This window comes from Pelophylax lessonae (genome assembly GCF_965119305.1).
Source record: "Pelophylax lessonae genome assembly, contig: HAP1_SCAFFOLD_258, whole genome shotgun sequence".
Classification (NCBI taxonomy): domain Eukaryota; kingdom Metazoa; phylum Chordata; class Amphibia; order Anura; family Ranidae; genus Pelophylax; species Pelophylax lessonae.
In genome coordinates, this window is record NW_028120082.1 from 1 (window position 1) to 110,697 (window position 110,697).

The 110,697-nt window shown below is 52.2% G+C and overlaps 1 protein-coding gene across 3 annotated transcripts; it reads left to right on the plus strand.

The window, feature by feature from the left end:
• Positions 1 to 463: 463 nt before the first annotated feature.
• Positions 464 to 92,602, plus strand: LOC309543587 (uncharacterized protein; the record flags this gene model as incomplete). 3 transcript variants are annotated; one of them, XM_082276050.1, is made up of 6 exons in its annotated part: positions 464 to 506; positions 25,861 to 26,002; positions 42,520 to 42,643; positions 73,690 to 74,091; positions 81,098 to 81,827; positions 91,991 to 92,153. In XM_082276050.1, the coding sequence occupies 5 exons, from the start codon at positions 25,913 to 25,915 to the stop codon at positions 92,010 to 92,012; spliced, it is 1,368 nt and encodes a 455-aa protein (XP_082132176.1). In that variant the 3' UTR covers positions 92,013 to 92,153. The 3 variants fall into 3 exon arrangements, with proteins under 3 accessions (XP_082132176.1, XP_082132174.1, XP_082132175.1); XM_082276048.1 differs by lacking the exon at positions 464 to 506 and adding an exon at positions 9,126 to 9,248 and having other exon boundaries at positions 25,877 to 26,002; XM_082276049.1 differs by lacking the exons at positions 464 to 506; positions 81,098 to 81,827 and adding an exon at positions 9,126 to 9,248 and having other exon boundaries at positions 25,877 to 26,002; positions 91,991 to 92,602.
• Between the last annotated feature and the right edge of the window lie 18,095 nt (positions 92,603 to 110,697).

Sequence of the window (110,697 nt, forward strand, 5' to 3'; positions counted from 1 at the left end):
TGCACGCATCAGACAATAGCTGGAGGCCACGTGACCGCATGGGGAAATGTACCCTGTAACGTGAGAATTACCTACCCTCGTCACTCCTCACCGCTCGGCTTATTCTTGGCTTAGGTCACTCCCACTCCATTCGCTGTCCACGCCCACCCCATCCACTGATCAGTGGGGTTTTTTCACGGAACACCTGTGTGCGCACGCAGCTCGGTCTCATGTGAGGTGTACTGGGCGGGGTTTACGCCACTGAGGGGGAAATGTGTAAACCCCAATTGGGTGTAGAATGCGGGGTTAGGGGGGAAGTGACATCATCTGTGGGCGGATCCAGGTGGGGGGGGTCACGGTGTTCTGAAAAAAACATACCCCCGTCACTTCCGGGGCAGTCAGTAAGCGCTCATGCCAATCAACCGGAACCGGAAATACGTACCTGAACGGAGTGACTCCACATCCGGCTGCCGAGACTTAGGAGACGGCCAGAGATCACCGAACACCGAGTGTACCGGAGACCGACAGTGTATGTATGAGGAGCGCCGATCACCACCCCAGCCGGACATTCACCCGACATTCACCAATCACTGGACATTCACCACCCCAACCGGACATTCACCACCCCAACCGGACATTCACCAATCACCCGACATTCACCACCCCAACCGGACATTCACCAATCACCCGACATTCACCACCCCAACCGGACATTCACCCGACATTCACCAATCACTGGACATTCACCACCCCAACCGGACATTCACCACCCCAACCGGACATTCACCAATCACTGGACATTCACCACCCCAACCAAACATTCACCAATCACTGGACATTCACCACCCCAACCGGACATTCACCACCCCAACCGGACATTCACCAATCACCCGACATTCACCACCCAAACCAAACATTCACCAATCACCCGACATTCACCACCCCAACCGGACATTCACCAATCACCCGACATTCACCACCCCAACCGGACATTCACCCGACATTCACCAATCACTGGACATTCACCACCCCAACCGGACATTCACCACCCCAACCGGACATTCACCAATCACCCGACATTCACCACCCCAACCGGACATTCACCCGACATTCACCAATCACTGGACATTCACCACCCCAACCGGACATTCACCACCCCAACCGGACATTCACCAATCACTGGACATTCACCACCCCAACCGGACATTCACCACCCCAACCGGACATTCACCACCCCAACCGGACATTCACCAATCACTGGACATTCACCACCCCAACCAAACATTCACCAATCACTGGACATTCACCACCCCAACCGGACATTCACCACCCCAACCGGACATTCACCAATCACCCGACATTCACCACCCAAACCAAACATTCACCAATCACCCGACATTCACCACCCCAACCGGACATTCACCAATCACCCGACATTCACCACCCCAACCGGACATTCACCCGACATTCACCAATCACTGGACATTCACCACCCCAACCGGACATTCACCACCCCAACCGGACATTCACCAATCACCCGACATTCACCACCCCAACCGGACATTCACCCGACATTCACCAATCACTGGACATTCACCACCCCAACCGGACATTCACCACCCCAACCGGACATTCACCAATCACTGGACATTCACCACCCCAACCAAACATTCACCAATCACTGGACATTCACCACCCCAACCGGACATTCACCACCCCAACCGGACATTCACCAATCACCCGACATTCACCACCCAAACCAAACATTCACCAATCACCCGACATTCACCACCCCAACCGGACATTCACCAATCACCCGACATTCACCACCCCAACCGGACATTCACCAATCACCCGACATTCACCACCCAAACCAAACATTCACCAATCACCCGACATTCACCACCCCAAACGGACATTCACCACCCCAACCGGACATTCTCCAATCACCCGACATTCACCACCCCAACCGGACATTCACCACCCCAACCGGACATTCACCAATCACCCGACATTCACCACCCCAACCGGACATTCACCAATCACCCGACATTCACCGCCCCAACCAAACATTCTCCAATCACTGGACATTCACCACCCCAACCGGACATTCACCACCCCAACCGGACATTCACCACCCCAACTGGACATTCACCAATCACCCGACATTCACCACCCCAGCCGCACATTCACCAATCACCCGACATTCACCACCCCAGCCGCACATTCACCACCCCAGCCGCACATTCATCACCCAAACCAAACATTCACCAATCACCCGACATTCACCACCCCAACCAAACATTCACCAATCACCCGACATTCACCACCCCAACCGGACATTTACCAATCACCCGACATTCACCACCCCAACCGGACATTCACCACCCCAACCGGACATTCACCAATCACCCGACATTCACCACCCCAGCCGGACATTCACCAATCACCCGACATTTACCACCCCAACCAGACATTTACCAATCACCCGACATTCACCACCCCAACCGGACATTCACCACCCCAACCGGACATTCACCAATCACCCGACATTCACCACCCCAGCCGGACATTCACCAATCACCCGACATTTACCACCCCAACCAGACATTTACCAATCACCCGACATTCACCACCCCAACCGGACATTCACCACCCCAACCGGACATTCACCAATCACCCGACATTCACCACCCCAGCCGGACATTCACCAATCACCCGACATTTACCACCCCAGCCGGACATTCACCAATCACCCGACATTTACCACCCCAACCAGACATTTACCAATCACCCGACATTCACCACCCCAGCCGGACATTCACCAATCACCCGACATTTACCACCCCAACCAGACATTTACCAATCACCCGACATTCACCACCCCAACCGGACATTCACCACCCCAACCAAACATTCACCAATCACCCGACATTCACCACCCCAACCAAACATTCACCACCCCAACCGGACATTCACCAATCACCGGACATTCACCACCCCCAACCGGACATTCACCACCCCCTCCACACACTGATCTCCTAATGTCCCCAATCAATGTTCCTCTTCATACTGACACTGAGACCCCCCCCCCCCCCTCCGACCGTCCATCACTGACCAATAGAGTAGGGGCCGTTGTCTGGTAGGCGGAGTCACTGACCAATAGACTAGGGGCCGTTGTCTGGTAGGCGGAGTCACTGACCAGTAGACTAGGGGCCGTTGTCTGGTAGGCGGAGTCACTGACCAATAGACTAGGGGCCGTTGTCTGGTAGGCGGAGTCACTGACCAATAGACTAGGGGCCGTTGTCTGGTAGGCGGAGTCACTGACCAGTAGACTAGGGGCCGTTGTCTGGTAGGCGGAGTCACTGACCAATAGACTGGGGGCCGTTGTCTGGTAGGCGGGGGGGGGGGTCACTGACCAATAGACTAGGGGCCGTTGTCTGGTAGGCGGAGTCACTGACCAATAGACTAGGGGCCGTTGTCTGGCAGGCGGGGGGGGGGGGGGGGTCACTGACCAATAGACTAGGGGCCGTTGTCTGGTAGGCGGAGTCACTGACCAATAGACTGGGGGCCGTTGTCTGGCAGGCGGGGGGGGGGGTCACTGACCAGTAGACTAGGGGCCGTTGTCTGGTAGGCGGAGTCACTGACCAATAGACTAGGGGCCGTTGTCTGGTAGGCGGAGTCACTGACCAATAGACTAGGGGCCGTTGTCTGGTAGGCGGAGTCACTGACCAATAGACTAGGGGCCGTTGTCTGGTAGGCGGAGTCACTGACCAATAGACTGGGGGCCGTTGTCTGGTAGGCGGAGTCACTGACCAATAGACTAGGGGCCGTTGTCTGGTAGGCGGGGGGGGGGGGTCACTGACCAATAGACTAGGGGCCGTTGTCTGGTAGGCGGAGTCACTGACCAGTAGACTAGGGGCCGTTGTCTGTATGAAAAGAGAAGGTGTTGTTGGATAAACTAGTAGAGTATTGGTGTGAACTGACTCCAATCCCAGGTAATGTATAGGAACAAATGTAAAAAGGGACAGTGGGACGCCAACCCATGAGGGGGAACCAGCCCCCACTGTACCTCTGGACAAAAAGAAAAAGGGATGGTAAGGAGACTGTCACAACCAACTAGTTTGGAGCATCAAAACTGCTGTAAACAGCAATAGAATAGACAATGTAAAAATTGTAAACTTTATTGTGGTGATTAACACTCATAAATATAAAAATGGAGCCAACTCCACACATAACATTTTAAAAAGAAAGGAACACACAGTACAATTGACATTATTTATAACCAGATAGGATCGGTCTGACGCGTTTCGCATAAAATGGCGCTTTATCGAAGACCGTTTGTTGATCCTTGGTTAACTATTATAAAAAGAAGAAATCATAAGTTACAAAAATTCACAGAAACAAGGTAATAAACACATATGAACATTTGAAAACGTGTTCACTACAAAATTATTTGATGCTCACCAAGATACTTGTGCTGTAAAGTGCTTGAACAAGAGACCAGAAATGCTGGCTGCGCTATCGACCATACAGGGCCACGTGCAGGAGGGATGCAACCGGGTGAGGGTATCAGGGTAAATCAACCCTAAAAACCTCTCACTCAAAGAGCCCAGGAAAGGTGCCGAGTCCCGTACCGACAGGGTACATTCAGAGAGGTAGCCTCCCTCACGGACAAGCAGACCCCGGGCGTACTAGTGGAAAACCATCTGAGAAAGAAAATATATGGAATGTAACCAAAGGAAGAAATAAAAAACAAGAAAAAAGAAAAAAACATGAAAAGAACTTGATGTACCATCCCAGTTGATGTGGGGGAGAGAGAGGGGGAGAGGGAGAAAGGGGGGGGGGGAAGAAGGAGGGGGGAAGGGGAAAAGACCAAAAGGGGAAAAGGGGAGGGAAAAAGAAAGGGAGGGGAAGAGGAATTGGGGAGGGGGGGGAGGGAAAGGGGAAGGGAGGGGCCCCCACAACACCTGGGAGACTGTGTATAGCCATCCGCATCACAGTACATCCATAGCACATCTTGCTGTAAAAAATAACCATAAAAAAGGCTTGCAAAATTATATCCATATATAATTGGACATGGTTAATCCAGATTGCCCTAGACAGTTCAACCCGATAAGAATAAATGCCCACCAGGGGTGAAGACGGGAGGGGAAAGGAAGGATATACCACCCCACTTACCCAGTGAGTAACACTGACTCCCCGCTGCTTCCGTCTTGAAAATCCCGTTTAGGGGTGTAAAACCGTGCCCAAATGAGTCTTGATGGAGGAAAAACAAAAACAAAGGTTCCCCTCCCTTATGGGACGAACGCACGGCCTGAGGGGGAGAGATAGCCGTGTCTAAGCACCGGCCGCTGTCTGGCCGTTGTCTGGTAGGCGGGGGGGGGTCACTGACCAATAGACTAGGGGCCGTTGTCTGGTAGGCGGAGTCACTGACCAATAGACTAGGGGCCGTTGTCTGGTAGGCGGAGTCACTGACCAGTAGACTAGGGGCCGTTGTCTGGTAGGCGGAGTCACTGACCAATAGACTAGGGGCCGTTGTCTGGTAGGCGGAGTCACTGACCAGTAGACTAGGGGCCGTTGTCTGGTAGGCGGAGTCACTGACCAATAGACTAGGGGCCGTTGTCTGGTAGGCGGAGTCACTGACCAGTAGACTAGGGGCCGTTGTCTGGTAGGCGGAGTCACTGACCAATAGACTGGGGGCCGTTGTCTGGTAGGCGGGGGGGGGGTCACTGACCAATAGACTAGGGGCCGTTGTCTGGTAGGCGGAGTCACTGACCAATAGACTAGGGGCCGTTGTCTGGTAGGCGGGGGGGGGGGGGTCACTGACCAGTAGACTAGGGGCCGTTGTCTGGTAGGCGGGGGGGGGGTCACTGACCAGTAGACTAGGGGCTGTTGTCTGGTAGGCGGAGTCACTGACCAATAGACTAGGGGCCGTTGTCTGGTAGGCGGAGTCACTGACCAATAGACTAGGGGCCGTTGTCTGGTAGGCGGGGGGGGGGGGGGTCACTGACCAATAGACTAGGGGCCGTTGTCTGGTAGGCGGGGGGGGGTCACTGACCAATAGACTAGGGGCCGTTGTCTGGTAGGCGGAGTCACTGACCAATAGACTAGGGGCCGTTGTCTGGTAGGCGGGGGGGGGGTCACTGACCAGTAGACTAGGGGCCGTTGTCTGGTAGGCGGGGGGGGGGTCACTGACCAATAGACTAGGGGCCGTTGTCTGGTAGGCGGAGTCACTGACCAATAGACTAGGGGCCGTTGTCTGGTAGGCGGGGGGGGGTCACTGACCAATAGACTAGGGGCCGTTGTCTGGTAGGCGGTGGGGGGGTCACTGACCAGTAGACTAGGGGCCGTTGTCTGGTAGGCGGAGTCACTGACCAGTAGACTAGGGGCCGTTGTCTGGTAGGCGGGGGGGGAGTCACTGACCAATAGACTAGGGGCCATTGTCTGGTAGGCGGAGTCACTGACCAGTAGACTAGGGGCCGTTGTCTGATAGGCGGGGGGGAGTCACTGACCAATAGACTAGGGGCCGTTGTCTGGTAGGCGGAGTCACTGACCAGTAGACTAGGGGCCGTTGTCTGGTAGGCGGGGGGGGAGTCACTGACCAATAGACTAGGGGCCGTTGTCTGGTAGGCGGGGGGGGGGGGGGTCACTGACCAATAGACTAGGGGCCGTTGTCTGGTAGGCGGGGGGGGGTCACTGACCAATAGACTAGGGGCCGTTGTCTGGTAGGCGGAGTCACTGACCAATAGACTAGGGGCCGTTGTCTGGTAGGCGGGGGGGGGGTCACTGACCAGTAGACTAGGGGCCGTTGTCTGGTAGGCGGGGGGGGGGTCACTGACCAATAGACTAGGGGCCGTTGTCTGGTAGGCGGAGTCACTGACCAATAGACTAGGGGCCGTTGTCTGGTAGGCGGGGGGGGGTCACTGACCAATAGACTAGGGGCCGTTGTCTGGTAGGCGGTGGGGGGGTCACTGACCAGTAGACTAGGGGCCGTTGTCTGGTAGGCGGAGTCACTGACCAGTAGACTAGGGGCCGTTGTCTGGTAGGCGGGGGGGGAGTCACTGACCAATAGACTAGGGGCCATTGTCTGGTAGGCGGAGTCACTGACCAGTAGACTAGGGGCCGTTGTCTGATAGGCGGGGGGGAGTCACTGACCAATAGACTAGGGGCCGTTGTCTGGTAGGCGGAGTCACTGACCAGTAGACTAGGGGCCGTTGTCTGGTAGGCGGGGGGGGAGTCACTGACCAGTAGACTAGGGGCTGTTGTCTGGTAGGCGGGGGGGGGAGTCACTGACCAGTAGACTAGGGGCCGTTGTCTGGTAGGCGGGGGGGGGGTCACTGACCAGTAGACTAGGGGCCGTTGTCTGGTAGGCGGGGGGGGGGAGTCACTGACCAGTAGACTAGGGGCCGTTGTCTGGTAGGCGGGGGGGGGGAGTCACTGACCAGTAGACTAGGGGCCGTTGTCTGGTAGGCGGGGGGGAGTCACTGACCAGTAGACTAGGGGCCGTTGTCTGGTAGGCGGGGGGGGGGGGAGTCACTGACCAATAGACTAGGGGCCGTTGTCTGGTAGGCGGGGGGGGGGTCACTGACCAGTAGACTAGGGGCCGTTGTCTGGTAGGCGGAGTCACTGACCAGTAGACTAGGGGCCGTTGTCTGGTAGGCGGAGTCACTGACCAGTAGACTAGGGGCCGTTGTCTGGTAGGTGGGGGGGGGTCACTGACCAGTAGACTAGGGGCCGTTGTCTGGTAGGTGGGGGGGGGGTCACTGACCAATAGACTGGGGGCCGTTGTCTGGTAGGTGGGGGGGTCACTGACCAGTAGACTAGGGGCCGTTGTCTGGTAGGTGGGGGGGGGGGGTCACTGACCAATAGACTAGGGGCCGTTGTCTGGTAGGCGGGGGGGGGGGGAGTCACTGACCAATAGACTAGGGGCTGTTGTCTGGTAGGCGGGGGTGGGGGGAGTCACTGACCAATAGACTAGGGGCCGTTGTCTGATAGGCGGAGTCACTGACCAGTAGACTAGGGGCTGTTGTCTGGTAGGCGGGGGTGGGGGGTCACTGACCAATAGACTAGGGGCCGTTGTCTGGTAGGCGGAGTCACTGACCAATAGACTAGGGGCCGTTGTCTGGTAGGCGGGGGGGGTCACTGACCAATAGACTAGGGGCCGTTGTCTGGTAGGCGGGGGGGGGGGGAGTCACTGACCAGTAGACTAGGGGCCGTTGTCTGGTAGGCGGGGGGGGGGGGGAGTCACTGACCAGTAGACTAGGGGGCGTTGTCTGGTAGGCGGGGGGGGGGGGAGTCACTGACCAATAGACTAGGGGCCGTTGTCTGATAGGCGGAGTCACTGACCAATAGACTAGGGGCCGTTGTCTGGTAGGTGGGGGTGGGGGGTCACTGACCAGTAGACTAGGGGCCGTTGTCTGGTAGGCGGAGTCACTGACCAGTAGACTAGGGGCCGTTGTCTGGTAGGCGGGGGGGGGGAGTCACTGACCAATAGACTAGGGGCCGTTGTCTGGTAGGCGGAGTCACTGACCAATAGACTAGGGGCCGTTGTCTGGTAGGCGGAGTCACTGACCAATAGACTAGGGGCTGTTGTCTGGTAGGCGGAGTCACTGACCAATAGACTAGGGGCCGTTGTCTGGTAGGCGGAGTCACTGACCAATAGACTAGGGGCCGTTGTCTGGTAGGCGGAGTCACTGACCAATAGACTAGGGGCCGTTGTCTGGTAGGCGGGGGGGGGGGGGGGTCACTGACCAATAGACTAGGGGCCGTTGTCTGGTAGGTGGGGGGGGTCACTGACCAATAGACTGGGGGCCGTTGTCTGGTAGGCGGAGTCACTGACCAATAGACGGGGCCGTTGTCTGGTAGGCGGGGGGGGGGTCACTGACCAATAGACTAGGGGCCGTTGTCTGGTAGGTGGGGGGGGGGTCACTGACCAATAGACTATGGGCCGTTGTCTGGTAGGCGGAGTCACTGACCAATAGACTAGGGGCTGTTGTCTGGTAGGCGGAGTCACTGACCAATAGACGGGGCCGTTGTCTGGTAGGCGGGGGGGATCACTGACCAGTAGGCAGGGCCTGTTGTCCAGTAGGCGGGATCTCTGGCATGCTGTGATATAACAATGATCTCTCTCCTCTGACAGTGTGATGGCAGCGCTCTCCCTTCACTCCAATCCCTTCCCGGAGTCGCTCATCCTGCCTGCGAGTTCATTCCCGTCACAGAGGCTGATCAGACATGCTCTGGCGATCCTTCATCTCCTAACTGTAGAGGTGAGTCAGCGGGAAATCCAACAGAGTCCCTCTCCTCCCGGGCCCTGACCTCCTCCTGGGTTCCAACCTCCCGTCCCTCTCCTCCCGGGCCCTGACCTCCTCCTGGGTTCCAACCTCCCGTCCCTCTCCTCCCGGGCCCTGACCTCCTCCTGGGTTCCAACCTCCCGTCCCTCTCCTCCCGGGCCCTGACTTCCTCCTGGGTTCCAACCTCCCGTCCCTCTCCTCCCGGGACCTGTCCTCCTCCTGGGTTCCAACCTCCCGTCCCTCTCCTCCCGGGACCTGTCCTCCTCCTGGGTTCCTATCTCCCGTCCCTCTCCTCCCGGGCCCTGACCTCCTCCTGGGTTCCAACCTCCCGTCCCTCTCCTCCCGGGACCTGTCCTCCTCCTGGGTTCCTATCTCCCGTCCCTCTCCTCCCGGGCCCTGACCTCCTCCTGGGTTCCAACCTCCCGTCCCTCTCCTCCCGGGCCCTGACCTCCTCCTGGGTTCCAACCTCCCGTCCCTCTCCTCCCGGGCCCTAACCTCCTCCTGGGTTCCAACCTCCCGTCCCTCTCCTCCCGGGCCCTAACCTCCTCCTGGGTTCCAACCTCCCGTCCCTCTCCTCCCGGGCCCTGACCTCCTCCTGGGTTCCAACCTCCCGTCCCTCTCCTCCCGGGCCCTGACCTCCTCCTGGGTTCCAACCTCCCGTCCCTCTCCTCCCGGGCCCTAACCTCCTCCTGGGTTCCAACCTCCCGTCCCTCTCCTCCCGGGCCCTGACCTCCTCCTGGGTTCCAACCTCCCGTCCCTCTCATCCTGGGTTCCAACCTCCCGTCCCTCTCCTCCCGGGCCCTGACCTCCTCCTGGGTTCCAACCTCCCGTCCCTCTCCTCCCGGGCCCTGACCTCCTCCTGGGTTCCAACCTCCCGTCCCTCTCCTCCCGGGCCCTGACCTCCTCCTGGGTTCCAACCTCCCGTCCCTCTCCTCCCGGGCCCTGACCTCCTCCTGGGTTCCAACCTCCCGTCCCTCTCCTCCCGGGCCCTGACCTCCTCCTGGGTTCCAACCTCCCTTCCCTTTCCTCCGGGACTGCGTCCCTCTCCTCCCGGGCCCTGACCTCCTCCTGGGTTCCAACCTCCCGTCCCTCTCCTCCCGGGCCCTGACCTCCTCCTGGGTTCCAACCTCCCGTCCCTCTCCTCCCGGGCCCTGACCTCCTCCTGGGTTCCAACCTCCCGTCCCTCTCCTGGGCCCTGACCTCCTCCTGGGTTCCAACCTCCCGTCCCTCTCCTCCCGGGCCCTGACCTCCTCCTGGGTTCCAACCTCCCTTCCCTTTCCTCCGGGACTGCGTCCCTCTCCTCCCGGGCCCTGACCTCCTCCTGGGTTCCAACCTCCCGTCCCTCTCCTCCCGGGCCCTGACCTCCTCCTGGGTTCCAACCTCCCGTCCCTCTCCTCCGGGCCCTGACTTCCTCCTGGGTTCCAACCTCCCGTCCCTCTCCTCCCGGGCCCTGACCTCCTCCTGGGTTCCAACCTCCCGTCCCTCTCCTCCCGGGCCCTGACTTCCTCCTGGGTTCCAACCTCCCGTCCCTCTCCTCCCGGGCCTTGACCTCCTCCTGGGTTCCAACCTCCCGTTCCTCTCCTCCTGGGTTCCAACCTCCCGTCCCTCTCCTCCCGGGCCCTGACCTCCTCCTGGGTTCCAACCTCCCGTCCCTCTCCTCCCGGGCCCTGACCTCCTCCTGGGTTCCAACCTCCCGTCCCTCTCCTCCTGGGCCCTGACCTCCTCCTGGGTTCCAACCTCCCTTCCCTTTCCTCCGGGACTGCGTCCCTCTCCTCCCGGGCCCTGACCTCCTCCTGGGTTCCAACCTCCCGTCCCTCTCCTCCCGGGCCCTGACCTCCTCCTGGGTTCCAACCTCCCGTCCCTCTCCTCCCGGGCCCTGACCTCCTCCTGGGTTCCAACCTCCCGTCCCTCTCCTCCCGGGCCCTGACTTCCTCCTGGGTTCCAACCTCCCGTCCCTCTCCTCCCGGGCCCTGACTTCCTCCTGGGTTCCAACCTCCCGTCCCTCTCCTCCCGGGCCCTGACTTCCTCCTGGGTTCCAACCTCCCGTCCCTCTCCTCCCGGGCCCTGACTTCCTCCTGGGTTCCAACCTCCCGTCCCTCTCCTCCCGGGCCCTGACTTCCTCCTGGGTTCCAACCTCCCGTCCCTCTCCTCCCGGGCCCTGACCTCCTCCTGGGTTCCAACCTCCCGTTCCTCTCCTCCTGGGTTCCAACCTCCCGTCCCTCTCCTCCCGGGCCCTGACTTCCTCCTGGGTTCCAACCTCCCGTCCCTCTCCTCCTGGGTTCCAACCTCCCGTCCCTCTCCTCCTGGGTTCCAACCTCCCGTCCCTCTCCTCCCGGGCCCTGACTTCCTCCTGGGTTCCAACCTCCCGTCCCTCTCCTCCCGGGCCCTGACTTCCTCCTGGGTTCCAACCTCCCGTCCCTCTCCTCCCGGGCCCTGACCTCCTCCTGGGTTCCAACCTCCCGTTCCTCTCCTCCTGGGTTCCAACCTCCCGTCCCTCTCCTCCCGGGCCCTGACTTCCTCCTGGGTTCCAACCTCCCGTCCCTCTCCTCCTGGGTTCCAACCTCCCGTCCCTCTCCTCTTGGGTTCCAACCTCCCCGTCCCTCTCCTCCCGGGCCCTGACCTCCTCCTGGGTTCCAACCTCCCGTCCCTCTCCTCCCGGGCCCTGACCTCCTCCTGGGTTCCAACCTCCCGTCCCTCTCCTCCCGGGCCCTGACCTCCTCCTGGGTTCCAACCTCCCGTCCCTCTCCTCCCGGGCCCTGACCTCCTCCTGGGTTCCAACCTCCCGTCCCTCTCCTCCCGGGCCCTGACTTCCTCCTGGGTTCCAACCTCCCGTCCCTCTCCTCCCGGGCCCTGACTTCCTCCTGGGTTCCAACCTCCCGTCCCTCTCCTCCCGGGCCCTGACTTCCTCCTGGGTTCCAACCTCCCGTCCCTCTCCTCCCGGGCCCTGACCTCCTCCTGGGTTCCAACCTCCCGTCCCTCTCCTCCCGGGCCCTGACCTCCTCCTGGGTTCCAACCTCCCGTCCCTCTCCTCCTGGGTTCCAACCTCCCGTCCCTCTCCTCCCGGGCCCTGACCTCCTCCTGGGTTCCAACCTCCCGTCCCTCTCCTCCCGGGCCCTGACTTCCTCCTGGGTTCCAACCTCCCGTCCCTCTCCTCCTGGGTTCCAACCTCCCGTCCCTCTCCTCCCGGGCCCTGACCTCCTCCTGGGTTCCAACCTCCCGTCCCTCTCCTCCCGGGCCCTGACTTCCTCCTGGGTTCCAACCTCCCGTCCCTCTCCTCCCGGCCCCTGACTTCCTCCTGGGTTCCAACCTCCCGTCCCTCTCCTCCCGGGCCCTGACCTCTTCCTGGGTTCCAACCTCCTGTCCCTTTCCTCCGGGACTGCGTCCCTTTCTTCCCGGGCCCTGACCTCCTCCTGGGTTCCAACCTCCCATCCCTTTCCTCCGGGGCCCTGACCTCCTCCTGGGTTCCAACCTCCCGTTCCTCTCCTCCCGGGCCCTGACCTCCTCCTGGGTTCCAACCTCCTGTCCCTCTCCTCCCGGGCCCTGACCTCCTCCTGGGTTCCAACCTCCCGTCCCTCTCCTCCCGGGTCCTGACTTCCTCCTGGGTTCCAACCTCCCGTCCCTCTCCTCCCGGGCCCTGACCTCCTCCTGGGTTCCAACCTCCCTTCCCTTTCCTCCGGGACTGCGTCCCTCTCCTCCCGGGCCCTGACTTCCTCCTAGGTTCCAACCTCCCGTCCCTCTCCTCCCGGGCCCTGACCTCCTCATGGGTTCCAACCTCCCGTCCCTCTCCTCCTGGGCCCTGACCTCCTCCTGGGTTCCAACCTCCCGTCCCTCTCCTCCTGGGCCCTGACCTCCTCCTAGGTTCCAACCTCCCGTCCCTCTCCTCCTCATGGGTTCCAACCTCCCGTCCCTCTCCTCCTGGGCCCTGACCTCCTCCTGGGTTCCAACCTCCCGTCCCTCTCCTCCTGGGTTCCAACCTCCCATCCCTTTCCTCCGGCACTGCGTCCCTCTCCTCCCATGCCCTGACCTCCTCCTGGGTTCCAACCTCCCATCCCTTTCCTCCGGGACTGCGTCCCTTTCCTCCCAGGCCCTGACCTCCTCCTGGGTTCCAACCTCCCGTCCCTCTCCTCCTGGGCCCTGACCTCCTCCTGGCTTCCAACCTCCCGTCCCTCTCCTCCTGGGTTCCAACCTCCCATCCCTTTCCTCCGGCACTGCGTCCCTCTCCTCCCATGCCCTGACCTCCTCCTGGGTTCCAACCTCCCGTCCCTTTCCTCCGGCACTGCGTCCCTCTCCTCCCATGCCCTGACCTCCTCCTGGTTTCCAACCTCCCGTCCCTTTCCTCCGGCACTGCGTCCCTCTCCTCCCATGCCCTGACCTCCTCCTGGGTTCCGAGCCGACCTCTTGTCCTTTTCCTCCCGGGCTCTGACCTCCTCCTGAGTTCCGACCTCCTCCCGTCCCTTTCATCCAGGCCCGCGTCCTTCTCCTCCCGGGCCCTGACCTCCTCCCGTCCCGGGCCCACGTACCTCTCCTCCCATGCCCTGACCGCCTCCTGGGTTCTGACCTCCTCCCATCCCTTTCCTCCGGGGCCGCGTCCCTCTCCCCCCATGCCCTGACCTCCTCCTGGGTTCTGACCTCCTCCCATCCCTTTCCTCCGGGGCCGCGTCCCTCTCCCCCCATGCCCTGACCTCCTCCTGGGTTCTGACCTCCTCCCATCCCTTTCCTCCGGGGCCGCGTCCCTCTCCTCCCATGCCCTGACCTCCTCCTGGGTTCTGACCTCCTCCCATCCCTTTCCTCCGGGGCCGCGTCCCTCTCCCCCCATGCCCTGACCTCCTCCTGGGTTCTGACCTCCTCCCATCCCTTTCCTCCGGGGCCGCGTCCCTCTCCCCCCATGCCCTGACCTCCTCCTGGGTTCTGACCTCCTCCCATCCCTTTCCTCCGGGGCCGCGTCCCTCTCCTCCCATGCCCTGACCTCCTCCTGGGTTCTGACCTCCTCCCATCCCTTTCCTCCGGGGCCGCGTCCCTCTCCTCCCATGCCCTGACCTCCTCCTGGGTTCTGACCTCCTCCCATCCCTTTCCTCCGGGGCCGCGTCCCTCTCCTCCCAGGCCCTGACCTCCTCTTTCCCCTCTCCTCCCGGGCCCTGAGCTCCTCCTGGGTTCCGACCTCCCCTTGTCCCTTTCCTCCGGGGCCGCGTCCCTTTCCTCCCATGCTTTGTCCTCCTCCCGGGCCCTGAGCTCCTCCTGGGTTCCGACCTCCCCTTGTCCCTTTCCTCCGGGACTGCGTCCCTCTCCTCCCATGCCCTGACCTCCTCTTGGGTTCCGACTTCCTCCCATCTCTTTCCTCCAGGACCGCGTCCCTCTCCCCCCGTCCCTTTCCTTCCCGGGGCCGCGTCCCTCTCCTCCTGTGTTCCGATCTCCTCCCCTTTACTCTGGGTCCGGGTGTCTCTCCTTTCGGGCCCCTGAACTCCAATCTCTTCTCCTATTTTTTATTTAGAATGGTTCGGAGACGTGGATGTAGGAGAGATTAGGGTGTTAGCGGCTGCAGAGACACAGCGGGAGTGTCTGTGTCCTGTGTGGTGGGTGTGGTTTGTCTCCAGTGTGGTGGCCGGGGTGTGTCCTGTGTGGCGGGTGTGTTTTCTATATCCGGTGTGGTGTCTGTGGCGGGTGTGTTTTCTATATCCGGTGTGGTGTGTGTGGCGGGTGTGTTTTCTATGTCCGGTGTGGTGTCTGTGGCGGGTGTGTTTTCTATGTCAGGTGTGGTGTCTGTGGCGGGTGTGTTTTCTATGTCAGGTGTGGTGTCTGTGGCGGGTGTGTTTTCTATATCCGGTGTGGTGTCTGTGGCGGATGTGTTTTCTATGTCAGGTGTGGTGTCTGTGGCGGGTGTGTTTTCTATATCCGGTGTGGTGTCTGTGGCGGATGTGTTTTCTATGTCAGGTGTGGTGTCTGTGGCGGGTGTGTTTTCTATGTCCGGTGTGGTGTCTGTGGCGGGTGTGTTTTCTATATCCGGTGTGGTGTCTGTGGCGGATGTGTTTTCTATGTCCGGTGTGGTGTCTGTGGCGGATGTGTTTTCTATGTCCGGTGTGGTGTCTGTGGCGGGTGTGTTTTCTATATCCGGTGTGGTGTCTGTGGTGGGTGTGTTTTCTATGTCCGGTGTGGTGTCTGTGGTGGGTGTGTTTTCTATGTCCGGTGTGGTGTCTGTGGCGGGTGTGTTTTCTATGTCAGGTGTGGTGTCTGTGGCGGGTGTGTTTTCTATGTCCGGTGTGGTGTCTGTGGCGGGTGTGTTTTCTATGTCCGGTGTGGTGTCTGTGGTGGGTGTGTTTTCTATATCCGGTGTGGTGTCTGTGGCGGGTGTGTTTTCTATGTCCGGTGTGGTGTCTGTGGCGGGTGTGTTTTCTATGTCAGGTGTGGTGTCTGTGGCGGGTGTGTTTTCTATGTCCGGTGTGGTGTCTGTGGCGGGTGTGTTTTCTATGTCCGGTGTGGTGTCTGTGGTGGGTGTGTTTTCTATGTCCGGTGTGGTGTCTGTGGCGGGTGTGTTTTCTATGTCCGGTGTGGTGTCTGTGGCGGATGTGTTTTCTATGTCCGGTGTGGTGTCTGTGGCGGGTGTGTTTTCTATGTCCGGTGTGGTGTCTGTGGCGGGTGTGTTTTCTATGTCCGGTGTGGTGTCTGTGGCAGGTGTGTTTTCTATGTCCGGTGTGGTGTCTGTGGTGGGTGTGTTTTCTATGTCCGGTGTGGTGTCTGTGGCGGGTGTGTTTTCTATATCCGGTGTGGTGTCTGTGGCGGGTGTGTTTTCTATATCCGGTGTGGTGTCTGTGGCGGATGTGTTTTCTATATCCGGTGTGGTTTCTGTGGCGGGTGTGTTTTCTATATGCGGTGTGGTGTCTGTGGCGGGTGTGTTTTCTATATCCGGTGTGGTGTCTGTGGCGGATGTGTTTTCTATATCCGGTGTGGTGTCTGTGGCGGGTGTGTTTTCTATATCCGGTGTGGTGTCTGTGGTGGGTGTGTTTTCTATATCCGGTGTGGTGTCTGTGGCGGGTGTGTTTTCTATGTCCGGTGTGGTGTCTGTGGCGGGTGTGTTTTCTATGTCCGGTGTGGTGTCTGTGGCGGGTGTGTTTTCTATGTCCGGTGTGGTGTCTGTGGCGGGTGTGTTTTCTATGTCCGGTGTGGTGTCTGTGGCGGGTGTGTTTTCTATGTCAGGTGTGGTGTCTGTGGCGGGTGTGTTTTCTATGTCCGGTGTGGTGTCTGTGGCGGGTGTGTTTTCTATGTCCGGTGTGGTGTCTGTGGCGGGTGTGTTTTCTATGTCCGGTGTGGTGTCTGTGGCGGGTGTGTTTTCTATATCCGGTGTGGTGCCTGTGGCGGGTGTGTTTTCTATGTCAGGTGTGGTGTCTGTGGCGGGTGTGTTTTCTATATCCGGTGTGGTGTCTGTGGCGGGTGTGTTTTCTATATCCGGTGTGGTGTCTGTGGCGGGTGTGTTTTCTATGTCCGGTGTGGTGTCTGTGGCGGGTGTGTTTTCTATGTCAGGTGTGGTGTCTGTGGTGGGTGTGTTTTCTATGTCCGGTGTGGTGTCTGTGGCGGGTGTGTTTTCTATGTCCGGTGTGGTGTCTGTGGCGGGTGTGTTTTCTATATCCGGTGTGGTGCCTGTGGCGGGTGTGTTTTCTATGTCCGGTGTGGTGTCTGTGGCGGGTGTGTTTTCTATATCCGGTGTGGTGTCTGTGGCGGGTGTGTTTTCTATGTCAGGTGTGGTGTCTGTGGTGGGTGTGTTTTCTATATCCGGTGTGGTGTCTGTGGTGGGTGTGTTTTCGGTGTGGTGTCTGTGGCGGGTGTGTTTTCTATGTCCGGTGTGGTGTCTGTGGCGGGTGTGTTTTCTATGTCCGGTGTGGTGTCTGTGGCGGGTGTGTTTCTATGTCAGGTGTGGTGTCTGTGGCGGGTGTGTTTTCTATGTCCGGTGTGGTGTCTGTGGCGGGTGTGTTTTCTATGTCAGGTGTGGTGTCTGTGGCGGGTGTGTTTTCTATATCCGGTGTGGTGCCTGTGGCGGGTGTGTTTTCTATGTCAGGTGTGGTGTCTGTGGCGGGTGTGTTTTCTATATCCGGTGTGGTGTCTGTGGCGGGTGTGTTTTCTATATCCGGTGTGGTGCCTGTGGCGGGTGTGTTTTCTATGTCCGGTGTGGTGTCTGTGGAGGGTGTGTTTTCTATATCCGGTGTGGTGGGTGTGTTTTCTATGTCAGGTGTGGTGTCTGTGGCGGGTGTGTTTTCTATGTCAGGTGTGGTGTCTGTGGCGGGTGTGTTTTCGGTGTGGTGTCTGTGGCGGGTGTGTTTTCTATATCCGGTGTGGTGGGTGTGTTTTCTATGTCAGGTGTGGTGTCTGTGGCGGGTGTGTTTTCTATGTCAGGTGTGGTGTCTGTGGCGGGTGTGTTTTCGGTGTGGTGTCTGTGGCGGGTGTGTTTTCTATATCCGGTGTGGTGTCTGTGGAGGGTGTGTTTTCTATGTCCGGTGTGGTGTCTGTGGCGGGTGTGTTTTCTATATCCGGTGTGGTGTCTGTGGAGGGTGTGTTTTCTATGTCCGGTGTGGTGTCTGTGGCGGGTGTGTTTTCTATGTCAGGTGTGGTGTCTGTGGCGGGTGTGTTTTCTATGTCCGGTGTGGTGTCTGTGGCGGGTGTGTTTTCGGTGTGGTGTCTGTGGCGGGTGTGTTTTCTATATCCGGTGTGGTGTCTGTGGAGGGTGTGTTTTCTATGTCCGGTGTGGTGTCTGTGGCGGGTGTGTTTTCGGTGTGGTGTCTGTGGCGGGTGTGTTTTCTATATCCGGTGTGGTGGGTGTGTTTTCTATGTCAGGTGTGGTGTCTGTGGCGGGTGTGTTTTCTATGTCAGGTGTGGTGTCTGTGGTGGGTGTGTTTTCTATATCCGGTGTGGTGGGTGTGTTTTCTATGTCAGGTGTGGTGTCTGTGGCGGGTGTGTTTTCTATGTCAGGTGTGGTGTCTGTGGCGGGTGTGTTTTCTATGTCCGGTGTGGTGTCTGTGGCGGGTGTGTTTTCGGTGTGGTGTCTGTGGCGGGTGTGTTTTCTATATCCGGTGTGGTGTCTGTGGAGGGTGTGTTTTCTATGTCCGGTGTGGTGTCTGTGGCGGGTGTGTTTTCGGTGTGGTGTCTGTGGCGGGTGTGTTTTCTATATCCGGTGTGGTGGGTGTGTTTTCTATGTCAGGTGTGGTGTCTGTGGCGGGTGTGTTTTCTATGTCAGGTGTGGTGTCTGTGGCGGGTGTGTTTTCGGTGTGGTGTCTGTGGCGGGTGTGTTTTCTATATCCGGTGTGGTGTCTGTGGAGGGTGTGTTTTCTATGTCCGGTGTGGTGTCTGTGGCGGGTGTGTTTTCTATATCCGGTGTGGTGTCTGTGGAGGGTGTGTTTTCTATGTCCGGTGTGGTGTCTGTGGCGGGTGTGTTTTCTATGTCCGGTGTGGTGTCTGTGGTGGGTGTGTTTTCTATGTCCGGTGTGGTGCCTGTGTCGGGTGTGTTTTCTATGTCAGGTGTGGTGTCTGTGGTGGGTGTGTTTTCTATGTCCGGTGTGGTGTCTGTGGCGGGTGTGTTTTCTATGTCTGGTGTGGTGGGTGTGGCGGGTGTGTTTTCTATGTCTGGTGTGGTGGGTGTGTTTTCGATGTTCGGTGTGCTGTGGCGGGTGTGTTTTCTCATACGTCCTCCGACAGTCGCCGCCATCTTCATATTCGTCACAATGGGGTATTAGACTTTGCTCCGTAGGAGTAGCTAGGCAACAGAATATGTCAATATTAAAGCTTTTAACATATCCCCACCCCCAGGGGGTGGTCCCCTCAGTCTATACCCTCCTGCTTCCTGTTTCATACTCCAGTTTCAATGTCTAGCTTGTCAGGAGTAGCTGGATGTCTCTATGCTGGGGCATTTTGTCTCAGCCTTTCTCTATTCTTTTTTGATTTTTTGTTTGAGTTTTTTCTCTCTCTTTATTCAGCGTTAGTTAGTTCTTCTGATGAAGAGGATCATGCGGGCTGGGTCTCGGGCTGATCCCCCTGGTCGCAGGTTGTGGGTCAGTGGCTTCCCAGCCTGCCATCGAGCGTTTAGCCAGGTAACGCTCCTGGCGCAATGAACGACCCATCCCTGTTCGGTGCAGGGATGCTATGGTGAGGTGGCTACCTCACTGGACGCTGTGCAGTTTCTCAACCCCATTTTTGCTGCGTCCTGGATGCGACTCTCCCTGTCACATGTGCAGTGGCTTGTTCACCTGTGCGGGTCCCCCACGCCATCTAGGAGGTAAGTGTATCTGTGTGGGGACCTGTCTGTCTGGGGGGTGTCAGTCTGGAACTGTGTTACCCTGCCTGTGTTCACACTGTTAAGTTCCCTATCTCTCTGGCTGCATGCTGTGGGCTGCGAGGAGGGGGGGATGTGCTGCACTATCTGTGTCAGACTGTGAATGTGTGAACGGCTGTGTGCTGTGGGGCATGTTTTTTCATCATGTTTGGGGCACATGACAGCGACCGCTGCGGCGATCCGCCATGTTTTAATACATGTGGTGTGTTTTCTCCACTTCACTGAGGTGGAGGAGCGGCGTTTTCGGCGCCAAACGGCGCCATTTTGGCAGAGCTCACTCCGGCCGCATGGTCTCACTGCGGGCGGCCATTTTCTTGTAGCCTTCCATAGGCTTTCATAGAGCGCCCTGTGTTGCATAGCTTCCTTTCCCTGGGCGCACCGATCGAGGCAGCAGCAGCAGCGATGGTCTCTACAGGTTTTTACCTCCCTGTCCCTATTTCCTTGCCTGAGTTGAGTTTTTTTTCTCCCTGTGGGGGTCAAACTTGTGCTAGTGTGTGTGTGCGGTGGGCAGCGCTCGCCGCGCTTGTTTAAGGGGCTGTTAACCCTTTATTCTCCGGCATGGTAGTGGGGCAATGGATTCTCAGGAAAGCAAATTTCCTACCACTTGGTGGGAGGCCAGGGGACTGCTGTTTCCCCCCCAGGGGGGGTTTTGGCTGCGGTTGTGGCTAACATTGCTGCTCAGGTGCAAATGCTTGTGGCTGCTCGATCCACAGAACGACCCAGAGTTTCAATCTCCTCTGATTCAGAGGGTGATGGTGATGGGGCTGCTATAGCTGGGGTCTCCTTATCGGGGTCCCGTTCCTCCCTGGATCTTGGGGGTCCGAGGTGGAGGCTGAGGTAGAAGGGGTGGATAATTCTCCCCCTGGCTCGCCTGAAGAGCTTGCACTCATGGATGAATTGATTGCTTTTATCAAGCAAACACTGCGTTTACAGGATGAACCATGTCCTCCTGCTGCCCTGGCAGCTTATGGGACGCAGAAAAGACGCATGACATCGCAGGTCTTTCCCTGCACTGATGATTTTCAGCGCGCTGTTAAGGAACAATGGCACAATATGCGCGAGCCCTTTGCTGTACCAAGTAGGTTCAGGCTGCGGTATCTTTCACGCCCGCTACTGATGAGCGGTGGTGTGTGCCACCTCCGGTGGATCACGCGATGGCGGTTTTGAATAAGTCCACTGCGATTCCTGCAGAGGACACCCCGGTGTTCCGGGACCCCACGGACAGGAGGCTGGAGTCTCTTGCCCGTCATACTTACTCTATTACGGGTTCTATGCTAAAGGCTCTATTTGCTTCGCTTATGACAGCCCAGGCTGTCGCGAATTGGACGCAGGTACTCAGGGTGTCATGTATTTGTGTGATGCGGACTTGGCTGCACGTGTTCACAGTGTGGCGGTATTGTCTCGCCGCCTGGTTTGGTTGCAGTGTTGGTCTGTGGACCAATCTTCGCGCAAGACCTTAGCCAATCTGTCCTATGATGGATCTCGCCTTTTTTGGAGAATCCTTGGATACAATGATAAAGGGGATCACGGGTGGTAAGAGCACGCTCTTGCCCCAATCCCGCAAGGCTAAGGTTGCTCATGGTAAGAAGCATGCTTCTTTTAGGCCCTCTCGGGGGTCCTTTCGTGCCTTTCGGTCGCACTATAAGGGCAAGCCGTTCAAAGGTCAAGGCTCCCAAACGAAGCCGTGGTCAGGTTACCAGAAGTCCAGCCAGTCCGGACCCGCTGCCCATAGCAGTGCGGCCTGCAGGGGCGCCCTCACCCAGTTCTGGGGTGGGGGGACGCTTGCTCGGTTTTTCTTCAACCCTGGTTGGCCCGTGTTCGGGACAGGTGGGTTCAGGAAATCGTTCGTTCTGGCTACAAGATCGAGTTTTCTCTCTCGGCCGGAGAGCAGGGTTTTTTTCCCTCAGGAGGTTCCGGTGCCTCATCGGGACAGATTTCGGGGGTTTTCTCTTCCAATCTGTTCACTGTGCCCAGGAAGGAGGGCAGGGTACGTCCAATTCTGGACTTACAGGCTCTGACCCGCTTTGTGCGGGTTCGCTAGTTCCGCATGGCATCCCTGCGGTCGGTGGTGGCTGCCCTGGTTCCGGGGGAAATTCATGGCTTCCATCGACTTGAAGGATGCGTGCCTTCACATCCCGTTTTTTCGAGGGTCACCAGAGGTACCTTCGATTCGCCATTGCGGAGGATCATTACCAATTCGTGGCGTTACCTTTTGGTCTCGCTTCGGCTCCACGGTTTTTTGCCAAGGTGCTTGCACTGGTTTCTGGTTTGTTGAGAGCCCAGGGCATCCCTGTCCTGGGGTATCTGGAAGATACTCTGGTTCGGTCTGCGACCAGCCAGGGTCTGGAGGAGGACCTGTCCATCACGATGCTGACTCTACAGGAGTTTGGTTGGACGATGGTTTTCCGAAGTCGACGCTGTGTCCGTCGATTCGTCTTCCCTACCTGGGAATGATTCTGGACTCGGTCCGGGCGAAGATCTTCCTACCAGACGACAAACTCAGGACTCTTCGGGAAGAAGTCAGGTCCCTTAGGGACGTTCCGTGATCGTCACTCCGGACGCGCTTGAGATGTCTGGGATTGATGGTCTCGGCTTTCGAGACGATTCCCTTCGCCCAGTTTCACACGCGGGGTCTCCAAGCGGAGAACCTGTCCAGGTGGGACGGGCGACCGCAGTCTCTGGATCTCCAGATTTCGTTGGGCCATCGCACCAGAAGGGATCTTCTGTGGTGGCTCCAGTCCCCGGCGGTGTCGGGGGGCAAGTCTTTTCGTCCTCTCTCATGGACGGTGGTCACCTCGGATGCCAGCCTCTCGGGCTGGGGTGGTGTTCTGGGCGTTCTGTCCGCCCAGGGAACTTGGTCGGAGGAGGTTTCCTCCCTTCCGATCAACATTCTGGAATTGCGTGCGGTGAATCTCTGCCTTCAACGTTGGCCGGACGGGCTGCAGGGCTGTCCGGTTCGGGTGCAGACGGACAATGCCACGGCGGTGGCTTGCGTCAATCGCCAAGGGGGCACCGAGAGAGCCCGAGCGGCTCGGGAAGTGGCCGACATTCTGTCTTGGGCCGAGACACACGTCCCGGCGATATCGGCGGTTCACATTCCGGGGGTGGAGAACTGGCAGGCAGATTATCTGAAGCCGACAGTCCCCGGACCAGGGGGAATGGTCCTTCCACCCGGATGTCTTCCAGATGTGGTGCGCGAAGTGGGGTCTTCCGGAGGTAGACCTGTTCGCGTCTCGTCTAAACAGCAAGGTGAAAAGGCTTCGTGGCAAGGCCGCGCGATCCTCGGGCAGACGCGTTGGTAGCTCCGTGGCATCGATACCGACTGATGTATGCGTTTTCACCGTTTCAATGGCTGTCCAGGTTCCTTCGCAGGTTGAACTCGGAACCAGAACACAGTGTTTTTTGTGGCACCGGACTGGCCTCGCCGGTCCTGGTACGCAGACCTCGTGCATTTGGCGGTCGACGCCCTGTGGCGTCTGCCTCTTTGAGAAGATCTCCGGTCTCAAGGGTGGATATTCCATCCTGCTTTACAGTCACTGGCTTTGACAAACTGGCTGTTGAGACCGAGGTCCTGAGGGATAGGGGTCTCTCCCCTGAGGTCATTCACACTTTGATCGACGCGAGGAAATTTTCCTCGGGGAAGGTCTATTACCGTACTTGGAAGGCCTATTTTGCCTGGTGTGAGTCCAGGGGGTTTTCACCTCGCCCGTACTCGGTGTCTAGGGTGTTGTCCTTCCTTCGAAAGGGTGTTGCCAGCGTTTGGTGCTGGCTACGATCGAGGCTCAGGTGTCTGCGATGGCCGTTATCTTTCAACGTCCTCTGGCATCTAACTCCTTGGTTGGCACTTTTGTTCAGGGGCATCTGGTCCCTCCTAGGAGGGTGCCTCTGCCTCCTTGGGACTGGAATCTTGTTCTGTCCGTGTTACTCCATGGTCCTTTTGAACGGATCAGGTAGATCTCGTTGTCTATGTTGTCCAAGAAGGTCAACTTTTTTGGTGGCGATCACTTCGGCTCGCAGTGTGTTGGAGCTGGCAGCTTGTCCTGCAAGTCTCTGTATCTGGTCATTCACTTAGATAAGGTGGTCTTGCGACCTAACCCTTCTTTTTTTCTGAAGAGGGTTTCGGAATTTCACCTCATTGAGGACATTGTCTTGCCTTCGCCTTGCGCGAAGTCTAAATATCCGAAGGAGGTGGAGTTGCACTCCTTGGATGTTGTTCGGGCGATTAGGGTTTACCTAAAATCGTCTGAATCGTTTCGCAAGTCGGATTCTTTGTTTGTCATTCCGGGGGTCCTCGGAAGGGCATAGCGGCGTCGGCTTCTGCCGTCGCCAATTGGTTCAGACAGACCAATGAACAGGCCTATGCTTTGCAGGGAAAAGTTTCCCCTATGCCTGTGAAGGCGCACTCTGCCAGATCTCTGAGTACGTCTTGGGCCTGTCGTCATGGGGCTTCTGTGGCCCAGGTGTGTAGGGCGACGATTTGGTCGACCGTGCACACCTTCACTCTATTCTACAGAGTGGAGTTTCAAGCATCGGCAGATGCTTCCCTTGGCCGCAAGGTTCTTAGTGTGGCGGTTCCTTAGGGTCCCTTGTTTTGGACCTTTGGGCGTTTTGGGATTTCTTTTTATCCCTGGGTTTTTGGTTTTTTCCTGGGTTATTGCTCCCGTTGAGCAAGTTTTTTCTCATGTTGCCCAGCTGGTTTCCTTCCTTTGGTAAGGTTACTTTCTTTGATGTGGAGACTGCGTTGCCTTAGGCGTGGCTGCGTTTCCCACCCCTCATGTTTGCACTGCTTTGGGACGTCCCCATTGTGACGAATATGAAGATGGCGGCGACTGTCGGAGGACGTAAGAGAAAACGGAATTTTTGTAAAATCTTACCTGTAAAAATTCCTTTCTCTGAGTCCTCCGACAGTCGCCGCCCGTCCCCTCTTTTGGGGTTTAGGTACTCTACTGCTATTCCACTGAAACTGAAGTATGAAACAGGAAGCAGGAGGGTATAGACTGAGGGGACCACCCCCTGGGGTGGGGATATGTTAAAAGCTTTAATATTGACATATTCTGTTGCCTAGCTACTCCTACGGAGCAAAGTCTAATACCCCATTGTGACGAATATGAAGATGGCGGCGACTGTCGGAGGACTCAGAGAAAGGAATTTTACAGGTAAGATTTTACAAAATCAGTTTCAGTTTTTCTATATCCGGTGTGGTGTCTGTGGCGGGTGTGTTTTCTATGTCCGGTGTGGTGTCTGTGGCGGGTGTGTTTTCTATGTCTGGTGTGGTGTCTGTGGCGGGTGTGTTTTCTATGTCTGGTGTGGTGTCTGTGGCGGGTGTGTTTTCTATGTCCGGTGTGGTGTGTGTGGCGGGTGTGTTTTCTATGTCCGGTGTGGTGTCTGTGGCGGGTGTGTTTTCTATGTCCGGTGTGGTGTCTGTGGCGGGTGTGTTTTCTATGTCAGTTGTGGTTTCTGTCTGATGTGGTGGGCATGGTTTCTGTGGTGGGCGTGGTTTCTGTTGTAGGTGTGGTTGGCGTGGTTTCGGTCTGATGTGATGGCCATGGTTTGTGTCGGTGTTGTGGGTGTGATTTCCGTTGGGTGTAGATTCTGTGGTGGGCGGGGTTTCTGTTGTGGATGTGATTGGCGTTGGTTTCGGTCTGATGTGGTGGGCATGGTTTGTGTCGGTGTGGTGGGTGTGATTTCTGTCGGGTGTAGTTTCTGTGGTGGGCCTGGTTTTTGTTGTGGGTGTGGTTAGGGTGGTTTCTGTATCGGGCTGGTGGGTGTTTTCTGTGGTTGGCGTGGTTTGTGGGGGACATGGTTTCTGTGTCTGGCTGGTGGGCATTTTCTATGGTGGGTGTTTTGAGAGGGCGTGGTTTCATTGTCGGGCGTTTTTTGGGGGAGGTGTGGTTTCTGTGTCGGGCGTTTTGTGGGGGAGGCGTGGTTTCTGTGGTGGGCGTGGTTTCTGTGTCGGGCGTTTTGTGGGGGAGGCGTGGTTTCTGTGTCGGGCGTTTTGTGGGGGAGGCGTGGTTTCTGTGTCGGGCGTTTTGTGGGGGAGGCGTGGTTTCTGTGTCGGGCGATTTGTGCGGAGCGTGGTTTTTGTGTCGGGCGGTTTGTGTGTGGGGAGGCGTGGATTCTGTGGTGGGCGTGGTTTGTGAGGGGCGTGGTTTTGGGGTGTGTGGTTTCTGTGTCGGGCGATTTGTGTGGGGGGGGGCTTGGTTTCTGTTTTGGTCGTGGTTTCTGTGTCCGGGCACAGGAGCAGGAGAATGGTTGGGTGGTGTCCAGTAAGTGACGGAGGTCCTCCTCTTTGCAGGGTGGCGCTGTGACGTCGGCGGACGATCCCCTCTCCATGTCACATGACAGAAGACTGGATGAGAAGAAGGTTGTGGTGGATCAGATTATGAAGCTGGTTCTGGGAATCCTCCATCTGCTGAATGATGTAAGAAATATTCCTTCCTACTGAATGACATCCCAGGAGGAGATCGCAGGGGCAGTGTGATGGCACCAGTGGGGGGGCAGTGTGATGGCACCAGTTGGGGGGGGCAGTGTGATGGCACCAGTGGGGAGGCAGTGTGATGGCACCAGTGGGGGGCACCAGTTGGGGGGCCAGTGTGATGGCACCAGTTGGGGGGGCCAGTGTGATGGCACCAGTTGGGGGGGCAGTGTGATGGCACCAGTTGGGGGGGCAGTGTAATGGCACCAGTTGGGGGGGGGGGCAGTGTGATGGCACCAGTGGGGGGCAGTGTGAGTGATGGAACGCTTTGTACTGATTGAGAGGGCGGAGTTATCTCCACCCACAGTCAAAGCAAAATCCCTGCTGGGGGGGGGGGGAGTGGCGCGGGAGCATGTAATGAGTATGTTTGCCAATGTGGGGGATGAGAGTTAACTATCACTGCTATGGCCACCAATGTTGGGGGAAGGGAGTAACAGTACTGACACCGATGCCCAATGTGTCGTTGATCTCACTAATGCTCAGGGTGGTGAGGATTTATTGGTCAGAGGTGGGAGTCGTGAGGCCGATAAGCAGAGTTGAGGTGTCTATGTGAGAGGCGGAGCCAGGGGTGATGTAAGCCAGGGATCCTCTATGGACTTTTCTCTTATTGGTGACTGGGAGGTCCAAAATAGACTCCATACATAGAGGGGGCAGAGTTTCAGAGTATAGGAGGGCGGAGACATCAATAGTAGAGTGGGTATATAGAGGATTGAAAAGTCTCTATTGGGGAGTGGGCGGGTATAGAGTGTAATGGAACCGCGACCCACAAATGCGCTTGTGTGGATCCGTCAGTATACGGCTTCCTTCCAGTCTGGACCATAGATATCAGATATTATAGCCGCCCCCCCATACACAACTAGCTGGAACTTCGCTTATATAAGATCTGGAACACACTTTCCCAAGTCATCCTCCAGGACGGTCACATGAGAGATTGGCTCCTCCTCCTACAGGAAACACAAGCACAGTTAAGTTTAAAATGGCCGCCCCCAAGGCTGCCCCTCAGTTTCTTGTGTTTCCTGTCCTGCTTACACGAGCATGGTATACTTTCATCTCCTGTCTTGTTATTTTCTTCCCCGGCCCTGGGCAGGCGTCCCAGGATACCTCCTCTCTCCACCTGTGCACAGCTGGTGAGACCACCATGCTCCAGGTACCTTTTTGGTGACAAGGGAGGAGGACTCCTTGGGTGGGGGGGGGGGGTTCCTTGGGGGACCCCCCCTTTTCTGTCTAGGACCTGGCGCTGGCTTCCCTTAAACTCTTTTTTGGAGGGCAAGCTGCGGAGCTGTGGTTCTGTCTGGCTTCCCTCAATAGAGGGATCCTTCCTGCCAGCTGGAGGCCGCGCTGAGCTGCACCCCGCTTCCCTCCTCATGGTTCCTGCATCCGGGGCTCCAGGGAGAGCTTCCAGCGTTCCGTACAGCGCCATTGTCAAGATGGCACCACCACCGGAAGTAGGGCAGGGGCCATCTTGGAATAGGGCACCGCTGTTCAGCTAATGGGATAACGAAACCAGCTTTTTGAAATATAAACGCCCTATCTCCACCAGACTCGGAGCACTTTCTCCACAGACGGCTGCTGTATCTCCCTTTCCCCCAGGCGGTCCTTTTGGCGGAGGACCTGACCCCCATTCCAGAGGCTGTTTAATCTGGCCCCAGCCTCTGTGCTGACTTTGCGTCCCCGTTTCTCTCTCTCTCTCTCTCCTTTCTAGCCCAAGTCCTCGGAGGTCATAGAGCCGGCAGGCAAGACCAAAAATAAATATTGCTGCACCTGCGGCGCTAAAATGGCTACGGATTCGGACAAATTGTTGTGCCATAAATGTATCAAGAAGATCATCAATGAGGAATCCAAACCCCTGGCCAAAGACTTTCTCGAGTTCACAAAGGAAGTCACTCTACATTAAAATCTCTACAATCATCTATCTCGGAGTTAAAAAATGCAGACCAACCCTCCACTTGTATCACAGGTGGCCCCCGTACAAAGGTAACCAGACCACTGACGGTCCCTACGGTTCGGGTTCAGATTCAGATTCCCAGGAAGAGGAAGGAGAGGTCCTATTCCAGGACAGCTCGGACTCCTAGGATCCAGTCAGAGCCTTACCGCCTAAAATAACGAATCACCCGTTTCCGGCTGAAGAAACGGAGGAACTCCTGAAACCCATCTATATCACAGAGATTCGGCAGGAAGTAGAGGTTCCGAAGTCTGTACAAGATCGTTTGTACCGGGGTTTACAAGTACCCAAAACCAGAACCTTTCCGGTCCACCAATCCCTGAAAGGGATCATCAGCAAAGAATGGAAATGCCCCGAGAACAAACTTTTTTTTTTTTTTTTTTTCCCCAAAGCACTTAAAAGGAGATTCCCCTTCGATGAGACAAAGGGTATCTCGCCCAAATGCCCCAAGCTCGACGCTTCTCTGGCCAAGGTTTTTAAGAAAATTGGACTTGTAGTTCGAGGACATGGGGCTGCTCAAAGACCCCATGAATAAAAAGACTGACGTGATGCTCAGAAGAGCATCCGAAACGGTGGCGGCGTCATTTCAACCAAACATGGCCAACACTTGCGTGGCCAGGAATGTATCCTTCTGGTTGGAACAACTTGGGGGCATTTGGAGAAAGTTCCGGGCACAGAGGAAGCTCAGGACTTCCTTCTCCTGATCGAAAAAGGGGTCGCCTACATGGCTGATGTGGCTACAGAGTCAGTCAGAATATCAGCCCACACCACAGGCCTGATAAACCTGCCAGAAGAACCCTCTGGCTCAAAACCTGGGATGGAGATTTCGCCTCCAGGAACAAACTATGCAGCATTCCTTTTGATGGAAGCCTCCTATTCGGCCAAGAACTGGATAAAGTCTTGGAGAGGTCGGCAGACAAATCTAAGGGGTTTCCTTCCAAAAGAAAGGAGAAACCCAGAAAATGTTTTAATTGGCCGAGGGGAGAAGCCCAATCCAAAAGCAAGAAACCAAACACACAAAGGAAGTGTGTCTTCAATAGGAAGAAAGGTAAATCGAATGTCCTTTTTCCCAACGCCGGCGGCAAGAGCAGCAAACCCCAGTGACGCCAGTCTTCCAGTGGGGGGAAAGCTGCGACATTTCTTTCCTCAAATGGGAAAAATTTTGTCCAAACCCCTTTTTCTCTTGTGTCCTCTGACAGTCGCCGCCAATCCATATAAGCCTTCACTATTGGGTAATGGCGCCCTCTGCAGGAGTAAGCTAGGCAGATAGAAATGTTAATATAAAAACTTTTCTATACTTAGACACACCTCTAGGGGGCCGTCCCAGCCATTATCCCTGATCCAGTCACAACTGGTCCTCAGTTTTATGCTGCCTAGCTTAGGGGTAGGCTAGCTTTTCTTTGTCTCTGCTTTTCTTTCTGTTTTTTTCTGACAATGTGTATTTTTTTCTTCTGAAAATAGGTTTTTATTTCTCTCACTCCCACTAGTCAGTCAGGGACTTTTTCCTGAAGACAAACAAAAAAGACAAAGGAGGAGAGGGGGATTATAGCCTTACCTACTCACCCTAAATACATTTTAGGAGTGTGGGATTCCCAGATAAAGTTAACCAGTAACAAAAGAAAGAATAGCCAATGGCTATGCAAAAAAGTAGAGAAGGACCCCAGGCGGTATAAGGGCTTAAAAAGTTAAATCCTTTATTAAAGAAGTAAAATTGACACGTGTCGGCAATGAGTCACAAGAAGGAACATACAAACAATTAAAGCGGAGTTCCGGGCACAGAAAACATTTTTCACTAAACATACCCCCGGGACAGTCAGGATTGGTACATTCCACAATGGCTAGCCTCTGATCTGTTCCGGTTCGCACTTACCTTTTAGAAGAAATACTTACTTATAAAATTTCTTCCACAGCGTTGCCATCTCTCTTGTGGGCAGCTGAAGCCGGCGCGATCCTCTTCGGCGTCTTCTTCCGCGTCTTCTTCTCCCAGAATGCGCCTGCACCGGCCCCTCTCGTCACTTCTGGCGCGGCGCCGGATTCCTCCACAGCTTCTGGGCATGCCCCGGAAGTGACGAGCGGGGCCAGTGCCGTCGCATTGATTCCTGGGAGTGATGATGTTCAGCTCCCAGGAATCATCGCGAAGGAGGAAGTGACGGCGGAGCCGCAGCTCAGAGGGAGGAAGTACATTGAGGCGAGTATTTTCGATCTTCAATTACAAGGAGGTTTTTTTTTTTTAAAACTCAAACTATCCAATTCCTTTTCAGGTGAAGATGAAGAAGCAGACGGGCACAAAAAAAAAAAATAGATTTTGTGCCCGGAACGCTTTAATAAAATTCCCCAGGCGGTGAGCCGGGTATATAAAGAGCAGCGGATTGAATTACTAACACTGTTAAGTATATGAACAGCCGTACAAAGTTAACGGTGCTGATCAGATTGTAATGCACTACAATATGTGTAACTATATTGAATCGGCCACTAGGTGGCATCACCTTCAGCTGTAAAGAAACGTTACATGTTAATACACACAACCAGCAACCGATCCGAACAACCCAATCAGGTGAATATACAGGTCGATGTGTGTCACCTGAGCCATTAATAAACCTTGGGAGAGATGCTAAAGTCCAGTAAACATCTTGGATATTATGATGAAATTGGGAAAGCCACCCGTAAGTGAAAATTGGTAACAATCAAGATGAATAATCAGGTGTGTGGTTGATCCCAGCCGATATAAAGATGTATTTAGGTAGTGGTGAGTAAATAAAGTTCCTTGAATCCCGAAAACGGCTGGATAGTTCTCACCAATGGATGTGGATACACACACCCTGAAAGGTATAAGGATTATCCTACAGACTTTTCCTGTAAGAGGAGAAATGCAATTCAAATCCAGAGAGCAAGGACCTGATTAATCAAAGTGTCTATCCCAAGGGAAAGGCTTGTTGTTATGATGGAATGTTGCTATAATTAACAATAGTGCTTACTTATGCCTGGATAGATATAATATTCAGATCTATCCGCTATACAGTGCAGTTCATAGAGTGTTCTTGAGCCACTGGTGAGTGAAAGCTTCTCGGCCTTTTGGCTAAGATCAAGTGTAGTATCTGTTCTTATCAGTTGGTATGGAACCTGATGGTTAGTATCGGTGGGGGCCGAAATGAACCGGGCGCTCTGGAACTACCGGAGGACCGGGAAGTAAGCCACACCAGAGAAAGCTGGATGGGTCCATTGCCTTCTGATTTGAATGGGTCCGCCCCTATCAGTTTGAAGGGAGCGAGAAAGCCGGGCGACCACAGTTAGTATTGCTCCTGGATGTAATTGGTAAGGAATTTGGGTGGCGGCAGGGGGGGCTTTTTCCTCCTGGGTTGAACCTGGCCTTTGGATAGAGGGCCTCGTCCCCAGTTGAAGGCAAGCTCTCCTTAATGCTGTTCACGTTCCAAGCCTCCTGGTAGGCAAGGGCTACACTGGGTCTGGCTGGGGGCCGAGACCGGAAAAGCCCGTGGTGTACGTGCCCCTGGGGTGGCAGCCCAGGGGTGCCTCAATTTCACTGGTGAGGGGCAGCTCACCTGAGTTTTTGTGGCACCTTGGTCGCTGCACCATCACACTTTTTCAGCACCTGCCTCTTGGGGCGGGCCTTTGGCCAGCACCAGAGGAATTTTTTATTCCTGGCCGGGGGGCCTGCCAAGGTCCTGCACTTTGGCACTACCCAGCACTTCTCCACTTCCCTTTTCCCCACTCTGTTTTTCTTTGTCATGTGTCACGTTTGTCCCTTTTGGTTGATCACTTGCACGATTAGTACGGTGTAGGTCCTCGGGCCTGCCCTGAAAGTCTTGGGAGGGGGTGGATATGGCCTTCTGGCTTAGTTCGCCCTCTCTCATGGGGTCTCCCTTCGGGGGAGCCCCACCTAGTACTTGGGGTGGGCTGTTTCGGCAGTCCCCCTGAAGAATGGGGTCTGCCCGGCTTCGGCTGGGCGGACCTAAGTGAGTACCTCAGTCCCTGTCAGGAGCTTCGCGCCCCGGGGATCAGGGTCAGGGCCCTTCCTCTTCGGAGGAGGACCATGTGTACGCCTTGTGCACTTTTTGTGTGTCTCACGTTTGCGTGTGTGCACTTTTTTATGCACCGGGTGTTAAGTCTTTTGAGTGTGTTTCACACACCACAGGCTTAACAAAAAAAAAAAAAACCTGGTGAGTGAAAGCTGGGGTGAAGGTGGTTTGCAGGAACCCAACCCAACAGGGTTCACCAAATTATATGGTTACAATTTGGGATTTTAATACTCACTGCTTGAAGATTGTTTCCATCACCCTCTCAGATTGGCAGATGGCATCCATTCACTCAATGGGTTGCACAGCAGAGAGCGGTTACCTGCATTGCGCACCTATGTGCGGTCTCTAGGTCTGATGGTTTCGGCTTTCGCAGCCGTCCAGGTGGCCAGGTCGCCTCGGTCATTGGACAAGTAGTTTCTCTGTACCACCGGCTGCGGTCGGATCCTTTGGGGTGGCTCCGGTCGCTGACCCTGACACAGGGCCATTCCTTTCGGCCTCTGTTGGGGACGGGGTTCACCACGGATGCCAGCCTGTCGGGCTGGGGAGAAGTCCTGGGCACGCCTTGTGCCCAGGGGTAGTGGTCGGCGGTGGGGGCCTCTTTGCTTTTACACATCTTGGAGCTCCGCGCGATCAAGCTTTCTGTTTCCGTTGGTTATCTGAACTTCAGGGGTGTCCGGTTCCAGTATGGACAGACGACACCACAGATGTGGCTTATATCAATCACCAAGAGGGCACCAAGAGTGCCAGGGCGGCCGAGCAAGTGGCCGTGCTTCTGTCTTGGGCCGAAATTGTGCATTCCTGCGCTTTCGGCTGTTCCCATTCCGGGTGTGGAAAATTGGCAGGCGGACTGTCTGAGTCGCCTGACCTATGACCAGGGAGTCTGGTCCCTGCATCCGGAGGTGTTTTGCCTCCTGTGTGCCCGGTGGAGGACTCTGGACATGGATCTGTTCACACCCCATCTCGACAATAGGGTTGGGAAGTTCGTGGCCGGACCTTGCGATCCTCTGGTGGATGCCACAGATGCATTAGGGGTGCCTTTGGCACCGGTATTGGCTGTTGTATGCCTTCCCTCCGGTTTGACTGTTATTCAGGCTCCTCCGCAGGTTCGCGTTGGAACAAATGTTGATCTTTCTGGTGGCCCCAGACTGGCCACGTTGGTCCTGGTACCCGGCCAGATTCCGCTGCGGGACGATTTTCTGTCTCAAGGGCCAATCTTCCTTCCTGCTTTGCAGTCTCTGGCTTTCATGGCGTGGCTGTTGGAAGCCAGGTCTTGAGGGGGTAGGGGTCTTCCACAGGCGGTTATCCCTACATTATTGAAGGCTTGTAAAGCTACCTCAAGGAAGATTTCTCATCGCACCTGGAAAGTGTATATGCCTGGTGCGGATCGCATGCGTTCTATCCTCACTCCTTCTCGGTGGCAAAAGTTTTTGGCCTTCCTGCAGAAAGGAGTGGATCAGCGTTTGGCGCTGAACGCGATCAAGGGTCAGTTGTCTGCTTTGGCCATCTTTTTCCACGTCCCTTGGCATCATATTCTTTGCTTCGTACTTTTCTCATAAGGGTGTGGCGCCTGGCTCCTCCGAGGAAGGCTCCCTTGCCTCCCCGGGGCCTGAATTTGGTGTTGTCTGTGTTACAACTACCTCCCTTTTGAGAACATCCGAGTTTTTCCTCTGCCTGTGTTGTCCCAGACAGTTGCTTTTCTGGTTTCTATCACGTCTGCTCGCAGAGTGTCTGCATTGGTGGCTTTGTCTTGCCGTTCTCCTTATCTGGTGTTTCATAGGGATGAAGTGGTTCTGCGACCCACTCAGTCTTTTATTCCCAAGGTGGTTTCTTCGTTCCACCTCCACGAGGATATCGTGCTGGCTTCGTGAGAAGCCCGAGCGTCTCCAGAAGATTGCTTTGCATTCCTTGGATGTGGTCCGGGCGGTCAGGGTTTTCTTTGCTGCCGCGGCATCTGTTCGGCAGTCTGATTCCCTGTTTGCTCTTCCTGAGGGACCTCGGAAGGGCTCTGCCACGTCCGCGGCCACCTTTTCTCCGTGGATCAGACTGACGTTTTTTGCTTCAGGCCTCTTCCATTGAGGGTCAGATTCCTCCTTTCCCTGTAAGGGCCTTTTCTACTGGAGCCGTCAGTGTCTCTTGGGTTTTTTGCCATCAGGCTGCTTTGGCTCAGGTGTGTAAAGCTGCGACCTGGTCGCCTGTGCACTCTTTCACACAATTCTACAGAATTGATGTTTTGGCATCCTCGGATGCTTGCCTTGGCCGCCAAATTTTGAGGTGCCGCGGTTGTTTGCTGAGACATTTTTTTTCTGTCTCTTCCTTGGGGTGTTTTTTCGTTACCTTTTCAGTTGGTTGCGTCTTCCCACCCCTCACACCTGCACTGCTTTAGGACATCCCAATAGTGAAGGCTTATATGGATCGGCGGCGACTGTCAGAGGACGTAAGAGAAAATAGAATTTTTGTAAGAACTTACCGTAAAATTATTTTCTGAGTCCTCTGACAGTCGCCGCCCCCGCCCCTCTGTTTTTTTGGATCTGGGGGTTATTGCCTTCCTGTACTGCTTGCTACAAACTGAGGACCAGTTGTGACTGGTTCAGGGATAATGGCTGGGACGGCCCCCTAGAGGTGTGTCTAAGTATAGTATAGATGCTTTGGGGTTCCCTTGGAGGTCCAACCTCGCCTAGGCCTTCCCACCTATCCAACTGATCCCCAGGACAATCAGGAAAATCCGACTGGAAAGAGCGAAGTTAACCCTGATAGCTCCATTTTTGCCGAAACGGCGAGGTTCACTCCATTAAGGAAGATGGCAGAGGAAGACCCCTGGATTCTTCCAATCCAGAGCAATTTCCTGACTCAGGCCGAAGCACATCACCCACAAATTCAGACTCTAAACTTAGCAGCCTGGATTCTGAACGGAGCCTTCTTCTAAGCAAAGGTTTCTCCACCAGAGTTATGAATACCCTGCTTCAAAGCAGGAAACTAGTAACTAGGAAGATCTACAGCAAAGTGTGGAAAATATACAGGTCCAAAATGGAACCAAACAACAGGAACCTGGGGGACATCAGCACCATTTTAGATTTCTTGCTAGACGGAGAGGACAAGGGGCTGGCGGTAGGTACTCTCAAAGTACAGGCAGCCACCCTGTCAGTTTTTTTGGAAAGGCCAGTCGGCGACGATCCACTGGTGAAACGGCCCACCAAAGACCTCCGTGTGGCCCCATGGGATCTGTCATTTTTTTATTAGAGGTACTCACCAAGACCCCGTTTGAGCCTCTAACAGACTGTTCCCTGAAGGATCTTACATTGAAAAGAGTGTTCCTTATCGCTATCACTTCCTCCAGACGGGTGAGTGATCTACAGGCCCTTTCAATTAAGGAGCCCTTCCTGACGGTCTTCCCAGACAATGTGATACTCAGGACAGACCCTCTTTCTCCCGAAAGTGTCCTCCGCATTCCATCATTCACAGAAAGTGGTCCTTCCATCATTTTCCCAAAATCTATCCTCCCGGGGGGGGAAGAAGCTTTCGCTACTTTGGACGTTAGGTGCATCCTACACTACCTAGATGGCACTAAATCAGTTAGGAAGACTTCCAAGCCTATTCATCCTTTTTGGAGGCACTCAGAGAGGTAAAGCCGCCTCTAAAGCCTCCATAGCCAGATGGATTAGGTTGGCCGTTTGTGCAGCATACACTGCTCAGGACCAAGAGATGCCAACGAACATTAAGGCACACTCCACTCTGGCCATATCAACATCTTGGGCAGAAAAGGCTGGGGCCTCGGCAGATCAAATCTGTAGAGTAGCCACCTGGTCCAGTGATTTGATGTTCTCAAAACACTACAGGGTCGATCTGGTCTCCGCCCAGGATCTATCCTTTGGACGCAAAGTTCTCCAAGCAGTAGTCCCACCCTAGGTATGCATCGTTGGGGTCTCATGTGACCGTCCTGGAGGATGATTTGGGAAAGTCTGAGTTATTTCCTGATAACTCCCTTTCCAGGAATCCTCCAGGGCGGTGGACCCCCGCCCTACTGGTTGGTTTAACTATTATGTTATGTCAGGCTTTCGCCTAAGCTTTCCAGTTCATCTTTTTACAACTGAGGGGCAGCCTTGGGGGCGGCCATTTTAAACTTGACTGTGCTTGCGTTTCCTGTAGGAGGAGGAGCCAATCTCTCATGTGATCGTCCTGGAGGATTCCTGAAATGGGAGTTATCAGGTAATAACTCAGACTTTATTGAACATGATTACAGGCTTTTTATACACTTGAAAAGTATGTCAGTGACCACCCAAATATTTACCCAAAACCTCACACAATGGTTAGATAACAAGGTAGGACTGACACAAGGCTAATCCCATCATAGAGGATGCTACAAGAATTAATCAAATTAGCCAGCAGACAGAAACCATATAAATGAATGGGAATCCACATCTAGACAATGCTTTGATTAATCAGGATCTCACTCCAGATCAGACTTCTCGAGCTCCCAAACTACAATACACATTTTCTCTATCGCTCATTGACAGACGTAGTCCTCGGTGATACAGCACCTTCGGGTTATGTTGCCTCCACAGGAGCAGGACTAGACAGGAAATTAAAATGCTCTGGCCACACCCTAGGGGCAGTCCCAGAGGGTATATCCTCTCTCTCTCTGCCTCAGCAAATCAGTTATTTTCTGTCTAGTTAGGAGTAAGGACCTAGATACCTTGCTGGGATCTTCGGTCCTGGCAAGATTTTTTTCTTAAAAGATTTTTTAGACAGCTTTTTTTCTCCAGTGTTCCTGTGAGATCTTCAAGCAAGAAAGCTGAACTGGGCGACGGGCTGTATGTTGAGATCCGGTGGTCACCCCAGTTCAGCCTACGAGCGCGTGCAGGCCATAGCTCCGCGCTGGGTCGGCCGCGACAAAGTCCCATTAAGGGACTGACCCCGCGAGTTAAACGTCTCGCTGAAACGCCAAAGACCACGAGTCACGGCGTCCGTATTGGTCGACAGCCCTCCCGCCCCGGTGGAGAGGGGTACTGTCAGGAGTTGGTGCCCGCCTGGTTCCGGTATGGTGAGTAGTATGTTCCCCCTTTTCCCCTGACGGGTCTTGTGGTGAACGCGCGCCCCTCTCTGTATGGTAAGATAGAGTCCCCCTCTATCCTATAACATGGCACAGATCCCCCTACTTTGAGTGTGATTTTATGTGCAAAAAGCCAGGAGGCTTGGTTTGGGAGCTAACAATCTAATTGTATACATGTTTAAAAGATTGTAATCAGTGGCATTCTGGGAATCTTACTGTGATAAGAATAAGGTACCTACCAGTCAGAAGCCACGGACATGTAGACTGCCTTCCTAATCAGATCTCCAGCTATAAGCAGGCCTTCCGAACGGCCATGCGGTCCGCCAGGGCCGGTACCGCCAACCACGCCAAATCCCCATGCAGAGAGAGTGTTGTGTGCCCTGCAGCACACCGCTATTCGGTACAGGCCGCCGCCATTTTTTTTTGCTGGATTGCACGAGCCGCCATTTTGGCGTAGCCTCGTGTCTCCAGCATTGGGGCGGCCATGTTTGAGGTGATCCAAACACCTCGTGGAGCTAGGGGAGGCGCCGGAAGGCGTGCAGAGGGGCGGAGCCGCCTCCTTTCTTCCTGGGCAGCCAGCCAAAAGACTTCCTGTTTGTCAAGACAGCGCTGTAACCTGTTGCAGTTAAACTCTGAGCATCAAGTGGTGAGCCTGGGGGTCTATCTCTCTCTCTCTCGATCGATAGGGATCCCTAGCAGGTAACACTAAGGGGCTTTTGTGGCGCTGGGGGTCTGAAAAAAAAAAAAAAGTTTTTTATTTTTGAATTATATTATCCAGGAAGTGACTGGAATTATCATGGACCCTGCCACACATATTCCCCCACCTGTTTCCCTCGAGGGGGCCACGGGACCCGCCGGTGCACAGAGTATAGAGTCATTTACAGCAATTTTGGAGTCTATGGTGGCTCGGGTGGAGGCGGCCTGTCAGGGACGAGGGTCAAGGAAGCGACCCCCGCCTACCCCTATACTATCTGACACCTCTGACTCAGATTCAGAGATGGTCACTGCAGTTGCAGGTCCCTCTGCAAGGGCTGTTATCCCAGGTAAAGCTCCCTCAGACAGTGAGGAGGACGTTTCTTCTCCTGCTATAATTCAGGAAGAAGCATTGGTGGACGCACTAGTTGTGGCAGTGCAGGAAACCTTAAAACTTGAGGCTTTACCGGCAGAGGCAACTGAAACAGAGATTCCTTTTGGTACTAATAAGCCCATCAAAACGGTGAAGGTTTTTCCTGTACCCAAATGTTTCGGTAATTAGATTAAAGGAGAATGGGAGCATTCTAAACGTACCTTTACTATTTCCAAGCGTATTGCTAGACGCTATCCGTTTGAGGAATCCATCATTAAGAAATGGACGGTACCACCAGTGGTGGATCCACCTATTTCCAGGCTGAATAAAGCCACGGTTATCCCAGTGGAGGACACTTCGTCCTTTAAGGATCCGGTGGATCGAAAGATGGAAGCAGAGTCCCGCACCATCTTCTCTCTGATAGGGTCAGCATTTAGACCAGTAATTGTTATTGGTCTAGTTTCCCAGACACTTACGGAATGGGCGAAAATGGTACGCCAAGATCTTAGGGGAAAAGATATTCCCCAGGAGACATCTGATTTGATGGAACAGATTATACAAGGGCTACAGTTTATCTGTGACGCAGCCTTGGACACTACTCCCTTATTAGGGCATGCATCTATGTCAGCGGTGATCCTCAGACGTGTGCTGTGGTTAAAATGCTGGTCAGCTGACCTAGGTTCCAAAAAGACCTTGACAAATCTCCCCTTTCAGGGGAATCGTCTATTTGGGGCCACCCTAGATGAAATCATTAAGGATGCCACTGGGTGCAAGAGCACTTTTTTGCCACAGGCTGCAAAAGCTAAGGGACCTCGCAACAAGCGAGGACCTTTCTTTACCGCCCATAAAGGGCGCCCGGCTGGTACTAGCGGGAAAGGCAAGACTCCTCCAGGAGGGTTTAAGAAGGGCTGGTCGGACAAACAAAGGACCAACTCAGCCAAACCCGAAGCAAAGGAGTACACAGCCTGAAGGTGCGCCCCCACCCGGTTTGAGGGTGGGGGGACGTTTTCACCGGTATTCAGGACATTAGATCGAGCTTCAACTACTACTACCGGTGCGATTCTTCCCTTCCAACATTTAAGTACTACAGGGAGCGGTAGTCACCGTTCCCTGAATAGATCTTTTCCTTTACCTTTTCCTAAGATTAGTCCCGATACCTCACAGGAATCGGATCTGGTTGACCAGACAGGCCCTGAGGTTCAACTAGAAAAGATCACCCTTCCTGATAACTATCAGGTATCTGATAAATGTGTGGGAACAGAAAACGACCAGACTTTCTCGGATGGTCGGGGCCAGATACCTCTAGGGACGCCTGGTTCAGATCCAATCAGCGCCAGTGGTCCTAGAAATTCTAGGCTGGCCTCGTCAAGCCGGCCTGGCCGACTTGGACATGCTAGTCGCAGACGTTCCGTGGGAACTTCGTCTCAGGGAGTGTCTGTGGTCTCAAGGACCAATTTACCATCATGCTTTACAGTCGCTGGTTTTAATGGCCTGGCCTGGCCATTGAGACCCAAGTACTGAAGGACAGAGGTTTGTCTGCTTCAGTCATTCCTACCCTTATTAAAGCAAGGAAAGCGACTTCCAGCAAAGTCTATTATCACACATGGAAGACTTATATTGCGTGGTGCGAATCTTTAGGATTTCCTCCACGTACCTATTCGGTGACTCGAATATTGGCTTTTTTGCAACAAGGGGTTGAGCAGAAGCTAGCCTTGAGCACCATCAAGGGTCAAGTTTCAGCATTAGCAATCTTCTTTCAGAAGCCTTTAGCTACCAAGTCCTTGGTGCGGAATTTCATCCAGGGGGTGTGGCACCTGGCTCCTCCAGTCCGCGCGCCCTTACCGCCCTGGGATCTTAATTTAGTTTTGTCGGTTCTACAGAAACCTCCCTTTGAAAACATCAGGGAGATTCCCTTGCTTACTTTATCCCAGAAGGTGGCCTTCTTGGTGGCTATTACTTCTGCTCGCAGGGTGTCAGAACTGGCTGCATTATCATGCCAGTCCCCATACCTAGTGATTCATAGGGATAAGGTAGTACTTCATCCTAAGCCATCTTTTCTTCCTAAGGTGGTTTCAGATTTTCATCTGAATGAAGATATTGTACTACCTTCCTTGTGTCCTCAGCCCAAGCATCATCGGGAACATGCGTTGCATTCCTTAGTTGTGGTTCGGGCAATCAGGGTATACCTGAAAGCTACGGAATCATTCCGTAAGACGGATTCACTTTTTGTGATCACGGATGGCCCCAGAAAGGGTTTGCCTGCATCTGCCGCGACCATTGCCAAATGGATTAGACAAACGGTGGTACAGGCTTATTCTATTAAGGGTCAGAGTCCTCCGTTCCCTGTTAGGGCGCACTCCACTCGAGCGCTCAGTACTTCCTGGGCCTTTCGCCATCAGGCGTCAGTGGTCCAGGTATGTAAGGCGGCCACCTGGTCGTCGGTACATACCTTTACAAAATTTTATAAAATTGATGTGACGGCATCGGCGGATGCCTCATTTGGCCGCAAGGTTTTGCAGGCCGCAATTTGAGGAGACCGGTGGTCTACCTCGAGGGTTTTTTTCTGTTTGAAAAAAAAAAATAAATGTTTTCTTTTTTGTTGAGTCTTATCATTAAGGATGAGCATTGTAAACTTCTAGTTGGCACCGGTTGGGCCTTCTAGATTGGGATTTGATTTCCATTTTCCCACCCCTCATTTGTGATACTGCTCTGGGACGTCCCGAAGGTGGTGTATCACCGAGGACTACGTCTGTCAATGAGCTAAGAGAAAAGGATTTTACGGTAAGATTTTACAAAAATCCATTTATTATAAGTGTAAACACACCCTCACAGTAGACAATAGGTGAGTTAATTAACAATGGGACAGACATGCTTAGCAGAAAACACATCACACCTCAATACACAGACAATAGGAAGAGACCACCAGTAACAGACTGTCCGTCTCCTACATTAAAGAACATGGAACAGAAGCCAATGGGACCAACTCTTTCATGTTCAGAATCAAACAAACCAGGAATAGTCTTCATATATTTCTTGGGAGATTATTCATAAATAATTCTGTCCCATTTGAAGTAATCCAAACCATATTCTCAGTTTCCATGAAGTAGCTGTCCATTTTCTTGGTTACTCTGTGCACCTAAAAGACACAGGGTGACTTACATATAAGAGGGTCCTAAGGTCCCAGTTTGTGTCTTGGGGAGATATGGACTTGAATACAAATTACCATTAATCCAAGGCCCCCCCCCCCCCAGCATCCACCCCACAGAGTAGTGTTCCCTTAAATGCCAAGGCCCGTAGGCAAGAGGCTAGCCTGCAGTCCCCTCCAAAAGCCTCTGTCCTGAGTGGGTTTGTCACTGAAAGGGGCAGAGAAGTCACTATTAGGGAGTGGGCGGGTATTGAGCAGGGCAGAGAAGTCACTATTGGGGAGTGGGCGGGTATTGAGCACGGCAGATAAGTCACTATTGGGGAGTGGTCGAGTATAGAGGGGGGTTGAGAAGTCACTATTTGGGGAGTGAGCGGGTATAGAGGGAGGCAGAGAAGTCATGATTGGGGAGTGGGTAGGTATAGAGGGGGGCAGAGAAGTCACGATTGGGGAGTGGGCGGGTATTGAGCGGGGCAGAGAAGTCACTATTTGGAAGTGGGCGGGTATTGAGCAGGGCAGATAAGTCACTATTGGGGAGATGAGTGGGTTTGGGGAGGGGCAGAGAAGTCAAATTTAGAGAGGGAGGCCAGAGAAGTCACTATTTGGGGAGTGAGCGGGTATGGGGAGGGGCAAAGAAGTCACGATTAAGGGGTGGGCGGGTAGAGAGGGGGGGCAGAGAAGTCACTATTGGGGAGTGGGCGGGTATTGAGCTGGGCAGATAAGTCACTATTTGGGAGAGGAGCGGGTTTGGGGAGGGGCAGAGAAGTCATGATTGGGGGTGGGCGGGTAGAGGGGGGGCAGAGAAGTCACTATTTGGGGAGTGAGCGGGTATAGAGGGGGGGCAGAGAAGTCACAATTGGGGAGTGGGCGGGTATAGAGAGGGGCAGAGAAGTCATGATTGGTGAGTGGGTGGGTATAGAAGGGGGCAGAGAAATCCCGATTAGGGAAGTGGGCGGGTATAGAGGGGGGCAGAGAAGTCACGATTAACGGAGTGGTCGAGTATAGAGGGGGGCAGAGAAATCCCTATCGGGGAGTGGGCGGGTATAGAGGGGGGCAGAGAAATCCCTATCGGGGAGTGGGCGGGTATAGAGGGGGGCAGAGAAGTCACGATTGGTGAGTGGGCGGGTCACGGTGTGTACTCCATCTTCTCTGTGATTTGATTGGTGTGTCTTGTATTTTTGGGGGTGAATGTTGGGTGAATATATTGGTAAATGGAGGAATGTGTTTTTCAGGGTCCCCACCCCCCCGAGCACAGTGACAACTTCTCGGAGGAAGAATGGCTGCGATTGGAGAAGGAGCAGCGGCAGTTGTACAGCGAGCTTGTGTCCGACAATGACCAGACTCTGCATGCTCTGGGTAATGACTGCAACCTATACCGTGTCCCTGTACACCCCACTGACAGTCCCTGTACACCCCACTGACAGTCCCTTTACACCCCACCGACGGTCCCTGTACACCCCACCGACAGTCCCTGTACACCCCACCGACAGTCCCTGTACACCCCACTGACAGTCCCTTTACACCCCACTGACAGTCCCTTTACACCCCACTGACAGTCCCTTTACACCCCACTGACAGTCCCTTTACACCCCACTGACTGTCCCTGTACACCCCACCGACAGTCCCTGTACACCCCACCGACAGTCCCTGTACACCCCACTGACAGTCCCTTTACACCCCACTGACAGTCCCTTTACACCCCACTGACTGTCCCTGTACACCCCACTGACAGTCCCTGTACACCCCACCGACAGTCCCTGTACACCCCACCGACAGTCCCTGTACATCCCGCTGACAGTCCCTGTACACCCCACTGACGGTTCCTGTACACCCCACTGACGGTCCCTGTACACCCCACCGACAGTCCCTGTACACCCCACTGACAGTCCCTGTACACCCCACTGACAGTCCCTGTACACCCCACTGACAGTCCCTGTACACCCCATTCACAGTCCCTGTACACCCCACTGACAGTCCCTGTCCATCCCGCTGACAGTCCCTGTCCATCCCGCTGACAGTCCCTGTCCATCCCGCTGACAGTCCCTGTCCATCCCGCTGACAGTCCCTGTCCACCCCGCCGACAGTCCCTGTCCACCCCACTGACAGTCCCTGTCCACCCCACCGACAGTCCTTGTCCACCCCACCGACTGTCCCTGTCCACCCCACTGACAGTCCTTGTACACCCCACTGACAGTCCCTGTACACCCCACCGACAGTCCCTGTACACCCCACCGACAGTCCCTGTCCACCCCACCGACAGTCCCTGTCCACCCCACCGACAGTCCCTGTCCACCCCACCGACAGTCCCTGTCCACCCCACCGACAGTCCTTGTACACCCCACCGACAGTCCCTGTCCACCCCACCGACAGTCCCTGTCCACCCCACCGACAGTCCCTGTCCACCCCACCGACAGTCCCTGTCCACCCCACTGACAGTCCTTGTACACCCCACTGACAGTCCTTGTACACCCCACCGACAGTCCCTGTCCACCCCACTGACAGTCCTTGTACACCCCACTGACAGTCCTTGTACACCCCACTGACAGTCCCTGTCCACCCCACTGACAGTCCTTGTACACCCCACTGACAGTCCTTGTACACCCCACCGACAGTCCCTGTCCACCCCACTGACAGTCCTTGTACACCCCACTGACAGTCCCTGTCCACCCCACCGACAGTCCCTGTCCACCCCACTGACAGTCCTTGTACACCCCACTGACAGTCCTTGTACACCCCACCGACAGTCCCTGTCCACCCCACTGACAGTCCTTGTACACTCCACTGACAGTCCTTGTACACCCCACTGACAGTCCCTGTCCACCCCACTGACAGTCCTTGTACACCCCACTGACAGTCCTTGTACACCCCACCGACAGTCCCTGTCCACCCCACTGACAGTCCTTGTACACCCCACTGACAGTCCCTGTCCACCCCACTGACAGTCCCTGTCCACCCCACTGACAGTCCCTGTCCACCCCACTGACAGTCCCTGTACACCCCACTGACAGTCCCTGTACACCCCACTGACAGTCCCTGTACACCCCACTGACAGTCCTTGTCATCCCCCCCCCCCCAGAGGTCCCATTGTGGTTGTATGACACACAATCCAGGAGGGTTCATATCACTGCTTTACTACTACGATGTGAATTGCACTTTGCTGGTGTTCAGACACTGAATGCTGCTCAGAAATGGGAGTCAGGAGGAGACGATTCCCGCACAGAAGGATGGGGCTGCCCTGGAGAATACCGATTTCCTGGTTGTTTCTGGCTGCAGTGCATTCAGCAAGGGTAGCTCCTCCCTCGTATTCTATCCCCATGACTGGAATGACAGGTTTCCTTTATTTAACATTAGTAAGTGAGCCCCGCCTCCTCCCCCCCCCCTCCCCATAACTGTGCTCCTCGGCCCCCCCTCCCCATAACTGTGCTCCGCGGCCCCCCTCCCCATAACTGTGCTCCTCGGCCCCCCTCCCCATAACTGTGCTCCTCGGCCCCCCCTCCCCATAACTGTGCTCCTCGGCCCCCCCTCCCCATAACTGTGCTCCTCGGCCCCCCCTCCCCATAACTGTGCTCCTCGGCCCCCCTCCCCATAACTGTGCTCCTCGGCCCCCCCTCCCCATAACTGTGCTCCTCTTCCCCCCTCCCCATAACTGTGCTCCTCTTCCCCCCTCCCCATAACTGTGCTTCTCTTCCCCCCTCCCCATAACTGTGCTCCTCTTCCCCCCTCCCCATAACTGTGCTTCTCTTCCCCCCCTCCCCATAACTGTGCTCCTCTTCCCCCCTCCCCATAACTGTGTTCCTCGGCCCCTCATAACTGTGCTCCTCGCCCCCCCCCTATTCATAACTGTGCTCCTCGTCCCCCCTCCCCATAACTGTGCTCCTCTTCCCCCCTCACCATAACTGTGCTCCTCGTCCCCCCTCCCCATAACTGTGCTCCGCGGCCCCCCTCCCCATAACTGTGCTCCGCGGCCCCCCTCCCCATAACTGTGCTCCGCGGCCCCCCTCCCCATAACTGTGCTCCGCGGCCCCCCTCCCCATAACTGTGCTCCTCGTCCCCCCTCCCCATAACTGTGCTCCTCGTCCCCTCATAACTGTGCTCCTCGTCCCCCCCTCCCCATAACTGTGCTCCTCGGCCCCCCCTCCCCATAACTGTGCTCCTCGGCCCCCCCTCCCCATAACTGTGCTCCTCTTCCCCCCTCCCCATAACTGTGTTCCTCGGCCCCTCATAACTGTGCTCCTCGCCCCCCCCCCTATTCATAACTGTGCTCCTCGTCCCCCCTCCCCATAACTGTGCTCCTCGGCCCCCCTCCCCATAACTGTGCTCCGCGGCCCCCCTTCCCATAACTGTGCTCCGCGGCCCCCCTCCCCATAACTGTGCTCCGCGGCCCCCCTCCCCATAACTGTGCTCCTCGTCCCCCCTCCCCATAACTGTGCTCCTCGTCCCCTCATAACTGTGCTCCTCGTCCCCCCCTCCCCATAACTGTGCTCCTCGGCCCCCCTCCCCATAACTGTGCTCCGCGGCCCCCCTCCCCATAACTGTGCTCCGCGGCCCCCCTCCCCATAACTGTGCTCCGCGGCCCCCCTCCCCATAACTGTGCTCCGCGGCCCCCCTCCCCATAACTGTGCTCCGCGGCCCCCCTCCCCATAACTGTGCTCCTCGTCCCCCCTCCCCATAACTGTGCTCCTCGTCCCCTCATAACTGTGCTCCTCGTCCCCCCCTCCCCATAACTGTGCTCCTCGTCCCCCCTCCCCATAACTGTGCTCCTCGTCCCCCCTCCCCATAACTGTGCTCCTCGGCCCCCCCTCCCCATAACTGTGCTCCTCGGCCCCCCCTCCCCATAACTGTGCTCCTCTGCCCCCCTCCCCATAACTGTGCTCCTCGTCCCCCCTCCCCATAACTGTGCTCCTCGGCCCCCCCTCCCCATAACTGTGCTCCTTGGCCCCCCTCCCCATAACTGTGCTCCTCGGCCCCCCTCCCCATAACTGTGCTCCGCGGCCCCCCCCCCCCCCCATAACTGTGCTCCTTGGCCCCCCTCCCCATAGTGAAGGAGAAAAATACTGCGCTACCCTGGGTATGTAGTATGAACAGCTCTAAACCACAAATAAATGAACAATATAAGTATGTGAAAATAAGTGAGTGTGGATCACTCCAATACCTCAAATATAAAATGGCACTGTATACTTGTATATATAGTGCAGAAATAATAAACAATAATATAATATATAACACTGGTGATGATGGTGACAGTCCATAAAATAACGTGACTATAGTGCAAAAAAGTGCTGCATTGAAAGTCTCTTTAGTGCAATAACATTCAGTGGTGACTCCTGTGACCTTCTGCTTCACCCTTCAGGGTAGCCCACTTACCAGATGTAGTTGATTCTTATGGCGTATGCCAAAAAGAATCAAAAATCGCTTGTGTGTTACTCCTGGTATCAGATGACCCGGTTCCGTATTGAGCCCATATGCACTCAGGATAAACAAGAAAAGAAAGAGCTCCTCATAGTGTGAAAAAGTAACGTCCTTTATTTTCACTCGAACACATGGTATACACACTCTTCATATTAAAAAACATCCAGTAAAAAAGTCCATAAAACACTGTGGTAAACTCCAAACGTGATATTAAAAACTTGTGCAAACTCGCAAGTAAAACGGTGAGGGATCACAGCAAAAAAGGGGGGTACCCACTGAGGGGTCACCATCACCATTGGCCCCCCTCCCCATAACTGTGCTCCTCGGCCCCCCTCCCCATAACTGTGCTCCTCGGCCCCCCTCCCCATAACTGTGCTCCTCAGCCCCACCTCCCGATAACTGTGCTCCTCGGCCCCCCTCCCCATAACTGTGCTCCTCGGCCCCCCTCCCCATAACTGTGCTCCTCGGCCCCCCTCCCCATAACTGTGCTCCTCAGCCCCACCTCCCGATAACTGTGCTCCTCGGCCCCCCTCCCCATAACTGTGCTCCTCGGCCCCCCTCCCCATAACTGTGCTCCTCGGCCCCCCTCCCCATAACTGTGCTCCTCGGCCCCCCTCCCCATAACTGTGCTCCTCGGCCCCCCTCCCCATAACTGTGCTCCTCGGCCCCCCCTCCCCATAACTGTGCTCCTCGGCCCCGCCTCCCCATAACTGTGCTCCTTGGCCCCGCCTCCCCATAACTGTGCTCCTTGGCCCCGCCTCCCCATAACTGTGCTCCTCGGCCCCCCTCCCCATAACTGTGCTCCTCGGCCCCGCCTCCCCATAACTGTGCTCCTTGGCCCCGCCTCCCCATAACTGTGCTCCTTGGCCCCGCCTCCCCATAACTGTGCTCCTTGGCCCCGCCTCCCCATAACTGTGCTCCTTGGCCCCGCCTCCCCATAACTGTGCTCCTCGGCCCCCCTCCCCATAACTGTGCTCCTCGGCCCCCCTCCCCATAACTGTGCTCCTCGGCCCCCCTCCCCATAACTGTGCTCCTCGGCCCCCCCTCCCCATAACTGTGCTCCTCGGCCCCGCCTCCCCATAACTGTGCTCCTCGGCCCCGCCTCCCCATAACTGTGCTCCTTGGCCCCGCCTCCCCATAACTGTGCTCCTTGGCCCGCCTCCCCATAACTGTGCTCCTTGGCCCCTCCTCCCCATAACTGTGCTCCTTGGCCCCGCCTCCCCATAACTGTGCTCCTTGGCCCCGCCTCCCCATAACTGTGCTCCTTGGCCCCGCCTCCCCATAACTGTGCTCCTTGGCCCCGCCTCCCCATAACTGTGCTCCTTGGCCCCGCCTCCCCATAACTGTGCTCCTTGGCCCCGCCTCCCCATAACTGTGCTCCTTGGCCCCGCCTCCCCATAACTGTGCTCCTTGGCCCCGCCTCCCCATAACTGTGCTCCTTGGCCCCACCTCCCCATAACTGTGCTCCTTGGCCCCCCTCCCCATAACTGTGCTCCTTGGCCCCCCTCCCCATAACTGTGCTCCTTGGCCCCCCTCCCCATAACTGTGCTCCTTGGCCCCCCTCCCCATAACTGTGCTCCTTGGCCCCTCCTCCCCATAACTGTGCTCCTTGGCCCCTCCTCCCCATAACTGTGCTCCTTGGCCCCGCCTCCCCATAACTGTGCTCCTTGGCCCCCCCTCCCCATAACTGTGCTCCTTGGCCCCCCCTCCCCATAACTGTGCTCCTTGGCCCCCCCTCCCCATAACTGTGCTCCTTGGCCCCGCCTCCCCATAACTGTGCTCCTTGGCCCCGCCTCCCCATAACTGTGCTCCTTGGCCCCTCCTCCCCATAACTGTGCTCCTTGGCCCCGCCTCCCCATAACTGTGCTCCTTGGCCCCGCCTCCCCATAACTGTGCTCCTTGGCCCCGCCTCCCCATAACTGTGCTCCTTGGCCCCGCCTCCCCATAACTGTGCTCCTTGGCCCCGCCTCCCCATAACTGTGCTCCTTGGCCCCGCCTCCCCATAACTGTGCTCCTTGGCCCCGCCTCCCCATAACTGTGCTCCTTGGCCCCGCCTCCCCATAACTGTGCTCCTTGGCCCCGCCTCCCCATAACTGTGCTCCTTGGCCCCGCCTCCCCATAACTGTGCTCCTTGGCCCCTCCTCCCCATAACTGTGCTCCTTGGCCCCGCCTCCCCATAACTGTGCTCCTTGGCCCCGCCTCCCCATAACTGTGCTCCTTGGCCCCGCCTCCCCATAACTGTGCTCCTCGTCCCCCCTCTCCATAACTTTGCTCCTCGGCCCCCTCCCCATAACTGTGCTCCTTGGCCCCCCTCCCCATAACTGAGCTCTTTGCCCCCCCCCCCCCCGATAACTGAGCTCCTCGGTGTCCCCCCCCCCCCAATAACTGGCCTCCTTGCCCCCCCCCCATAGCTGTGCTCCTCTGCCACCCCCCATAACTGAGCTCCTTGCCCCCCGATAACTGAGCTCCTCAGCGCCCCCCCCCCCCATAGCGGAGCTCCCCTGCCCCTCTCAATAACTGAGCTGCCCGGCCCCCTGCCCTTAGTTACTGAGCTCCTCTACCCCCCCCCCCCCATAACTGAGTGACATGTGCGAGGACCCCCAAATCCTTCTCCCTCCTGGATTCTCCCAGAGGTTCCACTCCACCCCCCCCCCCCCCCAGCCTGGAACTTGTATTCAGATTTTTAGCCCCCAAATTCATTACTTTGCCCTCTCCTACATTGAACCCCATCTGCCATGTTCTTCCTGTAAAATTTCTATATCCTGCTGTGAAGTTATTGCCCCACTTAGCTTTGTATCATCAGCAAATAAACTACTGTATCTGACAAAAGTAAGTACACCCCTCCCATGTGACAACACTGAAGAAATGAGACTTTGCTACAATGTAAAGTAGTGAGTGTACAGCTTGTATAACAGTGTAAATTTACTGTCCCCTCAAAATAACTCAACACACAGCCATTAATGTCTAAACCACTGGCAACAAAAGTCAGTACACCCCTAAGTGACAATGTCCAAATTGGGCCCAATTAGCCATTTTCCCTCCCCGGTGTCATGTGACTCGTTAGTGTTAGGTCTCAGGTGTGAATGGGGAGCAGGTGTGTTAAATTTGGTGTTATCGCTCTCACTCTCTCATACTGGTCACTGGAAGTTCAACATGGCACCTCATGGCAAAGAACTCTCTGAGGATCTGAAAAAAAGAATTGTTGCTCTACATGAAGATGGCCTAGGCTATAAGAAGATTGCCAAGACCCTGAAACTGAGCTGCAGCACGGTGGCCAAGACCATACAACAGTTTAAAAGGACAGGTTCCACTCAGAACAGGCCTCGCCATGGTCGACCAGAGGTTGAGCGCACGTGCTCAGCATCATATCCAGAGGTTGTCTTTGGGAAATAGATGTATGAGTGCTGCCAGCATTGCTGCAGAGGTTAAAGGGGTGGGGGAGGGGTCAGCCTGTCAGTGCTCAGACCATACGCCGCACACTGCATCAAATTGGTCTGCATGGCTGTCGTCCCAGAAGGAAGCCTCTTCTAAAGATGATGGGCAAGGAAGCCGGCAAACAGTTTGCTAAAGACAAGCAGACTAAGGACATGGATTACTGGAACCATGTTGTGATGGGAGTCACTTTGGTTGGGGGGCCTGTGGAACACAGCTTACTTTAGAGAGGTTGGGAAATCCCTGTCTCAGCTCCGTAGGCTCCTCTTACAGTCACTCCCCAGCAGCAGATCAGAATCCAGGGGGAGAAGGGTGAGGAGGTTGTCGTCCTCCCTCCCCAAAAGTCAGTCAGAGCAGAGAAAACGGTCTTTCCTCCCAGGCCAGGATCTGTGCGCCTGGGATTCGGTAACAGAGAAAGGTTGTCCCAACCGCCAGATGAGGGTAAGGAAGATGGAGCAGCCGATTCCCCTTCCCAGCAGCAGACGGCGCCCCAGAATGATGACACCAACCCAGCAGAAGAGCTGGCAACAGGGAAGAGTACTGCTGGGCTCTGCCCTAAACTAACAAAGGATGGGTTTCCTGAGAAAGTGGATGGCACTACAGTCTTCACTTGTATACCCCAGGGATGCTGGGCAGTTAGGCCAGATCCCCAAAAGACTGACGAAGTGAGCCCCACCACCCTGTCTTCTCTCCAGTGACTGAAACGACTCCTGGGAGAAGGGCCAGTCCACACTTCTCCCCAGCGATGGGTATGTTCTACGAGAGAGGCAGAGGTTGGCTGGGTGAGTAACGCTGTGTTCTGGACAATTTGTTTGGGGTACTGTGTGGGTACAGACATTGGGGGATGGGAACTATGGACTAACTTCAAAGTCAACCCGTTTTGGGTCCCCTCTTGCATTAGTCTCCTTCGGAAAGGGGAGAGATGTGATGGGAGTCACTTTGGTTGGGGGGCTGTGGAACCCAGCTTACTTTAGAGAGGTTGGGAAATCCCTGTCTCAGCCCCCTAGGCCCTTCTTATGTGTAAGTCACCCTGTTTCTATTAGGGACACAGGGTGGCCAAGAAAATGATGGAATAATGGACACAGAGAAAATGGTTTGGATTACTCAAATGGGACAGTAATATTGTCAACAATAAATCCCAAAGAGTATTTGAAGACTCTGGGACTCTGGGCCTAGCTGCCTATTGCCAATAAGGCTTCACACAGTCAGACTCCTAGCAGATGCGAATATCTTCAGTTTAATCACCGGTCTTCCACACCTTGTAATTATGCTGATTTACTCTGTGTTTATACTTAGGATAATCTGTAATTTTGTTTTAGCCTTGATGTCTAGTCTGGTTTAAGTGTGCTGAGTTAATTAGCATGCTAATGATAACCTTGTCTAGATGGGATTAGCCATGAGTCAGCTGTACCTCATTATCTAACCATTGTGTGATGTTTTGGGTAAATATTCGGCTCATTGTTCATGTAGTGACTGACATACTTCTCAAGTGTATAAAAGTCTGTTTCTTGTTCAACAAAGGAGTTAGTTGTTTTCAGACACATACAAGCTAAGTTCAGGCTAGTTTTGTATGGGGGGGGGGGGGCTGGAATATCTATCCATGTTCAAGACTGCAGGAAGCCGTATACTGACGGAAGACCACAAACAGTGTGGGTCACAGTTCTGTTACACATGTCCTGTGGTCTGATGAGACCAAGATAAACTTATTTGGTGTCAGATGGTGTCAGGCGTGTGTGGGGGCATCCAGGTGAGGAGTACAAAGACAAGTGTGTCTTGCCTACAGTCAAGCATGGTGGTGGGAGTGTCATGGTCTGGGGCTGCATGAGTGCTGCCGGCACTGGGGAGCTACAGATCATTGAGGGAACCATGAATGCCAACATGTACTGTGACATACTGAAGCAGAGCATGATCCCCTCCCTTCAGAGACTGGGCCACCGGGCAGTCTTTCCACGACCCCAAACAACCCCAAAACATGATGTCATCATGGAGGAGGGGAAGAGGACTCCAGTGGCAACCTGTGAAGCTCTGGTGATCTCCATGCCCAAGAGGGTTAAGGTGGGGCTGGAAAATAACGGTGGCCACTTTAAATATTGACACTTTGGGCCCAATTTGTTTAGACACAGCGGGAGTCAAGCCGGAGGAGGAGAGGCGGCGATTACCTGCCAGCTGAACCTGCGATCTCTGTGTGTGTCACAGAACCCCCCCCCCCTCCCCCCACACACACGTCTGTAAGCATGAGGCATACATTTAACCCCTTGATCACAGTGTTAACCCCTTCCCTGCCAGTGTCATTAGTACAGTGACAGTGCATATGTATAGCACTGATTACTGTAGTAATGTCACTGGTCCCCCCAAAAGTATCAAAAATGTCAGTTAGGGGTCCGATCTGTCCGCCACAATGTCGCAGTCCCGCAAAAAATCGCAGATCGCCGCCATTACTAGTAAAAATAAAAACAATAAAAATGACATAAATTTCCCGTAGTTAGTAAATGCGATAAATTTTGCGCAAACCAATCAAAATACGCTTATTGCGATTTTTTTTTTTTCTCTATCAAAAATATGTAGCAGAAAACAAATTGGCCTAAAATGTTAGAAAATTTTAATTTTTAATTTTTTTTGGGGGGAATGTTCTATAGCAAAATGTGAAAAATATTGTTTTTTCGTTTTTTTTTTTTTTTTTTCAAAATTGTCGCTATTTTTTTGTTTATAGCGCCAAAATTAAAAATCACACAGGTAATCAAATACCACCAAAAGAAAGCTCTATTTCTGGGAAAAAAAGGATGTAAATTTAGTTTGGGTACAGCGTCGCACGACCGCGCAATTGTCTGTTATAGTAATGCAGTGCCGAATCGCAAAATATAGCCTGGTCAGGAAGGGGGTAAAATCTTCCGGTCTTAAAGAGGATAAAAATACGCTCATTGAGAATTTTTTTGTCACAGACATGTAGCTAAATATATGACAAAAATTTAATATATTGGATATTTTTTAACTGTCAAAGTAGAAAATGTAAATTTCTCTTACGTCCTCCGACAGTCGCCGCCACCTCTAAGTCCTCACTAATGGGGTATTCACTTCCGCTCCGCAGGAGTAGCTAGGCATAAGACTTAGTCAAAAGAACAAAAGCATTTAGCATAGACACACCCATGGGGGCTGTCCCATCTGGTCAATACCCCCCTGCAGTGACCACTCCCAACCCAGTTTGTCTCTGCCTAGCGTCAGGAGTAGTCTGGCTTCCCTGTGCTGGGGCTCCAGTCTCAGCCTTTCTAATCTTTTTTTCCTTTGATTTTTCTTTAAAAATGTCAGTTTTTTCTTTGCTTTGCTAGCTGTTTATTTTGTTAGCTTTAGTTTTAGTCGACTCTTCGGATGAAGATGGATTCATGCGGTGCTGGGATTCGGACTGACCGCCCTGGCTCTCCAGGGCAGAGGGTCAGATGGATCCCCAGCCCGCCATCGAGCGTTCAGCCATGGTTCGCCCTGGCATTATGAACGACCCATCCCTGCTCGCAGCAGGGATGCAGCCTGTGAGGTGGCTACCTCACTGGACACATCTGCGGTGCTGCAGTGTCCTGTCCCTGGCTAACGGCATTCCCTGTCAGATGAGGACAGCGGCTTTCCGTTCATAGAGGCACCCCACGCCATCTGGTACAGGTAAGTGTGGGGCCTCTGTCTGGGGTGGCAGTCCTGAGTTGCTGTGTGTTCCCTGTGTGGGGCTCCCTGATGCGATCCCTGCGGGGTCTTTTTTTGTACATGCGCTGCGGTGCTGTGTAGTTTTGGGGGCCCCTTCCCCTGTGTCACGGCGGTGTTTTGGGGGTGCAGACAGCATGTGCGGCGGCAGCAGCGGGTAAAAACCGCGCGGTCCGCCATGTTTAGTATGGGCAAGCATGTCTGCCTTCACTGTGGGCTTAACTACATGCTGTTTTGGCGCCATCTTGTGTGTGGCAGAACGATCGTTCCGAGCACATGTTTGGCGGCCATCTTGCCGAAGCCTCCCATTCAGTTCTATGGGCAGCCATTTTCCCTGGGTCTTGCAAGCTTATAGTTCAGCCATATGGTGACCTCACTTCCTTTCCTCTGAAGCAGCGGACGGTGTGGTAACACTCTGTGGGACTCTGCAGACTGTCTCTTCCATAACTCTGTTTTGTCCTTCCTGGCTCAGTTTCTTCTCCTTTTGGGGGTCTGTGTTCACTGTGCATGTAGCGGTGGGCTGCGCACTCCGCAGCGATCTAAAAGGGCCAGTACCTTTTATTGTACTATTTTGCAAATGGACTCTCAGGACAACAAATTCCCTCCAGTCTTGGTGGTTGACCCCAGTCCTGCTGTGGCCCCTGTTATCCCTGAGTTGGCCGCCGTAGTGGCGTCTTTAGTGTCCAAAATGGAGGTGCTGATGGCTGAACGAGCTGCTAGGAAAAGACCTAGACTATCTTTCTCCTCTGATTCAGATGGTGATGTGGCTGGCGTGCCCTTTTCAGGGTCTCGCTCGTCCCTGGACCCACTGGGGTCTGAGGGGGATGCGGAGGTGGAGGGGGTTGATGATTCTCCCCCGGGGTCACCTGAAGAACGCGCGACTATGGATGAACTGATTTTTTTCTGTGAAAGAAACACTTCATTTGGAGGATGAGCCCAGTCCTCCGGGCATTGTGTCCTCTTTTGGTACACACAGGACCCGCAAGTCGGCGCAGGTTTTTCCCTACACATTACACTGTGAATGAACTGTGGCGCACTTTAAAACGTCCATTCGCGGTGCCTAGTCGGTTTAAACTGCTTTATCCCTTTGCGCCGGCTATGGAATCACAATGGTGTGTGCCTCCACAGGTGGATCACACTGTGGCCGCGTTGAACAAGGCTACTTTGGTTCCCACTGAGGATACCCCGGTGTTCCGGGATCCCACGGACAGGAGGTTGGAGTCTCTTGCCTGCCATTCCTACACGGTGGTGGGTTCCTTACTCAAACCTATTTTCGCGTCCGTTCTGGTGGCTCAGGCAGTGGCGGATTGGACTAAGGTGCTTAGGCGCAACCTCACGTCTGATTCTGCCCCACCTGCCACGCTGGCTATGGTGGACCAAATTCACCAAGGAGTCATGTATTTGTGCGATGCGGCCTTGAATGAGGCCCCTCTGGCTGCACGCCTGTCTAGTGTCGCTGTGCTTAACCGTCGACTGATCTGGCTGAAGAGCTGGTCGGCTGACCAGGCACCACGGAAAACATTTGCTGATTTTCCCTATGCGGGTTCTCGCCTTTTTGGCGAGGCATTGGATACCTTGGTTAAAGGCGTCATGGGGGGCAAGAGCACGATGCTGCCCCAGAACCCGAAGAGCAAGTCCTTTCGTGGCAAGCGGGGTTCCGCCTCTCGACCCACTCAAGGGTCCTTTCGTGCCTTTCGGAATCAAACCTAGGGCAAGCCCTTCAAGGGCCAAGGTAGCCAGAAGAAGCCCTGGGCGGGCAAGCAGAAGTCTGGCAATGCCGGTGCGGCGGGTCATTCTGCCTCTGCCTGAAGGGGCGCTCTCACCCGTTTTCAGGGGTGGGGGGGACATCTGCGCGGTTTCCTCCAACCTTGGCTGCTCCGAATTCCGGACAGGTGGGTTCAGGAAATCATTCGATCACGGTACAAGATCGAATTTCTTTCCCGGCCGGCGGACAAATTCTTTCCCTCAAATCTTCATTTGACCCCAGGGCGCCTGCAGGACTTGCATCAGGCGGTGCAGGACCTCCTTGCCCAGGGGGTGATTGTCCCGGTGCCTCATCGGGACAGTTTTCGGGGGTTTTATTCCAATCTGTTCACTGTGCCCAGAAAGGAGGGCAAGGTGTGTCCTATTCTGGACCTGAAAGCGCTGAACCGCTTCGTGCGCGTTCAGAAGTTCCGTATGGAGTCTCTCCGCTCGGTGGTATCCTCCCTGAGTCCAGGGGAATTCATGGCCTCTATAGACCTGAAGGATGCGTACCTACACATCCCCATTTTCGAGGGGCACCAGAGGTACCTTCGGTTCGCTATAGCGGAGGACCACTATCAATTTGTGGCGTTACCTTTCGGTCTCGCTTCGGCTCCAAGGGTGTTTACCAAAGTGCTGGCGTCTGTTCTGGGCCTGCTGAGGACATAGGGCTTTGCGGTCTTGGGATATCTGGACGATCTCCTCTTAAGGTCGAGTGCCAGCCACAGCCTGCTCCGCGATCTGTCCACTACGGTACAGACGCTTCAGGAGTTCGGATGGACCATCAACGTGCAGAAGTCGACCTTGTCTCCTTCGGTTCGTCTTCCCTATCTGGGGATGGTTCTGGACTCTGCTCAGGCAAAGGTGTTCTTGCCGAAGGACAAGCTCCGAACCTTACAGGACGAGGTCAGGTCCCTCAGGGACAAGCCATCCTCGCCACTCAGGACCTGCATGCGGTCCCTAGGGTTGATGGTATCGGCCTTCGAGGCGATACCCTTTGCTCAGTTTCACACACGGTCTCTTCAAGCGGAGATCCTGGCCAGGTGGGACAGACTACCTCAGTCCTTGGATCTGAGTGTCTCCTTGAGTTGTGAGACCAGAATGGATCTTCTGTGGTGGCTTCAGTCCCCGGCTGTGTCAGAAGGAAAATCTTTCCGTCCGTTACTGTGGACGGTGATTACCACGGATGGCAGCCTGTCAGGCTGGGATGGAGTCCTGGGCAAGCTGTCTGCCAAGGGCACCTGGTTGGAGGAGGAATCCTCCCTCCTGATCAATGTATTAGAATTGAGAGCGATCAGACTGTGTCTCTTCCAGTGGTCGGATCGCCTTCGGGGCCGTCCTGTTCGGGTACAGACGGACAATGCTACCGCGGTGGCTTACATCAACCACCAAGGGGGCACCAGGAGTGCCCGGGAGGTGACCAACATTCTGTCTTGGGCCGAGACTTGTGTCCCGGCAATTTCAGCAGTTCATATTCCGGGTGTGGAGAATTGGCAGGCCGACTATCTGAGCCGCCAGACCCTGGACCAGGGGGAATGGTCCCTGCACCCGGAGGTCTTCCACATGCTGTGCGCAAAGTGGGGATCCCCGGACGTGAATCTGTTTGCGTCTCGGCTAAACCACAAGGTGGAAAGATTCGTGGCAAGAACGCGCGATCCGCGGGCGGACGCCTCGGATGCATTGGTGCCCCCTTGGCATCAGTATCGTCTGATGTATGCCTTTCCTCCGATCCAGCTGTTGTCCAGGTTCCTTCGCAGACTAGCCTCGGAAACGAACTTGGTGATTCTGGTGGCACCGGACTGGCCTCGCCAGTCCTGGTACGCAGACATCCTTCACCTGGCGGTCGAGCCTCCTTGGCGGCTGCCACTGCGGCAAGATCTACTGTCTCAGGGACCGATTTTCCATCCTGCTTTACAGTCGCTGGCTTTAACGGCCTGGCTGTTGAAAGCCAGGTCCTGAGAGACAGGGTCTCTCCCCTGAGGTCATTCCTACTTTGATCAAAGCTAGGAAAGCCTCATCTGGTAAAATTTATTACCGTACCTGGAAAGCCTATTTTGCCTGGTGTGAGTCCAGGGGGTTTTCTCCTCGCTCATACTCGGTGACGAGAGTGTTGGCTTTCCTACACACTGGTGTGGACCAGCGTTTGGCGCTGGCCACGATAAAGGGCCAGGTATCTGCACTGGCTGTTCTTTTTCAACGCCCTGTGGCGTCTCATTCCTTAATTCGCACCTTTATCCAAGGTGTGCGACATCTGGCTCCTCCCCGGAGGGAGCCTTTGCCTCCATGGGACTTGAATTTGGTTCTGTCCGTGTTACAGCGTTCTCCCTTTGAAAACATCCGGGAGATATCGTTACCTCTGCTGTCAAAAAAGGTTGCCTTTTTGGTGGCGATCACTTCGGCTCGCAGGGTGTCGGAGTTGGCGGCGTTGTCTTGCCGCTCTCCTTATTTGGTGGTTCACAAGGATAAGGTGGTCTTGCGACCTCATCCGTCTTTTCTTCCTAAGGTGGTGTCTGACTTTCACCTTAATGAGGACATTGTTTTGCCTTCGCTCTAAGCATCCTAAGGAGGTTGCATTGCATTTCTTGGATGCTGTCAGGGCGATTAGGGGTATACCTGTCGTCCACTGAATCCTTTAGGAAATTGGATTCCCTCTTTGTCCTTCCTGAGGGACCTCGGAAGGGCATGGCCGCGTCTGCGGCGATCATTGCCAAATGGATCAGACAGACCATTGTACAGGCCTATGCTTTAAAGGAACGGGTTCCACCCTTCCCTGTTAAGGCGCACTCTACCAGATCTTTGAGTACGTCCTGGGCCTACCGGCATCGTGCTTCGGTGACCCAGGTGTGCAAGGCTGCGACTTGGTCGTCGGTGCACACTTTTTCCAAATTCTATAAGATTGATGTTCAGGCATCAGCTGATGCCTCCTTTGGCCGCAAAGTTCTCAGTGCGGCGGTGCCATAGGGGACCCTTGTTTTTTTGTGGGTCCCTGGCTGCTGGGTTGTTTATCCCCTGGGTTTTTTTGTTTTCCTGGGTTGTAGCTCCTGTTGAGCTTTTTTCTATTTGCTCAGAAGGTTCTCTCACTATGCGTGTAAGGTTCCTTTCTCTGATGTGGGTACTGCGTTTACTTTTTTCTACGGTTGCGTCTCCCACCCCTCATGTCTACACTGCTTTGGGACATCCCATTAGTGAGGACTTAGAGGTGGCGGCGACTGTCGGTGGCTGTGCGACTCAGTGTGGTGCGTCTGACCGGGCTGTGCGACTCAGTGTTGTGCGTCTGACCGGGCTGTGCGACTTAGTGTTGTGCGTCTGACCGGGCTGTGCGACTTAGTGTTGTGCGTCTGACCGGGCTGTGCGACTCAGCGTTGTGCGTCTGACCGGGCTGTGAGATTGTGAGTGTTGGGTGACTGACCGGTGTCAAGTGAGTGGAGCGGAATACCAGAGGGTGAGAAGGTAGCGTTAGGAAGCCAGGAAATAGCCACATAGGATAGACTTAAATCGCTGAATCCCCATTAGATTAGATAGTAGGTACAATGCCCGGCGGGTGTGGAGATGCGACTCGGTGTACATCTTGTGATATGTATGCGTTCCTCGGTCATGCGATCGAGGGCGAATACAAATGCGCAAAATGTGAGCACGTTGCTTCCCTGGAAGCTCAGGTCCTGAATCTAGGGAAGCAGCTGGCAACACTGAGACGAATGTCCATACCGGAGGAGAGCCAGGATTGTACCAATCAGGTGCAGACAGGGGCCTGCACAGAGGTGGGCGGAGTATCGGAGGTGCAGGCATCAGAGCAGAGCAGAGGGGTGACAGGAGGGGTAGAAGGGGACAAGGCAAGGAGGCTGATCCTGGGCTGGAGCACCCCAATAGATACGCCCCGTTGTGTGATGTTGGGGAAACCAGTCAGGGACCAGCATTGCTGGAGCAGAGCGACACCCCTAGCTGCCAGGGGAAGAACTCCTCCAGTGAGGCCGGGAGAAAGGGAAAGGAAAGACAGGTGCTGGTGGTAGGGGACTCAATTATTAGAAGGACAGATAGTGTAATCTGTGACATAGACCGTGTGCGCCGAACAGTCTGTTGTTTGCCGGGCGCTCGGGTTCGGCACATCGCGGATCGGGTGAACAGATTATTGGGTGGGGCTGGGGAAGACCCAGCTGTCATGGTACACGTGGGTACCAATGACATAGGCAGAGGAAGACGGAGAGTCCTAAACGATTTCAGGGACTTAGGCGCTAAGTTGAGGACTAGGACCTCCAAGGTAGTATTTTCCGAAATACTACCGGTACCTCGAGCCACACCAGAGAGGCAGCGGGAGATTAGGGAAGTTAACGAGTGGCTGAGGAGCTGGTGTAGTAAGGAGGGTTTCGGGTTCCTGGAGAACTGGGCCGACTTCTCAGTCGGTCACCGGCTCTTTGGTAGGGACGGATTGCACCTAAATGGGGTGGGTGCAGCCGTACTGGGTGAGAGGATGGCCAAAAAGTTAGAGGGGCTTTTAAACTAGGGAATGGGGGGGAGGGTACAGATGTAGAATTAGCCAGTGGAAAGCAAGTTTCAGAGGGCAGAAATGGGGGCATTAGTGGTAGGGTGTTCGGAGCCCCTATACCCAGGGTGGGTACGGGGAAAAATCAAGAGAGCAGCCTAAAAACATCAAAATTACGAGGCTTATATACCAATGCCAGAAGCCTGGCCAACAAGATGGGAGAGCTGGAGCTGCTGATGTTTGAGGAGGACTTAGATTTTGTGGGGATAACTGAGACTTGGTTTGACAGCTCTCATGATTGGATGGCGACCATTCAGGGGTATTCCCTTTATCGCAGAGATAGAGAGGGTAAAAAAGGGGGAGGGGTATGTTTGTATATTAAGAACAGTATACAGGTAAATATGAGGGATGATATTAATAATGGAGCTATGGACGAGGCAGAATCCCTATGGGTAGAGCTTCAAAGGAAAGGCACGGTGGGGAAGGTAATATTGGGCGTATGCTATAGGCCCCCAAACCAGAGGGAGGAGGGTGAGGTGGACCTCATGTTACAGATAGGATTGGCAGCAAGGATGGGAAATGTCATTATAATGGGGGACTTTAATTATCCTGATATAGACTGGGCAGAAGGAACCGCGCATTCAGCCAAGGCTCGGCAGTTCCTAAATGTTTTGCAGGACAATTTCATGGGTCAGATGGTGAATGCACCGACAAGAAACAATGCGGTACTTGACCTACTGATTACCAACAATACAGACCTGATCACGGATATAGAAATACGGGACAACTTAGGGAACAGTGACCATAGGTCAATTGGTTTCAGTATTAATTACAGTAATAGGAAACACAAGGGTAATATAAGGACACTGAATTTCAAAAGAGCCAATTTCCCTAAACTGCGCTCGCTGCTAGAAAATATCAAATGGGATAGAACCCTGAGAACAAAGAACACGGAGGAAAAATGGGAGTGCTTCAAGAGCATACTTAACAAGGGGGTGGGCCAGTGCATTCCAAAGGGAAATAAATTTAAAAGAGCAAAACTAAACCCTGGGTGGCTAAACTCCAATATAAAAATGTATATTAGAGCTAAAGAAAAGGCCTTCAAAAAATACAAGACTGAGGGGTCATTGGCAGCATTTAAGCATTACAAAGAGTGTAATAAGAAATGTAAAGACGAAATCAGGGCGGCTAAAATAGAACACGAGAGACATATAGCGGAGGAGAGTAAAAAGAACCCCAAGAAGTTCTTTAAGTATATAAACAGTAAGAAAGCGAGGCCAGAACACATTGGCCCCATAAAAGATGATAAAGGAAAAATGGCCACTGAGGACAGAGAAAAGGCGGAAGTGTTAAATAATTTCTTTTCTTCAGTCTTCACAAAGGAATCGGGGGGCTACACGAACCCCGCTTGTAAGGCCGAACTAAATAATACACCTCAGGAAGTGCCGCCATGGCTAACAGAGGATAGACTTAGAGGTAAACTAGAGAAACTTAACATAAATAAATCCCCGGGACCGGATGGCTTGCACCCAAGGGTTCTAAATGAGCTCAGTCAGGTGATTGCCAGACCATTATTCTTGATCTTTAAGGATAGTTTACAGACAGGTATGGTGCCAGCTGATTGGAAAAAAGCTAACGTGGTACCAATATTTAAAAAGGGGCCGAGATATATCCCGGGTAACTATAGGCCGGTCAGCCTAACATCTGTAGTCTGCAAAATTTTGGAGGGGATGATAAGGGACCACATACAAGACTTTAGTAATGAAAACGGTATTATAAGTAGTAATCAGCATGGATTCATGAAAAATCGTTCATGCCAAACCAATCTATTAACCTTCTACGATGAAGTGAGCTGCCACTTAGATAAAGGTAAGCCTGTGGATGTGGTGTATCTGGACTTTGCAAAGGCCTTTGACACCGTTCCCCACAAACGCTTACTGTACAAACTAAGGAAGGTAGGTATGGACCATAAGGTGAGTACCTGGATAGAGAACTGGCTCCAGGGGAGAGTACAGAGGGTGGTGATTAATGGGGAGTACTCGGATTGGGCGGGTGTGGAAAGTGGGGTCCCCCAGGGTTCTGTCCTGGGACCAATCCTGTTTAATTTATTCATAAATGATCTAGAGGAGGGGATATCTAGTACAATCTCAGTATTTGCAGATGATACTAAATTAGGCATGCCAATATCTTCTATGCAGGATGGGGAAACCTTACAAGCGGACCTGAACAAAATAACGGGGTGGGCAACTACATGGCAGATGAGATTTAATGTAGAAAAATGTAAAGTAATGCACTTGGGGGCCAGAAACCAGAAAGCAAGCTACTCTCTAGGGGGGGAACCTCTGGGTGAGTCTAGGATGGAAAGGGACCTGGGGGTACTGGTAGACAACAGGCTTGGAAGTGGCATGCAATGCCAAGCCGCTGCAAGCAAAGCCAACAGAATACTGGGTTGTATAAAAAAGGGGATTCACTCCAGAAATAAAGAGATTATTCTCCCACTCTACAAGACTCTGGTCCGGCCACATCTGGAGTATGCTGTCCAGTTCTGGGCACCGGTCCTCAGGAAGGATGTGCTGGAACTGGAGAAAGTCCAGAGAAGGGCAACAAAAATAATTAGGGGAATGGAGGACATCGGCTATGAGGAAAGACTACAAGCACTGAACCTATTCTCTCTGGAGAAGAGACGCTTGAGGGGGGATATGATATCAATGTACAAATACTGTACTGGCGACCCTAGCATAAGGAACAAACTATTTAGAGTAAGGGAATACAATAAGACACATGGCCACTCACTAAAACTAGAGGAAAGGCGGTTTAACCTTAAAGTGCGTAAGGGGTTCTTCACTGTAAGAGCGGTAAGGATGTGGAATTCTCTTCCGCAAGCAGTCGTATCAGCGGGGAGCATTGATAGTTTCAAAAAACTATTGGATGGACACCTTAAAGACCACAACATACAGGGGTATACAATGTACAACATACAGGGGTATACAATGTACGGTTAAAAGCAAACACACACACATAGGTTGAACTGGATGGACTTGTGTCTTTTTTCAGCCTCACTAACTATGTAACTATGTAACTATGACTCTGAGAAAGGAATTTTACGGTAAGATTTTACAAAAATTCAGTTTCTCTTACGTCCTCCGACAGTCGCCGCCTCTTCATATTCGTCACATATGGGGTATTAGACTTTGCTCCGAAGGAGTAGCTAGGCAACAGAATATGTTAACAATAAAGCTTTAACATATCCCACCCTCAAGGGGTGGTCCCCTCAGTCAATACCCTCCTACTTCCTGCAACCATATCTCAGTTTTAATGTCTAGCTTGTCAGGAGTGGCTGGCTCTCTCTGTGCTGGGACTTTTTGTCCCAGACTCTTTCTTCTTTTTGATATTTTGTTTGAGTTTTCTCTCTACCTTTACTTAGCTGTTATTTTTGTCAGCATTAGTTAGTTCTTCGGACGAAGAGGATCATGCGGACTGGGTCTCGGGCTGCTCCCCCTGGTCGCAGGTCGTGGGTCAGTGGCTTCCCAGTCTGCCATCGAGCGTTCAGCCAGGTAACGCTCCTGGCACGGTGAACGACCCATCCCTGTTCGGTGCAGGGATGATTGGTGAGGTGGCTACCTCACCGGACGCTGTGCGGTTTCTGAACCGCCATTGTGTGCGTCTTGAGTAGCAACTCTCCCTGCCTCATGTGCAGCGGCTTGTTCGCCTGTGCGGGTTCCCCACGCCATGTGAGGTAAGTGTATCTATGTGGGGACCTGTCTGTCTGGGGGGGTCTCAGTCTGGGACTGTGTAACCTGCCTTTAATCACACTGCTTGTCTCCCTATCTCTCGGCTGCATGCTGTGGGCTGCAAGGGGAGGGGGGAGCTGTATGACACTGAGTATGTCAGGCTGGGCAGTGTGAGGAGCTGTGTGCTGTGGGGCATGTTTTTAATGGCATGTTGGGGCATATACAGCGATCGCTGCGGCGATCTAACATGTATCCATATATGGGATGATATTGTGTGTGATTTTATGCACTGTGGAGCGGCGATTTCGGCGCCAAACGGCGCCATTTTGCCGGCGCCCGCTCCGGCCGCATGGTTTACATGCACGGCGGCCATTTTCTTGTAGCCTCCATAGGCTTACATAGAGCGCCCTGGCAGCATCACTTCCTCTCTCCTGGAAGCACCGATCGAGGCAGCAGCAGCAGCGGAGTCTCCTCAGGTTTTATCCTTCTATTCCTGTGTTCCATTGCCTGTATTCAGTCTGTATATTCCCTGTGGGGGTCTCATTGTGCCTGAGTGTGGTGCGGTGGGCTGCGCTTGCCGCGCTTGCTGTAAGGGGGCAGTTAACCCTTGGTTGTCTGGCATACAGGGGCAATGGATTCTCAGGAGGGCAAATTTCCCACAGTCTTGGTGGAAAGCCAGGGGACCGCTGTTTCCCCCCCAGGGGGGGATTTGGCCACTATTGTGGCTGGCCTTGCTGCACAGGTGCAAATGCTGGTGGCTGCTCAATCTACTAAACGGCCCAGAGTTGCTCTGTCCTCTGATTCTGAGGGTGAAGGTGATGGGGCTGTTCTGGCGGGGACCCCCCTATCGGGGTCCCGCTCCTCTCTGGATCTAGTGGGGTCTGAGGTAGAGGCTGAAGTTGAGGGGGTTGATAATTCTCCCCCTGGCTCGCCTGAAGAGCTTGCAATCATGGATGAGTTGATTGCTTCCATTAAGCAGACGCTACGTTTGCAGGACGAGGTGTGTCCCCCAGCTGCCTTGGCGGCTTATGGGACGCAGAGAAAACGCAGGACGCCGCAGGTCTTTCCCTGCAATGCTGATTTTCAGCGCGCTGTTAAGGACCAATGGCGCGATTTGCGCAAGCCTTTTGCGGTACCAAGTAAATTTAAGCTGCGTTATCCTTTCTCGCCTGCCACTGATGAACGGTGGTGTGTGCCTCCGCCGGTAGATCATGCTATTGCGGTTTTGAACAAAGCCACTGCGATCCCGGCAGAGGGATCCCCTATTTTCCGTGATGCCACGGATAGGAGACTGGAGTCTCTTGCCCGTCATACTTATTCTGTTACGGGTTCTATGCTTAAGGCTCTGTTTGCTTCTCTCATGGCGGCCCAGGCGATCGCAAGTTGGACGCAGATGCTTAGGCGCGTCCTAGTGGCCGATTCGGCCTCAGCGGCGACCCTGGATATGGTGGATCAGATCCACCAGGGTGTCATGTATCTGTGTGATGCGGACCTGGACCTGATTCCGTTGGCCGCGCGTGTGCACAGCGTGGCGATGTTGTCTCGCCGCCTGGTTTGGTTGAAGTGTTGGTCGGTGGACCAATCTTCACGTAAAACCTTAGCCAATCTGCCTTATGATGGGTCTCGCCTTTTTGGGGAGTCCCTGGATGTGTTGATTAAGGGGATTACTGGGGGTAAGAGCACTCTCTTGCCCCATTTCCCCAAGGCTAAGGGGGCTTCTGGGAAGAAGCATGCTAATTTTCGGCCCCCTCAGGGGTCCTTTCGTGCCTTTCGGCCGCACTACAAGGGCAAACCGTTCAAGGGCCAGGGCTCTCAGAAGAAGCCCTGGTCTGGAAAACAGAAGTCCGGCCAATCCGGACCTGCGGCCCATAACAGTTCGGCCTGAAGGGGCGCCCTCACCCGGTTTTGGGGTGGGGGGACGCTTGCTCGGTTTTCTTCAGCCCTGGTTGGCCCGTGTGCGGGACAGATGGGTTGTGGAAATCGTTCGATCTGGTTACAAGATCGAGTTTCTCTCTCGGCCAGAGAGCAGATTTTTTCCCTCAAATCTACAACTGTCTCCAGGGCGCCTGCGGGATCTGCGCCTGGCGGTGCGGGACCTGAGGGCTCAGGGAGTGGTGGTTCCGGTGCCTCATCGGGACAGATTTCGGGGGTTTTATTCCAATCTGTTCACTGTGCCCAGAAAGGAGGGCAAGGTTCGTCCAATTCTGGACTTGAAAGCTCTGAACCGCTCTGTGCGGGTTCGCAAGTTCCACATGGAATCCCTGCGCTCGGTGGTGGCTGCCCTGGTTCCGGGGGAATTCATGGCCTCCATCGATTTGAAGGATGCGTATCTTCACATCCCCATATTCGAGGGTCATCAGAGATACCTTCGATTTGCCATTGCGGAGGATCACTACCAGTTCGTGGCGTTGCCCTTTGGGCTCGCCTCGGCTCCGCGGGTCTTCACCAAGGTGCTTGCACCGGTTCTGGCATTATTGAGAGCCCAGGGCATTTCTGTCCTGGGGTATCTGGACGACATTCTGATTCGGTCTGCGACCAGTCAGGGTCTGGAGAAGGACCTGTCTGTCACGATGCAAACTCTGCAGGAGTTCGGTTGGACGATAAATGTTCCAAAGTCGACTCTGAGTCCGTCGGTTCGTCTTCCCTATCTGGGAATGATACTGGACTCGGTGCAGGCGAAGGTCTTCCTGCCGGAAGACAAACTCAGGACTCTTCAGGAGGAAGTCAGGTCCCTCAGGGACGTTCCGAACTCGTCTCTGCGGACGTGTATGAGATGTCTGGGATTGATGGTCTCGGCTTTCGAGGCGATTCCTTTCGCGCAGTTTCACACGCGGGGTCTCCAAGCGGAGATCTTGTCCAAGTGGGACGGGCGACCTCAATCTCTGGATCTTCAGATCTCGTTGGGTCATCGCACCAGGGAAAACCTCCTGTGGTGGCTCCAGTCCCCGTTGGTGTCCGGGGGCAAGTCGTTTCGTCCGATCTCGTGGACGATAATCACCACGGATGCCAGCCTGTCGGGCTGGGGTGGTGTTCTGGGCGTTCTGTCCGCCCAGGGGACCTGGTCGGAGGGGGAGTCTTCCCTCCCGATCAACATTCTGGAATTGCGTGCGATAAGGCTCTGTCTTCATCGCTGGACGGACCGGCTGCAGGGCTGCCCGGTTCGGGTGCAGACGGACAATGCCACGGCGGTGGCCTACATCAACCACCAAGGGGGCACCAGGAGTGCCCGAGCGGCTCGAGAAGTGGCCGACATTCTGTCTTGGGCCGAGACTCATGTCCCGGCGATAACGGCGGTTCACATTCCGGGAGTGGAGAACTGGCAGGCGGACTATCTGAGTCGCCAGACCCTGGATCAGGGGGAATGGTCTCTCCACCCGGCTGTCTTCCAGATGTTGTGCGCGAAGTGGGGTCTTCCAGATGTGGACCTGTTCGCGTCTCGCCTCAACTACAAGGTGAAGAGGTTCGTGGCAAGGACGCGCGACCCTCGGGCGGACGCGTCGGACGCGTTAGTGGCCCCGTGGCATCAGTACAGGCTGATGTACGCGTTTCCACCGATTCAGTTGCTGTCCCGGTTCCTTCGCAGGTTACATTCGGAACGCAGCACGGTGATTCTTGTGGCACCGGACTGGCCTCGCCGGTCCTGGTACGCAGACCTCGTGAATCTGGCGGTCGACGCCCCCTGGCGTCTGCCTCTTCGGGACGATCTACTGTCTCAAGGACCGATTTACCATCCTGCTTTACAGTCGCTGGCTTTGACGGCCTGGCTGTTGAGACCGAGGTCCTGAAGGAGAAGGGTCTCTCTCCAGAGGTTGTTCATACCTTGATCAACGCGAGGAAGTCTTCCTCGGGAAAGGTTTATTACCGTACTTGGAAGGCCTATTTTGCCTGGTGTGAGTCCAGGGGGTTTTCACCCCGCACGTACTCGGTTTCCCGTGTGCTGTCTTTCCTTCAGACGGGTGTCGATCAGCGTTTGGCGCTGGCTACGATAAAGGGTCAGGTGTCTGCGCTGGCCGTTCTGTTTCAACGTCCCGTAGCTTCCAACTCCTTGGTTGGCACTTTTATTCAGGGTGTGCGGCATCTGGTTCCTCCTAGGAGGGATCCCTTGTCCCCTTGGGACTTGAATCTAGTCCTGTCTGTGTTACAACGTGCTCCTTTTGAACAGATCAGGGAGATCTCGTTGTCTATGTTGTCCAAAAAGGTCGCCTTTTTGGTGGCGATCACTTCGGCTCGCAGAGTGTCGGAACTGGCGGCTTTGTCCTGCAAGTCTCCGTACCTGGTTGTTCATTTGGATAAGGTGGTCTTGCGACCTAATCCTTCTTTTCTGCCGAAACGAGTTTCGGAATTCCATCTTAACGAGGATATTGTTTTGCCTTCGTTGTGCACGAAGCCTAAACATCCTAAGGAGGTGAGATTGCATTCTCTGGATGTTGTTCGAGCGATTAGGGTTTACCTTAAATCGACTGAGTCTTTTCGAAAGACGGACTCCTTGTTTGTTCTTCCAGAGGGTCCTCGGAAGGGCATGGCGGCTTCCGCCTCTACCATTGCCAAATGGATCAGGCAGACCATTGAACAGGCTTATGCCTTGCAGGGGAAGGTTTCCCCTGTGCCTGTGAAGGCGCACTCTACTAGATCTCTGAGTACGTCTTGGGCCTGTCGTCATGGGGCTTCTGTAGCCCAGGTGTGTAAGGCGGCGACTTGGTCGACCGTGCACACTTTCACAAAATTCTACAAAGTAGATGTTCAGGCATCGGCGGATGCTTCCTTTGGCCGCAAGGTTCTTAGTGCGGCTGTTCCCTAGGGTCCCTTGTTGGGGACTCCTGGCTGTTGGGATAAGTTTTGTATCCCCTGGTTTTTTGTCTTTTCCTGGGTTGTTGCTCCTGTTGAGCACTTATTTTTGCTGTTGCCCAGCTAGTTCCTTCCTTTGGTAAGGTTCCTTTCTTTGATGTGGAGACTGCGTTGCCTTTCGGCGCGGATGCGTTTCCCACCCCTCATGTTTGCACTGCTTTGGGACGTCCCCATATGTGACGAATATGAAGAGGCGGCGACTGTCGGAGGACGTAAGAGAAAACGGAATTTTTGTAAAATCTTACCTGTAAAATTCCTTTCTCTGAGTCCTCCGACAGTCGCCGCCCCCGCCCCTCTTTTGGGGTTTGAATGTATACTCTACTGCTATTCCACTAAAACTGAGATATGGTTGCAGGAAGTAGGAGGGTATTGACTGAGGGGACCACCCCTTGAGGGTGGGATATGTTAAAGCTTTATTGTTAACATATTCTGTTGCCTAGCTACTCCTTCGGAGCAAAGTCTAATACCCCATATGTGACGAATATGAAGAGGCGGCGACTGTCGGAGGACTCAGAGAAAGGAATTTTACAGGTAAGATTTTACAAAAATTCCGTTTTTTTCGCAAAATTATCACTTTTTTTTATTAATATCGCAAAAAATAAAAAGCGCAAAGGTGATCAAATACCACCAAAAGAAAGCTCTGCTTGTGGAAAAAAAAAATTTGTTTGGGTACAGCATTGCATGACCGCGCAATTGTCAGTTAAAGTCACGCAGTGCCAAGTTGAGAAAAGTGGCCTGGTCTTTGAGCAGCAAAATCTTCCGGTCTTAAAGTGGTTAATGGCTGTGTTGAGTTATTTTGAGGGGACAGTAAATTTACACTGTTATACAAGCTGTACACTCACTACTTTACATTGTAGCAAAGTGTCATTTCTTCAGTGTTGTCACATGAAAAGATGTGAGGGGTGTACTTTTGTGAAATACTGTATGTTTGCCAACCCCTATATCATTCATGGGCAAGTTCCAGAATTTGTCCCAGGACTGGGCCCTGGACACACCACTCCACACAACTAAGAAAATATGGCCGCAACCCCCACCCTCTACACATGCTCCAGATACTATTCAATGCTGAAAGATCTTCGTTGGTAGATGGAGCATTTATGGGGAGCTATGAGATGCCTTCACCGAATCCATCATTCATCACCATTCCTACACCACATCCATAGGCCTTCATCCAGAGAACAGTTACCTTCGCAGAATCCATCATTCATCACCATTCCTAGACCATGTCCACAGGCCTTCCTCCATCCATAAAACAGTCCCCTTCGCAGAATCCATCATTCACCACCATTCCTACACCACATCCACGGGCCTTCCTTCATCCAGAGAACAGTCATTTCCCCCTCAATGGGTTATACATTCTGATAAATCCACGCTGGTTACCTCTAATGATTCGGGTTTCCTGACTATATAGTCTCTTATGTCCTCCAATGGTTTGCATATTATTCTTTGGCTTATTGGTTATTTCCAGGGTTATATCTTGGAACCATGTTGGCTTTTACCAATCAGCTGGTTCCATTCTAGTCATTAAGCTGTCCTTCAAAATTAGGAATAATGATGATAATAATCGTCGATTTCTGAGCCAGTGTACAACCAGCATGTCCTCTCCCAGGTATCGGACAATGATAATCAGTGTCCGAACCAGTGCACATCCACCCATGTCCTCTCCTAGTTATCAGACAATGATAATCGATGCTCGAGCCAGTGTACACCCAGCATGTCCTCTCCCAGGTATCAGACCATGATAATCAATGTCCGAGCCAGTGCACATCCACCAAGTCCTCTCCCAGTTATAAAATGACCATCGATGTCCGAGCCAGTGTACATCTGTGACAGGAGTCACTTTGGGCATGGGGCTTGTGGAACCCAAATTACCTTTAGAGAGGTCGGGAAACTCCTTGTCCAGCTTCCCCAGTTCCTCCTATGTGTAAGTCACCATGTGTCTATTAGAGGCACATGGTGACCAAGAAAATAATGGACCCTGACAATATGGTAATATTTGTCAACAATAGATCTCAAGCAACATATGAAGACTCTGGAACTCTAGACCTAGGATTCATGTTAAGGCCTAGCTGCCTTTTACCAATAAGAGACTGCTTCATACAGCCAGACTCTTATCAGATGCTAATATCATCAGCTCAACCACCTGTCTTCCACACATTATTGAATATGCTGATTTACTAACCTGTTATCTATGTGGATTGGATTCTGTGTTTACACTTATAATAATGTGTATTGTACTCCAGGAGCAGTCTGCTAGGTAATTGTCTCAGGGTGATTGAATCACTGTCCTCTATTATGTCCTCTCCCAGTTATCAGACAATGATAATCATCGTTCAAGCCAGTGTACATCTCATTACATCCTCTCCCAGTTATCAGACAATGATAATCGATGTCCAAGCCAGTGCACATCCATCACACCATGTCCTCTCCCAGTTATCAGACAATGATAATAAATCTCCGAGCCAGTGTACATCCAACATACCATGTCCTCTCCCAGTTATCCGACAATGATAATAAATCTCCGAGCCAGTGTACATCCATCACATAATGTCCTCTCCCAGTTATCAGTCAATGATAATAAATCTCCGAGCCAGTGTACATCCATCACATAATGTCCTCTCCCAGTTATCAGTCAATGATAATAAATCTCCGAGCCAATGTACATCCATCACGTAATGTCCTCTCCCAGTTATCAGTCAATGATAATAAATCTCCGAAACCAGTGTACATCCATCACATAATGTCCTCTCCCAGTTATCAGTCAATGATAATAAATCTCCGAGCCAGTGTACATCCATCACGTAATGTCCCCCCAGTTATCGGACAATAATCGATGTCCGAACCAGTGTACATCCATCACATAATGTCCTTTGCCAGTTATCGGACAATGATAATAAATCTCCGAACCAGTGTACATCCATCACGTAATGTCCTCCCAGTTATCGGCTAATGATAATAAATCTCCAAGCCAGTGTACATCCATCACGTAATGTCCTCTCCCAGTTATCAGTCAATGATAATAAATCTCCGAGCCAGTGTACATCCATCACGTAATGTCCTCCCAGTTATCGGATAATGATAATAAATCTCCAAGCCAGTGCACATCCATCACATAATGTCCTCCCAGTTTTCTGACAATGATAATCGATGTCCGAGCCAGTGCACATCCATCACATCCTCTCCCAGTTATCAGACAATGATAATGTCTGAACCATTGTACATCCACCAGTTCCTCTCCAAGTTATCAGACAATGATAATCGATGTCCGAGGCAGTGTGCATTCATCACGTAATGTCCGCTCCCAGTTATCTAGACAATGGTAATCAATGTCCGAACCAGTGTACATCCATCACATCCTCTCCCAGTTATCAGACAATGATAATCGATGTCCAAGCCAGTGCACATCCATCACACCATGTCCTCTCCCAGTTATCAGACAATGATAATAAATCTCCGAGCCAGTGTACATCCAACATACCATGTCCTCTCCCAGTTATCCGACAATGATAATAAATCTCCGAGCCAGTGTACATCCATCACATAATGTCCTCTCCCAGTTATCAGTCAATGATAATAAATCTCCGAGCCAGTGTACATCCATCACATAATGTCCTCTCCCAGTTATCAGTCAATGATAATAAATCTCCGAGCCAGTGTACATCCATCACGTAATGTCCTCTCCCAGTTATCAGTCAATGATAATAAATCTCCGAAACCAGTGTACATCCATCACATAATGTCCTCTCCCAGTTATCAGACAATGATAATAAATCTCCGAGCCAGTGTACATCCATCACATAATGTCCTCTCCCAGTTATCAGTCAATGATAATAAATCTCCCAGCCAGTGTACATCCATCACGTAATGTCCCCCCAGTTATCGGACAATAATCGATGTCCGAACCAGTGTACATCCATCACATAATGTCCTTTGCCAGTTATTGGACAATGATAATAAATCTCCGAACCAGTGTACATCCATCACGTAATGTCCTCCCAGTTATCGGCTAATGATAATAAATCTCCAAGCCAGTGTACATCCATCACGTAATGTCCTCTCCCAGTTATCAGTCAATGATAATAAATCTCCGAGCCAGTGTACATCCATCACGTAATGTCCTCCCAGTTATCGGATAATGATAATAAATCTCCAAGCCAGTGCACATCCATCACATAATGTCCTCCCAGTTTTCTGACAATGATAATCGATGTCCGAGCCAGTGCACATCCATCACATCCTCTCCCAGTTATCAGACAATGATAATGTCTGAACCATTGTACATCCACCAGTTCCTCTCCAAGTTATCAGACAATGATAATCGATGTCCGAGGCAGTGTGCATTAATCACGTAATGTCCGCTCCCAGTTATCTAGACAATGGTAATCAATGTCCGAACCAGTGTACATCCATCACATCCTCTCCCAGTTATCAGACAATGGTAATCAATGTCCGAACCAGTGTACATCCATCACATCCTCTCCCAGTTATCAGACAATGATAATCGATGTCCGAACCAGTGCACATCCATCACATCCTCTCCCAGTTATCAGACAATGATAATCGATGTCCAAGCCAGTGCACATCCATCACATCCTCTCCCAGTTATCTAGACAATGGTAATCAATGTCCGAGCCAGTGCACATCCATCACATCCTCTCCCAGTTGTCAGACAATGATAATCGATGTCAGAGCCAGTGCACATCCATCACATCCTCTCCCAGTTATCAGACAATGATAATCGATGTCCGAGCCAGTGCACATCCATCACATCCTCTCCCAGTTATCAGACAATGATAATCGATGTCCGAGCCAGTGCACATCCATCACATCCTCTCCCAGTTGTCAGACAATGATAATCGATGTCCGAGCCAGTGCACATCTATCACATCCTCTCCCAGTTATCAGACAATGATAATCAATGTCCGAGCCAGTGCACATCCATCACATCCTCTCCCAGTTATCAAACAATGATAATCGATGTCTGAACCAGTGCACACCCATTACATCATCGTTGTTTTTAGTTGTGATTCTTCCTTATCGTGTCAGAACGATGAAAGGTTACATTCTTTTTCTGGTTCCAGGTTCATTGACTGTGAAGACGGAGACGGTCCCACCCACCGAGATTGAAGAAGTGACTGTGGCTCCAACCGAGTCTACAACCTGCAATGGCAAATTGAACCTGTACACCGACTCTCAGGCAGACACCCCCAGGAGCCCCCTCTCTGACTCCTATCAAAACCCCTTTCTAGATGTATTAAAGGGAAACAGCCTGCCAAGTTATGCAGCGTCTGCCAATCACACAGATTCCAATGCGGGATCCTTTATAAATGACTCGGGCCTTAATACGTACTCAAGGACATTTCCTGAGACCTGCAAAGATTCCTGCATGAATACTATAACCGAGGAGCCAGGCATTTCACGGAATGTTCCAGGAAGCAGCTTCACCGACACCTATGTGGCAGGATCATCGGATGATTTCCAGGGTGAGTAATCTGTCAGCCTGGGAAACCAAAGCTCAGTGTGTGTGGTGGGATGGGGGATGGGAATCGTATGCTTGAAAGAAATGGGCTCATTCTATCTACTATCCAATTTAACTCTTGTGGGGTTTACATAAAAATAGGAAATATAAAAGCACCGCCAGAATATTTATTTTCTACATGGGACGTTTTCAGCAAAATATGGTGGGTGGTGTGGGTACTTTGTCCTTGGCAGACATCCTCCATGCTGAGAAATATGCAGAACTCAGACTTATGTGACAGAAGAAGTTCCAGGAAGTATTTCATCCTCAGAGTTGTTTTCCAGAGATCTTTTAGTCTGGAGGCTGAAAAGGCCTTTTATCGGGGAGCTCCTGGCCACAGTAAAGGAGTCAAGTTATAGTCCGCTTTCCCAGGATTAGACGGAATTCTTCTGGAAAGCCTTCCAGTTATTGTCAATCTTTATAGGAGAAACCAGGGTCCTATGCAGATATTGAGACCCAACTCTCGATGTTGGAGAAATGAGATCCTGCTCAGACAATAGGTCCCAACTCTGGATGTAGAAGAAACATGGTCCTACAAAGACACTGCTACCACTCTGGATGTTAAAGAAACAAGATCATGTTCAGCCAAATGGGTCCAACTCTTGATGTTTGAGAACCATGGTCCTGCTCCAACACTATGTTCCCACTCTGAATATAGGAGAAATGAGGCCCTTCTCTGACACTGTTACCACTCCGGAGGTAAGAGAAACAAGGTCCTACTATGACGCTATTCTGGATGTAGAGGAAACAGACACTTTGTTCAAATTCTGGATGTGGAGGAAACAAGGACGCTATGTTCCAATTAGGGATGTGAGAGCAAAAAGATCTTGCTCAGGCAACTGAGGTGTTCCAAGTCTGGATGTAGCAAAAAAGGCCATCCTTAGACATTGAGCCCCATGTATGCCATAGGACTCCATAGGTGTCAGACCCCTGAGGCCCGGTATGCTGCAGGACTCCCCTTTAACTCTGTAGTGTTCAGAGCAGCTTTTATCCTAATTTTTTTTCCTTTTAGGGTTAAGATTGGGGTTTTCTTCAAATCATTTTTCTTTTAATTTTGGGTGAATGATAGAAGACTTAGAATAACTGTTAATTTTTATTGCTGATTGTGTCCTCATTTGGTAGATTTTGCCTCGTTTCCTGTCTGTCAGACCTCAGACAGGATGGCAAGTTAGGGAAAATGTCTCCACTTCCTGTCTCTGATAAATGTCAGGCAGGAAGTGTGTGGAAATCTGATCAGTGGGGACAAAGGCAGCAAAAAGAAAAAAAAAATGTTCTTGTATGTGGAAGGAAGGAAGCATTGAGGCAAGTCTGTACTGCAGGCCTAATTCAGGAGTGGGGAGGACAGGTCCTGCAGTAAGGCAAAGGCAGTAGAACAAAAGATGGGCAATAGATGTTTTCCTCCAGCACTGAACAGAAAGGATGTTTGCTGTCAGGTTCTATCACAGGAATGAGTGACACCATCTTGGCCGGTAGATCTGCAAGCAGGCACCTAAGACAAGTAAAGAAAGATGGCCGCAATTGGGGAGGAGAACCACTGAGGAAATGACAGAAATAGGGAAGGGGGCCCCTTGAGGTAAGGCAGCCAGGGGGAGGGGGACCACTAAGGAAATGACAGCAATGGGGGAGGAGGACCACTGAGGAAATACCAGCAATAGGGGAGAAGGACTGCTAAGAAAATGACAGCAATGGGGAAGGAGGCCCATTGAGGAAATGGCAGCAATGGGGAAGGAGGACTGCTAAGAAAATGACAGCAATGGGGGAGGAGGACCACTGAGGAAATACCAGCAATGGGGGAGGAGGACCACTGAGAAAATGCCAGCAATGGGGGAGGAGGACCACTGAGGAAATTGCAGCAATGGGGGAGGAGGACCACTGAGGAAATGGCAGCTGTGGGGGAGGAGGACCACTGAGGAAATGGTAGCAATGGGGGAGGAGGACCACTGAGGAAATGGCAGAAATGAGGGAGGAGGACCACTGAGGAAATGGCAGCTGTGGGGGAGGAGGACCACTGAGGAAATGGCCGCAATGGGGGAGGAGACCCGTTGAGGAAATGACAGCAATGGGGGAGGAGACCCATTGAGGAAATGGCAGCAATGGGGGAGGAGACCCGTTGAGGAAATGACAGCAATGGGGGAGGAGACCCGTTGAGGAAATGACAGCAATGGGGGAGGAGACCCATTGAGGAAATGGCAGCAATGGGGGAGGAGACCCATTGAGGAAATGGCAGCAATGGGGGAGGAGGACCACTGAGGAAATGGCAGCAATGGGGGAGGAGGACCACTGCGGAAATGGCAGCAATGGGGGAGGAGGACCACTGAGGAAATGGCAGCAATGGGGGAGGAGGACCACTGCAGAAATGGCAGCAATGGGGGAGGAGGACCACTGCAGAAATGACAGCTGTGGGGGAGGAGGACCACTGAGGAAATGGCAGCTGTGGGGGAGGAGGTTCACTGAGGAAATGACAGCAATGGGGAGGAGGACCACTGAGGAAATGGCCGCAATGGGGGAGGAGACCCATTGAGGAAATGACAGCAATGGGGGAGGAGACCCATTGAGGAAATGACAGCAATGGGGGAGGAGACCCATTGAGGAAATGGCAGCAATGGGGGAGGAGGACCACTGAGGAAATGGCAGCAATGGGGGAGGAGGACCACTGAGGAAATGGCAGCAATGGGGGAGGAGGACCACTGAGGAAATGGCCGCAATGGGGGAGGAGACCCATTGAGGAAATGGCAGCTGTGGGGGAGGAGGACCACTGCAGAAATGACAGCTGTGGGGGAGGAGGACCACTGAGGAAATGGCCGCAATGGGGGAGGAGACCCATTAAGGGAAATGGCAGCAATGGGGGAGGAGGACCACTGAGGAAATGGCAGCAATGGGGGAGGAGGACCACTGAGGAAATGGCAGCAATGGGGGAGGAGGACCACTGAGGAAATGGCAGCAATGGGGGAGGAGGACCACTGAGGAAATGGCAGAAATGGGGGAGGAGGACCTCTGAGGAAATGGCAGCTGTGGGGGAGGAGGACCACTGAGGAAATGGCAGCTGTGGGGGAGGAGGACCACTGAGGAAATGGCAGCTGTGGGGGAGGAGGACCACTGAGGAAATGACAGCTGTGGGGGAGGAGGACCACTGAGGAAATGTCAGCTGTGGGGGAGGAGGACCACTGAGGAAATGTCAGCTGTGGGGGAGGAGGACCACTGAGGAAATGGCAGCAATGAGGGAGGAGACCCATTGAGGAAATGGCAGAAATGGGGGAGGAGGACCACTGAGGAAATGGCAGCTGTGGGGGAGGAGACCCATTGAGGAAATGGCAGCAATGAGGGAGGAGGACCTCTGAGGAAATGGCAGCAATGAGGGAGGAGGACCTCTGAGGAAATGGCAGCTGTGGGGGAGGAGGACTTCTGAGGAAATTGAGGCTGTGGGGGAGGAGGACCACTGAGGAAATGACAGCTGTGGGGGAGGAGGACCACTGAGGAAATGGCCGCTGTGGGGGAGGAGGACCACTGAGGAAATGGCAGCTGTGGGGGAGGAGGACCACTGAGGCAATGGCAGCTGTGGGGGAGGAGGACCACTGAGGAAATGACAGCTGTGGGGGAGGAGGACCACTGAGGAAATGACAGCTGTGGGGGAGGAGGACCTCTGAGGAAATTGCCGCTGTGGGGGAGGAGGACCACTGAGGAAATGGCAGCTGTGGGGGAGGAGGACCACTGAGGAAATGGCAGCTGTGGGGGAGGAGGACCACTGAGGAAATGACAGCTGTGGGGAGGAGGACCTCTGAGGAAATTGCCGCTGTGGGGGAGGAGGACCACTGAGGAAATGGCAGCTGTGGGGGAGGAGGACCACTGAGGAAATGGCCGCAATGGGGGAGGAGACCCATTGAGGAAATGGCAGAAATGGGGGAGGAGGACCTCTGAGGAAATGGCAGCTGTGGGGGAGGAGGACCTCTGAGGAAATGGCAGCAATGAGGGAGGAGGACCACTGAGGAAATGGCAGCTGTGGGGGAGGAGACCCATTGAGGAAATGGCAGCAATGAGGGAGGAGGACCTCTGAGGAAATGGCAGCTGTGGGGGAGGAGGACTTCTGAGGAAATTGCAGCTGTGGGGGAGGAGGACCACTGAGGAAATGACAGCTGTGGGGGAGGAGGACCACTGAGGAAATGACAGCTGTGGGGGAGGAGGACCTCTGAGGAAATGGCCGCTGTGGGGGAGGAGGACCACTGAGGAAATGGCAGCTGTGGGGGAGGAGACCCATTGAGGAAATGGCAGCTGTGGGGGAGGAGGACCACTGAGGAAATGGCCGCTGTGGGGGAGGAGGACCTCTGAGGAAATGGCCGCTGTGGGGGGAGGAGGACCACTGAGGAAATGGCAGCTGTGGGGGAGGAGACCCATTGAGGAAATGGCAGCTGTGGGGGAGGAGGACCACTGAGGAAATGACAGCTGTGGGGAGGAGGACCTCTGAGGAAATTGCCGCTGTGGGGGAGGAGGACCACTGAGGAAATGGCAGCTGTGGGGGAGGAGGACCACTGAGGAAATGGCCGCAATGGGGGAGGAGACCCATTGAGGAAATGGCAGAAATGGGGGAGGAGGACCTCTGAGGAAATGGCAGCTGTGGGGGAGGAGGACCTCTGAGGAAATGGCAGCAATGAGGGAGGAGGACCACTGAGGAAATGGCAGCTGTGGGGGAGGAGACCCATTGAGGAAATGGCAGCAATGAGGGAGGAGGACCTCTGAGGAAATGGCAGCTGTGGGGGAGGAGGACTTCTGAGGAAATTGCAGCTGTGGGGGAGGAGGACCACTGAGGAAATGACAGCTGTGGGGGAGGAGGAACACTGAGGAAATGACAGCTGTGGGGGAGGAGGACCTCTGAGGAAATGGCCGCTGTGGGGGAGGAGGACCACTGAGGAAATGGCAGCTGTGGGGGAGGAGACCCATTGAGGAAATGGCAGCTGTGGGGGAGGAGGACCACTGAGGAAATGGCCGCTGTGGGGGAGGAGGACCTCTGAGGAAATGGCCGCTGTGGGGGGAGGAGGACCACTGAGGAAATGGCAGCTGTGGGGGAGGAGACCCATTGAGGAAATGGCAGCTGTGGGGGAGGAGGACCTCTGAGGAAATGGCCGCTGTGGGGGAGGAGACCCACTGAGGAAATGGCAGCTGTGGGGGAGGAGGACCACTGAGGAAATGGCAGCTGTGGGGGAGGAGGACCACTGAGGAAATGGCAGCAATGAGGGAGGAGGACCTCTGAGGAAATGGCAGCTGTGGGGGAGGAGGACTTCTGAGGAAATTGCAGCTGTGGGGGAGGAGGACCACTGAGGAAATGACAGCTGTGGGGGAGGAGGACCACTGAGGAAATGACAGCTGTGGGGGAGGAGGACCTCTGAGGAAATGGCCGCTGTGGGGGAGGAGGACCACTGAGGAAATGGCAGCTGTGGGGGAGGAGACCCATTGAGGAAATGGCAGCTGTGGGGGAGGAGGACCACTGAGGAAATGGCCGCTGTGGGGGAGGAGGACCTCTGAGGAAATGGCCGCTGTGGGGGAGGAGGACCACTGAGGAAATGGCAGCAATGAGGGAGGAGACCCATTGAGGAAATGGCAGAAATGGGGGAGGAGGACCACTGAGGAAATGGCAGCTGTGGGGGAGGAGACCCATTGAGGAAATGGCAGCAATGAGGGAGGAGGACCTCTGAGGAAATGGCAGCAATGAGGGAGGAGGACCTCTGAGGAAATGGCAGCTGTGGGGGAGGAGGACTTCTGAGGAAATTGCAGCTGTGGGGAAGGAGGACCACTGAGGAAATGACAGCTGTGGGGGAGGAGGACCACTGAGGAAATGGCCGCTGTGGGGGAGGAGGACCACTGAGGAAATGGCCACTGTGGGGGAGGAGGACCACTGAGGAAATGGCAGCTGTGGGGGAGGAGGACCACTGAGGAAATGGCAGCTGTGGGGGAGGAGGACCACTGAGGAAATGACAGCTGTGGGGGAGGAGGACCACTGAGGAAATGACAGCTGTGGGGGAGGAGGACCTCTGAGGAAATTGCCGCTGTGGGGGAGGAGGACCACTAAGGAAATGGCAGCTGTGGGGGAGGAGGACCACTGAGGAAATGGCAGCTGTGGGGGAGGAGGACCCCTGAGGAAATGACAGCTGTGGGGAGGAGGACCTCTGAGGAAATTGCCGCTGTGGGGGAGGAGGACCACTGAGGAAATGGCAGCTGTGGGGGAGGAGGACCACTGAGGAAATGGCCGCAATGGGGGAGGAGACCCATTGAGGAAATGGCAGAAATGGGGGAGGAGGACCTCTGAGGAAATGGCAGCTGTGGGGGAGGAGGACCTCTGAGGAAATGGCAGCAATGAGGGAGGAGGACCACTGAGGAAATGGCAGCTGTGGGGGAGGAGACCCATTGAGGAAATGGCAGCAATGAGGGAGGAGGACCTCTGAGGAAATGGCAGCTGTGGGGGAGGAGGACCTCTGAGGAAATTGCCGCTGTGGGGGAGGAGGACCACTGAGGAAATGGCAGCTGTGGGGGAGGAGGACCACTGAGGAAATGGCAGCTGTGGGGGAGGAGGACCACTGAGGAAATGGCAGCTGTGGGGGAGGAGGACCTCTGAGGAAATTGCCGCTGTGGGGGAGGAGGACCACTGAGGAAATGGCCGCTGTGGGGGAGGAGGACCACTGAGGAAATGGCAGCTGTGGGGGAGGAGGACCTCTGAGGAAATGGCAGCTGTGGGGGAGGAGGACCACTGAGGAAATGGCAGCCACAGTTTTCTTACATATGTTTTCCTTGACTGTGAAAACACTTGGCCAGCTCATGGCCTCCCTGTTGGGGTCAGCTTGTGCTCATTGATTTGTATGCGAACTAGGCACATGGCAGTCACCCGTTGATGTCACATTACCATATCACCAGGAAATATGTGAAAATGGTGTCGTTTGGAAGCGTGAGTCTTCAGGTTGTTGATACCGTTTTCTCTGTTTCAGTAGAAAACATGGCCATTATGAAGCAGGAAAGGTCACCTACTGATCTCCACTTACCAGACTGTGATAATCGGAATGTACAACACAAACTACAGATCTCCTTCAAGAACCTAGGACCATCACCAATGACATCGGGCAGAGTCCGATACCCTGGTCAAAGCCAAGAGGTGGGGACTCTCCAGGTAGCAAATGAGAGCGATAAAACCCTGGACCGTTGTGATCAATATAAAACCCAGTCGGGGCCACCTATAAAAAGATTCTCCATAAAGAAGCCATTCCAGTGTCAGCGATGTGAGAAAAGCTTTAACTGCAGCTCCCACCTCATCGCCCATCAACATGTGCACACACGGGAAAGACCCTACGTGTGTGAGTGCGGGAAGTCCTTCACGCAGAGCTCCAATCTATTCCGCCATCAAAGGGCCCATCGGGGGGAGAGGCCTCATGTCTGCACAGTGTGTGGAAAGGCCTTTGCTCAGAGCTCCCATCTCATCATTCATAAAAGGACCCACACAGGAGAGAGACCCTATATTTGTGCTCACTGTGGCAAAAGCTTCCTCGCCAACTCTGCACTGGTCAGACATCAGAGGGTTCATGTAGGTGAGAAGAAATGTATGGGTACAATACTTGGGAGGAGCACCCACCTTCATACCTACCGGAAAACCTCCACCGAACAAAACCTGCAGCAAACACTTCCAAGCCACCTTGTCCTTTCTCAGACGTCCCAGACTGCACCTAGGTGAGCCAAGCTACTCTGCCCTTCATCCTAATAAACTTGTATCTGCTCTGACCTCCCAGACTGCACCTAGGTGAGCCGAGCTACTCCGACCTTCATCCTAATAAACTTGTATCTGCTCTGACCCCCCAGACTACACCTAGGTGAGCCGAGCTACTCTGACCTTCATCCTAATAAACTTGTATCTGCTCTGACCTCCCAGACTGTACCTAGGTGAGCCGAGCTACTCTGCCCTTCATCCTAATAAACTTGTATCTGCTCTGACCTCCCAGACTGTACCTAGGTGAGCCGAGCTACTCTGACCTTCATCCTAATAAACTTGTATCTGCTCTGACCTCCCAGACTGTACCTAGGTGAGCCGAGCTACTCTGACCTTCATCCTAATAAACTTGTATCTGCTCTGACCTCCCAGACTACACCTAGGTGAGCCGAGCTACTCCGACCTTCATCCTAATAAACTTGTATCTGCTCTGACCTCCCAGACTGTACCTAGGTGAGCCGAGCTACTCTGACCTTCATCCTAATAAACTTGTATCTGCTCTGACCTCCCAGACTGTACCTAGGTGAGCCGAGCTACTCTGACCTTCATCCTAATAAACTTGTATCTGCTCTGACCTCCCAGACTGTACCTAGGTGAGCCGAGCTACTCCGACCTTCATCCTAATAAACTTGTATCTGCTCTGACCTCCCAGACTGCACCTAGGTGAGCCAAGCTACTCTGCCCTTCATCCTAATAAACTTGTATCTGCTCTGACCTCCCAGACTGTACCTAGGTGAGCCGAGCTACTCTGACCTTCATCCTAATAAACTTGTATCTGCTCTGACCTCCCAGACTACACCTAGGTGAGCCGAGCTACTCCGACCTTCATCCTAATAAACTTGTATCTGCTCTGACCTCCCAGACTGCACCTTGGTGAGCCGAGCTACTCTGACCTTCATCCTAATAAACTTGTATCTGCTCTGACCTCCCAGACTGCACCTAGGTGAGCCCAACTACTCTGACCTTCATCCTAATAAACTTGTATCTGCTCTGACCTCCCAGACTACACCTAGGTGAGCCGAGCTACTCCGACCTTCATCCTAATAAACTTGTATCTGCTCTGACCTCCCAGACTGCACCTAGGTGAGCCGAGCTACTCTGACCTTCATCCTAATAAACTTGTATCTGCTCTGACCTCCCAGACTGTACCTAGGTGAGCCGAGCTACTCTGACCTTCATCCTAATAAACTTGTATCTGCTCTGACCTCCCAGACTGTACCTAGGTGAGCCGAGCTACTCTGACCTTCATCCTAATAAACTTGTATCTGCTCTGACCTCCCAGACTGCACCTAGGTGAGCCGAGCTACTCTGACCTTCATCCTAATAAACTTGTATCTGCTCTGACCTCCCAGACTGCACCTAGGTGAGCCGAGCTACTCTGACCTTCATCCTAATAAACTTGTATCTGCTCTGACCTCCCAGACTGTACCTAGGTGAGCCGAGCTACTCTGACCTTCATCCTAATAAACTTGTATCTGCTCTGACCTCCCAGACTGTACCTAGGTGAGCCGAGCTACTCTGACCTTCATCCTAATAAACTTGTATCTGCTCTGACCTCCCAGACTGCACCTAGGTGAGCCGAGCTACTCTGACCTTCATCCTAATAAACTTGTATCTGCTCTGACCTCCCAGACTGCACCTAGGTGAGCCGAGCTACTCTGACCTTCATCCAAATAAACTTGTATCTGCTCTGACCTCCCAGACTGTACCTAGGTGAGCCGAGCTACTCTGACCTTCATCCTAATAAACTTGTATCTGCTCTGACCTCCCAGACTGCACCTAGGTGAGCCCAACTACTCTGACCTTCAACTTAAAAAATAATAATAATGGTGGGAGGTGGATTCCCACACGGCAGTGGTCGGCATCCTGTCAATTGCGATCCTGGGAAGGCGATGTGGATCGCATCCCTACTTTGCCGACCCCCATAACCTGGATAAGACCGGTGGTGGCATTTACTGGAACTAATCTTCTTTTCTCCTGTGGCAGTTGAAAACCTGTTCTCCTGTCCTTCAACATTCAGCTGCTGCTGGAGGATAGGGGATCTGTTTCAGTAGATAATGACCCCGCTGCCCCTCCTGTCCAAGTTCCCCTTTCTGCTGCCCAGGACTCCTGTGTATTCTGTTTAGATCCCTGATATTTCACCAAGGCCCCCCAACAACATTGTTAAAAACAATAAAATAAAATTGTAAATAATAATAACCATAAAATAATAAAAGTTCAAAACTACTGAGGCCGTCCTCTGCCCTACTGAGGCCGTCCTCTGCCCTACTGAGGCCGTCCTCTGCCCTACTGAGGCCGCCCTCTGCCCTACTGACACCATCACTGCTCTGACAACATTCTCTGCTCTGCTGACTGACACTGTCCACATTTAAGGTAGGCTAAGTTTATATTTTTACATTGACATTTATTTTATTTTTTTTCTCTAAATTTTCCTTACTATTTTGTTAGGCCTTGATAGTTAAATTATTAAAAAAAAAAAAAAAAAAAAAAAAGGTGCTGAACCTCCGTGATCTGTCATCTTTCATGTGGTACAGGTAGATCTCCACCTCTCAAAGGTTGCCTACCCCTTCCACACAGTATATCCCTCTTAGTCTGCAAGGAAGGTGGGTTCCCACACAGTATGTCCCTCTTAGTCTGGGAGGGAATGGAGTGGACAGAAGTGATGGGTTCTTGGTAAACCTAGAATGAATTTCTTGGACTCAGGCTTCGGAATCAAACCTTTTTATTCGCTAGCGAAAATGGCTTAGCCCGGCTCATGCCTGCTTGCTAAGTGAGTGAAAAAGCGTGTACATCACATATATGAAACAGCAGTTACATCACAGATACATATTTCCCTAACTAGCTTGGCAGCAACCAATCCAACACATATCCTCCCCCTTCCAATGATTCCCGTACATCTGTGTGTAGCAATTACATCCCTGGCCTTGGCCTTCACGCTTATCTGTATTCTCGTTATGTGTATTCTCGCTAGTTCTTGGGAGGCTGGAGATGAAAATATGAGGGAGAAGGTGGGGGCCTTAAATGTGCAGCTTGACTGTCATTTTAGTGCCACAGAATCGACCATTTTATCCTAAAAGGCTATTTCTCTTACGTCCTCTGACAGTCGCCGCCTCTTTATATTCGTCACTAATGGGGTTAATGACCTTTGCTCCGTAGGAGTAGCTAGGCAACAGAATATATTAATATCAAAGCTTTTAGCATATCCCACCCCCAGGGGGTGGTCCCCTCAGTCAATACCTCCCTGCTTCCTGCATTTCCAACTCAGTTTCTACTGCCTAGCTCAGGGGTATGCTGGCTGTTCCTGTGCTGGGGCTCTCAGTCTCAGCTTTTCTCTTTTTGATTTTATTTGAAGTTTTTTTCTCTTTCTTTTACTTAGCTGTTTATTTATAGCGTTAGTTAGTTCTCTTCTGATGAAGATGATCGTGCGGAGCTGGGTCTCAGTCTTGCCACCCTGGGTCCCAGGGCTCAGGGCCAGGGGCTTCCCAGCCTGCCATCGAGCGTTAAGCTTAGGTTTTGCCCTGGCACATTGAACGACCCATCCCTGTTCACTGCAGGGATGCTATCGGTGAGGTGGCTACCTCACTGGACGCCATTGCAGTTTCGCACCGCAGTTCAGTTGCATCATGCTTGCGACACTCCCTGTCCTCGGTGCAGCAGTTTGGTCGCTGGAGCAGGCTCCCCACGCCATCCGGACTGGTAAGTGTGACTCTATGTGGGGACCTGTCTATTTGGGTGTCAGTCTGGGACTGTGTGACCCTGCATGTCTGTGTGGCTGCTGTGCTCCCTGTCAGTTCCTGTGTGGACTTGCTGCCTGTGTGTGGGCTGTGAAGGGGTGGGCTCTCCCGCTCTGCTGGGTGTCATTGTAATGCAGTCTGAGGCGATCGCTGCGGCGATCCGCCATTTTTCTGGGGCGAAGATCATGGTGGCCGGTCCTGTGAGGTACTGTATGGCGTTTTTGGCGCCAAACGCCGCCATTTTGGGCGGCGATCGATCAGGCCACATGTCAGCGCCATGTTCTGTTTGCCCAGGGATTTCCTCAGCTGAGCGGCCATGTTTGTGTAGCCTTGCATAGGCTTCATAGGGGCGGTCAGTCTTGCATCACTTCCTTTTGCTCTGGGACAGCGATCGGTGCAGCAGCCTGTGTGATCTCTCCAGGTTTTATATTTCCTTTTTTCCTGTATTCCTTGCCCAGTTTCTTGTCCCTGTGGGGGTCAGTGTATTCAGTGGGTGCGGTGGGCTTGCGCTCGCCGCGATCTTAAAGGGGCAGTACCCTTTATTACTTTTTTGTTGGGGCATGGATTCTCAGGATTGCAAGTTTCCTCCCACCTTGGTGGGGGGCCAAGGGGCTGCTGCTTCCCCCGAGGGGGCTGATCTGGCCACTATTGTGGCAAACTTAGCTGCTCAAGTGCAGATGCTGGTGGCTGATCGATCCACAAAACGGCCCAGGGTGTCCATTTCCTCTGATTCAGAGGGCGATGGGGCTGCTATGGCTGGAGTGCCCTTCTCAGGGTCTCACTCATCCCTAGACCTTGTGGGGTCTGACGGGGAGGCTGAGGTGGAAGGGGTAGATAATTCTCCCCCTGGCTCGTCTGAAGAGCTTGCAATCATGGATGAGTTGGTTGCTTCTATCAAACAAACGCTGCATTTGCAGGATGAACCATGTCCTCCTGCTTTGATGTCCTCTTATGGGACGCAAAGGAAACGCAAAACATCGCAGGTTTTTCCTTGCTCTACGGAATTTCAGCGCGCGGTGGATGAGCAATGGCGCAATATAAAGAAGCCTTTTGCTGTGCCGAGTAGGTTCAAGCTGCTTTATCCTTTTACACAGGCTACTGATGAGCGTTGGTGTGTGCCGCCTCAGGTGGATCACGCGGTGGCGATTTTGAATAAATCAACTGCGATCCCTGCTGAGGATACCCCGGTGTTCCGGGACCCGATGGACATGAGGTTAGAATCTCTGGCCCGTCATGCTTATACGGTTGCTGGTTCTATGTTGAAGCCTATTTTTGCTTCTATTATGGCGGCCCAGGCTATTGCGGATTGGACGCAGGTGCTCAAGCGCACTCTGGTGGCTGACTCTGCCCCGCCGACAACGTTGGCTATGGTGGATCAGATTCACCAGGGTGTCATGTATTTGTGTGACGCGGACTTGGATTTAGTCCCTTTGGCTGCGCGTCTTTCTAGTGTGGCGGTCTTGAACCGTCGCCTGATATGGCTGAAATGTTGGTCTGTTGATCAGTCTTCCCGCAAGACTTTAGCTAATTTGCCCTATGCGGGATCTCGCCTTTTTGGCGAATCTTTGGATACTCTGATAAAGGGTATTTCTGGGGGTAAGAGTACTCTTTTGCCCCAATCTCACAAGACTAAGTTTGTGGTAAGAAGAATGCCTCGTTTAGACCCTCTCAGGGGTCCTTTCGTGCCTTTCAGTCGCACTATAAGGGCAAGCCCTTCAAAGGCCAAGGCTCCCAGAAGAAGCCGTGGACGAGTAAGCAGAAGTCCGGCCAGTCCGGCTCCGCTTCCCACAACAATGCGGCCTGAAGGGGCGCCCTCACGCGCTTCTGGGGTGGGGGGACGTTTGCTCGGTTTTCTTCAACCCTGGCTGGACCGCGTTCGGGACAGGTGGGTTCAGGAAATCGTTCGATCTGGATACAAGATCGAGTTTCTCTCTCGGCCGGCGGGCAGATTTTTCCCCTCAAACCTTCAGCTGACTCCGGAGCGCTTGCAGGATCTGCACCTGGCGGTGTGGGACCTGCGGGCCCAGGGAGTGGTGGTTCCGGTGCCTCATCAGGACAGATTTCGGGGGTTCTATTCCAATCTGTTCACTGTGCCCAGAAAGGAGGGCAAGGTACGTCCGATTCTGGACTTGAAAGCTCTGAACCGCTTTGTGCAGGTTCGCAAGTTCCGCATGGAATCCCTGCAATCAGTGGTGGCTGCCCTGGTTCCGGGGGAATTCATGGCCTCCATCGACTTGAAGGATGCGTACCTTCACATCCCCATTTTCGAGGGTCACCAGAGGTACCTTCGATTTGCCATTGCGGAGGATCATTATCAATTCGTGGCGTTGCCCTTTGGTTTTGCTTCGGCTCCGCGGGTTTTCACCAAGGTGCTTGCGCCGGTTCTGGCCTTGTTGAGGGTCCAGGGCATTTCTGTCCTGGGGTATCTGGACGATATCCTGATTCGGTCCGCGACCAGTCAGGGCCTGGTGAACAACCTGTCCATCACGATGCAGACTCTGCAGGAATTCGGCTGGACGATAAATTTTCCAAAGTCAACGTTGTGCCCGTCAGTTCGTCTTCCCTACCTGGGGATGATTCTGGACTCTGTTCAAGCGAAGGTCTTCCTGCCGGAAGACAAGCTTCGGACACTTTAGTGCGAAGTCAGGTCCCTCAGGGACAATCAGTGCTCGTCCCTCCGGACATGTATGAGGTGTCTGGGATTGATGGTTTCGGCCTTCGAGGTGATTCCCTTCGCCCAGTTTCACACGCGGGATCTTCAGGCGGAGGTCCTGGCCAAGTGGGACGGGCGTCCGCAATCTCTGGATCTGCGGCTGTCGTTGAGCCATTTCGCCCGAAGGGGTCTTTTGTGGTGGCTCCAGTCCCCGGCGGTGTCGGGGGGCAAGTCTTTTCGTCCTTTGTCATGGACGGTGATCACCACGGATGCCAGCCTGTCGGGCTGGGGTGGTGTTCTGGGCGTTCTATCTGCCCAGGGAACTTGGTCGGAGGAGGAATCCTCCCTTCCGATCAACATTCTGGAATTGCGAGCGATAAATCTCTGTCTTCTGCGTTGGACGGACAGGCTTCAGGGCTGTCCAGTTCGGGTACAGACGGACAATGCCACAGCGGTGGCCTACATCAACCACCAAGGGGGCACCAGGAGTGCCCGAGCGGCTCGGAAAGTAGCCGACATTCTGTCTTGGGCCGAGACGCACGTCCCGGCGATATCTGCAGTTCACATTCCGGGGGTGGAGAACTGGCAGGCGGATTATCTGAGCCGTCGAACCCTGGACCAGGGAGAATGGTCCCTTCACCCGGATGTCTTCCAGATGTTGTGCGAGAAGTGGGGGTCCCCAGATGTGGACCTGTTCGCGTCTCGTCTAAACAACAAGGTGGAAAGGTTCGTGGCAAGGGCACGCGATCCTCGGGCAGACGCCTCGGACGCGTTGGTGACGCCCTGGCATCAGTATCGCCTGTTGTATGCCTTTCCACCGATTCAGCTGCTGTCCAGGTTCCTTTGCAGGTTGGCCTCGGAACCGAAAACGGAGATTCTGGTGGCACCAGACTGGCCTCGCCGGTCTTGGTACGCAGACCTAGTGAATCTTGCGGTCGACGCTCCGTGGCGTCTGCCACTGCGAGAAGATCTCCTGTCTCAAGGACCGATATTCCATCCTGCTTTACAGTCGCTGGCTTTAACGGCCTGGCTGTTGAAAGCCAGGTCCTGAAGGATAGGGGTCTCTCCCCTGAGGTCATTCCCACTTTGATCAAGGCTAGGAAGGCCTCTTCGGGGAAGATTTACTACCGTACTTGGAAGGCTTACTTTGCCTGGTGTGAGTCCAGGGGGTATTCCCCTCGTTCGTACTCGGTGTCGAGAGTGTTGGCTTTCCTTCAAACGGGCATGGACCAGCGTTTAGCGTTGGCCACGATTAAGGGTCAGATTTCTGCGCTGGCCGTTCTCTTTCAACGCCCTGTGGCGTCTAACTCTTTGGTTAGCACCTTTGTTCAAGGGGTGCGACATTTGGTCCCTCCTAGGAGGGAGCCTTTGCCTCCATGGGATTTGAACCTTGTTCTGTCCGTGTTGCAACATGCTCCCTTTGAAAATATCAGGGAGATCTCGTTGTCTTTGTTGTCCAAGAAGGTTGCCTTCTTAGTGGCGATTACTTCGGCTCACAGGGTGTCGGAGCTGGCGGCCTTGTCCTGCAAATCTCCGTATTTGGTGATTCACTTGGATAAGGTGGTCTTGCGACCTAACCCGTCTTTTCTTCCGAAGAGGATCTCGGAATTTCACCTCAATGAGGATATTGTTCTGCCTTCGCTTTGCGCGAAGCCTAAGCATCCGAAGGAGGTGGCTTTGCATTCCTTGGATGTTGTTAGGGCGATCAGGGTTTACCTGTCATCAACTAAATCCTTTTGCAAGTCGGATTCTCTCTTTGTCCTTCCTGAGGGACCTCGGAAGGGCATGGCGGCGTCGGCTGCTACCATCGCCAAATGGATCAGGCAGACCGTTGTGCAAGCCTATGCTTTGAAGGGGAAGGTTCCTCCTTTTCCTGTGAAGGCACACTCTACCAGGTCTCTGAGTACGTCTTGGGCCTATCGTCATCAGGCTTCTGTGGCCCAGGAGTGTAAGGTCGTCCGTTCACACTTTCTCAGAATTTTACAAGGTGGATGTTCAGGCATCGGCAGATGCTTCCTTTGGCCGCAAAGTTCTTAGTGCGGCAGTGCCTTAGGGTCCCTTGTTTTGGGCCCTTGGCTGTTGGGGTGTTTTTACCCCTAGGTTACTTGTTTTTTCCTGGGTTGTTGCTCCTGTTGAGCACGTTTTTTCCTGTTGCCCAGTTGGTTCTCTTACTTTGGTAAGGTTCCTTTCTCTGATGTGGGTACTGCGTTGCTTTAGGCGCGGCTGCTTTTTTTCCCACCCCTCATGTCTACACTGCTATGGGACGTCCCCATTAGTGACGAATATGAAGAGGCGGCGACTGTCGGAGGACGTAAGAGAAAACTGAATTTTTGTAAAATCTTACCTGTAAAATTCCTTTCTCTGAGTCCTCCGACAGTCGCCGCCCCCGCCCCTCTTTTGGGGTTTGTTTATGTACTCTACTGCTATGCTACTGAAACTGAGTTGGAAATGCAGGAAGCAGGGAGGTATGGACTGAGGGGACCACCCCCTGGGGGTGGGATATGCTAAAAGCTTTGATATTAATATATTCTGTTGCCTAGCTATTCCTACGGAGCAAAGGTCATTAACCCCATTAGTGACGAATATGAAGAGGCGGCGACTGTCGGAGGACTCAGAGAAAGGAATTTTACAGGTAAGATTTTACAAAAATTCCGTTTTATCCACCATTTTAAAAGCTTTTCAGCTACTGCCACAGTGGGAGGTGGGTTCCCACACAGCATGTCCCTCTTAGTCTGCGAGGGAGTGGAGTGTATAGAAATGATTGGTTCATGGTGGGAGGTGGATTCCCACACAGTATGTCCCTCTAAAGCCCCGTACACACGATCAGATTATCGAACGATCTGTCGTCCGTTTTTTGTGGCATGCTAGTCTGATGTGGAAAGTGAAGAGGTTATTTTCATACGACAGAATACTACTTCAGAAGTGATGTCATGTGTTGGATTGCTTTGTGTTCTTTTGTCTCTGAGCATGCCTAGTCTTGCTCTTAAGATTTTTTTCTGTCGAAATCTGTACTAATGAGACGAAAATCGGACTTTGTTTTACCGACAACAAAAATTTTATAGCCTGCACATCAGGATTTTGTCAGCCGAAAAGTCGGAGTTGGCTGTTGAAAGCACCATACTAACAATCCGAAAAACGGCAGATCAGTCGTCGGATGAATTTTCCCTTCAGATTTTCTTATCGTGTGTACGGGCCTTTAGTCTGGGAGGGAGTGGAGTGTACAGAAATGATTGGTTCATGGTGGGAGGTGGGTTCCCACACAGTATGTCCCTATTAATCGAGGAGGAGGAAGTGGAGTGTACAGAAATGATTGGTTCATGGTGGGAGGTGGGTTCCCACACAGTATGTCCCTATTAATCGAGAAAGGGGGAAGTGGAGTGTACAGAAATGATTGGTTCATGGTAGGAGGTGGGTTCCCACACAGTATGTCCCCCTTAGTCTGGGAGGGAGTGGAGTGTACAGACAATTGGTTCATGGTGGGAGGTGGGTTCCCACACAGTATGTCCTTCTTAGTCAGGGAGAGAGTGCAGTGGACAGACGATTTGGTTCATGGCGGGAGGTGGGTTCCCACATAGTATGTCCCTCTTAGTCTGGGAGGGAGTGGAGTGGACAGACGAGTGGTTCATGGCGGGAGGTGGGTTCCCACACCGTATTTCCCTCTTAGTCTGGGAGGGAGTGGAGTGGACAGATGATTGGCATTCTTCATGACATTTCAGCTTTGCTCTTTTCTCTGTTGCAGTCGAGAATTTGCCGATTATTAAGATCAAGCAGGAAAGTTCTCCGACCAGTCTTCAGGCTCCGCTTTATACGGTGGAAACAGACAGCAATTCTAACCATCTACACATGCAGGAAGCTTTGCACCTTGTGTGCAAGAAACGAGGAAAGGTGACCAAAGCATCCAACAGAAACCTGAGACCGGGTACTACAGAGCTGAGCCAAGTCACCAGAACTCTTCTGCTGCCCGGTGGCAGCAATAACTCCATCCTAACCACCGGCGATCATTGCAAGACATACCTGGGCCTGGCCATGACTACCCTCCCTCCGAAGAAACCGTTCCAGTGTCAGCGTTGTGAGAAGAGTTTTAACTGTAGGTCACACCTCATCATGCACCAGCGGGTTCACACGAGGGAGAGGCCATACGTGTGTGAGTGTGGAAAGTCGTTTACACAGAGCTCCAATCTGTTCCGCCATCAGCGCAGCCACCGACACCACAGACAGAATGTTAGTGTTCAGAGCTATTCCTGTCCGCAGTGTGACAAGGACTTCCCCGACCTGTCCCGTCTCATCTCCCATCAGAGCTCTCAGCACAGCGCCGGAGACGCCTTCCTGGACCTACAATGATGGGACAATCGACTCTTCCTAAACGTGCATCAATGGGATGATCCACTCTCTGTATACAGATATGACTTCCTGAATGTGCATCAATGGGATGATCCACTCTCTGTATACAGATATGACTTCCTGAACGTGCATCAATGGGATGATCCACTCTCTGTATACAGATATGACTTCCTGAACGTGCATCAATGGGATGATCCACTCTCTGTATACAGATATGACTTCCTGAACGTGCATCAATGGGATGATCCACTCTCTGTATACAGATATGACTTCCTGAACGTGCATCAATGGGACGATCCACTCTCTGTATACAGATATGATATCCTGAACGTGCATCAATGGGACGATCCACTCTCTGTATACAGATATGACTTCCTGAACGTGCATCAATGGGACGATCCACTCTCTGTATACAGATATGATATCCTGAACGTGCATCAATGGGACGATCCACTCTCTGTATACAGATATGATATCCTGAACGTGCAGTGATAGGATGATCCACTCTCTGTATACAGATATGACTTCCTGAACGTGCATCAATGGGACGATCCACTCTCTGTATACAGATATGATATCCTGAACGTGCATCAATGGGACGATCCACTTTCTGTATACAGATATGACTTCCTGAACGTGCATCAATGGGATGATCCACTCTCTGTATACAGATATGACTTCCTGAACGTGCATCAATGGGATGATCCACTCTCTGTATACAGATATGACTTCCTGAACGTGCATCAATGGGACGATCCACTCTCTGTATACAGATATGATATCCTGAACGTGCATCAATAGGACGATCCACTCTCTGTATACAGATATGACTTCCTGAACGTGCATCAATGGGACGATCCACTCTCTGTATACAGATATGATATCCTGAACGTGCATCAATAGGACGATCCACTCTCTGTATACAGATATGACTTCCTGAACGTGCATCAATGGGACGATCCACTCTCTGTATACAGATATGATATCCTGAACGTGCATCAATGGGACGATCCACTCTCTGTATACAGATATGATATCCTGAACGTGCAGTGATAGGATGATCCACTCTCTGTATACAGATATGACTTCCTGAACGTGCATCAATGGGACGATCCACTCTCTGTATACAGATATGACTTCCTGAATACACGAAGATGGGATGATCGACACGCTAAAGAAAGAGACCCCATTTCTGGACATTCAGTGATGGGATGGTTGGCTTTCCCTCTACTTAAGACTGTTTCCTGGGATGTGCAGTGATGGGACTTAGAAACATTGAAGAGTGATGGCAGAAAAAGTCCAGCTGGTCCAAGTCTGCCCTTTTTTAGATAAAATGTTAACCCTTTTTTTTTTTTTAGTATAGATGCATTATGTTTGGTTCAAGTATGTTTAAAATCTCTTATTGTTGACTGATGCTCTACCTCTGCTGGAAGTCGGTTCCAAGCATCAACTATTTTTTTTTGTAAAATAATACTTTGAATTTTCCTTCTACTAGTTTGATGTCGTGTCTTCATGTTATTTATCTTAGCTTCATAGTAAAAGTGCTGCCCTCCTGGCCCTTCTCCACTGCTTCAATCATGTCTTCCCCTTGCCTTTTTTTTCCTCCAGACTGTACAGGTCCTTGTCAAAAAATGAGCATGTTGTGATAAAGTTGATTATTTTCTGTACTGATAAACATTAGACTTTCATATATTTTACATTCATTACACACAACTGAAGTAGTGCAAGCCTTTTATTGTTTAATATTGATGATTTTGGCATACAGCTCATGAAAAACCCAAAATTCCTATATCAGAAAATTAGCATATCATGAAAAGGTTCTCTAAATGAGCGATTAACCTAATCATCCGAATCAACGAATTAACTCTAAACACCTGCAAAAGATTCCTGAGGCTTTTAAAAACTCCCAGCCTGGTTCATTACTCAAAACCGCAATCATGGGTAAGACTGCCGACCTGACTGCTGTCCAGAAGGCCATCATTGACACCCTCAAGCAAGAGGGTAAGACACAGAAAGAAATTTCTGAAGGAATAGGCTGTTCCCAGAGTGCTGTATCAAGGCACCTCAGTGGGAAGTCTGTGGGAAGGAAAAAGTGTGGCAGAAAACGCTGCACAACGAGAAGAGGTGACCGGACCCTGAGAAAGATTGTGGAGAAGGACCGATTCCAGACCTTGGGGGACCTGCGGAAGCAGTGAACTGAGTCTGGAGTAGAAACATCTAGAGCCACCGTGTGCAGGAAATGGGCTACAGGTGCCGCATTCCCCAGGTCAAGCCACTTTTGAACCAGAAACAGCGGCAGAAGCGCCTGACCTGGGCTACAGAGAAGCAGCACTGGACTGTTGCTCAGTGGTCCAAAGTACTTTTTTCAGATGAAAGCAAATTTTGCATGTCATTCAGAAATCAAGGTGGCAGAGTCTGGAGGAAGACTGGGGAGAGGGAAATGCCAAAATGCCTGAAGTCCAGTGTCAAGTACCCACAGTCAGTGATGGTCTGGGGTGCCATGTCAGCTGCTGGTGTTGGTCCACTGTGTTTTATCAATGCAGCTAGCTATCAGGAGATTTTGGAGCACTTCCATCTGCTGAAAAGCTTTATGGAGATGAAGATTTCATTTTTCAGCATGACCTGGCACCTGCTCACAGTGCCAAAACCACTGGTAAATGGTTTACTGACCATGGTATTACTGTGCTCTATTGGCCTGACCTGAACCCCATAGAGAATCTGTGGGATGTTGTGAAGAGAAAGTTGAGAGACGCAAGACCCAACACTCTGGATGAGCTGAAGGCCGCTATTGAAGTATCCTGGGCCTCCATAACACCTCAGCAGTGCCACAGGCTGATCGCCTCCATGCCACGCCGCATTGAAGCAGTCATTTCTGCAAAAGGATTCCCGACCAAGTATTGAGTGCAGAACTGAACAGAATTATTTGAAGGTTGACTTTTTTTGTATTAAAAACACTTTTCTTTTATTGGTCGGATTAAATATGCTAATTTTTTGAGATAGGAATTTTGGTTTTTCATGAGCTGTATGCCAAAATCATCAATATTAAACCAATAAAAGGCTTCACTACTTCAGTTGTGTGTAATGAATGTAAAATATATGAAAGTCTAATGTTTATCAGTACATTACAGAAAATAATCAACTTTATCACAATATGCTCATTTTTTGAGAAGGACCTGTATATGAAGTTCCTGAAGTCTCTCCTGATCTGTTTCACCCCCCAGACCTTTCGCCTTTTTTGTTACCCTTCTCTGGACTCGGTCTGTCTTATCAATATCTATTTGTAAGTGAGATCTCCAGAGCTGGACCCAGAATTCTAAATAACCCTAACAAAAGATCTATATAGAGGAATCAGGACCTTCCATCCTCCTGCTGGGGACCCCTCTAGTGATATAAAGATCTATATAGAGGAATCAGGACCTTCCATCCTCCTGCTGGTGACCCCTCTGGTGATATAAAGATCTATATAGAGGAATCAGGACCTCCTTCCTCCTGCTGGGGACCCCTCTAGTGATATAAAGATCAATATAGAGGAATCAGGACCTTCCATCCTCCAGCTGGGGACCCCTCTAGTGATATAAAGATCTATATCGAGGAATCAGGACCTCCTTCCTCCTGCTGGTGACCCCTCTAGTGATATAAAGATCTATATAGAGGAATCAGGACCTCCTTCCTCCTGCTGGGGACCCCTCTAGTGATATAAAGATTTATATAGAGGAATCAGGACCTTCCATCCTCCTGCTGGGGACCCCTCTAGTGATATAAAGATCTATATAGAGGAATCAGGACCTTCCATCCTCCTGCTGGGGACCCCTCTAGTGATATAAAGATCTATATAGAGGAATCAGGACCCCCTTCCTCCTGCTGGGGACCCCTCTAGTGATATAAAGATCTATATAGAGGAATCAGGACCCCCTTCCTCCTGCTGGGGACCCCTCTAGTGATATAAAGATCTATATAGAGGAATCAGGACCTCCTTCCTCCTGCTGGGGACCCCTCTAGTGATATAAAGATCTATATAGAGGAATCAGGACCTCCTGCTGGGGACCCCTCTAGTGATATAAAGATCAATATAGAGGAATCAGGACCTTCCATCCTCCTGCTGGGGACCCCTCTAGTGATATAAAGATCTATATAGAGGAATCAGGACCCCCTTCCTCCTGCTGGGGACCCCTCTAGTGACATAAAGATCTATATAGAGGAATCAGGACCTCCCGCTGGTGACCCCTCTAGTGATATCAAGATTTATATAGAGGAATCAGGACCTCCTTCCTCCTGCTGGGGACCCCTCTAGTGATATAATGATCTATATAGAGGAATCAGGACCTTCCATCCTCCTGCTGGTGACCCCTCTAGTGATATAAAGATCTATATAGAGGAATCAGGACCTCCTTCCTCCTGCTGGTGACCCCTCTAGTGATATAAAGATCTATATAGAGGAATCAGGACCTCCTTCCTCCTGCTGGGGACCCCTCTAGTGATATAAAGATCTATATAGAGGAATCAGGACCCCTTCCTCCTGCTGGGGACCCCTCTAGTGATATAAAGATCTATATAGAGGAATCAGGACCTCCTTCCTCCTGCTGGGGACCCCTCTAGTGATATAAAGATCTATATCGAGGAATCAGGACCTCCTTCCTCCTGCTGGGGACCCCTCTAGTGATATAAAGATCTATATAGAGGAATCAGGACCTCCCGCTGGTGACCCCTCTAGTGATATACAGACCTATATAGAGGAATCAGGACCTCCTTCCTCCTGCTGGGGACCCCTCTAGTGATATAAAGATCTATATAGAGGAATCAGGACCTCCTTCCTCCTGCTGGGGACCCCTCTAGTGATATAAAGATCTATATAGAGGAATCAGGACCCCCTTCCTCCTGCTGGGGACCCCTCTAGTGATATAAAGATCTATATAGAGGAATCAGGACCTCCTTCCTCCTGCTGGGGACCCCTCTAGTGATATAAAGATCTATATAGAGGAATGGGGACCTCCTTCCTCCTGCTGGGGACCCCTCTAGTTATATAAAGATCTATATAGAGGAATCAGGACCTCCTTCCTCCTGCTGGGGACCCCTCTAGTGATATAAAGATCTATATAGAGGAATCAGGACCTTCCATCCTCCTGCTGGGGACCCCTCTAGTGATATAAAGATCTATATAGAGGAATGGGGACCTCCTTCCTCCTGCTGGGGACCCCTCTAGTTATATAAAGATCTATATAGAGGAATCAGGACCCCCTTCCTCCTGCTGGTGACCCCTCTAGTTATATAAAGATCTATATAGAGGAATCAGGACCTCCCGCTGGTGACCCCTCTAGTGATATAAAGATCTATATAGAGGAATCAGGACCTTCCATCCTCCTGCTGGGGACCCCTCTAGTGATATAAAGATCTATATAGAGGAATCAGGACCTCCTTCCTCCTGCTGGGGACCCCTCTAGTGATATAAAGATCTATATAGAGGAATCAGGACCTCCTCCCTCCTGCTGGGGACCCCTCTAGTGATATAAAGATCTATATAGAGGAATCAGGACCTCCTTCCTCCTGCTGGGGACCCCTCTAGTGATATAAAGATCTATATAGAGGAATCAGGACCTCCTTCCTCCTCTTGGTGACCCCTGTAACGGAACCAGGACCCACACTGTGTTTGTGGACTTCCGTCAGTATACGGCTTCCTACAGTCTTGAACATATATATATATTCCAGCTGCCCTACATACAAAACTAGCCAACATCTTAGCTTGTATGTATTCTTTGTTAGTTGAGGGCAGAGGCCAGCAGTACTCTGCCCTGTTGCCAGCTCTTCTGCTGGTTTGGTGTCATCATTCTGGGGCGCCGTCTGCTGCTGGGAAGGGGAGTTGGCTGCTCCATCTTCCTTACCCTCATCTGGCTGTTGGGACAACCTTTCTCTAGTACCGTCTCCTAGTTGCACAGATCCTGGCTGGGGAGGGAAGACCGTTTCCTCCGCTCTGACTGACTGTTGGGGAGGGAGGACGACAACCTCCTTACCCTTCTCCCCCTGGATTCTGATCTGCTGCTGGGGAGTAACCGCCACCATCTCACCCTGGGCCTCCGGAACTACTGCAGGTGTGGGGCAGAGGTCTTTGACCCTCTGTCCCGTTATCAGCGCTTCAGCCGGAGAAGTTTCTTGTAACTCCACAGATGCTGCTGGCAGGAAATCCCAGGTCTCTGTCAGTGGTGTTGTAGAAAGGCCGGCTGCCTCTTCTCTCAGGGAGGCTGAAGCTGCTGTTGGTGTTGGGCAGAGCTCAGTGATGTTAGGCCCTGATGTCAGCTGTTCCACAGGGAAGTAAACTGAAAAGTCAGTGGCCTTGCACACATCTTCCTGGGTCACCAATTGTTGCAAGCAGAGGTCAGCAGCGCTAGGCCTGGATGCCGCTCTTCTGCTGTAGGCTCACTGGGTTGTTCTTCCTCAGCAGAAAAGTCTATTAAATCCTCAGTCTCTGGAATTGCTTAAAGTCCAGGGCACAGGCTGGTGGCACTCGAGCCCAGTGCCAACACTTTGGCAGAAGATTTATCATCCATATCCTTCGATGAAAAGTCAATTAAATCTGTAATCTGTGGCTGGGGAGTGGGACTGACCATCTCCACCCCCAATGCTGTTGGCTGCTGCTGGGACGAGGGACCTACAATCTCCACTCCTGGGAACGCTGAGTAGTGGGACCAACGGTCTTGACTCCCAGTGCTGTTGGCTGCTACTGGGACGATAGACCTATAATCTCCTCTCCCAGTAACACTGGCTGGTGCTGGGTAGTGGGACTGACCGTCCCCACTCCCATTGCTGTTGTTTGCTACTGGGACGACGGACCTACAATCTCCTCTCCCGGTAACACTGGCTGGTGCTGGGTAATGGGAGTGACCATCTCCACTCCCATTGCCGTTGGCTGCTGCTGGGACGAGGGACCTACAATCTCCTCTCCCGGTAACACTGGCTGGTGCTGGGTAATGGGACTAACTGTCTCCACTCCCAGTGCTGTTTGCTGCTGCTGGGATGAGGGACCTACAATCTCCTCTCCCGGTAACACTGGCTGGTGCTGAGCAGAGTCTAGCAGCCGTCTGTAGGCGATCTCCAGCTCCCATTCCTGAATTGCCAGAAACTCCATATCTTCCAGTGCCCAGAGCACTTCCGAGATGTTCAGGATCTCTTCTCTGTAATCCATAATTTCCTCTAACCGCCACTCCCAAAGTTAGGGTCCTCAGACCACTTCTCTAATGACAGTCCCAGGCTGCTGTAACCAAAGCCTTCGCGTTGGGTTATCGTCCGCTGTCCATGGGCACACTTGGGTTACATACCAGCGTAGAGCTTTGTAGCTCCAATCCAATCGTATCTCCTCTTGGAAAAGCCTGCTTAACGCAGCTTTCCATACGGTTTATCTCCAAAAACTAACACCCACAATCCATACTGCGACCAGCACCTTTCCTGGATGGAGGGGAGGATTTTTTCAGAGTTCCCACCGGATTACATCATACCATCTTAACAGGACCTGCTCTGACACCGGTCCCCTGTGCTGTATCCACATCTCTCGCAACCTCTTTCCAAATTCCATGGTGGGTGATATCTGTACCTCTCCTCTTCTGTTCTCCAGACCTTGGATCCCAGTGGATGTTTGGATGTCTCAGACTGCAGGAAGCATCCCGCCGCTACCAACCAGTGTAACGGAACCGCGACCCACACTGTGTTTGTGGGCTTCCATCAGTATACGGCTTCCTACAGTCTTGAACATAGATATACATTCCAACCACCCTACATACAAAAACTAGCCTGAACTTAGCTTGTATTTATCTGAAAACAACTAACTCCTCGAGTGTATAAAAGACTGTTTCTTGTTCAATAAAGAAGTATGTCAGTCACTACATGAACAATGAGCCGAATATTTACCCAAAACATCACACAATGGATAGATAACAAGGTACAGCTGACTCATGGCTAACCCCTTCTAGACAAGGTTATCATTCACATGCTAATTAACTCAGCGCACTTAAACTAGACTGGAAGACCAGACTGCCAGCCACAAGGCTAAAACAAAATGCAAAATTACACATTATTATAAGTATAAACACAGAACACCTTATTATACAAACAATAGGAAGAGACCCCAGTATCAGTCTGTCTGTCTCCTACATTGAAGTACATGGAATACACATCTAAGCTTTGCTTTGTTTATTTAGGAGTCACTGACTTCATGGCAACAGGCTATAGGTCTCACAGTGTAAAGTCGGATTAAATCTTCATATTTCTTGAGATATATTGTTGATAATTATTACTGTCCCATTTGAAGTAATCCAAACCATATTCTGTGTCCATGAAGTCCATCATTTTTTGAGAAGGACCTGTATATGAAGTTCCTGAAGTCTCTCCTGATCCGTTTCACCCCCCAGACCTTTCGCCTTTTTTGTTACCCTTCTCTGGACTCGGTCTGTCTTATCAATATCTATTTGTAAGTGAGATCTCCAGAGCTGGACCCAGAATTCTAAATAACCCTAACAAAAGATCTATATAGAGGAATCAGGACCTTCCATCCTCCTGCTGGGGACCCCTCTAGTGATATAAAGATCTATATAGAGGAATCAGGACCTTCCATCCTCCTGCTGGTGACCCCTCTGGTGATATAAAGATCTATATAGAGGAATCAGGACCTCCTTCCTCCTGCTGGGGACCCCTCTAGTGATATAAAGATCAATATAGAGGAATCAGGACCTTCCATCCTCCAGCTGGGGACCCCTCTAGTGATATAAAGATCTATATCGAGGAATCAGGACCTCCTTCCTCCTGCTGGTGACCCCTCTAGTGATATAAAGATCTATATAGAGGAATCAGGACCTCCTTCCTCCTGCTGGGGACCCCTCTAGTGATATAAAGATTTATATAGAGGAATCAGGACCTTCCATCCTCCTGCTGGGGACCCCTCTAGTGATATAAAGATCTATATAGAGGAATCAGGACCTTCCATCCTCCTGCTGGGGACCCCTCTAGTGATATAAAGATCTATATAGAGGAATCAGGACCCCCTTCCTCCTGCTGGGGACCCCTCTAGTGATATAAAGATCTATATAGAGGAATCAGGACCCCCTTCCTCCTGCTGGGGACCCCTCTAGTGATATAAAGATCTATATAGAGGAATCAGGACCTCCTTCCTCCTGCTGGTGACCCCTCTAGTGATATAAAGATCTATATAGAGGAATCAGGACCTCCTGCTGGGGACCCCTCTAGTGATATAAAGATCAATATAGAGGAATCAGGACCTTCCATCCTCCTGCTGGGGACCCCTCTAGTGATATAAAGATCTATATAGAGGAATCAGGACCTCCTGCTGGGGACCCCTCTAGTGATATAAAGATCAATATAGAGGAATCAGGACCTTCCATCCTCCTGCTGGGGACCCCTCTAGTGATATAAAGATCTATATAGAGGAATCAGGACCTCCTGCTGGGGACCCCTCTAGTGATATAAAGATCAATATAGAGGAATCAGGACCTTCCATCCTCCTGCTGGGGACCCCTCTAGTGATATAAAGATCTATATAGAGGAATCAGGACCCCCTTCCTCCTGCTGGGGACCCCTCTAGTGACATAAAGATCTATATAGAGGAATCAGGACCTCCCGCTGGTGACCCCTCTAGTGATATCAAGATTTATATAGAGGAATCAGGACCTCCTTCCTCCTGCTGGGGACCCCTCTAGTGATATAATGATCTATATAGAGGAATCAGGACCTTCCATCCTCCTGCTGGTGACCCCTCTAGTGATATAAAGATCTATATAGAGGAATCAGGACCTCCTTCCTCCTGCTGGTGACCCCTCTAGTGATATAAAGATCTATATCGAGGAATCAGGACCTCCTTCCTCCTGCTGGTGACCCCTCTAGTGATATAAAGATCTATATAGAGGAATCAGGACCCCCTTCCTCCAGCTGGGGACCCCTCTAGTGATATAAAGATCTATATAGAGGAATCAGGACCTCCTTCCTCCTGCTGGGGACCCCTCTAGTTATATAAAGATCTATATAGAGGAATCAGGACCTCCTTCCTCCTGCTGGTGACCCCTCTAGTGATATAAAGATCTATATAGAGGAATCAGGACCTCCTTCCTCCTGCTGGGGACCCCTCTAGTGATATAAAGATCTATATAGAGGAATCAGGACCTCCCGCTGGTGACCCCTCTAGTGATATACAGACCTATATAGAGGAATCAGGACCTCCTTCCTCCTGCTGGGGACCCCTCTAGTGATATAAAGATCTATATAGAGGAATCAGGACCTCCTTCCTCCTGCTGGGGACCCCTCTAGTGATATAAAGATCTATATAGAGGAATCAGGACCCCCTTCCTCCTGCTGGGGACCCCTCTAGTGATATAAAGATCTATATAGAGGAATCAGGACCTCCTTCCTCCTGCTGGGGACCCCTCTAGTGATATAAAGATCTATATAGAGGAATGGGGACCTCCTTCCTCCTGCTGGGGACCCCTCTAGTTATATAAAGATCTATATAGAGGAATCAGGACCTCCTTCCTCCTGCTGGGGACCCCTCTAGTGATATAAAGATCTATATAGAGGAATCAGGACCTTCCATCCTCCTGCTGGGGACCCCTCTAGTGATATAAAGATCTATATAGAGGAATGGGGACCTCCTTCCTCCTGCTGGGGACCCCTCTAGTTATATAAAGATCTATATAGAGGAATCAGGACCCCCTTCCTCCTGCTGGTGACCCCTCTAGTTATATAAAGATCTATATAGAGGAATCAGGACCTCCTTCCTCCTGCTGGTGACCCCTCTAGTGATATAAAGATCTATATAGAGGAATCAGGACCTCCTTCCTCCTGCTGGGGACCCCTCTAGTGATATAAAGATCTATATAGAGGAATCAGGACCTCCCGCTGGTGACCCCTCTAGTGATATAAAGATCTATATAGAGGAATCAGGACCTTCCATCCTCCTGCTGGGGACCCCTCTAGTGATATAAAGATCTATATAGAGGAATCAGGACCTCCTTCCTCCTGCTGGGGACCCCTCTAGTGACACACTTGGGTTACATACCAGCGTAGAGCTTTGTAGCTCCAATCCAATCGTATCTCCTCTTGGAAAAGCCTGCTTAACGCAGCTTTCCATACGGTTTATCTCCAAAAACTAACACCCACAATCCATACTGCGTGTATTACTGTCCCATTTGAAGTAATCCAAACCATATTCTGTGTCCATGAAGTCCATCATTTCCTTGGTCACCCTGTATCCCTAATAGACATAGGGTGACTTACACATAAGAGGGGCCTAGGGGGCTGAGACAGGGATTTCCCAACCTCTCTAAGGTAAGCTGGATTCCATGGGCCCCACAATCAAAGTGACTTTCGTCACACCCCTCTAGTGATATAAAGCTTTGTATAGATGAATCATGGCCTCCTTTATGCCCATGATCCCTCTGATAACATAAAAATCCATATAGAGGAATTGGTCCATAGCCAGGAGGTCCAGAGGATACTGACTGCAGAGGAAGTGGCAGAGCGACCTGAGGAAAAACAGTGTCTGTGAGTACCAGGGGTCGGCCCAGGAAGGGGACCACTCCAGGGAAATCTGGACGGATGGAAACCCTATTTTTCATCAGTCAAGCGGATCGGATCGGATGAGAACGGACAGACGATCCGTTCCCATCTGATTCCCCCATAGAGATGCATGGGGACCTGACAGCTGTCATCCTCCTGCTCAGTGGGGGATCGGCGGATCGATCCCCCGCTGAGAAAAACGGAGTCCGCCGACAGACTCCACAGTGTGAAAGGGCCCTTAATTTGAGGGTATTTACATCCAAATCAGGTGAACGGTGTAGAAATTACAACAGTGTGTATATGTGCCTCCCACTTTTTAAGGGACCAAAAGTAATGGGACAATTGGCTGCTCAGCTGTTCCATGGCCAGGTGTGTGTTATTCCCTCATTATCCCATTTACAAGGAGCAGATAAAATGTCCAGAGTTCATTTCAAGTGTGCTATTTGCATTTGGAATCTGTTGCTGTCAACTCTCAATATGAGATCCAAAGAGCTGTCACTATCAGTGAAACAAGCCATCATTAGGCTGAAAAAACAAAACAAACCCATCAGAGAGATGGCAACAACATTAGGTGTGGCCAAATCAACTGTTTGGAACATCCTTATTTGCAACCAAGTATTAACCACTTTAACACTAGCCACTGTGCTGCTACTGCAGCAAAGTGGCTCTTGTAGGTCTGATGACGTAGACCTACGTCGCCAGACTCCTCCCCTTGTAGGCGGGAGTCGGGCCAGGGGAGGAGCGGTGGCGATCGCCGCTGCTCTGCCCCGATCATCGGGGAATCCAGTTTGGAGATCCGCCCGCTTGTGTAAACAGAGCGGGCGGATCTCCTAAGTGACAGGGAGTGACAGATCGGAGTGTTCAGCATAGCTGGACATGTGATCTGTCTCTGTGTCACTCAGTCACCCCCCCCCCACACGTCAGTAAGCACCAGGCATACATTAACCCCTCCCTCTCCAATAAAATTAACCCCTTCCCTGCCAGTGTCATTTTTACAGTAACAGTGCATATTTATAGCACTGATTACTGCAGTAATGTCACTGGTAACCCCAAAAGTGTCAAAATGTCAGTCAAGGGTCCGATCTGTCCGCCGCAATGTCGCAGTCCCGCAAAAAAAAAAAATCGCAGATCGCCGCCATTACTCGTTAAAAAAAAACCCACCAAAAATTACAGAAATCTTTCCCTTTGTTAGTAAACGCAATAACTTTTGCGCAAACCAATCAAAATACGCTTATTGTGATTTTTTTTTACCAAACATATGTAGCAGAAAACAAATTGGCCAAAAATGTAAAAAAAAATTGGTTTTTACATCTTTTTTGGGGGGAATTTCATATAAAAAAATGTTAACAATATTGTTCTTTTTTCAAAATAAACGCTCTTTTTTTGTTTATAGGGCAAAAAGTAAAAAATCGCAGAGGTGATCAAATACCACCAAAAGAAAGCTCTGTTTGTGGGAAAAAAAGGACGTAAATTTTGTTTGGGTATGGCGTCGCATGACCGCGCAATTGTCAGTTAAAGTCGCACAGCGCAGAATCGCAAAAAGTGGCCCAGTCGTAAGACAGCAAAATGTGGTAAAGTGGTTAAAAAGTGAAAGTTTGATTTATGATTGGTAATACAAACTGTTGTAATTCCTACACCTTTCACCTGATTTGGATGTAAATTCCCTCAAATTAAAGCTGAAAGTCTGCAGGTAAAGCACATCTTGTTTGTTTCATTTCACATCCCTTGTGGTGGTGTATAGAGCCAAAAAGATTACAATTGTGTCCATGTCCCAATATTTATGGACCTGACTGTAGGTGGTTTTTTAGGCACAAATGGAGCGGTCTCGCTGCCCTCCTCAGGACTAAGGGTATCCAAAAAGCACTACAAGAAAACGACAAGAGAAGGGCGCACCAACCTTGTGCATTACCACTAAAAAAGTTTATTAAAATCAAAGAAGGTGGCGTACAATATACTCACAAACATAGGATATGTAAAAGCATGTAGGAAGTAGGGACTGCTCGCTTCCAGGACACTTCTCTACTGCTGGATAGCGTGATGGCGTCCTCATAACCTTCTATGGCTTACGCGTTTCGAGGGAGGACCCTCTTCCTCAGAGCCAAAGTTGCCACAAAGTCGCAAGTGGCTGATGGCACAAAGTGGCAACTTTGGCTCTGAGGAAGAGGGTCCTCCCTTGAAACGCGTAAGCCATACAAGGCTGTGAGGACGCCATCACGCTATCCAGCAGTAGAGTAGTGTCCTGGAAGCGAGCAGTCCCTATTTCCTACATGATTGTACATATCCTATGTTTGTGAGTATATTGTACGCCACCTTCTTTGATTTTAATAAACTTTTTTAGTGGTAATGCACAAAGTCAGTGCGCCCTTCTCTTGTCGTTTTCTTGTAATAAAAAAGTTTTGCCTAGAGATCTACTTTAAAGCCCAATTTGGGGCAATTGTTTTGTAAATAAGGATGGGCCTGCAAGTGGATCAGACTGCAGTACTCACCTTTAATCCAGAGCTGCCCTCCCCCACAATACTTCTTAATCAGCACAAGATGCCCAGAGTCATTCAGTCTGAAAGACAGAGGGCACTGATTGCTGGGTGTCATGGCTCCGCCCCCTTAAAGGGTATTACTACAGCTCTCTACTATCATAGTGTATCGATGCAGAGAGTGATGTCAGCATGTCCGTCATGAAGATATATAAAATAAAAAGTTAAATAAGTTCACCTTTTTTAACATGTTACAGCCGTATTCAGGGTGTAATGTTACTTAATCAGCCTACCTGCAAATCCCCCCCCCCCCAAGTTGTGAACACTTAACCCCACACCCTCGGTCACAATTTAAAAGGAGCCATGTGGCAAACCCCCAGCTGCGTCATCCATTCCCACAGTTCTGTGGCTGAGAGAACTGCCATCAACTATTGCAGCCGATGGCATGTAGTTCTCAATGACCTACGAGGGCGCTGGGTGGAGGTGGGCGGCAGAGTTGAAAGGCTGAGCCTGGAATTGGACTTTAACTATGACATCTTTCTCCCAGAATGCCCCTCCCAGCCAAGGCAGACAGGAGAGAGCACTTCCTTTTCCCCAGTGATCACTCACTGGTACGATTGTAAGGTTAGAGGTATTGACTGCTCTGTGTGGGAGGTCCTGCGATCATCCCAGGAAATATGGCTCCGCCCTAGAGGAAGCTGTCATTAGGGAGAGAGTTGGGTTTTCTCTGAGTGATAATAGGGAGCATTACAATAAGAGGAGGTATCTGGAGGGACAGGTCCACTTGTGTACAGGATGTCCTAGAACGTGGCCTCCTCCATTACAACACAGCGTTCCTCAAACTCCATACCAATGGAAAATGCGGCTTCTGCTCTGCTGTTCTGTACAATGTGATTGGATCTCTATAGGAGCAGGCGTGACCAATCACAAAGCAGGTGACACACATCACACCGCCAGTGGGGTAAATAGGAATCTGCTCTCCTGTGTTTGATGCCCCTACTGGCTGATGGTGGTCATAGAATTTGTCTCGGGGATAGGAAGAAAAAATCCAGGCTACAATCTAGCAATGGATTCAATAAACCACCAATCACAGATCTCATTATCCATAGAATATTGCCGGATGGCTCACAGAGAAGGTGGGGGACCTCCTTAAGGTGGAACTCCATCTACAACCTCCAGGCTCTGGATGGAGAGGGGGGAGACTAAGAACCCGTGTCAGGTGTTGATTGCGGTCTATGTCAAACCTGGGGAAATTCGCACGCACTTCTTGTCATATAGTTACATAGTTGGTAAAAATGAATAAAGCAGGGCTTGAATAATTTTCTTTAAATCTAGGAGCCAGCTACAAAAGTTAGGAGCCCGTTTTTCAAATCAGCTGCCCGACACCTGGAAAAGGAAAAAGGGAAAAAAAAAAAATGAAGAAGGAAAAGAGAGGACTGAGAATATCGGACCGTAGGACTTAAATTTTAGCGCGGGGTGATTGAGAAATACATTACATACAATAGGTACAATGATATACTAATAAATATAAAAAAATGGTGGATTAGCTTCTGCTTTAATAGAACAAAATAATAATAAAGATGTGAAAAACCCTCAATTGTCAGTCCAGACAGAAAGTAGACACATAAGCAGCGCTGATAGATATATATATATTGAACATCAATATATACTGGTGAGTATAGGTTCATGCACTGTGAAGATGCAAAGTCCATCACAACAACGGGCTCAAAGGGGATGGCCAATCACCACGGAGTGAAGGGATAATTATGGAAGCTTCCACCGCACCTCATAACCCCCTAGGCAGTAAACACTCACCACAAATTTGACAACAATATGCCTTGGATAAATGATCTTTAGCTCTGGATCAACCCCCTTGATAACCATAGACCAACAGATATTCCAAAGTCACACTCTGAGAGGTTATCTCAAAGATAAACTGCAACACAGCACCAGCTCCGTCCCCGTTCGGAAATGCTCGGATACCTCCGTGACCGCCGACGGCGCCGGCACCCGCTCCGTCCCCGTTCGGGAATACTCAGGTGTCTCCGTGACTTTCGTCCAAGTTCGGAAATAATTGTATACTTCCGCAACCGCTGACAGCGTCTAGTGTGTTGGGGTGATAGCGTGCTCACGCGCTGACGCGTTTCGTCAGTGGCTGACTTCAAAAGAGGGCCCTCACTCCCTTCACTCCGTGTTGATTGGCCATCCCCTTTGAGCCGTTGTTGTGATGGACTTTGCATCTTCACAGTGCATGAACCTATACTCACCAGTATATATTGATGTTCAATATATATATATCTATCAGCGCTGTTTATGTGTCTACTTTCTGTCTGGACTGACAATTGAGGGTTTTTCACATCTTTATTATTAAAAAAAAAAAGAGAAAGGAAAAAAAAAAAGAGAAAGGAAAAAAAATTAAAGCGGAGTTCCACCCTGGAATACTTTTTTTTAATAAAAATACCCCCGGGACAGTCAGGGCTAGTACATTCCACAATGGCTAGCCTCTGATCTGTCCCAGGTTGCACTTACCTTTTAGGACAAATACTTACCTTGAAAAAGTATTGTCCAGCGCTGCCATCTCAGGTGTGGGCAGCTTGAAGCCAGCGCGATCCTCTTCTGTGTCCTCTTCCGTCTTCTTCAGTCCCACGATGCACTGCACCGGCCCCGCCGTCACTTCCGGTGCGCGCGCGTCATCCCTCCACAGCTTCTGGGCATGCCCAGAAGCTGTTTAGAAGGGAATGACGCGTGCGCCCCGGAACTGACGTCAGGCGCAATGATTCCTGGGAGCGATGACGTTCAGCTCCCAGGAATCATTGCAAAGCCAGGAAGTGACGACGGGCCGCGGCTGCCGAGGGGAGGAAGAAGGGAGTAAGGTAAGTATATTTTCTTCTCTACGAGGGAAGTAAAAAAAAAAAAAAATGCGATTATCCATTTGTTTTCCAGGTGACCCAGAGCGAGAAGATGGAGGTAAGTATCATTTTAGGGTGGAACTCCACTTTAAGGATAAAAAAAAAGAATGAGGAAGAAATCTTTAAGCTCCCTCCAGCAACCGAATCTCCAATTTCTACACTCTACTCCACAATCTACATCCAAAGCCTTCGATGCAGTACTGGGAATCAGAGCTCCATATTTGAATACCATTGGAACATTGGCAGAACATCCTTAGAAAACCTCCACAGAATTCCAGACGTGTCTCCCACTGGGAATCCTTGTAAAAACGTGTCCACAGGTGGTATTATACACCGCATCGGCTCACTTCCATTTTTCCATCCTCTTCACCCCTTTGCTGGCACAATTGTGGACTTCAGGGCACTCTTACACGTATATGGTGGCAATGTCCGATCCTTTCTAAATTTTGGAAACAAGTTTTTCACTTTATTACCACGGTCACACATACAGTGCATTGTGAAAGTATTCGGCCCCCTTGAACTTTGCGACCTTTTGCCACATTTAAGTCTTCAAACATAAAGATATAAAACTGTAATTGTTTGTGAAGAATCAACAACAAGTGGGACACAATCATGAAGTGGAACGAAATTTATTGGATATTTCAAACTTTTTTAACAAATTAAAAAAACTGAAAAATTGGGCGTGCAAAATTATTCAGCCCTTAAGTTAATACTTTGTAGCGCCACCTTTTGCTGCGATTACAGCTGTAAGTCGCTTGGGGTATGTCTCTATCAGTTTTGCACATCGAGAGACTGAAATTTTTGCCCATTCCTCCTTGCAAAACAGCTCGAGCTCAGTGAGGTTGGATGGAGAGCGTTTGTGAACAGCAGTTTTCAGTTCTTTCCACAGATTCTCGATTGGATTCAGGTCTGGACTTTGACTTGCCCATTCTAACACCTGGATATGTTTATTTGTGAACCATTCCATTGTAGATTTTGCTTTATGTTTTGGATCATTGTCTTGTTGGAAGACAAATCTCCGTCCCAGTCTCAGGTCTTTTGCAGACTCCATCAGGTTTTCTTCCAGAATGGTCCTGTATTTGGCTCCATCCATCTTCCCATCAATTTTAACCATCTTCCCTGTCCCTGCTGAAGAAAAGCAGGCCCAAATAGTGATGTCGCGAACCTAAAATTCGCGG